Genomic DNA, 144,179 nt, shown 5'->3' with positions numbered 1-144,179 from the left:
CGGACGCAGCGTCACATCCCCCCTCCAGCCCCTATGCATAGGGGTAGCCAGAGGGCTCCACATGCTGCCTCCACTGCAAGCGCAGGTTCTACAGCTCCCATTGGCTGGGAATCATGGCCAATGGGAGCTGCGGGGGCGGTGCCTGCAGACAGGGCAGCGAGGAAAAGCTCCACCTGGCCATGCCTCCGCGTAGGAGCTGGAGGGGGGCATGCTCCTGCCTAAGGTAAGCACCGCCTGGAGCCTGCACCCCCTGACCTCCTCCCCTGGCCCGGAGCACCCTCCTGCACCCCACAACCTTCATCCCAAGCCCCACCCCAGAGCCCGCACCCCCAGCAGGAGTCCTCCCATCTCCCCCATGGCCCAGCCCCCTGCCTCAGTCCTGATCCCCCTCTCACCCACCGAACACCTCAGTCCCAGCCCAGAGCACCCTCCTGCACCCCAAATCCCTCATCCCTGGCCCCACAACAGAATCCACACCCCCAGCAGGAGTCCTCACCCCTCCACAACCCAACCCCCTGTCCTAGCCCGGTGAAAATGAGCAAGTGAGTGAGGGTGGGGAGAGCGAGCGACAGAGAGAGGAGGGATGGAGTGAGTGGGGGGCAGGGCCTCAGGAGAGTGGCGGGGCAAGAATGTTCGGTTTTGTGCGAGTAGAAAATTGGCAACCCTAATACCAACCTTCTTCTGGGCTAGCAAGGGTGACCTCAGATGGGTCTCTTTATGGTGGAGGGTGGGGACAACTGCTAACAAAGCTCCAGAAATGTTACTTTCTTCATGCGAAAGTTCTGGCCCCACTGTTGGTCATCCCAGGTCTGCATGACAGTGTGGTCCTAACAACCTATGCTTATGGACCTGTGCCAGAAGCAGCAGTCTATGTCTGGGGAATCACCTGCTATGCCAATTATACTGAGCAGCATCTGCCAGTGAGAGTCTGCAATGCCAGGTACTCCTCCTGCAAATCTATCAGGAAATCCATCAGGTACCTTTAGTGGGCCAGAAAATGCCACTGAAATGTCCACCAGTGCCTCTCAGATGTGCTGCCAGTTTCCTGACACAGCACAAGCAAGAGAAGTTCATCAAAAGGTGCCTCCTCCATGTTGCTGGCTCTGGTAGCTGGGAGTGCACATTAAAAATGAATGCTCCATTGGCTGTGTTGGGTTGGACCCATGGAAAAGTCATCCTTGAGGAATTCAACCATGATTTCAACAATTTCCATCCCACCATCAACCTCAGCCTGGACCAGTCCACACAAGAGATCCACTTCCTGGACACTACAATGCTAATGAGTGATGGTCACATAAACACTACCCTATACCGGAAACCCACTGACCGCTATACTTACCTACATGCCTCCAGCTTCCATCCAAAACACATCACACGATCCATTGTCTACAGCCAAGCTCTAAGATACAACCACATTTCCTCCAACCCCTCAGACAGAGACAAATACCTACAAGATCTCTATCAAGCATTCTTACAACTACAATACCCACCTGCTGAAGCGAAGAAACAGATTGACAGAGTCAGAAGAGTACCCAGATGTCACCTACTATGGGATAGGCCCAACAAAGAAAGTAACAGAACGCCACTAGCTGTCACCTTCAGTCCCCAACTAAAACCTCTCCAGCGCATCATCAAGGATCCACAACCTATCCTGAAGGACGATCCCTCACTCTCACAGATCTTGGGAAACAGGACAGTCCTCGCTTACAGACAGCCCCCCAACCTGAAGCAAATACTCACCAGCAACCACAAACCACACAACAAAAACACTAACCCAAGAATCTATCCTTGCAACAAAGCCAGTTGCCAACTCTATCCACATATCTATTCAGGGGATACCATCACAGGACCTAATCACATCAGCCACACCATCAGAGGCTCGTTCACCTGCACATCTACCAATGTGATATATGCCATCATGTGCCAGCAATGACCCTCTGCCATGTACATTGGCCAAACCGGACAGTCTCTATGCAAAAGAATAAATGGACACAAATCAGATGTCAAGAATTATAACATTCAAAAACCAGTCGGAGAACACTTCAACCTCCCTGGTCAATCGATTACAGACCTCAATACTCCAACAAAAATCTTCAAAAACAGACTCCAATGAGAAACTGGAGAATTGGAATTAATTTGCAAACTGAACACCATTAAATTAGGCTTGAATAAAGACTGGGTGTGGATGGGTCATTACACAAAGTAAAACCTATTTCCCCAGGCTAATTTTTCTCCTACTGTTACTCACACCTTCTTGTCAACTGTTGGAAATGGGCCATCCTGATTATCACTACAAAAGTTATTTTTTTCTCCTGCTGATAATATCCCAGTATAATGATTACTCTCATTATAGTTGGTATGGCAACACCCATTTTTTCCATGTCCTCTGTGTATATATTTTCCTACTGTATTTTCCACTGCATGCATCCGATGAAGTGTGTTTTAGCCCACGAAAGCTTATGCTCAAATAAATTTGTTAGTCTCTAAGGTGCCACAAGTACTCCTCATTCTTTTCACTATATAACAGATTCAACATAAGCAACTGCTTAAAGAACTAGAACTGTGAATTCACATAAACAGAGTCAATGCTCTGCTCAGTATATTTAAATATTGCACAACTGGTTGAAACTGGTGCACAACTAGTTGAAAAAAAATTAGAAAGAGGTATCATCAATGGTTCACTGTCACACTGAGAGATCATATCTAGTGGAGTCCCGCAAGGGTCTGTCCTAGATCCGGTACTATTCAATATTTTCATTAATGATTTAGATAACGGAGTGAAAAGTATGCTTATAAAGTTTGGGGATGATACCAAACTGGGAGGAGTTGCAAGTATGTTGGAGGACAGGATTAGAATTAAAAACCTTGATAAATTGGAGATTTAGTAGGAAATCAACTAGATGAATTTAATCAAGACAAGTGCAAAGTATTACTCTTAGGAAGGAAAAAAAATCAATGACCAAATACAAAGTGTGGAATAACTAGCTGGGAAGCAATACCATAGAAAAGCATCTGGGGGATATAATGGAGCACAAATTTAATATGAGCCAATAGTTCCTAAAAAAAAGCTAACATTATTTTGGGGTTATTAACAGGAGTGTTGGAAGGAAGACAGAGGAGGTAATTTCCTGCTCTATTTGGCACTGGTGAGGCCACAGCTGGAGTACTGTGTCTAGTTTTGGGTATCACACTTAAAGAAAGATGTGAACAATTTGCAGAGAGTCCAGAGGAGACCAACTAAAATGGTAAAGATTTGGAAAATCTGTCCTATGAAGAAAGGTTGAAAGAATTGGGCTTGTTTCTTCTTGAGAAAAGATGATGGAGGGGAAAACCTGATAACATTCTTCAAATATGTTAAGGGCTATAGTGATCAATTGTTTTCCATGGTTATTGAAGGTAGGAAAAGAAATTATGGCTTAATCCGCAGCAAGGGAAATTTAGGTTAGATATTAGGAACAGCTTTCTAACGATAAGAATAGGTACCAAGGGAGGATGTGGATTCCCTGTCAGGTTTTTAGGACCAAGTTAGACAAACACCTGTCAGGGAAGGTCTAGGTATATTTGGTCCTGCCTCAGCTCAGGAGACTGGACTAGAGGAGGTCTTGAGATCCTTTCCAGCTCTACATTTCTATCATTGTTCAAATGGAAGGAAGAACTCTACTACCACAGTGATGAGCACCATAAAAACACTTACATGAACAGAAAATAAATCATTCACTGATATAGAAGCAACTATAAGAGACAAATTGAAACAACTCAGTTCTATTACCTGGCCACTAACCATCCCCCTTTTTAAAATTAAACCACAGAGCACATTTGCACTGAGACCTACAGCGATAACAAAAGCCCTGAGATTTTTAGATGCCACCATGAGAGCTTAATGAAGCAATGGGCTTGAATTAGTGTGTGTACACGGAGTGATTTTGTACACTCAGGCCACAGTATAACAAACAGGTGAAGGTCTGTCATCTTTTTGGTGCACATTATAGGACTATTTCAGTCACTGATTGCATATTTTTGCAAGATGATCTTTTTTTGCAATAAGCATCTGGCACTATATGCTGGACATTTGCCTTTTACACGATTTCTCCCACAGTACATGTATTGCTTGCCTTTTTGCTCTGTTTTTGTTTTACCCTGCATTGCCTTTATTTTGCACATGTTGTACATCTTCCACAGATGCAGCATATATCAAACGTATACTTAAGTTCCAACTCTGAGTCTTGCTTTGGCTTCATAATCTTTAGTACCTAAAACTGTACTCTCTCTAATAAGTTCATCTCTTAATGAGCCAAATGTGCATGATGAGGCTAAGAGGCACCAACTGGCTGCTTATTGGTCTAGTTTCACCTTCATTTTCATCAAGTGTATTGAAAATACACCTCTTGTATATTTCATTTCCTTTAAACACTAAGCATTTGTCTAAAGCATTTGAGACATTAGTTACATCTATTCTTTGTAAGTAAGTGCTGATTAATTAGGTAGCAGTCCTTACCTATTGCTGTATTTAGTACAGCAATTCTAATTGTCTTGCTTTCTTTGAACAGTTTTGCAGCTATTTCATAGTTTGTGCATGAGGCCCTGAAGAAGCTCCAGTGTTCACAGATATCCCTTTTGGGTACCATTAAAAGCAACTAAATAGCAAGGCCCTAAACTTGAGATATCCCTCAAACGCAATGCAGGAAAATTACCAATTGAATTTTGGTAATGATTCATCAACAAAACTGGACTTCGAATGAAAAAGGCCTTTGAAAACCCATGTTTAGAGATTATGAGAAATGTTGACATTAAAGAATCATCATGTTTTCCATAAGTTCCCCCCAAATAATAGATTAAGGGGGTATGAGGATACGCATATACCTAATATGATATTGAAATATAAAAATGAAGAATTGTTAATTATAAGGGTAAAAGCTTTGATAGCTACAGCTTAATAATTTGTAATTAAGGATAGTAAACTAGTTTAGATGAGGCAACACGTAGGCCAAGGATTCTCTGGCACAACTGTGGTTTGGCCAATTCTTCTTTTACATAGAATTGCTGATCTGCTTAAATGATGTTATTGCTGACAAAACAAACAATGTTGTGTTGGAAGTTTTGAGATGAACACACCCAAACCTGTAAAAACAAGAAGCGTTTTTCTGGAGAGACCCAGGAACAGGGTGACACATGACATATAATGTGCATAAAGAGCAAAAAAAAATATGCACAAGTTGGGTAAGAGCAACTGGGCTGGATTCAGGAGGCCTGGCTGCTATTCCTGGCTGTATCACTGACCTGCTTTATGACCTTGGGCAAGTCACTTCACACCTCTGAGCCTCAGTTTCTCCATCTGTAAAATGGTTATAATGACCCTGACCTCCTTTGTAAAGTGCTTAGAGATCTATGGATGAAAAGCAATATAGAAAAGCTAGGTACTATTATTCTGACAGCATATTAACAGCTACATGTCAAGAACTGCATAGAGGAAGCCATTTGCAATGCACAACTTTTACTGGTCTTTCTAAACCCAGGAGCTACACTAAATATTCTGGAGCAGCATCCTTTGGCATTTTCTCTATTAATTACTTATGTACAAGAGATCTCTTGTACAGAGCACTTCTGAAACAGACACTACTGCTCTCTGAGCCACTGAGGTTCTACCGTGGAGCATACTGGAATAAGGTAGCTCATCGCCTCCACCTAGCCACACATTTTGCTGCCATTCCTGCCTTCTACCTCCACTATCCCCATTTCTAATCCCTAACATCATCACTTAAGCTGTATGAATTCAACAGAAGAACCCTCTGTGTACACCATTGACTCCCATCCCCTCCCTGCAAGTCCTAACTCTTTGAGAGCTGCTTCCCTGCTTGTTTTGTCTTCACGCTAGGTTTGATCAATTTAACACACATTTTAGGTGGCAGCTCTCTCAGTCAATGCTACGTAATTTATAATGCCATGAATCTCATTTTTATTCTTCTACAGGTTTTACTATTTGGTGCAGAAATAAAATTAGATGCGACAGCATAAAAACATTGTACCTTTGGTGAATTTCCAGCTGCTTGCTGAGATTTCATCTTCAATGCAAATTAAGATGTCAAACACTTTCTCTGTTGTGAGACAGAACTGTGTAATCCTGTCTCACATGCAGTCATTGACTGTTTATTTTGTGCAAAACTATGGCATACAAAGCAATTTCCTCCTACTCCACATTATCTGTGTATTCCATTTTACATTTTCCTGCTGCATAATAGGTCAAAGATTTATTCCCCCCAGCCTCACCAGCTTCTTTTAATCCTGTATTTGTGATCCCAGTCTGTCGTTGAAAGGAAGCTGGATCTAGGTAATGACTTGGGCCTGATCCAATTTCCACTCAAGTCAATAGAAAAATCTCCATTGACTTCAAGGGGTTTGATGCAGGTCCTTAGGATGGAAGCCACGGTTTGACCCTGCGGGCCCAGCCAGTTGCCACTGAAATCAATGAGACTCTTTTCCTTGAGGTCAGTGGGAATCAGATTTGGCCTCTAATTCAGAAAAGTCAGAAGAATGAACTGAATGAGTCACAACTTCTATACATCGCAAAGAATTTGAAAGAGTTGCATGGTTAAGGGATTCCACTGAAGTGTATTTTTAATGCTATCAATTTGTTTCAGGTGTAGGAGACGGAGAATAGTCTGGAATTAGAGCCAACAATGCACATTTGTGCTCCACGTAGCCAGTTAAGATACACTAACCGCTTCACATCCACACCCAGGCTTGGTGGTGCTCTGAAGCAGTGGTGTAGTCCTAAATTTGAAGGGACCAGAATGCCACTGAAATATTGATTTCTTGTATGGAGAGGGAGGCCCTGGGGTTGCTCCCTGCATGCCATGGACTGTGGGTCTCCCTGCCCGGGGCTGGAGGCCTGCACCTCAAGCCCTGCTCATGCTGCTGGAAACTCTGGGGCTCTGACATGGCCATGTACCCAGGGGTGGCCCTGACCGGCAAGCATGATTCTGGCACAGCCAGGGGCTACTGACTTTTGGGAAAGTTTGTGTCCCTGGCTAGAGGAGCCCAAGGGTGAGGGTGTGGAGATCCCCAGCACCACAGACAGTGCAGCTCAGTGGAGTCCATCCAGGACCGGGTGCTTCACCACTGCCTTTAGCGAGAGGGATCTCGAGATGTCCCAGGCATGCCAGCCCCTCTGCAGAAGGAGTAGCTTGGCAGGATGTGGTTATAGCCCCACAGGGGAATGTATCAGCTCCAACTTCAATCAGAGCTCTCTCCTTGCTGCCTAAATATGGGGCTGAACAAGATACCAGCTGCGGAGCAATGCCAGCGGGGACTGGCTTTCTTCGGAGCCCACAGGGCTGTCCCAGGCTGAGAGCGCCTTTCTGGTTGGGAATACCCAGAGTCAAGGACTTGGCCAGCAGGGCTTCCTCTGCATATATGGCCACACCAGGCAGTCCCAGCAGCAAGTCAGAGCCAGGGGCTGGGCATGGTATCTGATGAAAAGGGCAGGGGTCTGTAGCACTGTCTCATTGGCTCTCTGCCCCACAGAGTGCAGTTCATGAGGACAATGAGATATAATTCCTGCCTCCTCAGATGCTCTATGCTGCAGGTCACTCTTACCCTGATTTTGCAGACTAGGAAACCCAGACTCAATGCTAGAAGGTCAGGAACTAAAAAACTGGCTCAGAACACCCATGCTCTCAGGGCATCAGCCAACTGCCCATTCGATCCTGCCCTCGCTGTGATCTTAACTCTGCCAATTTAATCTTACCAATTAGTCATTGCGGAAACTCACGTGCCACTGCTACCACACTGTTGCTTTACAGTACCAGAACAGCATTCTGGCATGTTCCAACTTGATTACACCTTTGCTGTGAAGCATTCCAAATCCAAACACCAGAACTGAAAATTCCATTTTATAATTTCTAAAAAAAAAAAAAAAAAGAGTGCACAAATACTGAATACTCCCGGGGCATGAGATGTGTGTCTCAGAGCTTGAAGAATTGCCTGAACTCCTTTAAAGCTTTAATTGCTTTGTCTAGGTCTTTTAAACGCAGCAACCTTTCCAAAGTCAAGGCAGCAAATAATTCAAAAAATCAGATTATAGAGACTTTGCTCTGATTAGGTGAGGGCATAATAAATGATTTGCATGAAGACCTGATTTTCACAGCATGGAATGTTTAAGTATTCCTGTCCTGGTTACTGTATCTTCCAAAGGAGTGTCCAATATGCCAACCAATTATAAAACTACATTTTACACTTGCTATATTGATCTGCTAAGTTCATGATTCTGTAGATGAACTAATAAGAATCCCAAGGCAGTTTACAGTACTTTTGTTGCTGGATATGTACTTCGTTATGTTCACGGCCTACACAGGGATTCAGAAACATCACAAATACTTATGCTGGACGTCTGCAATGTAACTCTGCTTTATTACTAAGAATATGGAGCTCTAACACACAATAACCAATTACAGAGAGAGCAATAGCAGACTACTCACGCTTCCCTACAGAGCCACTTACCCTGGAAGCAGGACCAGGAAACCCCTTAAAACCTAAAGCTGTGGTTTGTCATTTTAATACAATTTTAAGTATACCACATATTTAAAGTTTCCTGTAGCCCACTGGGCAAATATAGTCATCTGTGTAATGGATCACAGTCTGTACAATTATTAAAACAGATTCCAAATTGCTAGGTAAAAGATGTTGCTGGTGATCTGGGAGAAGATTAAAGTTGCCAGAAGAAATAGCATTTGATGTTGGCAGGAATGATGAAAATCACTAAAAATGATAAAGAATGATGCTATTGCGAGAAAATGCAATATGTATTAAACATTTTTAGCAGGGGATGGGTGGGGCCATTGTTGTCCTTTAAAAATTTGGTGGGGCACTGCTTGAATTTTCTTTCACAGGTTTCGATCTTTGTCAAACTTTGGACTGACTCATAGAAGTCAGAGTTAGGGTGAGTCCATGTCCAGTCTCCACTTTAGTATGAATAAATCACTTTCTATTTCATTTTATGGACCTTAAATGACCTCTGCCCTTTTTGCCGTCCTGCCCCCCGTTTAGGCAGATCATCATCAGGGCAGTTGGGACTGTAGCAGATGCAGGAATCCTAAGACCACCAAGTAAAGGGAGAAAGGAACATCTCAGGGTTCAAGGTCATGCTCAGTAAATGGCCCCTTAACTTTCCAGTGGGGGGTGGGGATGGTGTTGTTACAAGTGCCCCTTCCCAAACCCTTCTTCCCATAGATGTTCCTTCATTGGGATGTATTTCTCCTCCAACCCACCCCCAACTTGACTACACCAGTTTCCTGGGAAGAAGGAGGAAAGGTTGTTTGGAATGGATGTTCCTGCTGAAACCCTTCACTCTGTCTCTGATCTTTGGGAGTTGGAGTGGGATGTTCTTCCCATGAACTGCAATAGATTTTTTAACCTGAGGGGAAGGGAGGAGAAAAGATAGCTGTTCATTTTATTCTCCCGCCTGCCCCGCACTGGTTTTAAGGTTGTTACAGCCTCTTCAGACATCTACTGCTATCCCATCCAGTCTTGCCCACTGGAATGGAATAGGACCCTACCTAGATGATTTAAAGTTTGTGCTATGCTGTTTTGTTTACATTATATTTGTGAGACCCTTAAATTTTCATCCACATAGAATTATTAACCGTCAGCTTGTTCAAACAAGCCAAATCTGATTGCTTATGCTCCCTTTAAACACTGAGGAAGAAAACAGCATACTGGTGTGATTTACAAAGCTCATTGCTACACTGAGACTGACTTTTTGTTTATGTGTGATTTGTGTCTAAGTTTATGATAGTTGGCTGACTTCTCCATTGTAATTTGTTTAGCCAGAATGTCCAACTGGAACACAAAATCCGGTTTATGGAAATTTAAGTTAACCATTCTTTTTTTTAGGTTAATCCAACTGGATCCATTTGTAAAGATTTATGGAGATTTGTATTAAGTGAGAGTTTGACAGTACAGAAAATAAGCTTTATTTTACTCTTGTGAGGTATATCTGTTGCTCTTTTATTTGCCTTTGTTTATGTGCCAATTAGTGATGGTTCACGTTCCTGTCTATCTTATAAGAAATGTTTATCATAGAGGTTAGAGTTGGAAATTTCAGCCTGTTTTTCCACACTCCCTGCCTAAATATTTACTTTATTTTTTTAAGCATGCATTCAGGGAACTACCTGTAAGTTAAATATACACATCCACCCACACACCCCAACCCCTCTATTCCTTAGAAATGTATAGCAAAAAATCTGCACTTACATACCTTTCACTGCTTTGACTTATCAAGCAATCTATAACATGCTTAGAAAATAAAATTAAAAAACCATAAAAAAGCCACCATCCAACTATCAATCACACTTCCCTGATGCTCACAAAAACTGGCTGAAACCAAAACTCCACATCCAAACAATTGAACTTTAGGAGCACTCAGATCCAGTCATATCCGACCTATCCCCTTCCTACAAAGAGAAGGATTATTTTTGTTGTTTTTTCTCTTTTGTCTGCTTTTTGTTTGTGGCTGGGAAAATTGATTTCACAAACCTACCAGTCAGTATGTAAACTTGAAGTTTTGTTTAATATTTTCCATCATATAACAAAGGGGTTAAAAAATTTCAGTAACTTGTAGTTTTCCCATTGAAAGTTTAAAGAAAAAATTATCACAAGTGTTTTCCCTGTTTCAGTCATCAGATCTAAAAAGTGTGAGCTAATAAAAAGATAAGGTTTAACATCATGTGTCACCTTGAGACTACGTGAAAGCATCTGAAGTTTCAACACCATTCATAGGACATGCTTGATAAGACATGCCTAGCCCCTAATCCAGGATTCGTTTGTCAAATATTTCTTTTCAATGTCTTTTTGATGTTTTTAAATATAATGGTGTTTTACATTTTGCAAAACCCTGCTGAATGGAACAAACTATAAATAAAAATATAAAAAAATAATTCAGAACTGTGCATTAATGATAATTATCCTCCATGCCACATAGCTGATGTAATCAACAATTTTAAAAACCATTTGATTTCTTTAGTTGCATCTGATTTAAAAGAGTTGATTTATTGAAATGTAGACAAAATCAGCATAGGCTGCACAGACTAGATGAAACAGAATTTATCGTTCGGTTATATTTAATCACCCACTATTCTAGTCATCGTTCATAAAGTATAGAAACATTTTGTAATAGTACTTCCTTCTCTATTCATATTATAAAGACGAGTGCTTGGGGCAGAAAACCAAATTACTTCTGGAGGCTCTGATCTATTTTTAATGATTGTTTAATTGAAGTTAAAATAATTTCAAAAATATCATATTTAATTAATTCTAGAATGACTTGAAGCAGAACAGCACCACTATTCAGAACTAACCTTTACTGCTACTGATTTGTTGGAAGTACTGCCTGTGATAACTTCTCTGCTTCTATACTAGGAAAGAAATCATGTGTGACATCAGGGTGAAATCCTATTAAGTCAATGGCAAGACTTCCACTGGGGTCTAGATTTTACCTCAGATATCAAACTCAACCCCTTCTCAACTGTAGCTGAACAACGACTGATACAGACAGAGCCGAACCTTATTCAGTCCTTGCTGTGCAGAAAGCATGCATGAACTCTCATTCTAAGGCCTGAACCGAGTCCTGTTGAGGACAATGGGAGTTTTGCCAATACTTCAATCGGTTTTGGATCAAGCCTTTGACCAAAATGTATTTCAGCACAACTCTGTCCACATAGGTCACTCAGTCTGAACTTTGTAACATGCACATGAATAATATTATTTATGGGAGCAGCCCTATGGAAATAACATTTCCAGATGGACAAGAGGATAAGGTTCTTCTAAATATAGTTGAACTGCAGGAAACACGCATAATACAAACTTGAAATTAAATTATTTACATCAAAACGTGCAGGTCCAGACTGTATCCACTTTGCAAACAATGCAAAGAAGCATTCACTCCTAGACCATGAGCCTTAACTTTAAGCATGAGTAGTCACAATCAATACCACACGGGCTAGGATTTAAGCCAGTGAGGTCAGGATTTCACTCAATAGTATTGAACATGTGCTTAAAATTAAGCATGTGCTTAAATCTTTGCCCGAAAAGGGACCAAAATCCTTAGTGCCTGGATCATCTTCATTCTGTGTCCTCTACAGTGCTCAGCATCCTGCCAGCAGTGTTAAAACAACAAATATGAATAATGTGACCACAGATCTTTTAGAACAGGAATTCTGTAAACAATCCTGGGGGTGACTAAACTAAGGCTAAGTAGACATACTCACTATAGCTCTCATTGAACTTGTGTAGCATGAACAGCGGCATGGGCTAGCTGCCTTGAGGACATACGTTCGTGGTCCAGACAGATTTTTACCTTGGGACAGGAAGCTCGTGTCACTGCTGCCCGCACTACCATGGTTACACTCCTATTTTAAGTGTGCTAGCTCCACAAAAGCAAGCATGAACATGTCTATGTGAGCTAGGATCCATACCTCCCGGTCCAAGTACAGATGTAGCCTATATGTCAAAGTCCTTCTATATGAAGCCAAATGAAATTTCCCCAGGTCACTACTGAATAAAAGCTTTGAATAACCCCCACACATTATAGAATAATTGTGTTACTCAATGTCACCTTGAGACAAACAGTGAGGTTTTGAAAATACAATAGAAAATGGGAATCAAACAGCAATGAACGGTTATGAATAAAAGATTTAAAGTATATTCTGGCTCCAATGTGAAGATAATTTATAATTCCCAAATATATAAGCCTATAGAATGAGGAATATACACAATATCAGAGCAAAAAAAATAATATTAAAACATTTTCACTACACAGCCTGCAACCATATTGGATTTTTTAGGGGAGTAGCCTTGCAGCACTGGCCAAGTCAAGTTTGTAAATTCTCCTGGCTTAATCAAGACATTTTTATTCAAAGACTGTTTCTCTTTTGCTAGGGATAATTGATCCACAAGGCCAAGCCACTTTCTTTGCTAACCTAGGCCTTCAGGCTTCAGACAATTAAACAAGTGCTTAACTTTCAACATGTGTGTCATCTCACTGACTTCAAGGAGACTAGGCTGAGACCTTTGAGACACAGTAAAGAAATTATGGAGAAAATTCCTTTTCACTGCCACTATGAAGAAGAAATCACTGAGTTCATAAATTTGGCTTAATACAAAGTAGGCAATATAAGTGTGGAATTTAAATAGAGAAACTTTATATTTTTAGAATGCAGCATCTTAGGGTTGAAATTAGAATGCATCCCCACTAAAGATAAAATGTCTCAAACTATTACGGACAATAAACCCCATAAATATGATTTCCCCATTGTGTTTAAAGCATTCTGACCAGAGAGAGAGAGAGAGATTCCTGCTGTTGATGCATCCACATCACAAAACCCACTACCCTAACTCATTGGCAGTCTCTTAAGGGAATTATGAAGCCATCTGCCACTGAAAGTCAATGGAAAATTAAGCACTCCCTTAGGTACTTTTGAAAAATTTCACCATAAATGGATATGGGGAACGAGCTACATTTACACAGATCGAGGGGAGTCTCCTCTGATCTGAACTGAGTCATGTTGGTAGGGAAGCTTGCACTGTTGCAGCTTGTGCTGTACACAATCTGTGGTAAATCGAGGACTTAATTTTCCATGTATATCAATCTAGCACTGTTGACAAACACTAAATTAGAGTGTTATTCCTCTCTATCCCGTATAATCAAAATTACATGTTCACACACAAAAAATGTTAAAAACATGAAGGCTGCAAAGTCAAGTTCTCAAGTTAGGAAATGCCAGATTTAGAGGTTGCCTGTGCAACCTTAATTCATCCCCCTTATGCATACATATTATGACACTGTCTTTAATGACCTGTTCATACACCACCACCATACACCGCCATAGGATCCCTGCCTCATTTAGTTCACAGGAGGGACCTGCTCTGGGGATGAATCAGAGTTGTGCATTGAAGAAGACCTCATTGGTTGCAGAATTTGGAAGGTGTGTGGTAAACGAGAAAGGGGATTGGATGAAAAGAAAGGATAGTCTCATGATTTAGGGGCAGTTGAATGCCACCATGGAGAAATGGACTCCATTCATGTCACTGACAGAGAGTTCCTATAGAGCTGAAAATGGCTGAACTGGTTTTGTGGAAATGTCCCCCAAAAAAATTATTTTGATGCAGACCCATCATTGAAAAATTCAGCTGAAACAGTAAAAGTTTGGCAAAGTTATACGCAACTGAAAATAGGTCTTAAAAGGGAAGTTTTGGGCAACCTTAACTTTAAGTATGGTTACCTGCACTACCTATGTAACCCTTCTGCCCTTCTGAGTTGGTAGCAACAAGGGCCGGGTTCAGTATATAGGGGTTCCGTTTCAATAATGCAATGCAAAACAGGTTCGAGCCCCCACCCAGTGACCTGGGACAATTACATACCACCCCCCCACCCCCGGGCGCCTCTAGGAGGCAATACTTCCCCTCTCGCAAGCACGGAGTCTGAGTGTAGCAAAAGCCTTTTAATAAAGGAGGGAAACAATGCTGCATTATGTTGGGGAAACACCACAAACAGGATTCATAACACAAACCATGAGCAAAAGACCCACCTGCAAGTAAGTTTGGCAGTGTCCTTTTCCCCTCAGGGTCTTAAGTCCAATCACCCCAAAGTCCAACAACCCCAAAGTCTGTGTCCCTGGTCAGTGCCGCCCCAGAGTTCAAAAGTTTATCTGCAGAGTTTTATCCCCCCAGTCTGGGCGGAAATGGGCGGGGGAAGCACACAGGATGTTAAGGGGCACCTTACGTGGTCCGAGGCCAACTGCCCCACCTCTCCATGGAGTTCTGCTGCAGCCTTTACCGTGAATGGCTCCGCTCTACCAGCCGTCCCACAAACCGCTCCAGCTACCCCTGCAAATGGCTCAACTCCTCTCTGCGCCGCTCGCTGTTCCATGGGCCGCTCCAACCATCTCACAAACTGCTCAGCTCTGCCAGCTGCTTAGCAATATATCTTCAGGCTCCCCCACTGGTTAACACAGCACTCAGTGATCTCAGCTCAGCAATTTTAGCTATTTCAGCTCTTAGTGATTTCAGCTTGTAGTAGGGGAGCCCCAGTGCTGGTGCACCACTGGCCCAAAGTGAATTCAGTTCAGCAACTTCTAGCTAGACTCCTAATGGAAGCAAACTTAGCTCTGCTATTCAACAGTGGAGAGGGGGGTAGTGCAATTGGTGTTCCAGGCCCTCAAAAGGGGCCCATACCATCAGGTACACATACCTGTCCCCAACCTCTCTCAATTAACTAGGTTTTGTAACCCATGCCCCTTGTCTAGCAAGTTCTACTTAGTTACTGGTGAGTCCCTCTGTCATACAACAGTTCCACTGGCCTTGATTCACAGAATCAGGGTAACAACACTTTATTCTTCCTGCCCCCAATAACAGAGAAACTGGGGATCCAGTTTCCAGCCAAAGTAACCACTTTCAGTTGTTGTTGTCCCAGGCTAGGCGGGTAGGTGTGCCTATGCAAACAAGATCAGCTCCTGGAGTTCTTTTCCACCCTCGCCATAATTCACCACCAGATGTCAAGGTAAAGCTTATCCTGACTCTGCTTACACCTACAATATATTTTCAGAGGACAGTGAATTTCTTCACCTATAGCTTGTTTGCCATGTAGGTAGCTACAATTTAGGAGAATCATGGGTTCAAAATCTGTTCTGAGGAGAGAGAGAGAGAGTGTGTGTGTGTAAAAATATGTGTTTTGCTCCTTTCAACTCTTACATGTCTGTTGTGAATTTCTAGGGTCAAATTTTGACCTCATTTACAGCAATGAAGTTGACTGGATTCCAATGAAGTGAAGTTACTCTAGATTCACAGTGACAGAATCAAGATCACAATCTGGATTTGAAAAAAATCACTATGTGTTATAAAACTTCAGTTTCATCTGATATTTATTTCACCCTCTGGAAGTAAAGAAATCCCTAAACAAAGTGGGTGAAGTTAAAGAGATTTGATATATTTTGGCTTATAGGGAAGGTGTTACTGCTTTGAACATTATCCCAGCTTAATGGTAAAGGAGAATACCACTAGCATTGGTAGTTGGTACTATCTTACCCCTACTAAAAAGGTAACAAAACTGACTATACTCCCTCTTATTTATGTTTTGCAGGCAGTATAATATTAGTTAGCTTGAACTACTTTGACCTCTTTTTTGGGTCTTGGCTTTCTGCAGCATTTCATAGTTCTGCTGAAGAGTATATCTACTTCATACACATCTGTTTTAAAACTTAACACCTACAGACACCAAACACATGGGGGACATATAGGATGGGTGAGAGAAAATGCATATGGCTTCCATCAAGGTCAGTAGATAGTTTTATGCACTGTTGTAACAGGCACACTTCGTTATGAAATCTGCATGGATATTAAAACCATGAGAGTGATGCAGTATATGGCTACTGTACTTTGCATGGCTTAAACTCTGCAGACCAGATTCTTACTTACAGCTTTCCTGCACTGGGTGGAAACAGCATGTGGGGAACAAAGGTAGCTTCAAGCCCCTCAATGCAGCTACAGGCCTGATCTAAATTGCATCAACTTGCAATGGCTTTCAGAGCCATTAGGGTTGCCAACTTTCTATTTGCAGAATACTGAACACCCTCTGCCCCACCCCTTCTCCGAGGTCATGCTTCTGCTCACTCCATCCCCTCTCCTTCCATCGCTCTCTCCCCCCCACCCTGGCTCACTTGCTCATTTTCACCAGGCTGGGGCAGGGGGTTGAGGTGAGAGAGGGGGTGAGGACTCTGGCTGCAGGCTCTGGGGTCAGGGATGAGGGGTTTGGGGTGCAGGAGAGAGCTCCAGACTGGGGCAGATGGTTGGGGTGTGGGAGAGGGAACAGGCTCTGGGCTGAGGGTGCCAGCTCAGGGGTGGGGCCAGAAATGAGGGTTTCAGGGTGCAGGAGGGGGATCCGGGCTGAGGCAGGGGGTTGGGGTGCAGGGAAGGGGTGAGGGCTTCGGCTAGGAAAGCGGTCTCTGTGGTGGGGCTGGAGATGAGGGCTTTGGGGTGCAGGAGAGGGCTCTGGACTGGGGTAGGGGTTGGGGTGTGGGAGAGGTTGAGGGTTCTGGTTGGGGGTGCAGTTCTGGGGTGGGTCCAGGGATAAATGGTTTGGGGTGCCATAGGGCACTCCAGGCTGGGGTAGAAGGTTGAGGTGTGGGAGGGGTTGTGGGCTCTAGGCGGCACTTACCTCAGGTGGCTCCCAGGAAGCAATGACAGACATCTCCCTCTGGCTCCTAGGCAGAGGCATGACCACAGGGCTCTGCATGCTGCCCGCACCTCCAGGTGCTGCCCCCTCAGCTCCCAATGGCCGCAGTTCCTGGCCATGGGAGCTGCTGAGCTGGCTCTGGGGATGGGAGCAGTGCGCAGAACCCCCATGGCTGTCCCTCTCCCTAGGATCCAGAGGGAGATGCCGGAAGCTTCCTGGGAGTCGCACGGGGAGCCTGCCTGTGCTGCCAACTAGACTTTTAACAGCCTGGTCAGCAGGTCTGACCGGAGCCACCAGGATCCCTTTTCAACCAGGTGTTCCAGTTGAAAACTCTCTCCTGCCCCTTCCTTGCCCCCTAGAGCCTAGGCCAGGACAGGGCAGGGAGATAGAGTACAGTTGTTATGCTGGCTCTGGCTATCAGAGAGGAGAAGCACCCACAAGCAGGATAATCAAAGGGTATGGTCTAACAATCAGTGTTGAATGGTGTCAAGAGGCTATAACGTGACACAGAATTAGGGCCTGTGGCTACAATTTTCCAAAGCACCCAAGTGACTTAAGAACTGAAATTCCAAGTCACTTTAAAAAAAAAAAAAAAACACAAAAAAAACAGGAATTTGACTCTTACATCACTTAGCTGCTTTTGAAAGTTTGAGTACTGAAAGTGTGGATTAAATTAGGCATTTCTGAAAATTTACACTGTGACCCCTTAATGTGTTAATAAGATGTTTAAGTGTTCATGAGGAAATAGTCTAGAATTAATCCTTCAAGCATGTCAAAATAATTGCAGCTCGTTTTCAGTAACAATCATAACACTGAATTGCTTTGGAGTCCTCAGCAGATAGTGGGCTTAAAAACAAAAAACAGATTACTGGAAAAACATGCTTTTGTTCCTGCCATTTGTGTCTGCTCATGTTTTCCAAGGTGCATCACAAGCAGAGACTAAAAGTATAACCAGACTCGTTTCCAGATCTGACGAGTTGCAAAAATGTTCAGCCCAGTCTCATTGCTGCAATTTCTAGAGATAATAACCATGTTATGTGATCTTATCACATCTTCTATGCGATTCACAGTATTGTTTCCAATTAATTAATATGCCTTTTCTCCATGCAGTGTAGGCCCTTTTTTATTTATTCACCTATGTGGCCGACTGGGGTTAAATTAGCTGGAGGAGAAAGGAGTAGGCTTGCATTTACATATAACACACTTGTAGCGCATGTGAGATTTAAAAATGGGAGTCAAAGTAGGGCTGTGTGTTACAGTAGCTTCAAAAAGAGCAGATTGAGAAAGTGAATGGCTGAGCTTGAATCTAAACCTATAGGAAGTTACTAGAAGAAAGATCTCTTCCACCAACACAGCAGTCCAGGGAGACTCAATCCAATGAGGAATCTGGGAGAAGCAAAAGACTTCATAGTTCAAGTTTCCTTTCCTTCTCCCCAAGTTTTGAGGCCCTGAAAATACTGTAACCACCATTCTAAAGTGCTTTAAGAACATCAGATAAGACGGTGCTATACAGTTTAAGAGTATTATATTATTTAGTATTGTAGCATGTTGCCATTAAGCTCTAGGATATATAAAAGAACATATCCCAATGGTGCTCTAAGTTATAACAGGATTCATTCAGTGCCTAGACAAGACAACTAGGGGAGCAGAAAGGTGGTTTAGAGCGATCTTTTCCCCATCCAGATCCCACCGTGAACAAAGCTCAACTGGGCCCAGGAATCTGGCCCAAATTGCTACCTGAATTATTAATCTGGAAATCTTTGAATTTAGTTTCATCTGTGAATTGGGAACACATTCAATACTGATAGGGTGACCAGATAGCAAGTGTAAAAAATCGGGACAGAGGGTTGGAGGGGGATATAAGTGCCTATATAAGAAAAAGCCCCCCAAAGCAGGACTGCCCCTATAAAATCGGGACATCTGGTCACCCTAAATACTGACCATCATGTTCACAGTCCCTGACAGCTAGCCCAGGTCCTCTGCAGCATTCCAAGCTACTTACAAACCATACCTGAAAGTTTGCTGTTTCTGCCAGCTTACACTCCTTCACTCCTCAAGCCACTTGTCTAGCCCTTTCCTTTGCTGCCTCTCCAGCCAAATCACAGGTCCTTCAGTGTTCCTTTTCTCAGCTTCCTTCTCTGAAGTTACCCAGCAGAGACCTTAGACTCTGGCTGTTCAAAAAGTATTAAAAATACAAGAGATCTTGAATATTTGTTGAGATTTGTTTTTATGACTAAAAGATGCAGCAGAGCTTGAAAGGCTTCCCACACAAAACTGAGTGGGAGCAGCAAAAGCCTTTTGAAAGAGAAATTGACACAAGTGGGACAGGAATCTTATAAGCAGTCTCAGGTGCAGATCCTTCCTAAAGTGGTACTGCACACTGAAAACTGACTATGTAAAAGCAGCACTCAGCACTACGTAAAAACTTTCTCCACTCAGATCTGCTGCTCATGTATATTCAGAGTCAGATCTTCTGACTTCAGTGAAAGAGATACATTTTCACTGCTTCCCCTCCACCCCCTTTAGTCCCAGCAGCCATAAAGAGGCAAAAGAGCAAGCTGGATTCCGTTCTTTCTTGGCCTTCATCGTAGTTCTATATGTTCCAATCAGTTACACTTGTGCAGTTGAAGGCAATGGGTTTGCACAGGTAGCACTGTGGGCATGGGGATGCATGAGAAAGCAACAACTCTGCCTCTTTAATCTCAGGCTGAGTTTGTAGGTTTCTCAGTTAGAAAAGCTGGAACACTGAGCATGTGATAGGGAAGAACCGACAAAATAGGACAATCCTATTGTAACATTTTTATAGTATCACTTATCTGACTTGAATTGCACTTTAGGAAGCTGCAATCAGCAGAGGAATATTGGGAGCAGTTTAAACAATCACAGGTAATTGGCTCTGTTGCTGGTGAGAGTCTGCCTTTAGGACAGGGCTGAGTGAATCATCAGTTTGAGAGAGCTAGGCAGAACTATATAGAAATATTAGGTCATCCACCACACTGCACGGTGCTAATTGAATAGGCCCTATACAATGGTACCCTTAAATCTTCCAGATGTTGCTTTTTCCATCAAATATCGTTACTGTTGTGGTATAGTTTTACCTAAACCTTCCTATACTAGTAAGGAGCACCTAAAGAATACCGAGTTATAGTCATTTAGTTACCTGGGACAATTAAAAACTCTTCAAGGGTAATCACTATTCGGAGTTAGTGAATGGCTAGATCATTAAATGAATAAATCACATCAGTCATCAAATGTATCATTACCCATTTCATTATGACATTGACTGCTCATCCTTTTCTCCTCAGATGCTAGATGGAGTGGAATAGTTCATCCTGAAGCACATGTTGTTAAATTCCTGACACAGACCACTTGAATCACAGCACCCTCCTCCCCTCTTTTAAAATCATTATGCTTGCATTTTACAGCACAGTCAAAACTTTCCTTCTGGTCTTTCAGATGCTACCAGAGCTCCTATTGTTTTTCTTTATACTTTCCCTCATTTGAATTATCATTAATATTTATGATTAATGCAGTCTAGTTTATTAATCTTTCATGCTGTTTCTAAATGAAAAATGTATATTGAAGGCTGAGTGGTTTTATTATATTTCAGATACTATAATTTTCCTAATGTATTTTTCAATTTTTCCGATTTTGGTAATGAAGGATAAAAAAATAAAATGATTAGATTTACCTAGAGAAAGGCTAAAGAGGTGATGGATGGGAATCACATCATCTAAAGCTCAGAGCCTAGCAAAAGCCATGGGCCTCATTCTCTAACTAGTACTGACTGGTGTAACTCCACTGACATTCAGGCTACATCTACACTATGGAGCCTATGCTGGCATAACCCCGTAGTATAGATGTAGCCTATGCTAAGGGCTTGTCTACACTTAAAACATTGCATCAGTGTGGCTGTAGCAATTCAGTGAAAACAGCAGGGGAAGGGCTTCTCCTATCAGCATAGGTAATCTACATCCTTGAGAGGTGAGGTCGATTGGAACATTCTCCCATCAACCTACCGCTGTCTACACTGGGGGGTCAGTTTACCTGCATCATTCAGGGGTGTGGATTTTTCATACCCCTGAGTGACATAGTTATGCCAGTATAAATTTTAAGGGGAGCCCAAGCCTCAGAGGAATTACTCTCAGTTCACACTGGTGTAACAGAATGACCTGGTTGAGTGAAATTCTGGCCTTGCTGACTTCATTGACAAAAATCCCACTGCTTTCACTAGGGTCAGGATTTCACGCATTATCTTTAAACAGGAGAGGGAGAAGAGCTAGGAGGAGGGAATAAAATCTGAAGAAATTTATGTAAATGGCATGCAAGTAAGTGATCTTTCATGTTAACATGTATCATTTGACTCCTGTACAGACTGTAGACTCAAGACGAGTAGTACTAACTAAAACACTTACAATGCAATGTACATACTTATAAACGCTTAACTTTACCTGTGTTTGCAGGACTGGACCTAAATTAATGCTTGATTGGCTCTTACATACCATTTAAAGTATTACTGAATGCTATTGAAGTAAATGAGAAAAAGCTGGAGGACATGCTTGTGACAGCGTACCCCATAAGGCTTTATGGGGTGGGGGGTGCTTATAAATGTATGTATGATATAACTGGAATATGTTTTGTGCTGCCTGTGCCATGTAACATATCTCTGTAAAGGTTATGGTCTACTATATCTATTCATCCTATTTGTACATATATATCATTTTCTACTTGAGGTTAAGAATATGGGCTGTATGCTTGCTTGGTTTCTAAGTAAGCTTTGGGAGGCATTTGGTCAGCTTCTTTAGGAAGGAATTCGCCAGGTTAAGTACCTGATCAGGAAACACTTGGGGAACAATGCATCTTGGAACGCTCCAATCCACATAAGAAGTCTTCCTGGAGACATGCAAGATGCCATGTGGACAATGGCTTCGGCCTGTAAAGACTGAGTCATGCAGGGACATGTGACTTGCTCAGGTGACTCCAGAACTCCATCTTGCAGCTGGACTTTGCATAGGAGGGAGGACGGGGGTCTCCACCCACAAGAGAGAGTCTACTTAAACCCGTGGGAGACCCCTCCATTTGGTCTTCAGCTGGCTAAAGAAGGAGCCTCTCCACTCCTCCTTCCCCCCCCCCCCCGGATACTTGAAGGAAACTGAAACAAACGACAGTAACTACAGGGGGTGAGAGTGATTACTGGACCCAGGCTAAAAGAAGATTAGCCTGTAAAAGGGAGCATTCTGGAACTGGTGAGGAACTTACCTGTATTTAGTTTGATTAAACGTAGATTTGCGCATTTTATTTTACTTGGTGACTTACTTTGTTCTGTCTGTTACTACTTGGAACCACTTAAATCCTACTGTCTGTATTTAATAAAATCACTTTTTATTTAGTAATTTACTCAGAGTATGTATTAACACCTGAGGGAGCAAACAACTGTGCATATCTCTCTATCAGTGTTATAGAGGGCGAACAATTTATGAGTTTGCCCTGCATAAGTTTTATGTATGTATGTATGATATAACTGGAATATGTTTTATGCAGGGTAAAACTGATTTATTTGGGTTTAGACCCCATTGGGAATTGGGCATCTGAGTGCTAAAGACAAGCACACTTCTGTGAGCTGTTTTCAGGTAAACTTGCAGCTTTGGGACAAGTAATTCAGACCATGGGTCTGTGTTGGAGCAGACTGAAGTGTCTGGCTCAGCAAGACAGGGTGCTGGAGTCCTGAGCTGGCAGGAAAAACAGGAGCAGAAGTAGTCTTGGTACATCAGGTGGCAGCTCCCAAGGGGGTTTCTATGATCCAACCCATCACAATGCTCAATATACAAGAGTGGAGAATCTAGTGATTTTTTTTTTATTATAAATTACAGTTAGTGCAGACTTAAGTTCCTAACAATGAAATTAGTTGATCCTTAGTGAGTCATTTTTCAGATCCAGAAAAATGCAAAGGAAAATATCAGACAAAAGACCAGTTATTTAACCCTCACCTATAGCTATTAAATTCATATCTGTGCTCAGATAAGCCTTTTCATAGAATCATAGAATATCAGGGTTGGAAGGGACCTCAGGAGGTCATCTAGTCCAACCCCCTGCTCAAAGCAGGACCAATCCCCAACTAAATCATCCCAGCCAGGGCTCTGTCAAGCCGGGTTTTAAAAACCTCTAAGGAAGGAGATTCCACCACCTCCCTAGATTACCCATTCCAGTGCTGCACCACCCTCCTAGTGAAAAAGTTTTTCCTAATATCCAACCTAGACCTCCCTCACTGCAACTTGAGACCATTACTCCTTGTTCTATTATCTGGTACCACTAAGGACAGTCTAGATCCATCTTCTTTGGAGCCCCCTTTCAGATAGTTGAAAGCAGCTATCAAATCCCCCCTCATTCTTCTCTTCTGCAGACTAAACAATCCCAGTTTCCTCAGCCGCTCCTCATAAGTCATGTGCTCCAGCCCCCTAATCATTTTTGTTGCCCTCCACTGGACTCTTTCCAATTTTTCCACGTCCTTTTTGTAGTGTGAGGCCCAAAACTGGACACAGTACTCTAGATGAGGGCTCACCAATGCCGAATAGAAGGGAATGATCACGTTTCTCAGTCTGCTGGCAATGCTCCTACTTATACAGCCCAAAATGCCATTAGCCTTCTTAGCAACACGGGCACACTGTTGATTCATATCCAGCTTCTCATCCACCATAACCCCTAAGTCCTTTTCTGCAGAACTGCTGCCTAGCCACTCAGTGCCTAGTCCTTAGCAGTGCATGGGATTCTTCTTTCCTAAGTGCAGGACTCTGCACTTGTCCTTGTTAAACCTCAGATTTCTTTTGGCTCATCCTCTAAATTTTCTAGGTCCCACTGTATCCTATCTCTATCCTCAATGAACTATAAGGTGGATAGAAAGCTGGCTAGATCGTTGGGCTCAACGGGTAGTGATCAACGGCTCCATGTCTAGTTGGCAGCCGGTTTCAAGTGGAGTGCCCCAGGGGTCAGTCCTGGGGCCGGTTTTGTTCAATATCTTCATTAATGATCTGGAGGATGGCGTGGACTGCACTCTCAGCAAGTTTGCAGATGACACTAAACTGGGAGGAGTGGTAGATACACTGGAGGGTAGGGACAGGATACAGAGGGACCTAGACAAATTAGAGTATTGGGCCAAAAGAAACCTGATGAGGTTCAACAAGGACAAGTGCAGAGTCCTGCACTTAGGATGGAAGAATCCCATGCACTGTTACAGACTAGGGTCCGAATGGCTTCCAACCCTGATATACTATGATTCTATAAACATATCTACCACTCCTCCCAGTTCAGTGTAATCTGCAGACTTGCTGAGAGTGCAGTCCACGCGATCCTTCAGATCATTAATGAAGATATTGAACAAAACCGGCCCCAGGACTGACCCTTGGGGCACTCCGCTTGATACCGGCAGCCAACTAGACATGGAGCTATTGATCACTACACATTGAGCCTGATAATCTACCCAGCTTTCTATCCACCTTATAGTCCATTCATCCAGCCCATACTTCTTTAACTTGGTGGCAAGAATACTGTGGGAGACCATATCAAAAGCTTTGCTAAAGTCAAGGAATAACACATCCACTGCTTTTCCCTCATTCACATAGCCAGTTATCTCATCATAGAAGGCATCTAGGTTAGTGAGGCATGACTTGCCCTTGGTGAATCCATTCTGACTGTTCCTGATCACTTTCCTCTCCTTGAAGTGCTACAAAATTGATTCCTTGAGGACTTGCTCCATGATTTTTCCAGGGACTGAGGTGAGGCTGACTGGCCTGTAATTGCCCGGATCCTCCTCCTTCCCTTTTTTAAAGATGAGCACTACAGTAGCCTTTTTCTAGTCATCCAGGACCTCCCCTGATCACCATGAGTTTTCAAAGATAATGGCCAATGGCATCCGCCAACTCCTTTAGCACCCTCTGATGCAGCGCATCCGGCCCCATGGACATGTGGTCGTCCAGCTTTTCTAAATAGTCCTGAACCACTTCTTTCTCCACAGAGGGCTGGTCACCTCCTCTCTATACTGTGCTGCCCAGTGAATTCAGGATTAGGGCTATGCCTATGCTTAACTGCACCACTTTACAGCAGTGGGAATCCTCAGATAGTCCATTTCTGATGTCAGAAATGAAAGGTAAGGTTATAGGTATACAGTGTAGTGTGTGAAATAGGAGAGCTCTGCAAGGAAGCGAGCCACAAAAGAAATGCGTGGTCAGGATTTTTATTTATGTATTTATTTATTTATTTATTGCAGGTTTATGAATCTGAAGGAAAGGATCCTGGTAAGAGAATCATAGGAGTGTGGCCTGGAGACTCTTCTATATAAGATCCCATTTCTCAGTGTATGCCCCTTCATGGATTATTGGGCTCTGTGATAAGAGGGGCAATGCTGCAGAGAGCACCTATTAAACCTGTGGGGCGTCCCAAATTAAGGCCTCCATCCCTCAAACGCTTGCACACATGCTCAACTTTACTTCTGTGAGTAATCCTATTAAAATGAATGGAAAGATTCACCCTTGTACAATGTGTGCTTAACTTTACTTGTGTTTGCAGGACTGGACCTAAATTAATGCTTGATTGGCTCTTTCAGTAATACTTTAAATGGTATGTATGCTGTTGATGTAAATGAGAGGAAGCTGGAGGACATGCTCAATATACAAGAGTGGAGACTCTAGTGATATTTTTTCATCATACATTACAGTTAGTGCAGACTTAAGTACCTAACACTAGGTATTAGAGTTCATCCACATTTTTTTGAAATTTTCAAAGTTTTTGGGGAAAAAATTCAGTGCAGACTTTTATACTTTTCAATCCGCTCTACTAGTTCAATAGATAAGCACTGGCTGCTCCTTTTGCCTTCAAAGGAACTAGGATCAGTTATTCAATCATAGTTGTTATTAAGAAAAGAATATGTCTAGGCATTTATTAGCTTATGACAAAATTAAGAAATGAAGATAAAATTAAATCAATTCAGCCAGGAGAGAGAAACTCAGGAACATTAGCAATATTTACAGAGAATGTTAATTTTCATTACAAACCCAACGCTTGTAGAATTTTAAAACTTTTCTAGATTTTAACCTAACATAATAAGATATTCTGAGAAGTCCTGATGTTTAGTTCTTCCTACAATATAGCTCTAAAGCTATTTCAGTCAGTATTAAATTCTTACAGCAAACAAAAAGGTTCTAAATTTTGATGGCTTTTCATCCAGGTTTTACATGGTTTATAAATTTTGGGGATTACACAACAAATTCTTAATAAAATATGCCTTTCTGGATTATTCACTGCATGGGTACTTACCCTTAGACAAAATGAATCTGCAACTACTCTATGTGTAGAACTCCCATTTACTTCAGTGGAAGGACAGGACCAGAGTTCCTACTGAATACAAAAATTCCTGATACAAATTTTTAATCAAACTATTAAAAAGTTATGTTGCTGCTGTTGGGATGTGTACTTCAAAAACTCATCCAGCTTGACCATGTTTGTTTTGGAAACATATTGCAGACATATCATGTATACAGTGATGCAAGTTTTTTTGTGATTAAATTCACCAAGAAAATGATGTAAAATACCATTACTGCTGCTCTCTCCATTGATGCCAAAAAGGATTTTATCATTTTATGTTTTTAATTCAGTTCTTGATTTCTTAGCAGAGAGTTAAAACACAACAACCCACAAATCCTCATGAGAACATAAGACAGCATGAGTTCAGTGGAAACAAACAGCAGCCTAGGATAGAACTGGAGTGGAAGGAACACTGTATCAGCCTCCCCCAGCACGGCTGGCTCAAGTAGAGGTATCCCTCAGTGAATTTAAACCCCTCCTTAGTGGCACCGCATGTAGCTCAACATCTGGACCCAGACACTTAGAACACTCTGTCAATCCCTAAAGTGTCTCTGGAGTCCAGTTTTGCAGTTAATCACTGATTAGAACACAAACTTGGGTTCTAATAGAATACTCTAACCAATAAGATTTCTCAATTAGAGGATAAGACACATATAGCAGAAAATAAATTGGATGAGAAACAGAGGCAAATAGCTGATTTGGAAATATAGAAAGACAAAGTCCTTCTAAAAGATAACTGTTTTACACAGAAGGGCAGAGAACCTAACAAAAATAATAATAAAGCAAATTATATTAATGTCTTTGAAGCATGAGAGCTAGTGTGTTTTGGAATCAGTTTTCTTTTTCTTGAACTCTCTCAATTACGACATTCCCCTGGAGGGAATACTGTAGTAACAAAGAAACTGGGTCTGTATCTTTAAATGGATCCACTTCACTATTTTCTACAGTTATTTCTTTAGAAAAAGCTATTTGATTGAAGAGAAAAATGATGGAGTACGGGCAATAGAGATAATATTCTCTATAAGGAGCAAAAAGTGCTTATTTTTCTTGATGTGGCCAATAGAAAAAAATTACTCTCTCTCTCTCTCTCTCTCTCTGTGGTGATTGTGTGTCTGGGTCTATGACTTTTTTTTCCCCCCAGCAAAATTGCAATTTGATATCGATAAAATAATTCAGATTTTTATGAGGAGACTGTGCGGGTCTTTTTGACCTTATACATTCATGCAAAAGACTCAGAAAATGGGACTACTATTTTGGATCTAGACTTTTTTTAGGCTATAGCTATTTTTATTTCTGCATGGAGTAAAATAATTCAATTATGGCTTTGTGCTTTTTTAGAAGATTTAATAGTGCTTGCGTTTACTAACAAAGAAGACAAAGAAGTTGTTTGACTATTTATTTGGAGAAACTGGTGTATTTAAAAGTTTTCCTATACTGGTAGCGGGCTTTTCAAATTTGGATATGATCACTCAGGGAAGAGATTTATTTTTAAAATATGAATGCTATTTTTTGTCCTTGTTCTGATTAATTAGTTGTGAAATTCAAACATGTCAATACAAATGTTTATAACTATTTTCCCCTTTGATGTGGGAGAGGGACACCAAAATACTTAAGGTCAGCACCTTACGTGGTGGTATTGGACCAATGAAAGTATGCAGAATGTAGTGAATTGCCAGAGAGGCCAATTGCATCACAACATGTGAAAGTCTGAAGTCATAAACGGCCTTACTTAAAGCTCATTCCAGTACTAGAGATATTACAGCCACTTCAGTAGCTAGGGCCAACAACTGAGTAAAGTATTTATTTATTTGCCACTAAAGTCCAGAGACTGATGTTCATAAAAATGAACATACAACTCTTACCAGAAGAAAGTAACACAAGAACAGAAAGCTTTATTAGATAAGTGAGTAAAAAATGATGACTACAACTGTGCAAATAATTGATTTTTTTAGTTCACTGGCAGTTCTGAAAATTTCATTTCAGTTTGATCTGAATTTTTGTTTTTCAAAATTCAGTGAATTAGAAAGTTTAAAAAAATTGGGTCATATGAAAAGTTTCATTCGACCCCAAAAATGAGACATTTCGGTTAAATTTTGAGGATTTAAAGGTTTAAGGTCTAAACATAAAATGGAAGGAATTGCTAAACAGTCATTTTGAACCCAGCCCCTCCAAAAACATGTTTCATTCAAAGAGATCAGAATGAACCATTTTGATTGTTCAGAATCCCCCCGCCCCACCAAACACACACACACACTTTGGTGAAACTAACAGATTTGCAAAACAGTTTTGGTGTTGCCAAGTCTGCACTTTTCACCAAAAAATGTTCCGAATGAAAAATTTTGCCTGGCTCTATTAATGAGATAATATAGATGACTAATCTTGTTACTAACAATTAGAAACACTAGATGGGGATGGAGGCCAAAATATAAAACATTGTTTAAAAAAAAAAAAATTTATGGTTAAGAATCTAGGCATGTGTGAGAAATGAGCATTAAGAAAGTGCAGGCTCCCCCATGATTCCATCCTAACTAATGCTCATGCCATTCTCTGCATGGGGTCAAGAATATTACTAAGTACAGTTCATCCCTCTGATGGGTACATCAGAGACTGGTGCTGCTCCAAATATTTTGATATAGATAAGCATCCAAAATGATTCCAAATGCATATCCCAAACTGATTCTGTAAAACTGGGCCCAAAATCTTGTAAGTACCATTTCTTTTCACTGGTGATATTTCTGACACGTCTGCTTCTAGATCCAACCAGAAAAGGCTTTTCTTGTAGTGGTTCAGTACCTCCTGTTTTGATCAGAACCATGCAAAAATGTAAAGAGAGCTTGGTAATTTTGGTGCTAGAAATGTGTGAAAGCCACAGAGATAATATTATCTGTTTTGTATTTCCCCATGAAAAAAGGAAGGAATCCAACTTTCTTATTACGACTTTATTTCCTAATTTACAGCTTTGTTTTTGTTTTGCTGGTGGCACCGGCTGGTGTAGCAGTGGTCAGCTCTGCTAGAAGGCTGCGTATATTTTTAAGCTTCAGTTATATGCGTTTCTATTAATTGTTTGTTTCTCCTTCCAATCTACAAGGTGGTATTTCTTGCCCTCGCTCTATTTCTTTAAGTAGGCAAGTTGCCACTGCTTCAGTTCCAACTCCTAAGTGTCTTCTTTCAAATCAATTGATCTGTGTCTCTTACCTCTCATCTACAAATGAGATGAGAGAAGAATGTCTTAGTGGCTCACTCCTGCATTTTATTTATTTTATTTTTTGTGCTGTGTGAGACACCAAATTTCTATGCAGTGTGCTTTGTCTTTCCCTCCTAAGCATATCTGTAATGTTTGTGTGATGTTCCCCTCTTGATGTTCACATAAGTGATCAGGTTACTGGAGAAAAAAGAGTTGTGTCTAGGCCTCAAAATTCATATGCAGGTCTTTTAAACTTACTCCATGTCAAAGCTCAGATACAAATATTTAGTTCAGCCCAGCGGCGGCTCCAGGCACCAGCACTCCAAGTGCGTGCCTGGGGCGGCAAGCCGCGGGGGGGCGCCCTACTAGTGCCTGCGAGGGCGGCAGTCAGGCAGCCTTCAGCGGCATGCCTGCGGGAGGTCCCGCGGATTCGGCGGCAATTCGGCGGTGGGTACACCAGAGCCTCAGGACTGGCGGACATCCCGCAGGCATGCCACCGAATCCACGGGACCGGAGACCTTCCGCAGCCTGCCTGCCATGCTTGGGGTGGCAAAAAAGCTAGAGCTGCCCCTGGTTCAGCCTATGCTAAAGATAGGAACCAGTTATGAAATCTGTATACTTCTTCCAGATTCCCCCAATATTTGGAACCTGTTGGGCAATAAACATCCAGATTCCCATTTCTCCATGGATGTTTAGATCACTATCTTAGCTACACTCTGCCCTCAGATACATACAGTTCTTACAGACTTTGTCCCTTTTATGTCATTGGTTCAAATCCTGCAATCTTTTCAGATCAGGCCCATCTCTACTTTTAACAGCTAAGCAAACAAAGGCGAGAATTTATCTCAATTTAAATTTTAGGTGCCACTGCTACCCTTTCCTCCATATATTAGATTCTCTACTTATCTTCACTATCTGGTGAACAATGATACACAGCTCTCTACAATTTATATACATGCTGAATTTTAGAAGTTCATCCAATTTTAAGGACTTAACATTAAAAAGAGTCCAGTTAACAAAAGACAAACCCTATAGAAAATCTTTCAACTGTAAGAAAGTGAAAATTACATGTACAACAATTGGTCTTTTGCAACAGTCACTGCCCTAGTTAAGGTCACAGTACCAATGCCCAAAAACCAAGAGCGGTTCTTTAAAATAAGACTAGAACTATGGGCTTGATTCTCCTCACATTAATACCAGTGTAAGTTAGGAGCAGAGCTGAGCTCACTGGTAGTTCTGAACAAAAAATAAATGAAAATCCATTCAGGTAGAACTGAAACCAAAATATGCTGAAATTTCAGCAATCATGTCTGCTTCTGGTTAAACAAAAACATTGTTTCTGGGCATTTTTACAGGGTTAGATTCACAAAACAGAGAAGAAGGAAGCACATGGGAAGGATGCTCTTCTTATAATCCTTAGTCCAGTTGTTAGGGCACCCTAATGGTGGGAAACACAGATTCAACTTCTCTTTTCGACCTGATGTGGAGCAGGAATTTCAACATGGGTCTCCCACCTCCTAAACCAATGGGCTGTTCTGGGGTGAGTCTGATAGTCTCCCTCGTGAAAATATTCCAATTTAATGGACATACTTGAATAGTTTTTGGGCAATACAGACAATATGAATCTGTAGCCTGACAATTAGGATATTCACCTGGGAGGTTAGTTCATGGCTCTGCTCCACTGAATATTTGTTAAGGGCCAGATCCTCAGGTGGAGGGAGTCACGGGAGTTTGACAGAAATCATTGGATTTATGCCAGTTTACACCATTTCATGATCTGATCCAAATCAATTCCTGTGTTAACATATTGTTAAAGCATTTTTGCAGCTGTGCAGATATAGGAAAAAAAGAGACATCAGCTGCATCTCCACTATTTCCTGTGCCACTGAAGGCTAACTGCTCTCAGTTAAAGGGGAAAAAAAAGACAGCTGCAGCCTTTGAAATTATTTTTCCATAAAAAGATGTGATGCAAAACTTAGCCATATTTAATTCACTTTCAGTGTTCAGACTATTTCATTCATTGTTTATTGCAGACATTTGTAGGGCACCCATCATCAAGGTATCTGACATATTTCTTATCCACACTACCATATTGCACAGGGCTCATTAAACACCTGGGTTGAAATCCTGGTCAATGGGAAAGATTCTCAGATTCCAGTTGGAGTCCAAGATTTCATCCTTGTTTAAACCAATTTAAATGGAGCTACATGAATTTAGACCAGCTGAGAATCTAATCTAATGTGTGTTTTTGACAGATGTGTTAGCTTTAAGATCACATGAACAAGCAGTCTTTATCTCAAGAGCACCTGTTTCTTGAATCTACAGCAGGACATTTTAAAAAATTATTTTAACGCGTATGAAATTACACAGGTTCGCAGTACATTCCAAAGGTCTTACACCTTTTGACATAAAGCAAGTTTTTCCAACATCTGCAGAACCATGATACAGAAATAAGAAACAACTTAACCTATGAATCAAGGCGGCTTCCTCAAAAATTTGCCCTTGTTTACAATGAAGTAACACCACCAAAACCAAAAGGGCCTGCATAAGAGTAACTGAAAGCAAAATAGGATGATTAAACTTTTATTTGGCGGTGTTATTTTAGTGAGTTGTTCCACTTTTGAATTGTGTTCCTTTTTTATGCTAGTCTTGCATTATTATTTTTCTAAAATTCAGCATATTTTTTTTTAAATGAAGAAACTTCTCAAACTCTGCACTGCATGTGAATTAGAAAACTTTTTATTTATTAGAGGACCCAAATTCAGAATTCTGAACTCCTGAAAGAGTTATCACTAGTACTTTCCAGCTAAAACTTCAAATGAATAAGCCCTACTCCCTGGTAGGTAGGAAAGTATTATCCCTACTTTACTATTAAGTAAGCTGAGGCACATAGAAGTTAAGGACAGAGGGGGGAAGATATTCCAACACACAAATTACAGTTATGCACCAAAGGGGCTTTGGTGCCTAACTGCCTTTGAAACACTCCCCCAATACATAGGAATAAGGCAGTATATAATTAAATATTTGATGACCTCTCTGGTGGTGCTCACCATATTCTACGTTTTTGAACCCACAAGAAACCAATCAGAGCAGCAGTATATACAGAGGTAGGCCTTGCATGCGTCTATAAAATTTAGTAGACACATTTGGAGTCTGTGTGGTTTCCACATTTGTTTATTGTATAAAAGAGCAAGACACATCAGTGCCAAAGTCCCTTGAAGCCAATGAAAAGATCCCCACTGTTTTCAATGGGCTTTGGAGCCAGCCCCTAACGATTTGGCAGAATACAAACGTTTTTGCATTGTTCACCCAGCTTAATAGTGCCAAAGAAGCTATTATCGGATGATTGTTCTGTGTCCTGTATGAAAGGAGCTTGTTTCTGCCCAATTCTCTGCAGACAAGTATCCCCAGGCCACTAGCCGCCACCACCACAGTTACCTCTAGTTGTCAGTCTCAGCAGTCAGGGCAAGAATTGAATGGGCACAAAGACTAAACTACTTTTCATGCTCAGAGGTGAGCCCTGCATATCCGTGTTAAGGCATGTTGGTGAAGCATTGTGGGAATGCTTGCCCTGCCATTGATTATGCAGCTCTTGGCCTGTGGCTATATCATTAACTGAAAGAAGCCAATGTCCTTTCACTATAATGATATGCAATATTTAAAAATAAAAAATACAGGAAAAAGGCTCCACTAGAGAACAGAAGGGTTGGCAGAGGGAATGAGCATGAGGCCCACCTTTGGAAGTCAAGAACTTTTTAGAACAGTCATACCTGGCTTGTGTTTAGCTTTGATACAAATTTGAGGCCTTGTAGGAAATCAAACAGGTATTCAATTAGTAATGATCTGGATGATGAGATGGATTGCACCCTCAGTAAGTTCACGGATGACACTAAGATGGGGGGAGAGGTAGGTACACTGGAGTGTAGGGATAGGGTCCAGAGTGTCCTAGAAAAATGGGAGGATTGGGCTAAGAGAAATCTGATGAGGTTCAACAAGGACAAGTAAAGAGTCATGCACTTAGGACAGAAGATTCCCATGCACTGCTACAGGCTGGGGACCAACTGGCTAAGCAGCAGTTCTGCAGAAAAGAATCTGGGGATTACAGTGGATGAGAAGCTGGATATGAGTCATATGGATATGAAGTGTGCCCTTGTTGCCAAGAAGGCTAATGGCATATTAGGCTGCATTAGTAGGAGCAGTGCCAGCAGATCAAGGGAAATGATTATTCCCCTCTATTTGGCACTGGTGAGGCTACATCTGGAGTACTGCATCACTATAGAAAGCATGTGGACAAATTGGAGAGTGTCCAGCAGAGGACAACGAAAATTATTCGGGGGCTGGGGCACATGACTTATGAGGAGAGGCTGAGGGAACTGGGCTTATTTTATCTGCAGAAGAGAAGAGTGAGGGGGAATTTGATCGCAGCCTTCAACTATCTGAAGAAGGGTTCCAAAGAGAATGGAGCTAGGCTGTTCTCAGTGTGGCAGATGACGGAACAAGGCACAATGGTCTCAAATTGCAGTGGGGGAGGTCTAGGTTAGATATTAGGAAAAAACTATTTCACTAGAAGGGTGGTGAAGCACTGGAATGGGTTACCTAGGGAAGTGGTGGAACCTCCATCCGTAGAGGTTTTAAGGCCTAGCTTGACAAAGCCCTGGCTGGGGTGATTTATTTGGGGTTGGTCCTGCTTTGAGCAGGGGGTTGGACTAGATGACCTCCTGAGGTCTCTTCCAACCCTAATCTTCGATGATTCTTCTTAGCTCAAATTCATGCCATTTGTTCCCAAAGCCTTAACATATGTAAGAATAAATTTGTAAATGACTGGGATACCATTCTGTAAGTACAAGGTAAGGGATCGTTTTTTTATGAGTTTTGGAGAAGCGTGAATCATCTTTCTCGGGTAGCTTCCCAAATACTTCATGTGAAGTCCTAAGCATCTCCAGTAAGTTGAAAGCAAATTGTACAGTTGATGAATACCATATGCATTTTTTTCAGAAAGGGAAAGTCTATTTGTAGGAGATCCTGACTGAGTTCCTGCATATTCTTTTGCTCAAATTAAATGTTGTACAGTTTTCCAATGAGTTGATGAGATACTGCAAGACTATCTTAAGTTTATTTTGTCACCTTTCTTTTGTAGATAAAAATAACAGCGTTAATCCAGTTAGTTTTCTACCATAGGCACACAATGAACAGCAAATCATGCTGGGCTCCCTTAGTCTTTCATGTAGTTAATCACAGTGAGGTCTACTACAGCCAGCCTTTTACAGACAGAAGTCAACCTAACAATTACTCTTGGGGAAATTCTGCACTGCTGCGCAAGTGCAGAATTAATATCTCCCGCAGATTTTTTTTTAAACTCTCAAAATAATTGATTCTGATAGAGAGGCGAAGGGAAGCCATGAGAAGGGTCATGCTGCAATTACACATTTTGCTCACCAGGGCTGATGTGGTGCCAGAAGAGAGGACAGCTGGCCCATAGGCCAAAGCAGCCAGCAGAGGAGAGAGAGGAGACAGAGGCTGCATTCCTCACAGCACCGTGCCCAAGGGGCTAGGTGAGGAGGCAGAGAATATGGGGGGACAGAGATTGGGGCACATGGGGGTCACAGACTGGGGTTCAGAAGGGCTAATAGGGAGAGAGACTGGGGTGGGGGCACTGGAGCTAGTGGGGGGACACTTACGCTGGACTTGCGACTCCCGTAAACCCCTCCCGCAAAACCCCTAGGGGTCATGACCCCCAGGTTGAGAAACCCTGAACTAAGCAAATATCTATACGAGTTGATGGTACTGCCTGGAAAACCTCTATGTACTCCTAGGAGTACATGTACCCTTGGTCAAGAACCACTGCCCTATGCAAACAAATTAACTTCAGTGAGATTAGACAGGTCATCAAACAGTGTGAAATTTGGTCCTGAGAGCATAGTGACTATCTGATCCAACACACTGTAACAGCTCACATACATCAGTGAACAGTGGACCTGATCTCCTTCTCACTGGAGTTAGTGAAATTCCCACTGAGCAAGAGGGACTTCAATCTAATGTCTCAGCTGAATGGAGGCATCTCTAATGGTGCAAAAATCATCCTCACAATCCTGTCTGGGGTACAAACAAAATCCTCTTTCTCCTTGAAAACAGTATTTGAGATTTGATATGAAATTGATCCCTTACAGAAAAAAGAAGTACAAATATTTTTTCAGATGCTTCTGCTGACTTAACCAGGGATATTTATGAAGTCTGGTAAAAAAAATTCTGTTAAAACTGCTTTGATAGAAAATTGGATTTTGTAATTTTTTTTTTTTTTAAGTTTGCTTTCCATGGAAAATTTTGGCTTCTCATAAAAAACAGTGCCTAAAAAACAGAGTTTCAATTCAGAAATACCACCACAGTGTCTTGTAGAATTTGTAGCTTGGGTGTCTCATGTCCCCAAGCAAGATGTCATCTCCCGTCATGGCCTCAAACATGTTGCACCACAGTAGTTCTGCAAGAGGGAAAACTGTAGTCCACCCTGGGAGATGTAGTCCAGCCAGGGAGCCCAGCCCAGCCCACAGAGAAAAATAAAGGCATGAGGCACCACAACAGCATTTCTAAAGTCAAAGTTTTCAGCTGGAAGTTTTGATTTGCCAAAAAGTCACAGTTTTCCGCAGAAAAACAAATTAAAACATTTTTCTAACCAGCTCTAATACATACATTAAAAGACAACGCCACCACGTAAACCCATGATGATATGTTTCTTTTTAAGCAGTTAAAAAGTCAACTGCTGCTGACATACACAATCGCAAAAGGGAAAAATCTGTGACTAGATCAGGAAACATTAGAAACTGAAATACTGACACTGATGAGTTTAGTGAGGGGCATATTATTCACAGTTGTTAATTCTCTAGGCTTTTTCATGCCTGAAAAATGTGTTCTTTCGGGAGGTGTTTCATTAAACAGTTGAGACAGTTGCATTTCTATTATGAAGGCTACTAACAAAATACATTTTTATGGCTTAAATATGGGGGGGCGGTGAAGGAAGAAATCAGTGAGTTGGAGTTCTGTCCTTGAATATGATACTAAATGCAGCACAAACATTAAAAAAGTGAATCCATAAGAAACAGTAAACATATGAAGCTCTCCATTATAGTACCCAAGCCAGAGACTGTGTTTGTAAGTTACCACTATGCCACCCATGAGCATTCCGTAGTAATACTGAACTTGCTGAATTGCACATAGTTTATCACCGGAAATGTAGGAAAATTAGGAATATCTGAAACCCACAAAGCATATTTTAATAAGAACTATACATCATGGCACTCTACAACCTTAGTGAAAAAACACTGTGCAAAGTGTAGAATGAATGCACAGCACATGAGGAGGAATCTAATTGGTCAAATCAAAACCAAACTATGGTATTTACAGTATTGCCAACTCATGATTATTTCAGATCTCACAATATTTATTATTTTTCTTAAAGCCCCAGCTACTGGAGGCAAGGGATTATATGAGAGTCTTAGCTTTCATTTTAGAAGTTTTTATCTCTTAGGGAAAAATTACCATGAAAATGTAAATTGAATGAAACTTAAAAAGTCTTAGAAAGCAGAAGGCTTATAAAGAATCCAAGATTATTTATGTAAATCTGAAGCCAATCTCATGATTTTGGAGGTCTCACTCAGGATTTTTGAATATATGGGTACTTAAAGGCATTTTTAATCAATGAGGACTATTCTCATACTGATGTTCAACTTTTTACCTCCCTCCCCCAGCCATTTCCATTTGACAGGTGTTCATGAGGTCATATTGTTTTTTGTGAAGGGAGAAGTTCTTTTTTTTTTTTTTTTAATTCTACCTTTAGTTAGAAATAGCTGAATTTGTTTTACTTAACCTTTGGGTGGAGACCAAATCAATACAAATTCAGTCTGAAATGTCAGAGATGAGTGACTGAAAATAGGGGTTTAGAATAGAAAGTTTTATACAGTCTGAACTATAGCAATCATGGTTGTTCCCACTATAATTATATCCATAATACATCTGAAACAAAATAAAGATACAATTTTAGGGAATTTAACTCAAAGACCCCTATCTGAATATTTCAGAAAATAGAATGATTAACTGAAAAACTAGTTCTATAATGTATTTCTATGGATTTTCAATCAGTAGTAATTAGGAAATTTGAGGCTCAATAGACAGGTGGAATGCATGATTAATTTCAAATTAGTCACAGAAAGATTGGAATTGGATAGATGAGCAAGTTGAATTTGTATCAGTAAATACTAAACCTAGGTTGACGTTTAAATTTTCAGCACGTTACATATAGCTTCAAGACAAAAGAATGTGATGTATAATTCCATGTCAGGGTTATGTACTAAATGTAAAACAGATGCCAGGATTTTCCACATACGTTTAGAAAATGTAGATGAATTGCAAAGTTCTGGTTAAATGTCATTTAGTTTCTGTAAGACTTGCTCGATGTTTTTGATTTATGTAATCCAGATGTTCACATTTTAAGTAATGCTAACCAGGCAAAGCAAAAGTGTGAGCGTGTTAGTGCCAATAGCAAGAGACAGGGAGAAATATGAGTCTCTGCTGTCAATATCAGACTGGAGAAGGACAGAACATAACAGCGATGAAGCATGAAGGACAACATGTTTCTTGTTAACTTATAGGCTAAGAACAGGAAAACAGAACATTACCATTACTGCCATTAGAATAAAGTTGTGAAAGGCTGAAGCAACTTTGAGGCATACTCAGGTTCCACAAGAGTCATGCTCATAGGAAAGGAGAAAGGAGATTCAGACATTTTCTAGTCCTAAATAAACCTCTAGCTACAATGAGGCCTATGCTGCTGTTTTGTTCCTCCACCATCCCCAGATTTGTTCTATCCAATGATTCGGGAAATGAGATGTCAGGTCCTCCCTACAGCAATATTCACAAATGAGATACAGCTCTACACTTGTGTATTGCTATAGGATGGTAACCAAACATAATTGTACTTTAAATATCCATGCACCTTTCATTTAAATCTCTCTCAAAATATTTTGCAAACAATTAATTATGCTTCACAACCCCGCAGTGAGGTAAGTATTAATATAACCATTTTACAGGTTTAAGCCCATGGAAGTTAAGTGGATTTTTCCATGAGCACCAACTGAGTGAGTGGCAGCAATAGTAATAGAACCCAGGAGTCCTTGTCACTGGTCTCCTGCTCTAACTTCTACAGGATTCTCCCTCACAATTCTCCATTATAATGCTAATAAACCTACTTATTTTAATACATCTTCTCCCATCTAACATCTTTACCATGTTGTGTCTTGCTGCTTACTCAGCATGAAGGAAGAAGCCTAGGTAGGGACCATCGAATTGTGGAGGTAAATGCATGGCTACACAGGTGGTGTCTGAGAGAGAGCTTTGGATTCTTCTACCATGGGATGTTGTTCCAGGAAAAAAGGATTGCTAAGAAGAGATGGAATCCACCTAACAAAAAGAGGGAAGAGCATCTTTGCAGATAGGCTTGCTAACCTAGTGAGGAGGGCTTTAAACTAGGTTCACCAGGGGATGGTAATCTAAGCCTGGAGGTAAAGTGGGATACCGGGAGGAAACACAAGGAGGAGGCCTTCTGATTCATACTGAGAAAGTAGGGCAATCGGATAGTTATCTGAGGTGCCTGTACATGAATGCAAGAAGTCTGGGAAACAAGCAGGAAGAATTGGAAGTCCTGGCACAGCCAAGGAACTATGATGTGATTGGAATAACAGAGACTTGATGGGGTAACTCACATGACTGGAGCACTATCATGGATGGGTATAAACTGTTCAGGAAGGACAGGCAGGGGAGAAAAGGTGGAGGAGTTGCACTGTATGTAAGAGAGCAGTATGATTGCTCAGAGCTCGAATATGAAACTGGAGAAAAGCCTGTTGAGAGTCTTTGGGTTACGTTTAGAGGCGAGAGCAACAAGAGTGATGTCTTGGTGGGCATCTGCTATAAACCACTAGACCAGGAGGATGAGGTAGATGAGGCTTTCTTCGGACAACTAACAGAAGTTTCCAGATCGCAGGCCCTGGTTCTCATGGGGGACTTGAATCACCCTGACATCTGCTGGGAGAACAATACAGTAGTGCAGACAATCCAAGAAGTTTTTGGAGAGTGTTGGGGACAACTTCCTGGTGCAAGTGCTGGAGGAACCAATTAGGCGCCGTGCTCCTCTTGACCTGCTGCTCACAAGCAGAGAAAAATTGGTAGGGGAAGCAGAAGTGGGTGGCAACCTGGGCAGCAGTAACCATGAGAGGATAGAGTTCAGGATCCTGACAAAAGGAAGAAAGAAGGACAGCAGAATACGGACCCTGGACTTCAGAAAATCAGACTGACTCCCTCAGGGAACTGATGGGCGGGACCCCCTGGGAGGCTAATATGAGGGGGGAAAGAGTCCAGGAGAGCTGGCTGTATTTTAAAGAAGCCTTATTGAGGGTGCAGGAACAAACCATCCCGATGTGCAGAAAGAATAGCAAATATGGCCAGTGACCAGCTTAGCTTAACCAAGAAATCTTCATGAGTTTAAACACAAAAAGGAAGCTTGCAAGAAATGGAAACTTGGACAGATGACTAGGGAGGAGTATAAAAATATTGCTCGAGCATGTAGGGATGTAATCAGGAAGGCCAAAGCACAATCGGAGCTGCAGCTAGTAAGGGATGTGAAGCATAACAAGAAGGATTTCTACAGGTATGTTAGCAACAAGAAGATAGTCAGGGAAAGTGTGGGACCCTTCCTGAATGGGGGAGGCAACCTAGTGACAGAGAATGTGGAAAAAGCTGAAGTACTCAATGCTTTTTTTGCCTTGGTCTTTACAGACAAGGTCAGCTCCCAGACTGCTGCACTGGGCACCACAGTATGGGGAGGAGATGAGTAGCCCTCAGTGGTGAAAACAGGTTAAGGACTATTTGGAAAAGCACATCACAAGTCCATAGGTCTGGATCTAATGCATCCCAGGGTGCTGAGGGAGTTGGCTGATGTGATTTCAGAGATAATGGCCAATGGCTCTGCAAACTCGTGGTTATCGGGGAAAGGTCCCAGACAATTAGAAAAAGGCAAATATAGTGCCCATCTTTTAAAAAGGGAAGAAGGAGAATCCTGGGAACTACAGACTGGTCAGTCTCACCTCAGTCTCTGGAAAAATCATGGAGCAGGTCCTCAAGGAATCCATTTCAAAGCACTTGGAGGAGAGGAAGGTGATCAGGAACAGTCAACATGGATATACCAAGAGGAAGTCATGACTGACCAACCTGATTGCCTTCTATGATGAGATAACTGGCTCTGTGGATATGGGGAAAGTGGTGGACATGATATATCTTGACTTTAGCAAAGATTTTGATACAGTCTCTTGATACAGCAAGTTTAAAAAGTATGGATTGGATAAATGGACTATAAGGTGGATAGAAAGCTACCTAGATCGTCGGGCTCACCGGGTAGTGATCAACAGCTCCATGTCTAGTTGGCAGCAGTTATCAAGTGGAGTGCCCCAGGGATCTGTCCTGGCGCTGGTTTTGTTCAACGTCTTCATTAATGATCTGGATGATGGGATGGATTGCCCCTTCAGCAAGTTTGTGGAGGACACTAAGCTGGGGGGGGGGAGGGCAGGGGAAGAGGTAGATAAGCTGGAGGGTAGGGATAGGATCCAGAGTAACCTAGACAAATTGGAGGATTGGGCCAAAAGAAATCTGACAAGATTCAACAAGGACAAGTGCAGAGTCCTGCACTTTGGACGGAAGAATCCCATGCACTGCTACAGGATGGGGACCAACTGGCTAAGTGGCAGTTCTGCAGAAAAGGACCTGGGGATTACAGTGGACGAGAAGCTGGATATGAGTCAGCGTGCCCTTGTTGCCACGAAGGCTAATGGCATATTGGGCTACATTAGTAGGAGCATTGCCAGCAGATCCAGGGAAGTGATTATTCCCCTCTATTCGGCACTGAGGAGGCCACATCTGGAGTACTGCATCCAGTTTTGGGCTCCCCACTACAGAAAGGATGTGGACAAATTGGAGAGAGTCCAGTGGAGGGCAATGAAAATTATTAGGGCTGGGGCACATGACTTATGAGGAGAGGCTGAGGGAACTTGGCTTATTTTGTCTGCAGAAGAGAAGAGTGAGTGGGGATTTGATAGAAGCCTAGAACTACCTGAAGGGAGAGTTCTAAAGAGGATGGAAGTAGACTGTTCTCAGTGGTGGCAGATGACAGAACAAGGAGCAATGGTTTCAAGTTGCAGTGGGGGAGGTCTAGGTTGGATATTAGGAAAAACTATTTTACTAGGAGGGTGGTGAAGCACTGGAATGGGTTACCTAGAGAGGTGGTGGAATCTCCATTTTTAGAGGTTTTTAAGGCCTGGCTTGACAAAGCCCTGGCTGGATGATTGAGTTGGGGTTGATCCTGCTTTGAGCGGGGGGTTGGACTAGATGACCTCCTGAGGTCTCTTTCAATCCTGATTTTCTATGATTCTATTAAATTTCAGATCAGTGACCCTATTTTATGATGTTACATGACTAATTTCTGGTGTTGCACATTTGTAACCATTAGCTGTCAAAATGAAAGAGAAATGATCAGCCTACAAAAGCAGAAATATTGTCACAGCTAAAGTGTATTTCCTATATATAGCAACAGCAAAATATATGGATAATCTGCTCTGCCCTCACTGACAGCTATCACAATTCATTATAAAGGACTCGACCCTGCCCTTTGATACATGACATACATCACTTATAAGCTTCTGAGTCTAAGTGTGGAAGCCATCTTTTTTCCTTTATACTGCTTTTCCTGGTTAGGGTCATGGCAGCAGCACAGAGAGTAGGGAGGACCAGTCCTCCCTTTCCTCCACAACACATTCCAGCTCCTCCTGAAGGATTCCACAATGTTCTCAGGCCAACCGGGAGATATAATCCCTCCAGTGTGCCCTGGGTCATAGCCTCAGGGCCACGTGCAAGCTAAGTAGGTGAATTTCCAAGTTAGTGGTGCTATACAATATTTCTGTGAAACAGGCCAGCATCAGCTTCAAAGTCTGTGAGAGAGAAGGGGAGGATTGTGTTGTGAGGGCAAGTGAGGCTAGAGATAGACCCTAACACCAGTTATAAAACTTGTTGTAATGCAATATCTTCATTCAACAAATAAAACACTGACTTGAGTTTCAACATTTGGTTATGATGGGAAAGGAGATACTGGTTTAATTTTTTTGTAGTCAATTTTTCAGGAGAGTAGATAGTCAGCACTTTCTGAAAAATCAGGCCTCTAAGATGTCTCAGGTTGGGTACCCTAAATCTGAGATACCCAAAATTACTAGTCTATACTTAAAATCTTGCCCTGAAAAAATTTTTCCATGGAAAAAAACCCATTAAGCCCAGTGCCTATGGGAGTATGTATGCAAATAATAAGCCTTAATTTCAAGATTAGATAAGCAATATCAAAAGTTGCCTTAAGGAAAAACAAGTCTCGCATCGGCACGTCACATTTGGAAGACAGTAATGCTTCATTTTTTGACCACGGTTTTGCTTCATTTGTGACCAAACATGAACAAATATTTTTGAACTTTACTCAGAGCTACAGTTTCATTTGCTTCCAGTGGAGTTCTTCCAATTGTATTCAGGGATTGAAACAAGTGGCGTTGACCAAGATACTTTATTCACACAGACAACAAATGGCGGGCTGAAAGTTACACGTGCTGTGGGATAGTTAATTGTGTAATATATTACTCCTACAATCAAAATTAAGTAAAAAAAAGTGTTCAGCAGGTCAATGAAACCTTTTAGACATTTATCTTTATAAATTTCACAGTGGACCAAGATAACTACCTAGGGTTTTATATGGTACTTATCACCAGGCTATCTGGGAGCCTCCAAAAATTATGAAATACTCATACTACAATATTTGTATTACAGGAGCAGGGGCCCATTATGCTAGGCCCGGTACAAATAAAGACAGTCCCTGCCTAAATGAGCTTTCATTCTAAATAAAATATATTTTCTCTCTCTTCCTTCAGGTTAGCTGAAACTGGCTTATATTTATTTTATAAAGCTGGTATTATAAAGGGAAGGCTAGTTCAAAGAAGCAGGCTTTGCATTATGTACTGAAGATGCAGAAGCTTCTGCCATCTTGAGCTCTTTAAAAGTAAAATTCCAGATTTGAGAGGTTATCACTTGAACACCTTTGTCTTCTGAAAACAAATTTCTCTCGAGGTCAACAGTTTCTTTGTTCCTGTTATAGGAGGTCATGGTCAGGTATTCAATTGGAAAACAAAACAATGAAAAGACAAATGTTTCACAGCTGTATTTATTCACACATTAATGGTTTTCTTCTTTTACTTTCTGGTAAGCTATACCCCTCTGTGTTTCTCCCATAATGAAGATCAATGGTCTTTCTTAAAGAAAAAAAAAAGATGAAATGTGTAACTCTTTTCCAAACTATATGGTAAGCAACATCAACTCCTTCCTGATGACCCTAGACCAAATTATAGTAGTTCCATCTTTATGGACAGACAGACAGACAATTAGAAACAGACTTTCGCTTGGTCTATATAAATAGCGTAAAAGATTTTCCCTTAAACTAATGCTGCTTTATATGAACATATTACAGATATCAGTCAGATCTCTGATTGAGAGGCATACTGAAGAGCACTGTTGGCCTTTGGAAAAATTACTGGTCTTTCAATAGATGTGGAAACTAATGGGAATATTACACAAATTAAAATGAGACGGTTACATTTTATTTCTGTTTAAAAGGAGACTGGCATTTCCGTTGAGCAAAAGACCCCACATTGATTGTTCTGAAAATACTATAGTCCACAACAAAAGAGACCAGAACAATGAGTCCTAATGATCTAAAATCTCAGCTACTTGTTCTTTGTTTAGGAAATAAATTCCTACAGTGCTGTGTGACCGACCACAAACCATTAACTCCATAATTCCTGTAAAAGTTCCTCTTTCACTTGACTTCTGAAACACCATGAGAAAAAACAGCTGTTGTATTAGGAGTTTCCTGTTTCTTAACATGCTGTTCCCCAACTAAGGTCTTGCTGCTGCTGCTGCTCCATTTAATTGAATCAAAGTTTTGCTATTTTCCTTCAGTGGGAGCAGGATCCAGCTACAATTGCACGAGAACGAACTTTGGTTTGGGGCAGTGGGGAGGGGTTGCTGCTGCTGACGATGCACTACTTACTCTAGAGCCCTTCTTGTGAACTGTGATCTCACCAAAGTGAGAGGAGTAGAGCGTTTTGGTATGCGTGACTTTGAAGTGGATTCACATTGATGGTCATTTGCCTTGGTTGCTGACTGTGCTGGAAGCACATTCCCAAGTGTGTGTGTGGGGTGGGGGGGGGGAGGGAGGGCAATATTTATTTCAGATCATTTTCTTTTTAAAAGCAGACTTTTTATTTGCATTTGGAAATCCCCAGTTTAAACACATGCCAAGTGGCAAGGGTCATATTATCGGAAACCAGAATAAATATTTCCCCAAAGCCAGGCTTTACAGGTTTACATCTTTTAAATATACATGCATCTTCCAGCTGGAGACCTTCCATGCATGCTCAATCAATCAAAGATGAAGGAGGCAAGAAACATTTTAATTTCACACTATCCATTGAAGGAATCTGGTCCTAATCCCTAGCCTTCACTGCAGCGATGGGACCCACTGAAAATCAAGGGCCTGATATTGCTTCAAAGCAGTCAGTGACAAAGCTCCTAAGTCTTCAATGGGAGCAAGAGGAGACCCAAATGAGAAGGCCCAAACCAGTCTCCTGCAGGCATCCAAGTTTAACTCCCTTCTTGTTTTTATATATTATATATAAAAAAAATAAAAACATAAGGAGAAATTTTCTTGTAATAAAGGAGACTTCTACAATTGCTGTTCAAGTTCATATTGGCCTGCAAGATGAGTCAAATTGATTCTGATGAGTGATCCTGAAATGGCTGCTATGGTTGTCTGAAGGAATTTCTCTGTGGTCAGCTTGTTCTCTTTTGAACTAATTGTCATTTTTCAGTGGGTCTGTCTCCCACTTGGCCTTACGTTAAAGCAAAGAAATGATATATGTTAAAATATCAAGGCCACAGCCATTCTAAGATTGGCTGAGAACGTGCAAAACAGCAGCATGGGAAATGTCTTGTCTAAGCTTGGTCTGCCTGTTAATGAACTGCCAATAATTACCGCTGCTCCACCCACATTCAGGCCTACCAGATCTGATTTCAGTGCTTCTGCCTTGATCCCCACAACTCTTACAGCTGTTTTAATTCCCTAACAGTAACTGCTGTCCCAGACTCCAAAACTACTAGTCACCACAAAGAGAAGAGGGCAGAACCCGCACAAAGCAGATGTACAGTGTCTCACTCAGCTACAGACTAGTCTTTGAATCAGTCAGCCAACATAGTAATAAACCTAGCTTTTTTGTACGTTTCTGAGACTCTTCCCATAGAGACTTTACAATTGGCTCTCTAATTCACTCTGTGGGCGTTAATATAGTTTAATCCATCATTAAAGCCATTTTTGGCCTGCAAGTGCTGAAAATCTTTGCATACCAAGTGACTAAAGAGAACTTGAGTCTGAGTGTTAAAGAGCAAGTTTTTGCCCCTCTATGATGAATTTCTCAAATCAATTGAATAGGAGAGTGTGTACATAGTACAGCATTTTCTGCATTTATGAACATGAACTGTAGAGCAGTCACTGGAGATTTTCAAAGAGAGACAGGATAACCATCTGCCTTGGATGGTTTAGACACAAGAAATCCTGCATCTTGGCAGGGGGTTAGACTAGGTGACTTAAGGTCCCTTCTAACCCCATGGTTCTATAATTCTGTAATATGCAGGATGTCAATTCTAGAGGTCTTACACCTACTTAAGAGAGCTGCCTTCATCAGAAAGCTTCGCATGCTTTCTTCAAGTTAAGCAAAACCATCCTTCTTACACCGAATCCATGGCTGTAGGAGTTCCATGAATTCTGGAAAGTTCCATTACAGAGAACACATTTCTCAAATTTCTTATATTATTCATATGCTTTATATGCACATGACCCAGGGCTTTTCACATTATCTTCTGCTGGTTATTTTTATCAGCCTGCTCCCCTCCCCCAACCCCTGCATGCGCAAACACACACAAGATGGTGTTGTGCACCCCAGACATTTTTCAATCTTTTAAGCCTACCAACTCTGTGTGTACATAGGTTTTTATGCAAATATGTTTAAAATAACTAGTATGGGGTTCATTTACAAATTAAACTGGCTCTTTCAGCAGCTAAGCGTGCCGTTGCTAGGCTTTTACAATAGGATAGTGAGAAACCATCTCCCTCCTCAATTCAAATTGTCTTTTGCAACACCAGTGAAAGTAATAAATTGCTGTTTGTTTCACTGCAAAACTTACTGTGGCTAGGTTATGAAATAAATTATTGCTTGTCTTTCCAACAAAGTAATTACCTGTGAACTCTGGGCCTAAATCTTCCAAGCTTTTTCTTGCTGCAGCTATTGCAAAGTTTGCATGGCTCTAGGAGTTGTTACACAGCCTACTGTGGCTTAGTTGGACAACTAAACTGTTGCTCGCTTTTCCTACAAAACTGCCTTTGAAATACCCACACATGGCTGAAAAGCTCAGATCCAAACTCTCCTATCTTCTGGGTATATCTACACTGGAGGTAGAAGGTATAATTTCTAACTTGAACAGACATACCCATGCTAACTCTGATCGAACTAGCATGCTAAAAATAGAAGTGTAGCCACGGTGGTGTGAGCAGCAGAAAAGGCTAACCATCCTGAGTACAAACCCATCTGAGACCCTAGGTACAGAGAGACCTCAGGAGGTCATCTAGTCCAACCCCCTGCTCAAAGCAGGACCAACCCCAACTAAATTATCCCAGCCAGGGCTTTGTCAAGCCAGGCCTTAAAAACCTCTAAAGATGGAGATTCCATCACCTCCCTAGAGGGATAGGAATCCTAAATTAGGAGGCTATACATCTTCATCACCTCCCTAGGTAACCCATTCTAGTGTTTCACCACCCTCCTAGTGAAATAGTGTTTCCTAATATCCACCCTAGACCTCCCCCACTGCAACTTAAGACCATTGCTCCTTGTTCTGTCATCTGCCACCACTGAGAACAACCAAGCACCATCCTGTTTGAAACCCCCCCTTCAGGTAGTTGAAGGCTGCTATCAAATTCCCCCTTACTTTTCTCTTCTGCAGACTAAACAAAGCCCGGTTCCCTCAGTCTCTCCTCGTAAGTCATGTGCCCCAGCCCACTGATCATTTTGCTGGACTCTTTCCAATTTGTCCACATACTATCTGTAGTGGGGGGACCAAAGCTAGACACAATACTCCAGATGTGGCTTCACCAGTGCCAAAGAGGGGAATAATCACTTCCCTCGATATGCTGGTAATGCTCCTTCTAATGCAGCCCAATATGCCCTTAGTCTTCTTGGCAACAAGGGCACACTGCTGGCTTATATCCAGCTTCTCACCCACTGTAATCCCCAGGTCCTTTTCTGCAGAACTGCTGCTTAGCCAGTCAGTCCCCAGCCTGTAGCAGTGCATGGAATTCTTCCTTCTTAAGTGCAGGACTCTGCACTTGTCCTTGTTGAACCTCAGCAGATTTCTTTTGGCCCAATCCTCCAATTTGTCTAGGTCACTCTGGACCTTATCCCTATCCTCCAGCTTATCTACCTCTCCCCCCAGCTTTGTGTCATATTCAGGGCAGCTAGCCTCTTCCACCACTCACACCACTGCAGCTCCTACACTGCTATTTTTAGCAAACTAGGTGTGATTGACCTAGCATGAGGTGGTCTACGTGAGTTGGAAATTACACCTTCCACCTCCAGTGAGACACATGTTCAGTCACCACTGACCTTTGCTCAAGGATGTAAACAGGCAACACACACAGATGTTTAGCCCTATGTTTAGCCATACTCAGAGCACTTCATTCTGGACACTTCATCACTGCCTTAAAGTATCACTTGCCTGGTCGGTATGTAGTAGGCCCTTCCTCTGAGCTGCATGGCAGCTCAGTTCTATTACACAATTTCTTCCACCTCCTTTCTGATTATCAGCTCAGTTCTGTTGCTTTGTTTAGCCCCTTCTCTTTCCATGTGCCTCAGGCAGCTCAGTTCTCTCTGCTCCATTCCCACTCAATTCTTCTAGGAACCTTCCCATTTCACTGACAGCCAGTCACCCATCCTGCTTTTAGAATTGTTCTCCAGCAAGCATGAAAGCTGGCATTGTATTTGCTCCCATAGTACTCTGATTTGTGTTGAGCATCTGTGCAATTCCCCCCACCCCCAGCCGGCCTTGGCTATACTTGCAAGTTAGAGCACACTAAATCAGCCTCAGGCGCCCTAACTCCTGAGGTGTCCACATTGGCAAGGCACTTAGAGCGCCTGGACTCTGCAGCTAGAGCGCTCTTGGTAATCCACCTCCACGAGAAGCATAGAGCTTGCTGTGCCCTGGCTGAAATGCCTGGGTGTCAGTGTGGATGACGTGTTACATTACTGCGCTGTGGTTGGCCTCCGGAAACGTCCCATAATCCCTTGAAGTCAAGTGGCCACTCTTGTCATTGTTTTGAACTCGGCTGCAGGAATGCGGATATCCCCTTTCAAAGCTACATTTCTGACAGCCGGCATACTTACCTGCTCGGGGACAAAGCAAACCATTGCTGTGGAATGCTGGTGCTGCCAAGGCAGGCATGTGTGTGTGGCGGGGGGAGAAGCTGATATTGGGGTTTTCCCCTGCTGCTGTCTGAACTTAAAAGACAGCATGCTGACAGACTCTCTGCCCCCCCAAAACACAGTCTCTCCCCACACATACACACAGCACACTCCCTGTCACACTCCACCCCCCCCCCATTTGAAAAGCATGCTACAGCCACTTGCACACTGGGATAGCTACCACAATGCACTGCTCTCTGTGGCGTTGCAAGTGCTGCTAATGTGGCCATGCTACTGCACTTGCAACTGACAGTGTAAACACACGGAAGCGCTTTTCCTGCTGCTGTCTCCAAGGCCTGGTTTAACTCCCGGCACTCTACATCTGCAAGGGTAGCCGTGCTCTTAGATAGTAAGATATATGGTGACTTTGATAGAATTAGAACAGCTCCAGTGTAACTGGCTTTAAAATAAGATTCACTTGAATTAACAGGCCCTCAGGTCTAAAATACATATTCAGAGAAATCCAAGCAGACAGAATTTTTACATTTTTGTTTTTTATTCCGTTTCCAGTGATTTCATATTCCAGTCATGCTGCTGTGTTACAAAAACAGAGTTCAGATCTGTGGGTATGTTATAGTTCATTTTATTTTTCAGAAAAAAAACTCTTCAACCATCATAATGCTCATTTGCAATGTGATCCTTGAGGAAAACAGCTAGTTAAGACAGCAATGTAATTGCATATTGTGGACCTAATCATCAAGTCTGAAGTGAAAAGAAATGGTGTCAAGTATTTAGTATGAATGCAAAAAGGTTGTACAAGTGACCCTCATTAGGATGTAGCATCTAATGTAAAAAAAATATTGTAAGAAGCCTTGTTAAATTCAGAATGAAGGATACAATGTTCCCTTTAAGGAAAACAGTTCTCAGAAAACTTGTTCATATGAAAGAAGAGGGTAGAATTCCATTTGTAACACATTAAAGCAGCACAAATACTTAAAAACTTATAATATTAAACTGAGTCTTACAAATTAATTTACTTTGTGTTTGTATCACCGCTCTCTTCATGTTCCAAAAGTATGTGAAAGAATTAATTTATTGGCAAGAATATGCAAGGAAATAGCACATATTATAGAAATTGTTGATTCCGAATTGATAGAATCACATTACTAAAATGAGCAAATTAATAACTTTCCTAGACACTACAAGGCATGAACTGATTAGAGACTCTGGATTTATGGCTTTTTACTACAGTCTATAACCCCCTAAGGCTATGTTTGCACTGTACACTTTACAACAGCATGGCTGTGCGACTGCAGCAGCACCATTGTAAGGTGCGCTGTGTAGCCGCTCTTTATCACTGGGAGAGAGCTCTCTTGGCAGCAAAATAAAATCACTTCCAATGAGGGGCAGTAGCTTCGATGGGAGAGCATCTCCCATTGAGGAAGCGCTGTCCACAGTGGCGCTTTCATTGTTAAAACTTCTGTCGTTGAGGGGGGTTGTTTTTTCACACCTGAGTGACAATAGTTTTAACGATAGAAGTGCCAGAGTAGACATGTCTTCCTCCTCCCCTCCTATGACTGGAGAAGTGCTAATTGTCAATAGTCCTTCAATAGTCCCTTGAAATGGGAGTTAACTGCTTATGCTAAACAATCAGTTCCACCTGGTATTTAAGCTGTGACACTCTGAGTACATTTCCCAGACCTGAAGAGCTCTGTGTAGCTGGAAAGCTTGTCATTCTCTCCACCAGGCATTGGTCTAATAAAATATATTACCTCATGCACCTTATTTCTAATATCCTGAGACCAACACAGCTACAACACCACCACTGCACAAGCATTAAGTGTTATGTTAATCTAATTAGGGTAGGGACCCATACCATGCATGCAATCAAAACCAACCAAAATGCTCCAGTTTAGAATACTGAATACTACTCCCAAACTAACTACAGACCAAAAATGTGCAGAAAGTTTCCAGCAAATAATTCTTGATAATGAATAGATTTAGGAAACCCATCACCTGCTCATAGATTATTCACAATCAGAAAAAAAAAAGATACAATTAACAGAATGTGTTACTACCTATCAATCATTCTCCCAGCTCTACATGCCAGTGTGTCGATGCATTTTAGACAGAGGTGAATTTTGATATGGTCTCATTGGTATTGAGGCTTTTGCGGTCAATAAGGGGAAGTGGGGAGTGGCAGGGAGCAGGTCAGAAGGAATATAATTATATGATCTGCCTTTCATCAGGTCTATTTCATGGAAGTCAGACCTTGCTAACAGATATCCATATTGCTTTTGGCATTCCAAGCACAAAGAGGGTGGGGAGATGGAGCAAGTTCCCAGTGGAGAACAGTTTAAATCCTACAACCCATTACATCCAAGAGAGACTTTCAGTACAAGATAGCTTTCAAGTCAACTCTCATGTTGACAGGCACCCTCAGGTTTAATGAGCCAGCACAAAGGCAAGGTCCTAAACACACTTTCTTCTATTTATACCCAGGTTGGGTTAATGAAGCAGCGGCTTTTTATGTGGTTCCCTCATTGCTGGGTTATCCATTAACCCATCTAACTCAGCCATTTGGAAATGCTGGTCTCTGTTCTCCTCTGCTAAGAAATAAAGGAATTCCTTATTCCCAAGAATGATTTTAAGCCCACCCCTAATGAGCTCTATGGAGAATTTATGCACCCAATCAACGGGTGTTTTCACTCTGTTCTCACATACAGCCGCTCGCAGAGAAAAGAGGTTTCAGCTCCATCAGATCCACAGTTCTGGTTCCCAGTTCACTCTAGATGAAATCCAGTGCTGTTGGCTCACTCAGGCTACATCTACACTACAGGGTGGGGTCGATTTAAGATACGCAAATTCAACTACGTCAATAGCGTAGCTGAATTCGACGTATCGCAGCCGACTTACCCCGCTGTAGGGACGGCGGCAAAATCGACCCCTGCGGCTTCCCATCGACGGCGCTTACTCCCACCTCCACTGGTGGAGTAAGAGCGTCGATTCGGGGATTGATTGTCATGTCCCATAAATTGATCCCCGAGAGGTCGATTTCTACCCGCCGATTCAGGCGGGTAGTGTAGACCCAGCCTCAGAGTCATTTAAGTACCAATTAAGCTAAGTGGTGCACCCAGCACTGTGCTGGTCCTCTGTACTGGGGTGAGCTTCACCCTCAAATGCCTAAGGCCCACGTGAAGTCAAAGGGAGTTCTGTGGAATGCAGAAGAGTATTAGAGTTAGAGCCTGCAATATATTACCCTATAAGGTCTGTGAACTCTGGTTGTAATGAAGTCCTCCACTTGAATGTACTGAAATTATCTGCTGCTCCCTTTGTGATCTTACCGCATGTGTGTCAAAATGCTGAGGACACTGGTGGCGGAAGTCAAGTCACTGCTGCGAAAGCTGAGCTCTGAACAGTTAACTACAAGAAAAACACAAGAAAGACTGTTTGGTAAACCTCCATGCTTCTGCAAAAGCTGAACACTCATTTTCAGCTGTTTGGCACCAGGTCTGAACACCTCTGAACAGCTGACAAATGGATCAGGACACCAAGCTTTAAAATAGATGAGCCCCAATGGGGCAGTAAAGCATGCCTTTAAAAACAGGCAGCATTCTGTCAAAAACAACGGAAGTAGTTTTATCTAACTTTATTCTGGAATTCTCTTAACATGAATCAAGCTTCGTGTGCACCGTCAAAAATACAGACGGTATTTTTATGATACTATCTGAGCAAAGACTTTTTTGAAAGATCATGTTTGCGACAAGCCATTCCCAATCTGAGCCCCAGAAAAACAACGGTTAAAAAATAGTGTTTAAAAAGTCTCCTTCCTATTATGCATTTAGATCAGAATCAAGACTGAAGCTGTATCCCTAACCCACACAGTTGTACCTAGCCACAACATAGCAACATATTTGGAATGTGAGATCCCATAAAGGGAAAGTAGGCAAAGTTACATTTGAACACTGAAAATGAAATTAATCAATTGGAAGGGGGTGAAGGGTTAGTCCTCATTTTTCTAGGTATGCATTTATCTAGTTCTAGGCTTGATTACTGAGGATTAAATCCTGAGGCTCATGGAAAATTCTGTATTGCAACATGGCCTGTGTCTGTGGACTGCATAAAGTAGATTGTGGTCAGGCCACAGGAACGACAGCAGCAAGGCTATTGCATCTGCAGTGGGTGTGTAATGTGGTATTCCGTGATCACTTTAGTGCTTAAAGTTCTTGCAAGAGGCTATGTGTGAATCTGTATCCAGTTCCAACTGGCAGTGTCTGTGCATAACGAGAGCTTCACAGCACTCCACCCAGACTCCCTGTCTGGGATGCTCAGCTCTGAAAGGATCAGTCCCCAACACCACGTGGAGGTCCACTAGCCATAATCCCTGCATACTGGGAGTCCAACTATAATCAGTGGACATGGATCACCTACTCAGGTGCCTTAGACCTGCTTTTATGAGAAGGAATTCTGTCCCTCAGCTCCACCATTGAAACTCCATTGACTTACATCACGGCGGAGAGAGGGAGAATCAGTGTTCACTTTGTTTTCTTGATGGATAGAAAATCCCCCCATCATAAGTAGTCAATTGCACAATTTAAACCTACCATGTGCACATTTTCATTTAGAAACCACAGCTTCTCTTAGAATTAATTTCCTCACTGGTTTCAAAACTATGGGTGGGTATTTAACTACTTTCATGTGGATTGCATGAGAGAGTCGTGAGCAACTGCTGAATGAGGGCAGCTGTGTTGTTAACTAGTAAAAGAGGAAAATGAGTCAGGACTCCTAGCTCTACTCCTCGCTCTGGAATTGATTTATTGTGTGATCTTGTACAAGGCATTTAAAGCCAAAATATTGAAACTTGAGAGCCTTGAGCTAGGCACCCAAAGAAGTGGCCAATAACTCAGACTACTTATTTAGCTGCCTAAATTGGAATTGACACACTTAAGTGAGAACATTTGGGCATTCATTTCTTGCCACTCTGAACTGCAGGTAAGAATGCTTACCTTCCCCCACAAGCATGGGGGAAACTAGTGGTGCTTCTGCACCCCCTGGCTTGAAGTGGTTTTTCCATTATATACACAGTGGTCACAGTTTGGTTCAATGGCTCTCCGCAACCCCACTATAAAAATTGTTCCAGCACCTCTGCACACAAGAGATTGGTGAGGCTTTATAATCACTGCGCTGAAAGCAGTCTGAGATCCTCAGGGAGAAGTCATTATGGAAGCACAGAGTATTATTAAAAATAAAACTCTCTCAAGGTTTTATGTTGCTGTCCATCACCATAGCATCTAAGTGCCTTCCATGTAAAAAAAATAGTGAAGTCCCTTGTGGACTTCAGGAATCTCTGGCACTTCTCCCTTTGGGGGATAAAAACAAACACACACACACCTCTGCTTGAGGGGTTTGTCTGGGTTTGCATGGGAAAGTTATTGCTACTAAAGCAGGGTGATGATTAAACACAGGCAATGTTTCAGCAAAGCTACCTGGTGTGCCAGTTTCCTACATCTCCGACAATGACATGAACAGGGACTTTGTTTTGCAGTTTCTTTAGCTAACGTTTGGCTTTTCTATATCAATATATAGAAATTATAGACTTCAAAAATAAGATTTGATTTGGTTCACCCTTTGGTATTCAGAATAGGCAGTTGCCAGATAGCATAAATTACTGTTTGGGGGGCACTGGGACTGATTCTGTAGAAATGCTGGTAGAAGGACGAATTATGAACAAGTTTCCCTGTGCTGGATTTGCTTTACAATGCACTAGAGCTTCTAAGCACTAGTTACAGCCACTGAGTTGGGAGTGGGAGGTGGATGCGGTTCTCTCCACAATATTAGAGTGACTAATACATTGAAGTATGATGCAGGGAATGGGTTCATTTATTGCCAGTATTTATGCCCCATTTGGAATAGAGAGGGGGATTTTTGTGTGTATTCAGTAGCAGACATGTTAGAATGAGTAATCAGTCTAGCAGACCCCATGGATCCTTGTAACGTGGGGCAGGAGCTGTGTGTTTGGTGAATTAAATGAGAGCAAATGCAAAACTAGATTGGTGAGAAATTAGTGGTTCATACATCAGCATTTAGGTTTTAGTAATGCCGTGTGTATTAATGGGTTCTATATTGATGTACTAGAAGTATTTTCCTGCTGTCACTTATAGTAGTATTTCCAAACACAGGTCATTGAGCTTACATATGAGAGGGGAAGAGGGTGTTAATGTAATTTCATTTACCAGATTAGTCCTAATGAATAACTGTTACATAGAAATTGCCAGACACAATAATGCACCTGACAAACTGTTCAACCCTATACAAGAAGAAATTGCTTCCTGACCCTGGTAAACAATCCTAACCAGGATATCTGATTGCCAGTATTGTATTAACCTACAAAGCCAAAAACCCTACTAAGATAATACAATCAGACAATTTGTGGGATGACAGCATCTCACCTGCATTCCCTGACATTTTGCAATTGCTAGAGGGGCATTTGAGAATTCTTTGCCTTTGTTTAGTAATATGTCTGATCACTCTATATGTTTAATTTCGCAGATGATTATGAAGTCTATTATATATGGTTAATCTATTTTTTTTATTCTACTGTTGATTTTGGTATTCCAGAGCATGGTACATTTCTGGACTCCACATCTACCTGCCTTTGGCTTTCACAGTTAGCCAGATATTCTTTCCACTACTGGTCATCTTCTCTTCAGATTACTTTGCAGACTTTCACTAATGCAAGAATTCTATGACGTGGGTAGGTGCCACCTCTATTTTACTGAAGAGGAAACTGAGGCAAAGTGAGATATACTCTTCAGGGCTCTAAGAATATATACATTGTAAGGGCTTTACTTCCAGTGGCATTGAGTACTGCAGACTAGTGGAAATCAAATCAGTGTTCAAGTCAGTGGAAAAAAAATATCTGGCCTGAGCCATAGGACTAGGTAGGATGGCAAATCCTGTTTCCTTGTCCAACGCTCAGGCCACTAGACTACATTTGCTTTTCCTAGAGCCTGCTCTTGTGAGATTTGCAGCCCAGTTTTACAGATCAACCCGCTGTTAACTGCTGAGTGCTTTGGACCCTAATCCCGCAATGAGGTCCACCCATGCAGAGCTTGTTCCTTGATAGGGATCTTGTAGGGCTGACACCCATCACCTAGAGAACACTAGTTGAGTTTTAGAATGCTAGTTCTCTCGCTCTGCTGACATAGATAATTTTTATGCTGAAATTTAATCCCTCTGAATTTGGTTAGCAGGAAAACACAAAGACATAAGAGGCCTTTTAAAAAGAGTAGACTACACTGAAGGAAAGAAACTGGATACTGTCTTAATCAAGCACAAACAATTGAAGAGAATGAAAAAGTATGATGACCATATGACAACTGGCACATGAACAGCAAGTGGTTGAGAGACTGCATACTTTTTCCAGAAATAAATCCAAGATATGCAACTTAGACCCTAGAATCAAGTATTATTGCACAGTAGTCGAGAGCTGTATCATAAATGCTGTGATTGAAGAGTAAATAGAAGAGAAATCGAGATTTCTCAAAATAGCAGAAGAGTGTCAAAATTAGTCTAATTTAATTCCAAACACATTGACTAAATAAGTTTGGTTTTGTTTTCCTACATTATATTCTCTAAATTACTGAGAATTACATGCACTGTGCATGATTAAGACTGTGTAAAATAAATTATGAAACAATAGGGAAGTCTGAATCCATCACCACTTTCAATTGTTTCACAATGCTCTGAATCAGTCAGAAGCACCTACTTCTATCGGGCATTATTTGCCCATCTATTATCAATTATGCAGTAGTAAATTACTTTTAAAAAAGTGAAGAAAATGAATAGCCAGGGAATGGGTTATACACAGAAGAACAAAGATGAGGCAGAGGTACTATTACAGTATTTCAGTTTTGAATAGATCATTTAAAAACATGACTATTCTACTGGTAATTGGGGGTTGGAAATTCTGTCTCATTCTCTTTTAAGTTACATAGATTTTAGAGTATTTCCTATAGCATTTTGTTCAATTTCTATAGAACCCCCCTGTGGGCATCATTCCTGTTAAATTCTCTAGGGCTTTTCCACCCAAGTCTGCTTTTAAAAGGCTTCTAATTACAGAATGCTGCTGCTAGGACTGATAGTGTGAGAGAGGGGGAGAAGAGGAAGTTGTTAGGAAGTGATCATGCAATGCTGACATTATGTTCATTTGCACCTGGGCTACATGCTGAGAAGTCATCACTAACCCCAATCTCTCTCCCTTTTTTAAACAAGAAAAATGTTGAGAGAATTCTCATGGAAAGTCCCTGATTAATAGTCTTTGAGATTGAACTCTTCCTTCTGTTGAACAGAGACAGCCCAGGCAGTTTCCTCACATGGAAATGGCAAGAATACAGCTGGTTATGAACCGGAATTTTTGTTCCAGGGGAAAGTCCGACATAATGAAACGTTTTGTTCCAAAACAAAAAGTTTTAAGAAGTTCCCCAAGTTCTGAAATGAAGTTTGAGGGAAAAAGGGTTTCGGGGCAATCAAAACATTTTGTTTCAATGTTGAGTTTAAATATAAAACAATTCTAAACAAAGTGCTGTTTGAAAAAAAAGAAACATTCTGATAAGGTTGAAATGCTTGGTTTTGTTTTTTCATTGACATCAACATGGACCCACAGAATGTTTCAATTTTGACAGATCAGTATTTTCCAATAGCAAAACATTCATCAACTCTAGGCAAGAGATAGTTCTGTCTCCACATTCACTCAGTGTTCAGCTTCCTAGCTGAGACTGCCAACAGATACCAACATTTGGTAGAGGTTTTTCAATCTGGAATGAAGGCCAAAAAACCCAAACAAAAAACCTAATTTCCACAAACAGCTGTCAGCCCTGGTAACAACTTACAGTTGCTGCCTCTCCTGGAGCTGGTTCAAACTGATAATTTCAGGTGACGAAGTCACTGTGGGCCATGCAGTTCCCCTCACTAGCCCAAATTCCAAGGCAAGAGGAACTATGCCAGAAAGAGCAGCAAGGAGAATCAGAGCCCTTTTAGGGTATGTCTACACAGCAACTAGAAACCCTGGGGCTGGCCTGGGCTGCGGGTCCTGTTTCATTACTGTGTAGACACCTGGGCTTGGGCTGCAGCCTTGGCTCTAGGATCCTGTGAGGTGGGAGTATCCCAGAGCTTGGGCTCCAGCCCAAGCCTAGAAGTCTACACAGCAATGAAACATCCCCACAGCCTGAGCCCAAGATAGTTGGCATGGGCCAGCCGTGAATGTGTGTTGCTGTGTAGACACGCCCTTAGAGAGACAAGATGGTGAGGTAATGTATTTTATTGGACCAACTTCTGTTCAGGGGAGGAACAAACTTTGAAGCTTACACAGAGCTCTTCTTCAGCTGGTCTCCCACCAATAGAAATTGGTCCAATAAAATTTATTACCTCACACACCTTGTCCCCCTAATATCCTGGGACTGACATGACTACAACAACAGCACTGCATAAAACAATCATAGGCCTTGCAGTTTAAGTCCTTTTATGATGTTTCAGCCAAAGGCTAAGCCTGTGCAATAGGGAGAGGAGACTCAAAATCCAGACTGCCAGAGATGGGTGCCATACAGGTTATTTTTATCTCTGCTCCTTTCCTCCTCCTCACCACAGTGTCTTAAATAGAATGTGAGCCTCAGTGCTGGAGTTGAAGAGGACTCTAAGCCGTCAGTGTTTGAATGGATTTGAAGATAGGCAGAATGATCACCACACAACCACCACACTAAATAAGTTTTCTCTGTTATGTGCAGCCAAGCTTGCAAACTGTCTTTGCTCAACAGCACCTTCCATAATAATAAGTGTCAATAACTTTTTTGTTGTTGTTGTTCTGGTATTAAATACAGTGTTAGAGTGACCAAAAATAAATAAATAAAAGAGCAAGTGGTAGGAGGCTGGGGAAAATTAGGGAAAGGTTCTGAATCTAATATGTAATTTGTTGCTCCAGATTTTGCCCTACATGTCTTTGAAGCGCTAGCCACAAACAGAGAAGGAGAGAAAAACTCACTGTGTGAGGGCAATACGGGGGAGGGATAGTTCAGAGGTTTGAGCATTGACCTACTAAATCCAAGGTTGTGAGCTCAGCCCTTGAGGGGGCCATTTAGGGATATGAGGCAAAAATCTATCTGCAGATTGGTCCTGCTTTGAGCAGAGGGTTGGACTAGATGACCTCCTGAGGTCCCTTCCAACCCTGATATTCTATGATATTTGTTTAGGCACTGAATGCCTTCGGGAGGAAGCAGGGGTTGTCAACTAAAGAGGTCCTGCCATGACAACTTTGGCATTTCTTATCCAAGTCTCATTTCCAGCATTTAGAATAACAGAGCAGGCCTGTGTGAGGAGAAGCTTTTAGCAGCAGTGCAAACTAAGGGCCAGCTCCAAGGCCTACTGAAGTCATTGTGAGGCCCTGAGACTCCAACCTGCTAGATTTTCAGTGCAAATCCAATGGCGGGATCAGGGAGTCAACAGCAGGAAGCTATTTAAAAGGCTGAAAACAGAGGGTTGCTTATCACAGTGGGACACCAGGCCACGAATTTCATCAAACGTCACTGACCTTAAATACATGGGTGACAAGTGTGGATACCATTAAGGGTTGTTAATTAGCTGACAATGTCACTTCAAAAATTAGTCTTTTGACAGTACATTGATTCCAGAATTGTAAGTTTTAGTCCTGTTAACACAGTGGTGCTCAAACTTTTTTTTACTGGTGATCCCTTTCACATAGTAAGCCTCTGAGTGCGACCCCCCTCTCTGGCATCAGGGAAGTTGCAGTCAGCTTGCATCACCACCAACTCATTCTGCTGTTGACTCTCCTCCACGAGGTATGCCCGTTGAATCACTGATTGCATCTCGGCCAATCTTCATGGTTGCAATAGGCACACAAATGAGTTGCTACACAATACAAGTCTATCCTTCAACTTCAGAACACTTTCACAGTCATTTTTACTTTTATGGCTGAACTTACCAGTTATTCTATTAATCATTCACCTGATTTTAAGATGCTGGGTTTCTCTTGTGTTAACATTTCTCTTTTGCAGCTAGAGTCATGAAAGATGACACATTAGCCGAGGCATAGTCTGCTAACTTTGACTTATTACAAAGCTGTGGCTAGTGTATTACTGCAGTCAATGTTCAAAATAGAATTCTCCATTTATCCAAATATTCTTACCCAAAATTCACCCCCCCCCCCAAAAATACCTTGGCAATAATTTTAATGTTAATGGTGTTGGGAGGTTTGAAGATATTTGTATGATCATTAAAATAACAAGGAGTCCGGTGGCACTACCAGATTTGTGCATAAGCTTTCGTAGGAAAAAACCTACTTCTTCAGATGTATGATCATTAAGGCCCCAATCCTACAAGCTATCCAGAAGGCCAGATCCTTATGACCAAGCTGAACCTCCAATAGCCTTTTACTGGTTTACATCCAATGTTGTCTTTTCACCCTTCCATCTCTTCCCATTTGCTTACACGAGTATTTTTGGTGTGTATTTGTGGTTCTAAGTGTGCATCTCTATGATTATATATAGTAATTTCCTAGCCGAATCATGGGTGGTCAGTCACTTTAGGTGGAGGCATCATGGCAGAAATAGCATTTCCAGCTATGCTTTGAAAAGGGTAAATCCAGGGCCACAGATTTCAAGAGAAGACATTAATGAGTCAGAGCTGGGATAATTTCTATAGGTTTTGTCCTAAAAAACAGGCAATTAAATTTATATAAGTGTTGTGGAGAATTAGTATTAATATATCTGTTTACCAATGAAACTAAAATCTGTTATTAATTTGCAACCAAAACAAGTTTATAAATGGTTCTATTGTCAAACTCAAAATAATGAGTTCAGGATATTTGCTAAGTGCTATCAACATATGATGGAGTATGCCAGTGGAATATTAAAAAGATGTACTGAATATATTCAGTGACAAACAAGTCAATAGTGCAGTCAGGAGTAATAACATCTTAGCCTCAGTTTATAGGATGTTCTATCACACGCAGAGTTTAAATTTTACATGCAGGTAAAATTCACCAGCATCCAGGAGTGCAGACAAAAAGCAATAATTCAATATTCAGTCAATAATGACTAATAAAGTAGAGGCTTGAGCATCAGACATTATTCCTTATTGTTATTGCTATGTAAGTGGAAGCACCTACCCTGTAAGTGTAAAGTATATTAATGATTTCACTAGCCTGTCTGGTACTGACTGGCTGTATCACTCTTCCTCATCCCTGTATGCAGCAGAAGTGGCAAAACTTAACATCCACACAAGTCTGTTCACCCTCCTTCTGTTGTTTCAAGGCTCAGTTCCCTGCCTCTGTTTGATCAACATAGCCGAACCTCTGTGAGCCATTGTTGCTAGGGTGGAAGTGACCACAAGATATAGTAGAATTTTTCACTTTCATTGGCCAGAAGTGACCGTACTTTGAGATGGCCAATTTTGAACAGAAATTCAAACATTAATATGACTACATATATCTGGGCAATGTATCCCACTAATTTTTGTGTGGCTTCTGTATACTCAAGCAGTAGCAATAGAACTAATCAGTGAAACAAACGCCTTTTCGTTCACAAGCAACATCTGAGCAGATAAAAAAAATAGGAGTTTATTTGCTCTCTCTCCTTTTTGCTCCTGTCACCATGGTGAATCTCAAACATCCACTCAGGCCCTCTTTCTGCACCAGTTGAAATGGCAGTCCTCGCCTTTCCAATGGTTCCATTATAATTAAACATGGTTCTCAGGGTTTTCATCCTAAACAACATCATCAGGCAGGAATGTCTTAATTACCCAGGCTTTTGGTGCTTCAAAATCCATTTACAGCAACAGGAGCCTTTCACTGGTTTCAACAGGCTTTGGATCAGGGCCTGTGCAGGGACATGTCTGGCATCAAACTGGGAGGCGCTCATTGCAACATAGCACTTAGTGGATGACATTCGTACTGACAATCTGTTACCTAGCGTCTCTATGGAATGCTAATTTTGGGTAGCTTCTCTGGATTCAAAATAAATGGAAGTAAAAACAGAATTCTTACCTATTGGTTTTTCCTTAAAGACATGTTTGGTATATTTGAGAATTCTCCATTATTTGGACACCAAAAGTAATTAAATACACACCTAACTAAACTTCTGATCTTTTAGAGTTACATTATCCACCCTTTCTGAATATGACTAAATCTGTTTATCCTAGGTTGTCCCTAAGTAAATACTGAACCGGTAAGTTTGGTTACTTCAATGCAACTATCCGTCTGCGTAACTTTAAGAACACGCCTAAGGCTAGAAGGCTCAGCACCTTGCAGGACTGAATCTATATTCAATACAAATGATGGTGAGATGCAAGTTATGAGTGTCTTCCATTAAACCTTTAACAGCTGAGTTTGTTTTCAGGCCTGGCAGGAGTTACTGTTATGTGTTCTCCAGCACAACAACAACTAAAAAAAATGCTTTTGTGTTCTCTCCCACTCTCAGCATGTTGTTTTCCCTGATATTTTCCATAACGTTGTCAGCTAGGCCTCATCCTTGTGGGAAACAGAAGCAAGCCCTCTCCTCTGAACTCAGACCACACAGACAGAAGGCTAAACATCAGAGCAAAATGCATCTTTGGGCAAAGGCCATTGAATCTAAGCATTTTGTTATTCAATTCTGACTACAAAGAACATCCTATTCCCCTCCAACTTCTTTCCCTCCTACTCTCCCACCACCCAAAAGCACTGTAAATATATAAATCTTTCCCAAAAATTAAATCCAAGATGTAAGAATGGGCTGTGATCCAAAGTCAATCTGCCCTTATGGGAATTAAACACTACTGTATTCTACATGATGCAAGCTCACACTGTAAATACTGATACTTGGAAAGAGAAGAATTGAATCTTTGGGGCAGATCCTGAGCTGGTGTTGGAAAGCGCTGCTCCACTGATTTCAGTGGAGCTACACCCATTTACAGTAGCTGACAAGTTGGCCTTTTGACATTGTTGGTTTTTCCCTTCTTGATGTTACCCAGACTTTATTATATTCAAGGATGTAGGTACTAACGTATCATAGGTACTGGTTTTAAAGTGAGATGTTTGCAGGCTGTGGGCAGCTTAAAGTGCTAGTGCATTGTGGCAAAATAGAGCTAAATATTAGGGATGTGAGTCATTGCTTACTAAAAGTAAGATCTTATTTCTGTTAAAACTACTAATGAAGTGGGAGCCATTACCAAATGTGTTTTCCCATCCCATGGTATTTTCCTTGACAGCACTATGTGCTTTATTCCTTGCACAATAATTCAAATGAGAGAAATAGCTCTATGTTTAACTGTTGCAAGCATTCGGGTGTTACACCACTGCAATCATTTTTTCCACCATACTTTCTCCTGGAGTATTTTTTAAATTATGCAAGATTTCACTATCGCCACAGTTATATGTTAAAAGTGTGAGAGAGCGCCTAGTGTTCTCAGGCCAGGATAGGGACATCTGAATTCAGTTACTGATCAACTTTGGGCAAGTCACCACTCAGCTTCCGTTTCTCTACATTTAAAAAGCAGTTAGAAGGGCAACATTTTTTAAAGCACTATATCATTATAGCACTAGAGAGAGCAAAAGGAGCTACAGATACAGAAGGCTAGACTCAGGTTCATTGGCTTCCATGGTAGTTGCTAGGAGACACTGCTCAGCGAGCCAGCCATGAGAACCAATGCTACAATTGTTACCAGTAGAGCAGGTCAGAGCTCCTAGCTCCCGCCCATACAGGCCTGTATTCTGAGCCTGTGCACATTCTTCCTCCAACTTTATCAGTCAACTTCTGGGCCAACATTCATGGCTCTTTCTAGGATTAGCAAAGAAAAACAAGCCAACCCCACTCACCTTAGATCAGAGGGATGGGGAATCCTTTAGCATCCAACTTTGTGCCCTCCAATGGGAAAAAAAAAATCTATTGGCAAAGTTTCTCCTAACAATGCAATCCCCAAAACTAATATATCATGATGTTTTGGAAAATTTACAGTTAAAAAAAAAAATACAAAATCTTGAAGCCACTTCCCATAAACTCACATATACTACTTCACAACTACCTAACTAACCGTAGCTCTTGTAAATATCTTAGCTCTAGCATATTTTTCAGTTTAGTCTATAGTAAATATTGGAATTGGATGAATACAGCAACCACTCAAGACTCCTGGCTTCCATTTGAATTTGTACTGTAACTACTATGGTAAGCGATCTTCATTCTTTAAGAAAATGTCAAATGTCTAAGGAAGGAAAGAGCTCTCCTCTCCTAAGGAACTTTCAGAGATTATTTGTCCTGCTCTACTCAGCATTGGTGAGGCCTCAGCTGGAGTTCTGTGTGTCTGGTTCTGGGCACCAAACTTCAGAAAAAGATGGAAATAAACTGGAGAGAATCCAGAGGAGAGCAACAAAAATTATAAAAGGTTTAGAAAACCTTTGAGGAAAAGTTAAAAAACACTGGGCATGTTTAGTCTTGAGAAAGAAGTCGGGTGGGGGGTGTGGAACACCTGATAACAGTCTTCAAATATGTTAAGTTAATATGTTATAAAGAGGCTGGTGATCAATTCTATGTCCACTAGAGGCAGGACAGGAAGTAATGGGCTTAACCTGCAGTGAAAAATGTAGGTTAGATTAGGAAGAACCCAGCTAAAAAGAGTAGTTAAGTTCTGAAATATAATTCCAAGGAAGGTTGTGGGATACTCCTCACAGGAGCAACAGAGAGTCCTATGGTACCTTTAAGACTAACAGATGTATTGGAGCATAAGCTTTCGTGGGTGAATGCCCACTTCGTCGGACATGCATCTGACTAAGTGGGCATTCACCCACGAAAGCTTATGCTCCAATACNGTGTCTTGGAGTCGGGGTGGAGAACAGTCATATGTAGCCAATAAGATTAATGATACACATCTCTTTTCCTGCTCTTCAGTCAGAAATAGTGGTTTCTCAGGAGTTGTATTGTCACTTTATCTCCCATTTGGAATGTCAGTTTAAACCACTCTGACATGACACAAATTCATGGCTATAAAGGAAAAGACGTCCCAAATACTACTACTGAGAACACTCAGACCTGCTCTAAAGTAGGACCAGGTAAACCTAGATCATCCCTCATGTTTTTTGTCCAACCTGTTCTTAGAAACCTCCTCTGAGGAATCAGAGGGGTAGCCGTGTTAGTCTGGATCTGTAAAAAGCAACAGAGTCCTGTGGTACCTTTAAGACTAACAGATGTATTGGAGCATAAGCTTTCGTGGGTGAATGCCCACTTAGTCAGATGCATGTCCGACGAAGTGGGCATTCACCCACGAAAGCTTATGCTCCAATACATCTGTTAGTCTTAAAGGTACCACAGGACTCTGTTGCTTTTTACAGATCCAGACTAACACGGCTACCCCTCTGATTCCTCAGAGGAGGTTTCTAAGAACAGGTTGGACAAAAAACATGAGGGATGATCTAGGTTTACCTGGTCCTACTTTAGAGCAGGTCTGAGTGTTCTCAGTAGTAGTATTTGGGACGTCTTTTCCTTTATAGCCATGAATTTGTGTCATGTCAGAGTGGTTTAAACTGACATTCCAAATGGGAGATAAAGTGACAATACAACTCCTTAGAAACCACTATTTCTGACTGAAGAGCAGGAAAAGAGATGTGTATCATTAATCTTATTGGCTACATATGACTGTTCTCCACCCCGACTCCAAGACACCCTTAGATCTGTTTAGAACAGTCTGATCTCCCACAAAAATCCATTAGGGTATTTGTGGGAGGACAGAAGGGGATTGCCAGTGGGAAGACTGGGGAGCAGTTACCTGGAGATTCAGATCATAAAGGGGTACTTCAGACAAAAGTGAGATGTTTTTGTATGGAAAGGGGTTTGATCACAGGATGGAAGAGTTAATGGTTCTCCCTCAAAAGCCACTGCCAGTCAGGCTCCTACCGAACCTAGGCCATAAGCTAAAGTTGCACCCTCCCCTATAACAGGGATGCTAGGGGAGCATACCTAACCCTCCTCTCTGTGTGAAATCCCACATGACCCAAATGATCTTGGTTGCCCAAGGCTCAATAAATCTGTCCCAGTGTTTAAAATGCTATGAGATTCTCAGAGGGGGAAAAGATATGTGTGTAAAGTGTTCCATCTGCTGCAAGCTCTTCCTGCAGGTGTTCATGATCCCCATTCCTACCATGTTCTTTTTTCATTCATCACCAGTGAGAGAGTTACTAGCCCTTCACCCTCAGAAAAGATTTTAGATACTGGTATTAGAAAGTTTGGTAAATAAAGTTCTGCTCATCCAAGGGGGAAAAAACCTCAGTTAATGTTCATCAAAACAAGCTGTGAGGCAATAGAAAATATTCACACAGACAATTAACAGCCTGGGAAGGGAATGAATGCATGATTTTTTGGAATTATCACTGTTTTTTTCCCTCAGAGTGGCAATACCACCTCATATGTAAACAGCAGGAAATAAATAATTCAGGCTCCAGGTAATGGGTACATTATATAAAAGTCACTTCATACAATTTTTATGAATTAAATATGGATATAGAAGCCTAATTTAGGCACTCAACTTTAAGAATTTGGGCCTTAATATTTATTTCATTTATGAAGAGAGGAATACACTTTAGTGGTGCAAACAGGTTTCACATTCTTACCTTGAAATCCAGTAAGAGGAAGGGGTTCAAAATGTGTTATTTCTCTTCTGTTCCCCCCAGACAAAAGACCAAGGGCTGTTTAGTGATTTAAACCTTAAAATAACCAAGGAAATAAAATGATGGATGGATTTTGTTTGCTCTGAAAACAATCTCTTTTCAAGAAACACATTCTGGAAGTAATTTACTAAAACAATGTAACCTTCTCATTTATTCCTTTCTGGAAATGGAATCAACTTTCAAATAGGAAAAATATTGTCCCCTCCACACTGGGACCAAGCATAAGAATTAAAAGAGTCATTCTCCAGCCTACCTCATAATGCCAAAATATTTTTTCAAAAACTAAAACTAACCAGATCCAGTCCCCGGCTCCGTGCACCCACCTACCTTATAAGCTAAGTAACTGGAAGACAAGATTTGAGGGGTTTGTTGTGCTGTCTCTCAATAAGATTTAAAAATCCACTATATTTTCATAGATTAAGGCCTAAAACAATCATGATCGGTAGACTGCACAACATAAGCTGCAGAATCATACCCAATAATTTGTATATCAAACCCATAGCTTCTGTTTGAGCTACAGCATCTTTTAGAACAGAGGTTCCCAAACTGGTGTACACCCCCATCAGGGGGCATAACAAGGTTACTGTTGGGGGTGCAAGCTGGGTGTCCAGGCCAGAGCAAAAGTGGGGAGGGGGGACGGGAGGGGGGAGGTGCAAGGAGTTTCCTGTGATCAGAGGAAGATGTTCAGCCTAGCCCCACCCCAATAGCAGCCTGCTGCTCTCTCCCTCCCTGAACACTGGGGACTCCAGGCCCAGACATCCAGCCAGCTGCAGCCCTGCATATTTTAAGCTGTCTGCAGCCTGCGGGAGAGGCAGGCTTTGGACCGGGGAAAGGAGGGCAAGGAGCCCTGGTCTGCTCCATACCACACTGTCATGGGCTCCTCTGGGAATGGAGCTCACTGCCCTAGGCATAAGCTGCCTACTTCCCTCGGTGAGTCACTTTCTTCCCCAGACAGACAGGAGTTGGGCCCTGCTATGAGACTCCCACAGAGAAGGGAGGCAGGGTGGGGGCATAGCAAAAAAAAGTTTGGAAGCTTCTGTTTTACAAAGCTATCCAGCCTTTATTTGAAGAATTCAAGTGATGAAGAATCCACTGTATCTGAGTGAGTTGTTCCAACAATTCATTACACATATAGACAGTGAGGTTATATATAATGTGCTTCATTTCTACGCTGAATTTGGATACTTCAGCTTCCAGCCTTTGACTACAAAGATAGGATTTCCAGACCTTGAATTGTTCTTGTAGTTCTTTTCTGAACCCTTTCTAAATTTCTCAATGTCTTTTTTGAAGTACGGACACAATATTCTAGTAATAGTTTCAGATGCTATATACAGAGGTAATACCAAGCTACTTCTATTTGATATACCCAGTGTATGTTCATCCTCTTAGCGACAGCATTGCACTGGGAGCTCATGTTCACTTGTTTTCAACCATTACCCCAAAGTCCTTTTCAGTCACTGAATTCCAGAATATTGTGTCCATTTGTTCCTACATGTAAGACCTTTAAAAAAAATGGAGATATACCTATCTCCTAGAACTGGAAGGGACCCCGAAAGGTCATGGAGTCCAGCCCCCTACCTTCACTAGCAGGACCAAGTACTGATTTTGCCCCAGCTCCCTAAGTGGCCCCCTCAAGGATTGAACTCACAACCCTAGGTTTAGCAGGCCAATGCTCAAACCACTGAGCTATCCCTCCCCCAACCTTGCATTTGGCTAGATTAAAAACATATGTGGCTCAAATGAGCACACCTTACCCAGAGCTCCAGATGGATTTGTATAACTGATCTGTACCAATAATTGTTTACTACTCCACCAATTTAGCTGTTGTCATAACTATAAAGGGAAGGGTAACAGCGGTCCTGTGTACAGTACTATAAAATCCCTCCTGGCCAGAGACTCCAAAATCCTTTTCCCTGTAAAGGGTTAAGAAGCTCAGGTAACCTGACTGGCATCTGACCTAAAGGACCAATAAGGGGACAAGATACTTTCAAATCTGGGGGGTGGGGAAGACTTTTGTTTGTGTTCTTTGTTTTGGGAGTGCGATCGCTCTCGGGACTGAGAGGGACCAGACATCAATCCAGGTTCTCCACATCTTTCTAAACAAGTCTCTCCTATTTCAAACTTGTAAGTAAATAGCCAGGCAAGGCGTGTTAATTTTCCTTTGTTTTCTCAACTTGTAAATGTACCTTTTACTAGAGTGTTTATCTTTGTTTGCTGTACTTTGAACCTAAGACTAGAGGGGAGTCCTCTGAGCTCTTTAAGTTTGATTACCCTGTAAGGTTAATTTCCATACTGATTTTACAGAGATGATTTTTACCTTTTTCTTTAGTTAAAAGCCTTCTTTTTAAGAACCTGATTGATTTTTCCTTGTTTTTAGATCCAAGGGGGTTGGATCTGTATTCACCAGGAGTTGGTGGGAGGAAGGAGGGGGGATGGTTAATTTCTCCTTGTTTTAAGATCCAAGGGGTTTGGATCTGTATTCACCAGGGAATTGGTGAAAGGTTTCTCAAGGCTTCCCAGGGAGGGAATGGTGGCAGCGGACCAGAGCTAAGCTGGTAGTTAAGCTTAGAAGTTTTCATGCAGGCCCCTACATTTGTACCCTAAAGTTCAAAGTGGGGATACAGCCTTGACATGGTGGCAGAGCGGTGGGATCATTTTAAACCCAAAAGCCAGTGAGATTTTTTTTTCCTTCTAGCTGCTTGAAAAGCAGAGCTGGAGATAGATGCATATCTTATCTCTCCTTGCCTGAAGGCAGAGGTGTTAAGTTTTTTTAACAAGGTCCTTTGTTAAGAGAAGTGTTCAAATGAGCAAACAAAGGACAGGGTAAAAGGAATTTACAGCTGTCATTGGCATATTTTACCAGCAATGATTTTATATTTTCTTGCAGATCATTGACAAAGATATTGACTGACATCAGGCTGAGATCAGATCCCTGCAGGACTCCACCAGGAACACCATCATTGGATGATGATCTGCACATTTTCAATCCTTTGACATCAGTTAATCAATCCATTTAATATGGGCTGCATTGATTTTGTATAGCACTAATTTTGTTATCAGAATATCATACAGGACTAAGTCAGATGCCATATAGAAGTCAAAGATAATTGTAATCTCATAATATACTTAATCCACCAAATTTGTGATCTCATCAGAGCATATGAAGTTTGTTTGACAAGACCCATTTTCCATAAAACTATGTTGGCTGGCATTAATTATGCTACCATCTGGGGGGAATAGCTCAGTGGTTTGAGCATTGGCCTGCTAAAGCCAGGGTTGTGAGTTCAATCCCTAGGGATCTGGGGCAAAATCAGTACTTGGTCCTGGCTAGTGAAGGCAGTGGGCTGGACTCGATGACCTTTCGGGGTCCCTTCCAGCTCTAGGAGTGTGTGTGTGTGTGTGTCTCTCTCTCTCTCAAATATATATATATAAAAATGAAGGGGTGGGGGGTAAGCTCCCTTCTATGGAGCCTTCCCCTGTGTGTGTCTGTGTTGTTCTCCCAGAGACAGGGTTGGAACTATGCTGTAAAAAGCTTTGTGCCAGGTAAGAAAAATCATTAGATCATACCTACAAACTACTCATTTGAAACCCCAGATATGCACGTAGATCAGGAAATGTCTAGGAAGACACAATTAGGTTTCTCTCTCATTCTTTATGGCTTGTGGACTCCTCTGTGCTAACTCCAGGTGCTTTTGTTTTGCTTCTAACCTTTAAGCTGGGCCTCAAGAGATCTATTTTGATGCTCAATCCTTATAACTTTTTTTTTAATCTAGCAAAAAGCCTAAATTCTAAATGTATTTTTTCTTTTTGTTTTTAATAATAATAAAAAAAAGTAAATTTTAAGAACAGGATTGGATTGTGTGTCCTAAGAGGTTGGTGCATATGTTGTTTAATTAGCTGGTGGCAACAGCTAATTTCCTTTGTTTTCTTTCTTAGCTCTTCCCACGGGGGGGGGGGGGGGGTGAAAGGGCTTGAGGGTATCCCACAAGAAGAAATTCCCAAGTGCATCTTCCTGGGTTCTCAAAGGGGTTTTTGAACTTGGGTGGTGGCAGCATCTACCCCATCCAAGGTCAGAAAAAAGCTGTAACCTTGAGAGTTTACTACAAGGCTGGAGTGGCCAGTATTAATTTTTAAAATCCTTGCGGGCCCCCACCTTCTGCACTCAAAGTGCCAGAGAGGGGAAATCAGCCTTCGCACCACCCTGTAAGTCTTCGTTTATCATGTCCCATTTCAGCCTTCCTATATTTTCACCCAGGATCAAGGTCAGGCTAACGAGCCCATAGTTTCCCAAATCATCCCATACACCCTTTTAAAAAATATTGGCACAATGTTAGCTTTTTTCCAGTCTTCTGAGACTTCCCCAGCATTCTAAAATTTGTTAAAAATAATTATGTACCAAACTCTGCATTCTTATTCAGGCACACACACACATTTTGTATTTAGGGCTACAGGATTTGGCCCTCTCAATGTAAGAATTTTTTTGTTGATGCTTTGGAACAATGCTAGGTGCTTTGCTCTGGGGTTCTCATGCAGATTGGTGGCAGAAGTGCAGGATTCTTATAAATGCCAACACTGGTGTTCTGGTTTGGTTTGACTCTTGGGTAGTTTAACTTGTTCTCCAGTCTCTATTGGATTTCTTTTGGCCAGTCTGAGATTTCCTAAAGAATAGGAGAATTTGGGGATTTTTTAAGGTTATTAATTTATTTGTAATCTTCTGTAAAATTAAGAGGTCATTTAGCATTTACCAAATTAAGAATAATCACATTAGATCATCCAGTGGCTAGATCTTTAGCCTGCAAATTGGGAGACCCAAATGCAATTCCTTGCTCTGCCATAGACTTCCTGTGTGACCTTGGGCAACTCACTTAGCCTCTCTGACTCAATTCCACAACTGTAAACAGAGGCTTCCCTACCTCACAGGGGTATTGTGAGGGTAAATACATGAAAAATGGTGATGGGGGCCAGATAAGTACTATGAATATAATGTGTAGCGACTGTATCTTCCAGCACCTATCACCGTTGGGTGCTGATCCTGATTGGGTTCTCTGGGCTGTACTGTAGTACAAATATTAAAAACTTGAAAATAGAAACAGTCTGCTAGTACCAATATTTATTCTGCAGAACAGAAAGGTTTTATCTGTCCTACTATTTAAAACCCCAATGCTATCATTTGGACTATTAGAGAATTCATAAAGGTAGCATATGTAGTGTGCAAATAAAAAACATGTCATACATGCAATATAATCCCCATGGTTTTGACCTTCTATCACAGAGTTAGAAATTTTCACCAGCTTATGGAGTAAGTATCAGGTTTTTAGATGGGTCCTGCTAAATGTAGATATTTTAGCTAATTGATAGCTTAATTGATAAATACACCCCAATACAGTTTACACCAATGTTGACAGCTCAGGCTTTTTTCAGGGTGGTATGGGAAGTGGTGGGGGGGGGATATATACAGAGTTTTCCCCCTCTCCATGGAAACAGATCAGTATCTATGGCAGGGGATAAGACATTCACCCACTGGCAATGAGAATTAATTTAATTCTCAACACAAGTTCTCACAACGGATATTACATGTTGCCTCTAAACACCATCAAGCTAGTTTCAAATTCAATTAACTCATGTTTTTGCTTTGCCTATGTGCTATCTGCATATCTTGGGCCTGATCACTGAAATCACAGAAGAGAACATAATCACGAGAAGCATGCTAGCAGATGTCGTTCAAAAATGACAAGAACACACTGTCCACATGATCCTCCCTCATCAGCAAGAAGCAAAGACTAGCTGCAAAGATCAATGGTGCTCTGTATCCAGAAATGGTTATTGGAGCAGGGGCAAAGGGTAGACAAAATGTGGCAAAGTGGGCCAGAGAGGCAGTAGCCACCCAGTAGAGAAAGCATGTGCTGCCATACAGCCATTGCTGTGTACATGGAGGGTCTCCACAGTAAAGTTGGCATTATCACACCCCTGCCACTAGCAGATGCAGGGAATGGCAGTTTTCAGAGGTCATGGAACAATAAACACTGCTACATCCAAAAGCAGATGCCCTAACGAGTATTCAAAAATGTGGTCCTCAGTGAGCAGAAGGGGCAACGACACACACTCGGCTCAAAGCTGGTGCTGCCGAAGGACACACATGCTGCAGTCAGCAGCAGCAACCCAAATGCAAAACGAAAGTTCTGACTATTTCAGATTTACTGCCTAATTCTGAACCCATGAATCTAGACCAAACAAATTCCATCTCTTGAGTGATGAAGATCGGTCACCACAGTTAGCATACATGCACTGCAGTCTTCAGGCTTTGTATATAGTGGTCTTTAAAATGTTGTGCTTACAAGTCTCTGTGGATTATAATAAAATAAGTATTAAAGTGAATAAATAAATTCCATATATGTGAAGACATTAAATTAACTCTGTGCTTGGGGTGGCATTATTAAAGCAAGCATACTGGCTCACCGAGCTCTCTGGTGTTATTCACCACCAGAAGTTTGCTCCCCTCTGGAATCATTAGAAAATATTGACATTTGAGAAAGATACAAGTTGCCTTGTTGGGATTTAAAATACTCAGAGAATTGTGCGTGAAATCAGACTTAAATAATTTGACATGCAATGGAAGGTGGACTGTTGTCCACTGTGGGGGTACAGTGCCAGGAATAAGCATTGATATAGATCTGTATCTAATGCTCTCAAAAATCAACAGAGTACAGGGATTTGAATGAAAGGTTTTGGGTCTCCCTCATTTCTCAAGGGGATAAACTGGGGCAATTTTGCAAAATTATCAGTGGTTCATTTTTAAATTAACCCTGAATCTCAAAGCAAAACTCAGTATGAATGCTGAGATTCATCTGGTTTCACATAACAGCCACATGGCAATGTAAGCCTCCAAACCACCAACATCCCTACCTCATAGGGCCTAATCCCTTTGAAGTCATTGACAAGACTTCAGTTGACTTCATAACTGACTCAAAGCTCACTGAAGTTAAACCATTAACTAGTCCAGGTTTGCTTCAAAAGCTCAGTGGGCAATAGAGAACCTGGTTAAAATTTTGAGTTTAATAACAAAACCTGAAACCCAGCAATTTCCATGTGAATGCAATTTCTAGCTCTAACTTTACAACGCATTCACTGGATACAATATGTACTCTTGGGGGGTGGGAAAGATACGTAGACTTTACAGAAGTTGTATTCACCAACCACTACTTTGAGACAATTGAAAAAAAAAAATCAGAATTTAATGAATTTGAAACAAAAATAGAAAGTTATGTTGATACATCTTAATTGGGATATTCATTTGTATTGAGTAAGTGAGCACTGGAAAAAGTATTCAAGCTAGGGTGTGTAATGTTAGGCATCTAAATCCATATTTAGGCTCCTAAACAAAAGTAGAACCTCCTGAAAATTTGGGCTATGTACCGGCAATTCCCATTAATTAATTAATACTGCTTAGTTCTAACATAAGTGACAGATATAGATGTTATTTAGATGCCTACATGGTCTGATTTTCTAGAGATGCGGCGCATTAGGCATTATGTTCTAAAATTTTGGTCTACATCCCTGTCAAAAGTGATTCTAGCTTTTTGATAGGGAGCAGGGCCCATGCACCTGTGACTCACTCTAACTGGTCCTAGAAGAGGGGACCTGGTCCCTAGAGGGAAAAGATGTAGTAAATCAGGCAGAAAAGAGGTAGGTGAGAGCTGCGTGGGATTATTTAATTTATTTATATAAATGAGAAAAGAAGGTGAGTTCTTTTGAAACCCAAAGGATGCTTGGAGGTTCCTGAGGAAGACTGAAAGCGGGAGGACAATGAGAGGGTTTTGCTGGCTGACTTCTCCAACAGAGACAGCCAGGGCCAGACAGCAGCAAAAGGGAGTTGTCTACTGCCTTCTAAGCTGAAGAGCTGAAGCCAAGGGCTGGAGAGAGCTGAAGGCAGGGCAGCAATAGAGGGATGTACTCTGATGTCTCCACACCAGACAGTTGGTCCCAGAGGAACAGTGAGTGGGTGGGATGGGGAGGTGTGAATCATCTCCTAGCACAGAGGCTCTGAAAGTTAGAACTAGGGTTGTGCTGGCTGTGCTGGGAGGGGGACAGAAGAGGACCAGAGAGCCAGGTATGGTGAAAGACACCAGAGTGTGTTATGTGGGGCGACAAGGAACTAGCTTTTAAGAACTGGGGGTTGATATACAAACTTAGACATTGGGACTCATGTTTTTCACTATTTACACAATGTTTTGTTAATAAATGGGTTATTGAGACAAGAAGAGGGTTATTGAGACAAGAAAGTTTCTCAGTGGAGTCCTTGGGGTATCAGAGGTGCAATTAAGGCAAGCAGGGTCACCCTATGACAATACTGTGCTGACAGTTATTGAGATGAGTCCTCTGCCCAAAAGCTAATAAAGTAGATAGCACAGTTTCTTTACCTAACCTTCTTACAAAACACCCAGTGAGAACATTAGACTAACCCTTGATAGAAAGTGATCAGATCCAGGAGAACACTAGCTGATTTATCCTGGATGTATCCAACCTATTATTGGATTTCCCCCCCCCCCACACGCACACACACACACACACACACACACCCCTACTGAATCCAGTGGGTGCCTTTAAGAGATTAGTATTTACTCTGGTAAATCAATAAAATGTAGCACTATGCAATACTACAAGTTCAGCAAATATTGTGATAACCCCACCTGCTACCTTTGATGTGGCTGCTGGTCCCCAGCCAGGATAAAGTAGGTAAGGTTGAGTGCAAGGCTAAACACTTAACCCCATTTAAAAAAATAAAAACAAAAACAAGACAAAATCAATGAGGTTTCTTTTGTTGTAAAATAGAAGCAGGCTACCATTCTGGTAATAAATGGTTTCTCAGTAGAAAACACTGCTCATCTCTTGTGGTGCATGAAAGTTCCTGGTGAAATCCAGTCTCTGAAAGCTAGGACCCCCCAAAAGTGTGATTCTGGCAGCAAAAAGACACTTCAGAGTCATTTGACATGCCAGAGATCTTGAAACTCATGAGGAAGATGGACAACTATCAATTTGAAATCCTTGGCATCAGTCAGAGCAGCTGACAGGTGGTGATTAGAAGAGTTTCAAGCAAGAGAACATACATCTCATCTATTCAGGTTGTAATGACAATGTACACTCAGACGGCGTAGTGCTCATCACAGATTCGGGGGGAGGGGGGGTAATCAGTTATCAACGCATCATACATGTAAGATTCCAAACCATATTCTTAAAGAAATCACTCATACAGTACTATGCTCTGACAGTAACAGTGACCACGATAAAAAGTTCTATAATTGCCTCCAAAGTGTGATTGATAGAATCCCAAAATGTGAGTTTGCTCCTTGTGATGGGATACTTTCATGCTACGTAAGATGTGAAAACCAAGGAATGGAAAGAGCAGCATGGAAGCATGGGTTGGGAATCAACCAAAATGATGAGACATTAGTTGAATTATGTTTGGCAAGGTCCCTGTTCTTCCACAAAGGCCTACACATAGAATTCACCAGATGGCAAAACAAAAACAAAACACAGATTGATCACATCTGCATCAACTTCAGATACTGGCCAAAATGCAAGTGCATGTCAAGCAGCAGATGTCAGCAGCAACCTCAACATTTGCATTGCCAAATTGCAATTAAAACAGAGAAAGATAGATAAACTTTAAACAGAAAGCAGCAATGAAAATCAACAGTACAGAACTAAAAAAGTACTGAGAGAAATTTCAACTTGAACCAATGAAATATTGGAAAAAAGTAGAAGAGGAATACAAGAAATCCTGTATGGAAGTGTCAAAATACGAAGTGGGCCAATAAAAAGTAAGATGCCAAAACGCTGAAGTAGGACAGACAAATGGGAAGAGCCTTTAAAAGAAGTCCCCAGACATAGACCTATCTCAGCACTGGAGTTCAATGAAGTATATGAACCTGATCATCCTGATATCACTATTGGACCAATAGTGATTTGGCTGCAGTCAAGAAGCAGAAAATCAAAGTGGTGGGAGATGACCAAATCACAGCAGAAATGCAAAGTACACCTGACACTGCCACCCTAACTAAACTGGCAGAGTTATTCAATGAAGTCTGTGACAGCCCCCTTCTGACCAGTGGAAACATGCAATAATTGTCAGGATAACCAAAAAGGGTGATCTTACTGATTGTAACTGGAATAGAGTCATACTCCTCTCTGTTGTAGGAAAAGTCTTCTGTAGTATGATATTATGCAGGATGTAGTGGATATAAAGCTTAGGAAGAACAGGTTGTATTCAGGCCCAAGAGATCCTGTGACCATCACAGAAGAATGTACAGAATGGAAGCCTCCCCTTATCAATTTCATTGACTTTCAAAAGGCATTTGATAGCCTGCATAGGCATACATTGTAAAATACTCTTCAGTTTTATGAAATTCCAGCTGAAGTCATCATCAATGCTATGTGCAGCTATGCAAAGTGTGCTATAAGGGTGAACAACCAGACAGTGGTTCATCACTAGGGTGACCAGATCACTGACAGGAAATATCGGGATGCTGGGGGGGAGGGAGCGCAAAAAAAAAAAAAGCCCTTTTGCAGGTGCCGGGGGAATTAGCAGGCCCTGGCCGCGCCGCGGCCGTGGCCCCGCCCCCCATCAGGGCCCCGGGCACATGTGGCACGTCCCACCGCCCCGCGGGGAAGAAGCCACTGGAGCTAGAGGCGCGGGGCTCCGGACCCCAGCAGCGGCGGGGGAGAGCGGCTCAGGGCCGCGTGAGTGGCCACAAAGTTTATCAGCTTGGGGGGGGACCCCGCCTGGCTCCTCGCCCTGCCCTGTAGGGGGGTAGCATCCCCGCCCCGCGCCAGCATGTCTCGCCGGCCGCTGCAGGCCAGGTAAGGAACCGAGTCCCCCCTCCCCCCTCGTCCTGGCTCCTCAGCTGAGCGGCATTCCTCCTCTCTCCAGGCTTGCAGCTGGAATGCCGGCACAAGCCTGGAGGGAGGGGGGGTGGCCGGCTTCCAGTTCCTGGAGCTGGCAAGGGGGCTGCTCCCCCAGGAGGGTGATGGGGGGCTCAGCTGAGAAGCCAGGACGAGGGGGGAGCGGTGGACGCTACCCCCCTACAGGGGCGAGGAGCCGCCGGGGTCCACCCCGAGCCGATAAACTTTACATGGCCACTCGTGCGGCCCCAGGGGCTCTGGCCCCTGCTGGGGTCCAGAGCCCCCCCCCCCCCCGTCGCCCTCCTGGGGGAGCAGCCCCCTTGCCAGCCCCCCTGCCCACCCGGTGCCCCTACTCACCAGCTCCAGGAACTGGAAGCCAGCTACCACCCCCACCCTCCAGGCTTGCCGCCATTACAGCAACAAGCCTGGGAGGGAGGAGGAATGCCACGTGCTTGAGTAAGAGGCGGGGCCAGGGCGGGGATTTGGGGAGGGAGCCAATGGGAGAAGGAGGGGTGGAGGCGAGAGCCCTCCAGGGAGGGCAAAATTGCTTGTTTGTCCAGTGTCCTAACTGCACATCGGTCGGGACGGGGGACAAACAAGCAAATATCGGGACAGTCCCAATAAATTCAGGACGTCTGGTCACCCTATTCATCACAGACACTGGCATGAAAAGGGTTGTATTTTAGTTCTGCTGTTCTTGGTTATTGCCATAGACTGGACATTAGCAACACAAACTTGGGCATAGTATGAATAGCTGGTAAGTGTCTGGAACATCTAGACTTTGCTGATGATGTGCCTAATTATAGTTAGTACTTACACTGCTTTTCATCCATGCCAGTAGACCTTAAAGTGCTATACAAGAAGTTTCTAGATGAGGAAACTATTAAAAACTAGAAAGTGAAATCCTGCCTCCCTGAAGTTAATAGGAGTTTTGCCATTTGCTTCAATTGGGCCAGAATTTACCTAGACAATTTAAATGATTTGCCCAGGGTCACACAGCAGCTCAGCAGCAGAGGCAGTAACAGAACTCAGGTCAGCTCTCTCCCAGTCCTGTGAATTTATAATTTAACAGTACAGTACCAGTGTATGGTTTGTGGGGTACAGGTCTGAGCTGAGATTTGATAGAATCTTGAGACCATTATTGCTGAAATGTTTCAAGGAGCATGTTTTAAGAACGGGTGAGGGAGGTTGTATGTTTTCCATTCTGTAACTTTAAAAAAAAAACCCACACACTGTAGGAAATGGGATATCTTTCACTGAGCCAACAAATAAATTAGGATACACAAACTTTGGGATCTAAGAAGATCCCTCCTTCAGATGCTGGCAGTTTATACAAAGAGCAGATATTACACTGCATACTTCATAAACCTAGCCTATATTGAGTGCTGCTGAGATTAATAGATTCTAGGACTGGAAGGGACCTCGAAAGGTCATCGAATCCAGTCCCATCCCCTGCCCTCATGAGATGTATAATTCGGTTTTCTCTGAAACAAATACAGACCAATTTTATAGCAGGAAACAGGATGGCAGAATGAATTATGTTAAAGGATGTTGTCAAGGCCAAACTTCAGTTGAACTACTGCGGTCACCATAAAAAGGTTAACATTTACTAACAGACATCAGTTACCTTTGCTGTTTCCTAGTCTAAGTATAGCAGGGAAGCGTAGTATCTCAGATACCACTACGTGGCAATTGTGGGCAAAAGCTGACTTCTGTAACTGTATTGGAGTTAACTACCGAAAGTGTGCTAGTGAAACAACCATATGTAGAAAAGCTGGGAAACACTGAATACTCAGCTCCCTGTTTATTTCCTCTATCACAATTAAATAAAACAGCAGTGACAGACATTTTACTGAGCCAATATGAAACGTAGCCAAGTATTCAGTAGCTTTTAAAACTGTGGGTCTTACCATTGGCAGGGTGAAGTAAAGAAAATGATCCATGCTACTCAAACAATCACCATTCAGGTGAAGAGATTTCAGAGTCAGGTTGCCAGGATTGGGCCATTGAGCACACAAAAAAATAAAAACTACCATACACTACTTATCTTTGCCTTTTGATGAGAACCCTTTTTTATTTCTGGGTTGAGGAAATGGCCAATTCAGCAAAAACAAATGCTTGAATTATTATAACAAGCTGCAAATAAATTGTGATTATTGCACATTGCTGAAGATGTGTCAGAAAAAAAATCATTAAGAATCATGTGAGGTTCAGATTTCCAATTATGCCTGCACAATTCCAGCTCCTCCCTCCCCACTCCCCACCCACTTTATACTTGAAAAAATTTATCATTATTCCTACTCTTATTCAGTGGAATCCCACTGTTCATTGGCAGAATTTGGACCTCACAAAGAAGTTGGTGTGGTTTGAAGAAAAGACAAGTTGCTCTCATTAGCTAAGTGCTTCCTGTTTAGTTTCTTTGCATCTTCCTTCATGTTTTATGGGACAAGACTTTGACATTTTATTTTCAAGAAAATGAATGAAGGACCAGGCTGGCTCGATGAAACATTTAGAAGTTACTAATGTGTGTGTTTGGTACATTGGTTCCATCCCCCTCAGGGCTTCCATTCAGACTACTACAGCCAAATCCTTGTCCGATGTAGCTCCACTGATTCCAGTGGATTTGTTACATACATTAAGGATGATTTGTCCTGTAATCTAGTGCATTTCATAGAAGACCTCAGACATGAGTAAGGGGAGGGAAGAGGATTAATACCAGAAAGAACCTCAGTGGTAACAACAGCAATAGATTGCAGAGAGCAGTTTAAAGGACCCTTTTCCTCTCTTCACCACACATCCCTATGAACTCACTGTAATATACAAAGCTTCCTCTTACCCCTGCACACTACTGACCCTATTGCCCCCAGTATAACTCTCCATGTATTAAAAAGCCATATTCTTGAGTCTGTCCCATGACTTGTGTGGGGCTGGGAACCTTCCCCTTTTCATTGCCTCAGAGGCCACTAGAGGGTCACAAAACTTGAGCCAAGAAAAGCATGCGTTTTTATAGGGAAGTGGCAGTGGGTGGAGCAGAGCCTCAATTTCCAATTAGTAGCTTGATACAGCTTTAGCTTCAGAACTCTCCCTTTAGGCCTAGCTAATGACATCTTCTGCATACTATGCGCACCTCCTGATGAGCATGGAGGTGACTTATTTGAAGTGTAGCCTGGAGAGAGGCAAAAGTAACACCATATTGCTTAGAACCTCGTTTTCAAAAATTTCATGCAAAGGAAATGTTTAGTTCTTGCAGGCAATAAAATTCTTGTCGCCTAAATTTTAGTAAAGTGTAATTAGTGTTGCAATTTAAGAGAAGGATTTTAGTTCATTCCACTCTTAGACCCGATAAGAGAAGTGATTAAAAACACTAAATCCTGACTGGCCCTGAGATAAGTAGTGGAGTATATTTGACTGCTTTGGAAGCCCTAATCCAACACCAAGGTGACAGTAAGCCCTGCAGCCCAATTTAGAAAGGAAGACAAAAAAAATGTTCTCTCTTCAGGGACTACAGTATTCCATCATATCCTAAAATAGCACTGTTGACTATTCAGTCAAGGGAATTTCCTATATTTGAATCCACCGCTCCTCTGATGGGAACACTCAAACAAGCTGCTGGGCGGTCAGCTGTTGAGCCATCAGAAAGTCTTTGAAGATTAGGCAGAAGTAATCTTTTCAAGAAAAAAAGAATAATTCATTCAAACTGTTACTTGGCTGGTCCAGTGTGCGACATGAGGAGTCAACAAAGGTTGTGCAGTTCCTCAGCAGAGCAGAAAGAGGACCAGCTGGTAAAATGTATAAAGAAACCGAAACCACTGAAATTCTGGAGATTTGTTTGGAAAGTCAGTTACTTTCTGGTTTATTTAAGCTAAAAACATCATAAAAACAAATCTTTTCTACATCCTCACTGTAGCATAGACTAGAGAGTTAGAAAAAATGTAGCCTTGCGAAGTCCTACATGTCTATGATTCTAACCATCAAAAAACGACAGCTGAGATGCTCAGCAGTGGCTACTTTTCATGCTACTATTCATAGTGTAATAAGGATATAGGATCCAATGACTGACCTCCACCCCCAAGCCCAGTTCAGCATGGAGGTTTGTTTTTTGAATAAGCTGGTAAAATGGCAGCAATCATCATCACTATAATGTAATCCCTGGGCCTGATCTGCTTCCCATTGAAGTCAGGATGTGTGGGGCAATGCAGTGACTTTTCAGATCAGCTTGGGCTGTTCTCGCTTGCTTTTATTATTGGAGAGACTGTCCAGTTTTGAACTAGTTGAGCAAGTTCCTTGCTGGAAGTTGACTTGTCCCAAGCTATCTTGGGAATCTGCCAGTTCAAAGTCTCCCCAATGTATCTACCTCTATATCTGCATGCGTGGTGACTCAGTGTAATAGTTTCTGGATAGATCAGAAGAAGAGACAGCAGTATATCGCCTATCCCACAACGGGAAATTCTCCCCTCATTTACTGCTATACAACTAAGAACAGGAGTACTTGTGGCACCTGTACTCCTGTTCTTTTTGCGGATACGGACTAACACGGCTGCTACTCTGAAACCTGCTATACAACTGTAGACTCTGCTAGATTTGTTAAGCACAAAGGGTCAGATTTTCAGTTTATGAAAGTATATACTAGAGGTGTCTATTCACTGCCCACCTAGGAAACTAACAGTAAGCATGCAGATATCTGATTTGTTTGCATAGATTTTGCATGTGCATATATGGATAGGATGCATCTTCTAATGAATAGGGCACTGAATGAGGACTCAGGACACCTGGATTCAATTCACAGGAAGCCTCTGGCTGAGCTTGCACTAGTCACTTAGACTATACCCTGTAAAATAGGGATAAATTGCACTCCCCGACCTCACAAAAGGTGCTGTGAGGACAAAACCCACTAATGATTGTGAAGGCATTTACTATGGTGATAGGGGCTACCTGAGTACCTGGCTAGATACAAGAACCAGGCACATGTAAACATATTTGCATGCACTTCGCTTTGAAAATCTAGGCAGTAACTGCCTTGTTGCTGAATCGGTTTGTCCATTTAAGGGAAAAGTGTGTTATTTTTATATTAGAAATCCTTTAGAGGGTGGGTGAACACAATTCAGGAGTCACATTAGCTAATGTGTTTAGTCTGATCCAATTACGAGTTGGAAACGTGCTGTAGTAATGACACTGTAGGAATCAAAGGTGTCAGTAAGTAAATTTTAAAAAAAATCTTTTTTACATTTACAGGTAAGAAATAGATTGAAAAGTTAGCAAAATGACCATTTCTTTCAGGGTCAGAACACAAAATAACTTGTGTACGTGGACACTTGCAGAGATCTATGAACTCACAGGCCCTGATGGAAGTCAGTTGTTTGCAGGGATGTAACAGAGAAAAGAACCTTTGCTTCTCTATGCTAACCTACGGACTTCCCAATGCTGTATCCTGGTTGACTATAGCAGCCAATCCTGTTCTAAAAAGCTGCCTGGTGCCACTGCAAATACTAACGGAGGTGCATTGCTACCTGAAGGTTTAAAGATCTCTGAACAGAGTTTACCTCAGGTCAGACTTACTGTTCAGAGCTCACAGCGAGGAACAGGAGTGCTGGAGCCTGGAGGCCCAGTCTCAGAGTTGTTGAGGCCATGTAGCCTACCCTTATGGAAAAAAGGGTGACCCCTTAGGGGTTTGGCACACTAGAGGGATACTCCCAGGAGTGTGTTTTAAGACCAGGGCTGGCTCTAGGTTTTTTGCTGCCCCAAGCAAAAAAAAAAAAAAAAAAAAAAATTGGCTATCCCCCACCCCCTTTTTTTTGGCTTTTACATGTTTGCACTTTGAATGGTTTTGTTTGTTTTGTTTTTGACTGTTTAAAATTACAAATTCTGTTTTCATTTTTTTTTTGTTGTTAGTGAAATAAAACAATTTCCTACTAGTGTACTCATTTACTCACTGGGCCGACCATGGAGTGACCTGGGCTCTGTCTTCCTGGGCAGAGCTAGGGCTGCTCTGCACTGGAGGCCTTGGCATAAGCAGGATGTCAGCGCCGACCCCAGGGCTCACATGGTCTGTGCGGGTCGGACCAAGTCATGCTGCTGGCGGCTATCCAGCCTGGCTGTCGCTGCCGAGTAGCCAGAGGGGCCTGGAGATGCGTGGGAGACACCGAACAGCTCTGCCTCCTGTCTCTCCTTCCCCGCAAGCATGCCCAGGGGCTTGGCACTGCCCTCTAAAGCTGGGCGTTGCAGCCCCATGCCAGCAGGAGCAAGCAGTGGGGGTCTGCTTGGTTTCTCCAGCCAAGGCACAATCACCTCCACTCCCCTGGCACCAATCCCAGTCTGAAATGGCTGTGGCAGCCCTGCCAACGGTCCCACGTCTTGCTATGCAGCACGGGGAGGGGAGAAGGCTCTGAGAGCAGGGCTGCAGCCCGGCTCCCACACTGGCCTAGGGCCCCTGTGGCTGGAGGGGCAGCGGATCCTGGGGAGCCTGGCTTGGAGCAGCCTCAGCAACACCCCAGAGTCCCGGGCGGTCACCCTGCGGCGTGGCCGGAGATAGAGCCAGCAGCCTGCGGGGGGGGGGGGGGGTCACCGCCTGTAGCTCTCATGTGTAGCGAACTGGGGCAGCTGCGGGGTTTGGCTGCCAGGGTCGGGGCAGAGCAGCTGGTGACTGCAGGGCAGTGTGCCCAGGCCTCCCGCTCTCCAGGACCCCTGCGAGCCGGCTGCAGGCTCGGCCTGAGCAGCGGCACAAGTTCAGCTCAGCCTGGGCTGCTGCTCCCCTCCTCGAGCAGGAGGTGGCACGGGGGGAGGAGGTGGGGACAAGCTGAGGAGGAGGGAAAAAAAAAAAAAAAGATGTTTTCCCAGGTGGCAAAGCCACAGAATCAGGATTACTACTACTTCATGGCCAACATCACCATACAAGAAGGAAATAAAACAATTGACAACAATGGCAGCCCAAACTGAAAAGACATCCAAATGGATGGCAGAATTCTAATTTCAGAGTTTTGTTCTATGTGATGGCTAATGCGATACTGGGATGCATAAACAGGGGAATCTCAAGTAGGAATAGAGAAATTATACAATACCTCTGTATTTGTCACTTGTGTGAATGTGATGGAATACTGTGCCTAATTTTGTCACTAAGAACGATAAGCCAGGAACTTGAGTTCAAATATCAGTTCTAAAACTGAACTTCTGTTGCTCAGAATGTTTACCCACATGTAATACCGGTTTAGATTTTCCCTCCATGTAAGTGATTTGTAGTGGGGAATGCTCTCTGTGAACACAAAAACATGGAAGTGCTAGAACCTGGCGTTCCCTTACCAGTAACAAGTTGCTGGTTGTAAAATAAATCAGGCACATTTCATAACTGAAGTAAAAAAGTAAAATTTTCAAATGTTGGTATAGTCAAGTGTTAAAAATGTCTAGTCCAAGAAAAAAAAAAAACAGGGCCAAAAAGGTATTTTCATACAAATATTCCACAACAGAATTATTTCTTTCTCCCTCCCTAAAATCAGTATCAGGTGGTAGCCATGTTAGTCTGTATCCACAAAAAACAATGAGGAGTCCAGTGGCATCTTAAAGACTAATAGATTTATTTGGGCATAAGCTTTCAAGGGTAACCCCCCCACACTTCTTCAGATGCATTTTTACCCACAAAAGCTTATGCCCAAATAAATCTGTTAGTCTTTAAGGTGCCACTGGACTCCTCCTAATAATCAGTGTAGTTTAAATTTGAACTGGTGACCAAGAGGTGAAAAGCTCCATAAACTGTTAGTGGGTTAGCTCTCTGCTAAATATTTTAAGTGTAAAAAGATATATTTCAGAGACCATGTAGAATGGCCAGTGCTCCCCTTCATGGTCTGGAATGCTGCAGCAATCTTAGACTCTGGATTCCCCCCCCCCCCCATCACTGTCCCCTCTGAGTCCTCAGTGATTTGCCTCTTCTCATGACTCAGCCTTCTGGCCAGGTCACTTATAGTCCCACCTCTCCCACTGGGGTAAAACAGGAGCAACTCCACTGAAGTCAGTGCAGTCCTCTCCCACATTCATTACATGTGCTTCCTTTCCTGTAGAAGTTGGGGTGGAAGAAGGGTCCTAGAGACAACAGGCTACTTCATTACACCACCCTGAACCATCCTATGCACTGAATGAGGCAGAGGTCTTGTGGAAAATAGTGTGTGTGATGTGATTAAAAGTTAAAATTACAATGCATATGCAGAAGGGGAGCTCACAAAAGAACAAACACACTGGGCTGGAACATGCCTAGTGTGGGTGGCATCTTTGTGGAATTAAACTGCAAATCTCTAACTGTCCTGAGCATGTACAAAGAGCAGTTTTCCAAATGCTTATAAATTGACTAAAAATTTGGGCAGATTTTCATGGATGATCAAAGGCACAGCCCTCACACAGAAGCCAGCTGCTGCTAAATTTCAAGTCCCTGCTCCAAAGCATGAGATTCTACCAGCTTTCAAAGAAAATCAATTTAACATGGGCACAATGTATTTTTCCCTAACTTTGTTCTTGAAAAAGGCTTAAATATGTAGGCTGAGTTGTCTTGGAAAACATCAGCCTCAGGCAGATACCCAGCATGGAAAATACTTTTGCAAAAAGTTTATTAACAAATGAAAACAGGATCTTATAAAAGTGTTGGGCATCCTTAATGGGCAGCACTAGCAGCTCTGTTTAGAATAAATAAGCTGCACATGTATTACTAAGAATAGAAGGCTGGTTTCATATTCAATTAACATCAAGACTGTGAAGTCCATATTAGTTTGGTTTTACACAGCCTAGAGGGAACATTTGTCCTTGCTTAATGACAGTACTTTAAGAATATTGTTGGACAAGCTTGTTTGGATGTGCGTTCCTGTTGTCTGAATAATCTATGAAAACAGTCATAAGATGCAATCTATTAGTACAATTGTTCTAACAAGCAGGAATTACTAACATGGAGTTGGATTGTACCTGGTCCTGGCATGGGGGTGCAGCAAGAGGCATGCTCAAGGAGCATCTGCCCTTCCTCACTGCACACTTGCATAGCTTGTATGGGTACGGATATGCCTATACAGCATTTTGGAGTAAGCCTCCTAGCCCCAGGTTGATAGCTTTGGGTTCATGCTAGCACTGTAAAAATAGCTGTATAGACAGTGCTTTGAAGCCGTGGCTTAGACTCTTGAAGCCCACCACTTTGTAGGCTTCAGAGCCAGAGCTCCAGCCTGAGCTATACCTTCAAAGTACTGTCCGTACAGCTATTTTGAGAGCAGTAGCATGAACCCTGGGCTGAGGCTCTCAACCTGGGGGCTGGGAGGTTCACTCCAAAATGCTGAGTAGACATAGCTTCTAAGGTTCAAGCAGAATTCCAGTCCCTGCGATCACATGGATTGTTTCCCCACAGGAACATGGTACCTTACAGAGCGGGAATGAAATGGAATCTTGGCTCCACCCCTTCCCCATGGGCATGCCTCCTAGTTTCAGGACATCTTCAATGCTGGGATATGCCTGAATGGCCCAACCAAGCCCATAGAGAACTTACATCATTAACACCGACCAGCTATACCAGTATAGTAACTTCCTATTTTACATCACATTAGGAAGCTGTTAAGGGCAAGGAAAGGGGCTCATTTTTGCCCTGAGTCACAATAGGCATGACTAGCAGTAAGTTATTCAGCCACATGTAGGAAACAAATTTACTCCAGCACATTATATGATGTAGTCAGAATTCTAACTGGTTTTGATCTGAGTTATCCTAGCCCTGTTTATAGCTGCCACATTGAAAGTTGACCTCTCTTTTGTTTGTTTGTTCTGGGATTACTGAATGAGGGGAAAACCTAAACTAAGCTTTAATGATGGGAGGAAATGCTTGAGACTCTTGGCAATTTGCCATATGCTGGCAAACACCCAGCATGACACTGTACATAAATAGGTGCTGCCTAGAAAAGGAAATGGAGTGACATCACCACATATTGCAGATTGTGTTATCATTTATTTATCAGCAGGTTCTTTAATAGACACTAATTTATGGCATTTATCTGGTGAGAAGCAAATTGGCAGCCAACTAGTTTAGAAAATGAAGCAGTTGTTGTACTGAATAGTGAGGAGATCTGTATTGTAATTGTGAGGTGTTGTTCCATATTCCTTATGAAAATATGCTCATAGGAATATGACATAACATACTTTATGCAAGATGGGTCATGTGAGATTATTGGAAAGGTTATGATTTACTGAATGCAATTGTCCTATTTGTATGCATGTATCATTTCTGTATCTGAAATCAGGAATATTGACTCTATCTGTATTTCAGCTATGCCACTTTGGGTGATGCCCACTGCTAACACTTCAGGTACAACAATGGAAAAGCCAGACAGGGCTGATGGCCCACCAGCAAGGACAATGGACTGTGAAAAGCTTGGCCTTCCTGTGGATGTGCCATACTGCCACTGACTCGTGGATACTGTAATCCTACAGAGTCAGGCGGTCTTGTCACCTGATAATAAAAACATGACCTGGAATTTCTTGTAACTTTCCCCTGTAAGGAAAGAGGGATCAAGCTAGGGAAACAAAAGGACTCCCACCTTATGCAAATCCTATGTAAGGGTGGGGAGTGAAGTAATCCTGGTCATCAGTTCTCCCCTGCTTCCCCCCCAGATGACTGCTGGAAACGACTGAACTGGGGGAAAAGAACTGGAGCCAGGCCGAAAGGGGGGGCTGGCCTGTGAAGATTAGAAGCACATTTAGGGTGAGAATACGTAACCAGTTTCTTTAGTGTATTAAGATTAGTTTGTATGCTTGGTTTTATTTTCTTAATAATCTGCCTTGTTCTGTCTGCTACCTCCTTAACTATTTAAAATATACCTGTTTAGTTAATACATTTATTTCGGGTTTACAACATAACCCAATTTATGTGATTTCTAACTGGGGAGGGGGGGCAAGAAGTTGTGTACACCCTTTTCCACATTGAGGGAAGAGGCAAATTTCATATAATTTTGGGTTTGTACCCCCAAGTGGGGGGGGGGGGAGAAGGGTGGACATCTGTATGCTGTGGCAAGCCCCTTAAACTGAGCCTTCCCAGAGTGGATCTGTATCTCTGTGCGGGTGGGTGTGGCCCTGCCTGTGTGCTTGGCTGGAAAAAGCTGGGGAGCAAGGCCAGGTAAAGGGGACCCAGGCTGGCAGTCTAGTCTGACTCAGTGGTGTCCTAGCATATCAGGTGACATCCCAGGGAGTCCAGCCCATCACCGTAATCACTTGATTGAGGTTTGATTCTTTTGTAAGTGGCATGCTCAAAGTAACTGACAGCCAGAGAATTTTTTTGAAATGTATTGTTAAACAAAAACCTGAATATCTAGGCTGATTTAAAGCACAGGAAAGCCTTATTTAAGGCCTGATGCAGAGCCCATTAAAATCAATAGGAATCTTTGTTGACTTTACTGGGTTTTTGATCAGACCCTTATGGTGTCTCATTAGCATCTTAGGGTGTGTGTACCTTGTAACTCCTATTGACAGTGATAGGATTTTTCTACACTAATAGAAAGAATAGGTTGGGGAAGTGCTGTATAAAATTGTCAGACTGCCACCACAAGGGTTAAAGGGCAGATTAGAGAACAGCCTGCAGATTAGATAGGGGCTGCTTGGGAGCCTGAGCGGACTCTGCATCTGCCAAAAAATGGCCAGGAAGCAACACACGTTGCTGGAGCCTCCAGGGAAAAAGCATTGGAAGGAGTCGCTCTCTGAAAGGGGCCTGGAGTGAGATGGAGATTGGAAGTGGCCCAGAGAAACAGTATGCAGTACTGTAGCCCAATTGGTCCAAGATATGAGAGACAAGGTGGGTGAGATGATATCTTGTATTGTACCAGCTCTTGCTTACATAAAGCTCTTCAGAAGAGCTTTATGTAAGCAAGCACAAAAGCTTCTCTCGCCCCAGCAGCAGCCGATCTAGTAAAAGATATTACCTCACCCACCTTGTTCTCAGGGAAACAATAGAGAGTCTGAAGAAACAGACCTTCACTGCTTACTTCAGGTTCTCTGGGGGGTGGAACTCATGGTTCCTCTACCTGCCCCCAGGAACAGGTGTAAAAGCTCTTCTGACATGGGGGTATAATAGACTGAGCCCCAGGTGAGGCTGAAGATCTGGCATACCATTGTTAGACTGTTTTGGCCCATGTTTTTCTGTACAGAATCCTCATTACTGTTAGTGTAGTTTGTCTTGCACACCATATCTGACAGGAAACAGTCTTTATGGAAAGTTGTGTGGTAATGCAAATATCATAACCTAAGCATCATTACTTTTTACAGCTCGTTTCAAAATGTGAGATCCTCCTCCTACCCAAAACCCAAGTAAACAGACAGGGTTAGGTATGGAAATTAAATGGATATTAGGGGGGAGGTTGGAATTTACCAACCAAACTTGTAGTCATACTTTAAATTATCACCATACCTGCTATTCCAGCCCTGATGCAATGTACCTGTATGGCCAACTACAGGATATAAAATGTTAGTTGTCCAAGTAACTTTTAGATTGAGTGGAAATTTTAGTTTAGTTAACCTTTTAAATGTAGGGCTGAGCAAGAAGGATGGAAGAAATCTGGCATTTGAGAAGCATAACAAAGATTAGACTAAAAAAAATATTATAGTTCGTCTAGTCCCAGCAGAATTACTTCAAGTTAACATTAAGATATTTAAATTTTCTTCTTTTGGCTTCCAGGACAGCCCTGTCTATTTTAATTTTCTTAATACTTTGTTTCTTCCAAGTTCTAGAAAAAAAAATATTGGTTTTCCCAACCCCCATTTTATCCTAAGCTTGGCAAAGTAGAGCGTTAGTGTCATGTTTAGAGAATAATCATCTTTACCACATTTGGAGCCTCACTCTTGACCAGTGTTACAAGACTCAAAATTGGAAAGCAACTTTGAATGTTCTCACTTCGTTTCTTTTCGGCTGCCCAAGAGGCAAGCAACATGCCTGTGGTCACATAGGAAGCTTGTGGGTGAGCAGAGACTGGAACTCAAACCTCCAGACTACCAAATCCAGTGTTTTATCCTCAAACTATATTCCTTTAAGAGTCAGCTGACTTCTATTAATAAATTTCCACCAGTAAGAAACTAAGTAGCTGACCAAGTCAACATGGTTTGAGTCCCTCCAACCCCTCCCAAAATCTGTCCCTGCAGGAGAGCATGATTAGAAGTTGGCAATTGCTTAGTTGTGGATTTCAGTCATCAAAAGCTCTCCAACAGGAACAGAAGTTATGAACACATTTAAGACACTGCACAAGCATACTGGACTCTGAATGTGCACTGGGTACCCAATTCCTTCCATATGTCCCTTTAAACATATCCACTTGAACACTATTTAAAGGCAGACCATGGTGCCCAGGCCATACTGTGAGCTTATGACCATGTTTTTAGAGTGGTAGGGCATTTTCAAAGGTGACAGTTTTTCCCCATTGAAAAAATGTTAATTTGTCAAAACAAACTGTTTGCAAGAAAGTGACAGTTTCAGCAAGTCTCCTGATTTAGAAATGGATTGACAGTACTGTGTAGGTGGTTGGTTTCATTGTTTTCTATGTATAGTGAGGATTATAAATAAGCTATTGGAAAAAACAATTTTTCCACACGAGCTTTCAGTTATAGTAATTTTAGGAGTTCTTGTAATGCTACAGCTTAAAAAAATGCAAGTGGGATTAAGTTGATGGTGCCTTTTTCATGCACACACGGGCCCTGAGGCATATTGATAAGGGTTCAGAATTTTCAGAGGGAGATCCTCAAACTGGTGTAAATTGCTGTCTCAACTGAAGTCAATGGAGCTATATTAATTTACACCATCTAGAACCACCTGTTTTTGAACCCATCTCCTCATCTTTCTGCATCACTCAGTTTGACCAAATCTCTAGATCAAGAACCTCATCCTCTTGAGGGATGAAGTAATCCAATCAGTTTTCAGGCCAAAACTGAGGGGGGGTTAAAGGGTTTAATGTTACAGGGGAGATGGATAGATGCAACTGTGATTATGGGAACAATGTTCCAGAATGGAACTAAGCCATTGTGTCTGAAAAGCAAGTCAATGGAAATATGAGAGTTCATACCAACTGAGGCTCTCATATTTACTTCCGTATATCCATCTAAAATGGGTGGGTAGAGTTTTATTGCCAAAAACCCTTTGGAAATCCATGAAAAACAGTAACATGGGGCTACATTCCAGCCCCTTGGTGCAACTAAGTGGCCAGAGCAGTACAGCTTGGATTCCCCTGGCATTGAGGAAGCTCTTAGCTGACAGAGGTAGCATTAGGAAAAACACTCATTGCATTCTTTTCAAAGAAGAGAGATGAATTAGGCTAGAGAGCAAGTATACACTATGCTGATGTGCAACTGTGATTACTCAAAGAGATCATGTAAGACATGCACGAATCCATAGTTTTCAAAAAGTGATCACTGAAGGATTGCCAGAGGAGCCTTAAACCTTCTATTAAAAAAAAAAGGAAGATTCAAATTAGGGGGAAAAAAAAATCTCTTGGCTCCATTTCAGCTATTTAATGTAATGAGAGATATGAAGTCAGCAACACTATTTATAGGAATGCAATAAATTGATTTCAGTTCAGACTTTCAGAATAGATAAAAATAAATGGTTACCCAGACTATTAACTATCATCCATTTCTTTCAGCCATGCACCGATCGCCATCAGCTTTTTAAATGACTTCAAATGATCAGACCTTTGGTTCTGCATCTCAGCTGAATGACAGTACCCACAGCTCCCTAGTGCTTCCCAGCACTATTTGAGCACTGACAGTTTCTTAAAGCACCACCACCACTTTCTGCAATACTTGTGTATCAATTGGAGGGGTCCATGCAGATACTGCACAAGCCAAATGGTTTATAGCAGTAGTTTTCAACCTGGGGTCTGGACCCCCTGGGGGTCCACAGACTAAAGTTCCCAAATGGGTGCACACTTTCATTTGAAATGTAGGAGCCTGAAAGGGGAAAAAAATTGAAAGCCACTGGTTTAGAATCTTATGAGATGGCAGCCCAAGATGGCATCTACATGTATGTACATCTCACACAAAAAGGGTTAGACTATCAGCTTCTCTTGGATGTCATTTTTCCTTAAGCTTTGTATAATATTTAGACTTTTTTGGAAATAACGTAGAGGTCAGCTAGATAGTACAGGATGAAATTAGTGTAAAGAAATATCAAAGTTAGTCTCTTCAAACCAAGAAGTGAAATTCCTCCCATTACATACAACATATCCCTAAGGAGATCAGTGAAATATTTATCATAGGATTATGTGGCTAATTTGTCTGTTCTATTTTTAGGAGCCAGGTACATTACAGTTGTTGCCTCATTTAATGGTGGAAGGAAAGGGGGGATTTGTGTGAGACTATGGAATTACAGATCAAATCACATGCAGCATGATAATTATGAGATCAGCTTCCTTACTAGAACTGGTTATAAACCATTCCACATGTATTTTTTCAAATGTAAATGAATTTGTTTAGTCTAGGCTCTTGTCCCTTTTCCAAGTAGAGTGTAACTGACAAAATCCTCGAGAACAGCACATTAAACATTATACAATGTTGAGTACTCAAGAAAGGAGTTTATTTTCCTACAAGCATTTGAACTAGATACATCAATAAGTTAGTCAGACAGGAACACAACCACTACCATGTGACTAATCAAGCCTAAACAGCCTAGTACTATGCTTATATGCTGAATGGCAAGTCAAATAAAGAGTGAGTGGAATAACTTAACTTTGAATTTGCAACACTCATCTGTGTAAAAGCAGAGTTTAAGTTTAGTTTGGTATTTATTTACGTAATTTACATAGCTGTTTTACTACAAAAAGAGCATCTGATCCGTGTACATCCTACTCTTCTTCACGTAGTAATCACTTGGGTTCTAACTGGGAGGCTACCCCACTGATTAAAAGAATGAATGGTTAAAACGCTGGTGCTCAGAGTTGTCTAGTGAGTTACAAAATTCAACAGGTTTGTGGACTGGATTCTGAAGCCTCTTCCCTTGCACCATTGTCTATATGGCCTGGTCTACACCAGAAAGTTTTAACCAGTATAACTATTTTGATTCTATTGGTTAAAATGACAACTTTTATACTAGTATAACTAGGTACTTATACCAGTGTAGTTATTCCCCTTTCTGTACAGGAACAATAGCAGTACAAACACATGATTACTGTGCCCATGCCAAAGGGAAAGGTGTACCTCCTACCTATACCACTGTGGCCTAATGGCTTGGTCTGTGAGTTAGGAGACATGGGTTCTATTCCCAGGCATTGAGCTGTTGTGCAACCTTGGTGTTATGTTCACACCATGCACACAGAGAAGTTAGAGAAAAACCCCTTGCTGCAAGGTTGTAGTGCAACACTATTTCTTAGAATTCCTAACACACTAACCAAAAACAAAGCAGGATGCTCCCTAGAACAGAGCCACAACTCATCCCACTTTATTCTAGGCTGCTTGCCTGCAGACTGACTGCTACTGCTAGGCTCAGATCTCATGCTTGCAAGCTAGGGTGCTCTGGGAAAGTAAGACCAGGAAAAACCCATAATATTTAAAATGATAGCTTACAGTTTTAATATACTTCAATACAGCACAGTTGGACAAGTCAGTCCACCTCTGTTTTACTCTGTAAAATGGAGAGTACGCTGCTTTGTAAAGCATTTTGAGGTTTACTGATGAAGAGCACTAGAAGGGAGTTAAATGTGGAATGCTTCCAAGATCAGAATTTTTATTTGTGAGAAACCAGTACCATGTTTGTGATCTCTCAATCAAAAGTTGGGAGTCACTGGTATCCATATACAATGAGGTCCCAGCACTGAAAGCAACTAAGGCTACATCTACACTACAAACTAGGAGTGTGATTCCCAGCTCATGTACACATACTTGCACTAGCTCTCATCAAGTTAGCATGAATGTAAGTAGTAGTGTAGCTACAATAGCACAAGCAGCAGCAATGGAGACAGCTTAGGTGTGCCAAGTACAAACCTGCCTGAAACTGGTGGGTATGTACAGGACCTACCCAAGCCATGCTGCTGCTGCCCATGCTACCATGGCTATTTACATTCATGCTAGCTCTGCAAGAGCTAGCTCAAGTGTGTGCATGTTGGCTGGGAATCACACCCCGAGCTTGTCATGTAGACATTACAGTGCTAAGTTTTGACATTTTAGGTTGAGTAAGCAGATGTTTCCAAGCAAGAAAAGACATTAAGTCAAAATTAATCAGCAAAAACCATGGCAGCAATAGGCTGATGCAATATAGAGGTGATCAAAGAATTGAGTCAAGGGAGAGAATTCTTCCAGGAGTGGGTGGGTCAGCTTTTGTGGCCCGCATCATGCGGGAGGTCAGACTAGATGATCATAATGGTCCCTTCTGACCTTAGAGTCTGAGTCTCTGTACAGAAGGTGACCGAGGAGAGTGCAAGTACTACTTCACAATTAACACACATAAAAGCTTATTTCAAATAGCATCTGTAACAACTATCTGGCAGCAAACCATGGAGCGATATTCCAGTATTCTTGGCACTCTGTTACCTGGATGATATATTGCTAGTTCCTGTGACCAATGAAGAGCACCTGGAGATCTCCCCCCCCCCACAAAAAACAAACACACCATGCATGTGTGAAGCATAATTTAAGGTCACAGACTTGTTCAAACCTGATCTATAGAGCAATATTAAACACTGATCAAATGGTTGCTAATCTCACAACCACATGTTTCATGTTAAAGAGCCTTAGTACGGTAAGAAGCTATGAAGAACTCATTGGAAACCTGGAGTAATAAGTAGGTCATTGTGAGGACATGCAAGCCAGCTTTTGAGCACAAGTGCCAAAGTATTTTCTACACCAGTGATGCCTATTGAAATACTGAACCTACAATACAGCAAGACAGTGACTTGTAATAGAAAAAGGCTCACTGGTTTTCTTTAAACAAAGCCACACACAAGAGAACCAAACGCTGCAGAGCAGGAAGATGGTATAGCTGGATCAGCAATACCAAGTAGCACAGACACTATTCCAGAGGTTGTTGTGAGGCTTGAGAGGTTATCCAGAGGGAAGCTGTAATCTACCTCAGCCAATTTGTAGCAAGCATGTTTTGTACAAGTATACTGCTTTCATTCAACATTTCTTTTGAGAGAGGGTATCCTTTTACATTAAAAGGAGAAGAGTATAATGTAAGAACTCAGTAGTGTCCCTTTAAATATTCTGAGCCTTCCAGGATACATCTACATAGCAAGCAGCAGAAAGTTGAGGGGTCGTCCACTCTACTGCTTAAATTGATGCAATTTATATGTCTCAAGGTGTGAAAGACACCAACCCCAAGTGATGTACGTTGTATCAACTTAAGTGCTGTCCACACTGCACTATGTCTCTCCTACTGGCATAGCAGGTCTTCACCAGATGTGCTACAGAGGTGCAGCTGCACCAAGGTAGCACAGTAGTGTAGACTTGTACTCAGAGTCCAGGTAGACTCAGCTCATGCTACAGCAGGAGAAATGGCTGTCTAGATGTTGTGATTGGCTAAAGTGCAGGCTCTGAAGCTCACACCCCTCTAGGCTTCAGAGCCTGAGCTCCAGCCCAAATTGCCATGTCTACACAGACATTTTCTGTGCTGTAGCATGAGCCTGAGCCTGTTGACCCACAATCTGAGACTTGCGGATATGGACTGCGCAGATGTACCACTAGTGGCCCTCACTGTCTACATTTCAGAAGTCACCAGAACCCTCCCAGAGCAGCAGTGCATCTGTAACTAGGCTTTGCACATTAAAATATTCATTAAACATGGTACTTTGGAAGCCACTGCATCTGTGTGATTCCTTCATGTTATGTAAAGAGCAAAAACCTGTAAGCTCACCTGGCATGAATGATGCTTATTAGGCCAAATACATTGATCCAAGTGAGATTGCACTTGGCTTTAAGCCACTTCCCCAAATGATGGAACATGCTAGAGACCAGTCCCTGATATAATCCTAGTGCATCCTTCAGGCTGCTTTAAACTTATGCTTGGCTACCCACAGCCTCCAGAGGACTTTGGCAGCTGAGAACCTAATGGTGTATAATTATTAGTATTTTGCAATGTGGAAGAGTGTAGTCATGGACCTTTTGTCCTAGCTGCTGTACAAACACAAAAAAGACAGCCCCTGCCCCAAAAGCTTACAATCCAAGTAGAATACAAGAGATTGACTTGTACTCTTCTACCTGTCTATTATAAAAGACCATATTGGTCAGCATCATAGGCTATGGTCTGTGCATTCCAGCAGCCTAACCATTGTCAAGTTTTTTGTGGGCATCACAAAGAAGAATTTTGAGGAGAATACGGAGGCAGCTTTGTGGAGGTTTACATAGCAAGCCTCTCATGCTTGAGGGGCAGCATGAAGGTGCTTGTTTGAAAGTTTAGCAAGTGGGTGATGGAGGTGGACATCATGGGCCAATTAGAGGTGGGAGTTGCCATGCTTAGACCTGCTCTCCCAGTACTCACAGGTATGGAGGTGCATTGAGTCACTATACCAATCTACACCACTCAGTGCTTCCTCTGATCTGGGGAATCCTAAAGGAGATCAGAGCCACTGAAGCAGCTAGAACAGAATACAGCTCTTACTCTGGACACAAGAGTCCCCATGCACACTTTACATCACTACATGTAAAAATACGGTTTACTAGCGTATCACTTCTTAGCCACACCACATGCCTTACTGAGCATTTAATGCTTTACAAATCAAGTTTTTCTATAGCAAGTGAAGCTATTTTCATGCAGCTCTATAACTAGTAACTGAACAAAATTGTCAACTAATTCAAAACAAAAATTAAATCCAGCAAGTCAGTTATTCACTGGCTATTATGTGACTGGCTGTAGTGGTTGGAGTATTCCAGTCCCAGGCTTCAGGATATGATCTCTTCAACTTAACATCCAGAAGGGCTTCTGTATCTCCATTCCACAATTGGCTGTACAAGATGAATTGTTGGGTTTGCAATATTGATGCGTTATGTGTTTTGCTTCTCAGAAGATCTCAGTTCTTGGGCACAACTTCAGGCATGACAAGACTGGAGTTATCAATAGTGTAATTAGCTTTACCTAGTCTTCTGGCCTCAGGGTATAGCTTGGAATAAGATTAAAAAATCATTAGTGATGGATTCCACACTGTTACAGAAAACAACAAATTTGAGTAAATAATTTAATTATTCCCCCTTAGGCTATGTTTAGCTTTGATGTTTTAAAAAAATGCCTAACATGGTGTTTGGAAACCAAATCATGCTGTTTTCTTAGAACAACAAAAGCACCCTTTAGACAATTTTATTCTAATGCAACAAAGTTAACATTAACAGCCATGTTGTTTTAACATGTTATTGAACTGTCACTTTAAAAATTGTTTACTTGCTTGTAGTTGCCCAGGTGCTCAGTTTAACGTCAGCTCCTTTAGAATTCTCCAACAGAAAGAAGGTTTAAGTGGTTAGAGCAGAGGTGGGCAAGCTACGGCCCCTGGGCCACATCTGGCCCGAGCTCCTGCCCTGGGAGGTTTGCCCCCAGCCCCCTCCTCCACTCTTTTCCCTTCCCTGCAGCCTCAGCGTGCTGTGATGCCAGCGCAATCCTCTGGGCAGCCAGGTAATGGCAGCTGCAGAGCCCAACCTCTGTGCTGTGTGGTGGCACGGCTGGTGCCAGCCAGGCAGCACAGCTGTAGTGCCACCGATGCTCCAGACAGTGCAGTAAGGGGGCAGGGAGCAGGAGGGGGGCAGTTCGATAGAAGGCAGAGGAGTTTGGGGTGGTGGTCAGGGGTGTGGATAGGGGTCAGAACAGTCAGAGGGTGGGGGAACAAGGGGGGGTTGAATGGGTGCAGGGATCCTAGGGGGCAGTCAGGAATGAGAGGAGGGGTTGGATGGGGCGGCAGGGGGCAGTCGGGGAGCAGGGGGGTAGATGGGGCAAGGGGCCCCATTGGCTGTTTGGGGAAGCACAGCCTCCCTTAACTGGGGCTTCATACAATTTCTGAAACCCGATGCAGCCCTCAGGCCAAAAAGTTTGCCCGCCTCTGTGTTAGACTATAAAATTCATTTATTCCATTATTTAGGATCCAATTCAAAACAGTGAAGACATTGGGAATCTATCCTCTGACTTCATCAGGCTTTGAATCAGGCCCTTTAAGAAGCAGTTGTACACACTGAAACATACTTCCTCTGAGTAAGTTTTCCTCTGGGATTTAGATTTGAAGTAGTGTAATTTTTCCTTTGTGTTAATCCAAATGTAGTCTCCAATCCAGAATAGCTCTTGAATACTTGCTTAACATTCAAATAGTCCCATTGGAGGCCTTTATAACATCTTAAGATGAACACCCAAAATCACCAGTCATTTAAAAAAATTATATAGGCCTAAATTTTCATGTATATGTTAAATTGAGAGAATATTTTGGCTTTGATATAAAAATCTAAGCAGATGTTTGAAATCAGATCATAGATGTATTCAGCTTGATTCGGTTGTACTTTTCCAGTTTACTAGTGCTGACACTGAGTTCAAGCTACTAGCAAGATGACCAATTAAAATTCCTTTTTTAAAAACAGCTATCCAGTACATTCATCCCTATGCTACTTGCTTTGTATTTTTTCATACAATAGCTAGATGTCCATGTCTGGTACACAGCAGGAACTTGGACTCAAGTACTGCTTAATCAGTGTTCTTTATTTTCACTGAGGTATGGTGATGGGACACAAGTGTCTTCATTCATTTCAACAATGACATTTCAGTTGCATTCTCTTCTCTGTACCAAGTGTGCAGTAGACGTGTCAGTGGTTCCCAAACAGGGGTACACGTACACCTGGGGATACACAGAGGTCTTTCAGAGGGTACATCAAATCTAGATATTTACCTAGTTTTTACAAAAGGCTACGTAAAAGCAGACTGACTTGTTTTACACTGAAACACAAGTACAATCTTTATATTCCAATTGATTTTATAGTTATAGTAAATGAAAAAAGCAATTTTTCAGTAATAGACATACAAAATCATCACAGCACACTGATTTTGTAAGCAAGTAGTTAAGTGAGGTGAAAATGGGATATACAAGACAAATCAGACTCCTGAAAGGGGTACAGTAGTCTGGAAAGGTTGAGAGCCACTGAACTAGAGGGCCAGGTCAATCCTTAGCTAGATAAATGGGCATCATTCTTGCCCTTCGATAAACACGAACATAAACGCCAGAGTAGGGTGACCAGACAGCAAGTGTGAAAAATCAGGACAGAGGTGCCGGGGGGGGGGGTAAATAGGTGCCTATATAAGACAAAGCCCCCAAAATCAGGACTGTCCCTATAAAATTGGGACATCTGGTCACCCTAAGTCAGAGCCAAGACCTGAACCCAGATTTTATACAAACTGCCATTTGTTTCCTAGTCATTCAACCACAGATGCCTCCATAGTGTTTATTTGCTGCCACAATACTAGAGATGCATCATGAGTGAAAGTAGAAAGGGATTTATACTAGAAGAGTTAGATCAGGATCTTGCTTATGGACACACAAAGGTATTCAGATCTGATGTTTTGATCAAGGCCATTCCCTACTTGAAAAAAGTAATTTCCTTCAGCAACTTCTCCTTGATTTCCACCCCCGGCGAAATCTCAGCTAGGGCACACTGCTGTTTTCAGTGAGCTAGCTAAATTAAAGCTAGCTTTGCTATGACTACACAAGCTATAAATTACAACCCTGGTTGCAGTGTAGGTGTAGCCTTACTTTCTTTGTATGAGGATGATTGCTACTCTGGAATAGTTTCTTCATTCAGTTACCAAAGACCTGGAGAGTCTGTACTCTCAGAAAGCAAAAGTCCCATGGGCTCATAAAGAGATGAAAGGCAGAGGAATAGAAGAGCTTCACAAAGCTGCAAGAAGGGATCCTTACCGTTCAAGTTCTTGTTTGAAGTCTAAGTTTGGCAAATGTTTATGCTTCTCAATTGAGCTCAGTTGACGTCTGAGACACTTTAAAGTCAGCGTACCATGTGTCCAGACTACTGCAGAAAGTCACTTGAGATACTCAAATTAGCATTCACATCATAATCCTATTCTGACCCCAAGTTATGCTACAGTGTTGAGAAGGGCTTCTGCTTCCACTGTTCTGTGTAGTTGCTAAAATCACTGGGCTGTAAAGAGAAGCTGGACTGTTCAAAAGAGATGGAGGTGCAAGGCTTAAAAAGGCCTTCTTGTAATTTTGCATTATAATTAAAAGAGCTCAATTTAGGTCTCAGAACTGCTCTTATGCTCTAATAAATTTGTTAGTCTCTAAGGTGCCACAAGTACTCCTGTTCTTTTTGCGGATACAGACTAACACGGCTGCTACTCTGAAACCTGTCTTTGATACTGAGTAACTCCACTGACTTCAATGGAGTGGACAACTCCAAGAACTCAAAAATTGAGTGAGGTCTTCCCCCAACCCCCAAAAAGTAATAAGATTGGCTTTAAAAAGGAAATTGCTTCAAAAATAATGTTTGTGGCTTGCTGTCAACCACCAAGATTCTCATAACATGACTCCAGAAGCTTGGGCTTTAAAACCCCAAAAGACAACATGAGATGTACAAGAATGGAAAAAGTGAGAAGTGGCAACACCAATCTACTCCTGATTTACACTAGTGTGAGAATAAAACTTTGTTTTTATACAGTCAGGCACATTAAACAAGAACTACTGACATGCTGTTTTCATTCATTATAATGAAGGGCAAGGCAGTGATGAGAAAGCTGTTTGTTTTTTTTGCAGGGGGGCTAAGATGACTGGCCAGTAGAGTCACATTCACTCCCACACCAATCCCACATCTACAGCTTGGCCAGGCCCAATGATGGAGACTAAAAATCTTGCTCATGAAAAGAAACAAAGGAGCAACATGTTTCTAATTCAGTATATTAGATGGAGAAAACACTGAAATTTATCCTGAAAGATGTATTACTATTAGGTTTTATTTTGGTAGTAGCTACCAGAAAATGCCCATTGTGCATTCATACAAGAATAGAACAAAGACACTCCCTGCCCTACAGAGCTTACAATTAAAAAAATAAAATTAGGGTTTGTCGTCGTCTGGTGTGCAATCTAAGTCAGTGAGGGGTTGTGTCACCACTTGCCCTGCAACCCTGGATGCCTTGTTACTCTAGGTCCCAGCTTGGGACACTGAGTCAGCGAGCAGCATCCAGGTCCCACCCTATTTGTGTGCTTAAACAGCCTTGGTTCAGCAGCACTGACCTGAGCAGCCTGTCTACAGCCTCACTCTTGCTCCCACCAGCGTTGGTTATGGAGACCCCAACACACTCCCGAATTTCCCCTAAACCACACGGCCTCAAGCCCTTTCCTGGACAGCTCAGAGAAGTAAGGTGTTGCTCCTTTAAAGAGAAAAGCACATGACCGCTTATGAACTTAAACGGGGTAGATACAACCTTCCTTTTAAACACAGCACTGAGTTGGTTTACAGTAAAAAAACCACACTTAACAGGACATCTCTTACTTAGGTTAAGTGATGCTGACTAAAGTTAGAAAGGGTTACAAGCAAATAGAAGTGAAAACATGCTAGATCAAGTTTCAGCCTCTTGGGTGCAAGATACAGACTTTGTTCAAGATAGGTTGGAGATGGAGAGAAACTATCTTCTCAGCCATGACTCTTTCCCTCAATCAGGACCTTCCACAAAAGTGCAAGGTGCTACCCTTTGTACCCTTTTCTTAGGTGAAACATTGTTGCCTAAGCAGGTTTATCTCCTATATAAATCAGCTCTACAGACATCAATACTTCCATTGGTTGAAGGGCCCCATCTTTCTCAGCTCAGGAGAACTGTTCCCTTGTGACCAATAATGGATGCTAGGGATGGTTTCTGTCTTTGGAAGAGATAAAATTCAATGACTTGGTTTCAAGACGCAGGATGAGCTCATGCTGTTCACCCTTTCCTAGGGGCTTCCAATCCCACTGGATTTCAATATAAATGAGGCTTCCATTATTTCTAATTTACAAAGGAGACAGGTAGCTAGCTGAGACATTCCCTCCTGTTTGGACAAACAGTACAGCCTCATTCCTTATATAGTGTTTACATACATTTCACGGTGATATTAATCACCAGTGTGTCAGCTTTCAGAAAAGGCCTCACTCTATACACTAATACAATAATGTATACAACCAGTTGAGTCAATTGCTTATCATTTAAGGTTCAGTGCCCCTTTCTTTATAGGCCAATAAACCTTTGAAATGGATTCTTCTGAAAAGTAAAAGCCGGACTGAACTGCTCTCCTGCCAGGGCTAGATGCCATGCTCTTTTCCTGTTTGTTCCTGCAAGGTTTGCCTCCACCCCTTGTCAGCGTGATGGATCTGTTTGTGATATGTAGACATTCTCATTGGTCTTTCAAAGTACTTTGGAAGCAACTGCCAGGTGGGGAAAAGCTACATTCCTTTGTCTGGGGCAGACCAGTTTACCAACCCCCTGGCATTCCTGTCTTAAACACGCTTTAGTGATCATTCCAGCAAATGTCATCACTCCCAGTACACATCACATGCAAGAATATTAATGATCATCAAGGCATATTTCGTACAAAAGTTATTATAATTGTGTTAGGCAAGAATACAGGGGTGCTTAGTGTCACAAGGATACATTCCTTTAATAGTAGTACATGTCTGTTTGGAGAACATAATAGTTGGCTAAGACTTCCTGAACAGGCTGTAAATTACATCAATCTTAAAACTGCATTTGAACCTGGTAATGCCATATATCTTTTGTATTGCCAGCACAGCTAACTGATGTTGGAATAGTGTAAAAAAGGGAAGAGGGTATTACCATGAACAAAAGGAAATGGTACCCAGTTGCTGCTACTATGATTGGCAGAAGCAGCGTAATTAAGGCCATCTCTAAAATGATCAGGTTAAATTCATTTATGAACTTAAGCCAACATTGTAAACCCATTCAGATATGAAACGAAGATTAGCATTGAGGCAAAGAATAAAAAATACTAAATGGAGGTAAGTTAGCTGTGTGATGCATTGAGGATTTTAATGGGCAACTCCCATTAAGTGTTTCAAAGCATGATAATCCAGTCCTTCATTTCTTGGTAATCCAGTTGAAGTGAATTTTCCACATGTATGTATTTTCCCTTAGAACCAGACAATGAATAAAGTTATTCCACAAAATATAAAGAAAATACATGTTGAGTGATATTTTAAAAAGCACTACTACAAATACTGGTAACATGTAGGAGTGGGAGCATAACAGTTGTGTTGAGGAGTTATGTATCCATCATGAAAGTCTGATATATAGCAAAATGGGCCAATATGTGCTAAAGACCAATGTCAAAGTCCCCATTACCTGCTAGGAGTAACCCCAAAACAATCATCCAGGCAGAAGAAACCAGCTGGTACTCAAAGAAGCACTCATCCAGCATGCAATAGCTTAAGTAGTTATCCAAAAGTTACTAGCTGGTGTTTGCTGCAAGCACTGTTTGGCATATTAGTATTCAATGTTACAGCAAGATGGGCAAAGCACCCTCTCTCCTCCCTAGTGCAGAGCTCAGGAACAATGTGGCAGAATCAGGGTTCATTTCTCTCCTATCTACCACAAAGGGTAATTCAAATCAGGTGGAGTGTTCAAGTTTGCATGCCTGGGATTAGACATTAGGGTGTTCCCTATGGAGATCCCTCAAAACTGGTTTCTCTTTTCCTTACTGTTCTGTGGCAGTGCTAAAGTGTGGAATGTGTTTGGGTCATGCAGGGAAGTGCTTATTTCTTGTTTTTAGAACTAGAGATGTTCTTTTGCAATCTGAATTTGTACTGTTTAACTGTCATTTTTGTGGGAATGTACTGCATTTCTTCTGGTATTTGCAAAAATGGTGACTTTTTGGCAGTAGATGAAGCAAAGATTCAATCTATTTGACAGCAGTTTTGGTGCTTGTTTCAGTGAGTACATTAATCCATACCACATACACATAATCATGTTGTCTTGTCCGCGATATTGGTGCAGTAACTGCAAAGCAAAGCTTGTGTTTGTATCCTTTCAAAAGAAAGGCATATACCCATCATGAGACCACTGATAGAGATTTCTTGACAAGCTATATGGACAAACCAGAAGCAACAATAAGAATTCACAAGAGAAAAACAGTTATAATATTGAACTATTTTCAGACTCTATATTATATCTGGTGTTTCAATTTAATCAACGATTTCATGGGAGGAGCTATTTTGTTGCATTTTTTAAAGGAATAAAAATGCTTTAAAAATTACCTTATATTAAATGATTGTCAAATGATCGGATAAGAGGCATTGTTAGGAATGAAGGAGGAACAATACGGCAAACTCTTACACACTATTAAGTTGTCTAGATCTTTTATCAGAGAAATGAAGGTAGAATTAGAGCTGTTGCAAATGGGCTATGGAAAGACACTTCCCACCCCCAATCTCCACATTGAAACAGTGTTAACATTTTCCGACACCCAGAACTAGACCATGAAGATATGCCAGATAAAAGTTTGAGTCAAATTCTTCTCAGCTATGGACTATGGGAAAACAAAATGGTCCAGAAAAGCTTCCAAGCACTCAGGGGTAAGTGGGGGAGCTGCACAAGCACAGAATGCTCCCCCTACCCCCTCCCCAACCCTACAGACTATGAAAGCCCTTCCACAGAAAGCTCCTCCTCTTCAGGACTATTCCATCCTATTGTCCATCCAAAGCTACAGCCATTCTCCAGGGCATCCTAGTCCGTCACTGGGAACCCAAGTAGTTACTGATGTCATTGTCTCTTCACTTTTAAGCCTCCCTCACAGAGGAGTAGAGTGCAGGATCAAGAGATACTCAATGGCATGTGTCCCTTAGCCATGCTGTTAGGGGAGTGGGACACAAGAATACAATAGATGGGATCAGGTATTGACTGTAGTGGAGTTACACCAGTATAGAACTGGTGCAATGAAGTGGAAAGTCAGGCCCCAAATCTTAGTTTTTTAAAAACCATACTAGGACACATTTATGAAAAAAAAAAGTGTTCTGAAGAGCCTACAGTTCTGTACTCCCAAAGTTACCCCCTGATAGCTGCACAGGTCAGGCACCTACCCTTTTTCTAGGATCAAAACAATCTTACCCTCCTGTCTTTTAACCTACCCAACCATATACATAAGATATGCTACACTATTTTTCTGGATAGGGTATGAGCGTGTTCTGGCTGGCCCTTCTCCTCCTTGCTGAAACAGCAAGCTATAGTTCCTATGCTACACTTGCTAAGCTTATTAATGGCCTGCATCAAAAAAAGGCATTCACAGCTGATACCACCACAGAAAATGTGATATAACAGCATGCTCATTTTTCTACACTTCTAGAATGATTTCTCTTAAATTCATTGTGCTTAATTTCTCCCAAGCACAGCATGTGAATGTTCTGAATTTAAAAAGATTACTATAAATAAATTTAGGGCAGATCCATACTGATCCTATTTCACATCTACATTACAGTAGATAAATACTTTCAGATGCCATTTTGTGTCTCAGTTGCATACCTATCGCTTTCTTTAATATGCCCATACCTAGAGATAATTTGAACCTCTAGGAAGCGGTGGTCCTATCTTAGCCTAATGAAGGCATTTGGTTAATTCCATAACATTTTAATGTCTTAGCTAGGTTGTTGAAGTACATATACAATGATGCTATCAAGAGACCTGCCTTAGATCTCATGTATTTGGTTGCAGTTTTGGCTTCCAGATATAGGGGAAAAATTAGAGTGGACCAATGGGGGAGATTTTGCAGAACCAGAACTGGGTCACAGTTACTCTAGATCTCTGTGTGTCAGACTATTTAATACATTCATATATTCCAAGGCCAGAAGGAACCATTATAATCTAGTCTGACCTATTCTGACATCCTGTATAGCAGGCCATAGAACCTCCCCAAAATTTGTAGAGTACAACTTTTAACAAAAAAATCCAATCGTGGATTTAAAAAAGTTGTCAGTGATGGAGAATTCACCATGGCCCTTGGTAAATTGCTCCAATGGTTAATTACTCACTGGAACTAAGGTGCACATTAACAGTCTGCCTTGGTCTTTAAGATATATGGTTCCTGATTGACCCATCTGGAGGGATTAATAGTGTTTTAGTTCTGCCTAGCCTCATGGCTTGAGGAACCTGGGCTGATATTTTTATGCAGCTGATAATGAACAAAAGCCACATGCTCAGATACATTATTGTAATGCTATACATGGAAGAAAAAAGTTACCCCCAATTCCTTGATCTGCTTATACTCTGAAGAATGAGAAAATTCTTGTTGAACATTATTCATAAGCTTCTTGCTAAGTGTCAGGATCCTGCACATGATCTGTCCTATCTGAAATAAGATAACATTTATATTTTCTTCAAAACTTCCCCTCTTTGTATAAAAATAGTCAAAGTTTTCCTTTGAGGGTCAGAGAGTCCTCTACTTTAAAATATCAGAACACCATTCAGAGATACACAGAATAACTTGGCAAAGGATGTCTTGATAATTTCCCACCATTCCTCATCTAGGTAAACAAAAACAAAAACCAAACCAATAGTTTCCTCTACAAAAGGAATTGCTCTCAAAACCAGTCATTGGTGGCCATCAGCCTGATTACATTAGCTTGACAGATATTATCCTCAAGTGGTTATGTTCAAGTAGTTCTCAACATTTAGTTTGCAGAATTATTTCTCAGCTTTTACTATTGTTAACATATCCAGAGTCTGCTTGTTCAGCTTTCAACCGTTAGCAAACAATGGCAAACTAATTCCTACAGCAGAGACTTTAAATGTTTCCCCTGAAGTCAATGGAGCTACACAAATTTATGGCAGCTAAGGATCTGGCGTTCAACTCAACGCTCAAGGAAGATGGCAAATTGAAAATAAGGGAACATGGAGTCTGCAGAACAGGCATAGGAAATGCAGCAAGCTTCCATTCTACTCCATGCTATTCTTTAACTCTCACCTTGAAAGATTACCTCCAAGGTACAAAAAGTTTCAGTCTCCAGGGCTACATCAGCAGTGTGTGGGGGGTAAAGGTAGCATTTGTACTGCTCTTCCCAGACCTTGATCCTAGGCCAGACCTCAGCATAGAGACCAGTCCCCGAACTGCCCTACTTTACACTGGCTGCCAAGAGCCTCCAAACCATGCCCACTTACTCCATATAGACACTCCTCTTTCAACAGAGACCAGGAGATGTGGGTGGCACAGGCATAGCTACCGTAGCCTTAGGCCACTGGACTATTGCCTAGGCAGGGGAATCTTTAACTGGCTATATCGGTTTAGCTTACAGCTGACTTGCATTGGCACAGTGGCACAAAGCAGCTGTAGGCTCTAGCTCTTTGTTGTATCCACCAGGCAAGGTATTAAACTTCAACAGAACTTTATTTACAGTGGAAATCTCTTTACCAAGCTGTAGCTGCACACTAACGCTCCCAGCCTCCTCAACTCCTCCCCCCTCCTTCCTGTTTCCTGTCCTTTCAGACTCCCAACAACCAGTGCTCTCAGTTTTAATAATCACATGCAGCATCTAAATACCACACATTCCCCCCCTCTCAAACTTTCCAAATTAAAACATTGTTCTAACCACAGGAACAAATATGAAACAAGACACTATACTGTGGCAGGAATTACACTGAAAACACTGTAGATACTACATAACAGTCTCTAGCCCAGGCAGGTGGGCGTCTGGATCTGACAGGCCGTCTCTCAAGCCCTGGTTCCAGTGCAATGTCTTGTGTTGGTTCTACAGTGAAGTCATCCAATGCAGATTGTGTTGGCATAATCTCTCCTTGGTGCATAGGCAGGTGCAAGATAAGCAGCATTCCATACACCTATCGACTTTCTGATGGGTGGGTAAGGTCCCTTCTCCTCTATGATTTTAAGAGGAGCTGTGAATTTATGGTCCCCTTTGCACAAGATTCCATGTTTTCATATTCTAACAAAGGGACCACACAAGTTTTGGTTCCTTTGCACCCCGCCTTTTGTCTGTGAAAGGCTTAGACTTTGCTTGGTTCTGTTCAACTATCTCTCACATCATCCTCGTTTGGGGCATCAGGTCGTGCCTTTAACAATCCAGCAATGTTCAGTTTAGTATTCACCTGTTTCCCATGCAGTAACTCTGCGGGTGATCTTTGCATTGTGGCATGTCGTGTAGCCCGGTATGCTTGCAAGAAATCAGTAGTGAAGGGTATCCACAATCACTGGTCCAATTTAGCTGTTTGCAAACTCTCTTTCAAACGTCTGTTAAACAGTTCGAGTTCCCCATTGGCTTGAGGGTAATATAGGGATGACCTCCTGTGTAAAAATGTTCCTCTCTGCTAGAAAAGTTTCAAACTTCAAGGAAGTAAGTTGATTGCCATTATCTGAAACCAGTTCTTTGGGGTTACCTTCCTGGCTAAATACTGAAGAGAAGAACTTACTGTAGCAGAAGAGATTTGCAATGTAAACACTACCTCAGGCCATTTGCTGAAATAGTCTATTAAAGTGATGGCATAACAGTCAATTGGAGCAGTATCAAAGGGTCCTACAATGTCAATCGCCACTTTTTCCCATGCAGATTCAGGAACAGGCTGTAATGGAGGGGTACATGTCACTGCTGTCTTATCATGCATTTGGCAAGTGACACAGGATTTTATGAGTGCTTCAGTTTGAGAGTCCATCCCTGGCCACCAACACAGATCTCGTAGTCGCCGTTTGGTTTGGACAATTCCTTGATGAGTATCGTGTGCCAGGTGTACGAGTTTTGATTGTAATCCTTCTGGCACAAGTAGCCGGTGTGTACCTCGTAGCACAGCCATCGAGCAAAGAAAGTTCATCCTGAACTCTAAAATAAGGCAGCAAAACTGGGTCAAGATTTTTAGGGTTACTGGGCCATCTGTCAGAAATTCCCATAATTTTTGTTGAATTGGACACGCTGAACAAGCAGCTTGAAATTGTTCTCTTATTACAAGCACTCTTACTGCAGTTACAAGCGCAACTACTACATCCTCATCCTCCGGTGTACCATCTGGTGAAGGCAAAGGCAGGCAAGAAAGGCAATCAGCTACCACATTTTCATTTCCAGGCTTATATTCTAGTTCATAACTGAAAGAGTAGTCTTGCAGATAGCAATATGATATCCTGTTCTTCCCAGTCCTTTCGCGGTGAGCAATGTCAAAGGGCTGTGGTCTGTGCGCAACTTGAATGTGCGGCCCCACAGGTAAGTTCTCCATTTTTCAGTAGCCCAGACACAAGCAAGTGGTTCTTTTTCAACTATAGAACATTTTCTCTCAGCATTACTCAGTGTCCTTGAAGCAAATGCAACAGTCCTCTGTGTTGTCCTCATGAAGTTGTGTGAGGACAGCCCCAAGTCCATAATCAGATGGATCAGTAGTTACAATTGTGGGCAATGCGGGACTGAATAGTGCAAGTACTGGACTATGTAAAATCAAGTCTTTCACCGTTTCGAAACTAGCTTGTGCATCCGTTGTCCACACTAAGGTTGAACTTCTCCGTAGTAATTCTCGTAACAGTTCAATGACAGAAGAATAATTGGGAATGAATTTTGCATACCAGGAGGTAAGACCCAAGAAAGAACGCAAGGTTTGCAAGTCTGTTGGAGGAGGAGCATTTGAAATTGCCAGGATATGATCTGGATCAGGTTTTAGTCCAGCCTGTGAAATTGTATGCCCCAGAAAGGAGAGTTCAGTTTGTCTAAATTGGCATTTGGACCTATTGAGCTTGAGGCCTGCTTTGCTGATGCAGTTTACTACAGACTGCAGGTTATTGTCATGCTCCTCAGTAATATTTCCAAACACAATATTATCATCCAAATAGCACTGAACTCCATGTTGATTCTTCAGAATCAATGACATTTTTTGGAAGGCACTTGGGGCTGATGCGAGACCGTATGGAACATGTTTAAAATGAAATAGTCCCTCATGTGTAATAAGTGCTTTGAGGTCTCTATCTTCATGCAACATAATCTGGTGGTATGCGCTCTGCAAATCAAGAGTAGAAAACACCTGTGAGGCAGAGGATGGCTGTCAATCACAATAGCTTTATTTGGCTCCCTTAAGTCCACACAAAGGCAAATGTTTCCACCCTTCTTCTGCGTCACTACTATAGGTGAAACCCATTCTGAGGAGTTAATCTCTTCAATAATGTCCTTTTGAACAAGTTTTCTAAGTTCCTCTGAAACAGCTTCCCTAACTGAAAATGGGAAGCGCCGTAATTTGTCATACAGGCATCACATTATTCCACATTTTAACTTTATGCAGAAACCCATAAGCACAGCCGAGTTTCTCCTCAACTTGGAGTTGGGTCCCAGCTGAAACTGGTGTGTGTACCTCAAGAGTGCTTTGCTGAGGAAGATCAATTCGTCTATTAACTACCCTGAGATTTAAAGCATCTAATAAATCTCTGCCAAGGATAGGAGTGCCTTTGTGGACAATGTAGAACTCCGCAGTTATACAGAAATCACCAGAAGTAACTATTGCTGGCAGGCAGCCATGTACTGGAATATGGTTTTTCAAATAGCACACCAAGTGAAGTTTGGGTTCAGTAAGAGGCACATCTTTAAAGTAACGCAAATAGATGGAATCGGGTAGTATAGATACTGCTGAGCCAGTGTGACATTAGCTGAATAGAGTGTGATTTGCCTGAGGGTATGGCAGAAACATTTACAGTGCACTTTATCTGTTCTGGAATATGTGCAGTAGTGATTTTGTCTACACTCAGAACAGTAACATCTGGTATTGTAACTGCATGCACCTCTTGAACTAGCTACTGCGACATACTTTAGCAAAATGCCCAATCTTTTTGCAATGATTGCACTGAGCTACTTTTGCTGGACATCCTGTGTAGCTTGCAAGATGTTGTGGGGATCCACAGCAAAAGCATGCTTTTACTGTATTTTGCATTTGCTGGTTCAGTGGCTTTTCATTAGTTTTCCTTTTGCAATTATTTGTTTGCAGTGATAATGAACTTTTCTGCAAAGGAGTCACTGGGCCTCCTGTACCCTTGCTCATTATTTTGGCTTCAGCTGTAGCTGACTCAATCTGAGTAGCAATGGTTATTGCTTTTTCTAGTGTAAATTGTGGTTCTAGAAATAAACGTTCTCTTACACAAAGCACGGTTGTTTTCTCAATGAGCTGGTCTCTAATCATCTCATCTGCCATATTCCCAAAATCACAAGTTAGAATCAGACTCTTCAGGGAAGCAATATACTGCATTATAGTCTCCCCTGGTTTCTGCTCACGCTGATGAAATCTGTAGCGATTAGCTACTACATTCACTTTTGGCACAAAAAAGTTCTTTAATGCAGTGAGTGCAGTCTCATATTTATCATCTGCATGGGGAAAAGTGTAAAATATATGCTGCTCTTCTGCTCCAAAGCAGTGGATTAGCAGAGCATGCTTTCTTACTTCAGAAATCTCTGTAGCACTGATTGCAAGCAGATAAGTCTCAAACATATGGATCTAGACAGTAAAAGCAATTGGAGGCTCACCTGGGCTTTGCAGAAAGGGTGCAGGTGGGTTCAGAGGCAGAAGATCCATCCTTGTCACCAAAATGTTGTATCCACCAGGCAAGGTATTAAACTTCAACAGAACTTTATTTACAGTGGAAATCTCTTTACCAAGCTGTAGCTGCACACTAACTTTCCCAGTCTCCTCAACTCCTCCCCCCTCCTTCCTGTCCTTTCAGACTCCCAACAGCCAGTGCTACCAGTTTTAATAATCACATGCAGCATCTAAACACCACACTCTTCAGTCACATTTCTGAGCTGAGATTTAAGCAAACACTTTGCATAGGGATTGGGACCATAAAGTAATTCACATAGACCATATAACAGGTGCCAGATGGTGACAGCTTCCCAACACTACCAACCTAGGCAGAGATTCAAACCAATGAAGGCTCTGTTGGTGTCACTAGGCATAGCTACCAGATAACTTGGGGGAGTGGAAGGCCATAAGTGCCGATGAAACTCCTTTGCTCTGGGTCTAAGTGAACCACAGTGACTCCATCTTGTGAACTTTCACCTACTTCTATGCTAACTGCTTATATGCTGAAGCAGGCTGAAGCAAATGTAATGGTCAGCTTTTTTCTGGCAGACAGCTGCTGTTTTGCTCACACTAACAGAAACAGTGATAAGATGGAGGAAGACTGCTGCACAGGCCTTGCAAGGCCAAAAGATGAGCAGGCGAAGGGAAAGTTTCTAACATGCACAATGTGTACCTGCTGTAACTGTTGTCTGGAAGGGAGGGGTAGGGGAGAAATAGACAAAGGCTTGCACAAATTGCTTGGAATATAAAAGGGAAAACTTGCTTACATGTGCTGTGCTTGATTTGAGACGTGCCTGTCTCCCTGCACCACTTTGAGATCTCAAATAAACTTGGTTTGCTTCTCCACACTTGGTGTGTCTATTAGTGCGGCGCACACCGGGCAATGAACCCCGCTGCTGCCTCCTCGGGCCCATCTGGGCCAGCAACAGCTCCATAATATCCCATTACCAATCTCAGTTGGGAACTAGTTCCTCATGTTCCCACTCATCCAGCTCAATGGCCAGCACAGCCTTTGCTACCTTCTTCTTGTCAATGTTTGGTCAATTCCATATTAGACCAGTGCAATGACTGGAATAACCTCCTCTGGATGGGCGAAACCTAAGCCAACTCAATTGCTAACTTTTCCTATCCATGCCACATCTACTTCCCAATAGCAGTTTTTATTTATATCTAAGGCCCATTGAGCATTTTACGAAGGAAGGACTGAATAAAAAGAGAGAGTCATGGCTTCAGGATATGGCCCCTTAGGAATAGAGCACTTTAAAGTGAACATAAAAAATGTACACATTTGCATTTAATACAGAATAAGTTTTGCAGTAAAATTGTGCTATTTTATACTTACATTGCATTTCAATTAATGATTTGCTCACTATACTGCATTTACTTTTTTCATTAAGATTTCAATGTCTCCTCACTCTGCTCAGAAGAGAAACATGTCTCCCCCCCCCCACCCCCCAAATAAAGTTCTGCTCATTTTCAAGGCAAGTATATTAAAGCAGTTAGGAGTGGGCAAGTTCATTTTACCTAAATTCTAAGTCATCCTTCTCTTCTGTTCCCACCCCTGCATTTTACTCCTTCACCTCATTAGCTCACTGAAAGAACTATGAAGCAAATTTTTTTTCCAAGCAAAACCAACTGTCTCATTAGAGAAAATGGCTGAATTATCTACTTGTGCTGGCCACAAAGCATATCATTGCTGTTCTGAGCAATTACATACCACCACCTTGAAAGATACTAGACATGCAAAAGGATAATTACTCACATGCAAGAGGCTCTCAAATTGTCTGCTCCTCCCAGCACTTACCGAAGCATTTTTCCCCCTTTTTCAAGCCCTTCACAAACATCCACTAATTAACTCACAACAGCTTTCCAGAGAGGTTAAGTTACTTGTAGAAGGCCCTGAGCAAGTCAGATTTAGATGTGCAATTAGAATTGTGTTTCTGGGTAACAGTATCATGTTCAAACCACATATCCCCAAGGATTAGAACATTTTTGCACAGCCTTACTCACACAATACATACGGATTATTCTGTAGCATTTTATTCCCACTTTGCACTCCCTGAGTGAAGGAACAAGGCTGGGCAGAATCAGGCCCTGGCTAAACCATGGTATTTGCAATATAACAATGTTTTCCTACACTTGGCGGAAACATTACAGTAGCTCATGTTGCCAGGTAATAAAAGTGTCCCATGTGGTGCTGAATGAATAATGCATGGTCAGTTTAGTTATTCCAACAGATCTGTGTTGACAGCCATTTTAAGATAATTTATAATTACCTCAGTTACCTTGAGGTAACTATATTAAAGGCATTTTTATTGTGTTATCAACTATTTATTTGGGGGACATTCTGTTCTCAGCTACTCTGAATTCTCATTAGAGACTCCACTGATGTCTGGAGTTATACTCCTCTAAGAGCAGAATGTAGCCTAGCATGGTACCTTAAATTTAACCTATTCACTATATACATTTTAAGATTAATAGTGGAACAAATTCCTGAATCCAAAGTCCCTCCTCCTCTGTTACAATCTGAATCTATGTGTAGTAGACAACTGCTCTAATACTTCAACTGTGCCACTTGATTAATTGCATCTTGCATGCACTTGCACCAGATCTGAATTTGGCCCAGTGCATGCAATTCCTATTGAAGTCAATTGGCCCATTGTCATTTTCAGATATCAGCACCAGTCTTTTCAAGGTTGCTATATCACTTCACAAGTTTTTTTATATGTACTGTTAATTTACCCATTTATGGTATTTGTAGCAGCATTTGAGCCTTGTACTTCTGCTACATATTTCCATGAGATTAAGTTAATGACAATTAATGAGTTTAAAGTTGAAAGTAATTCATAATGCCTGAAATGCAAAAAGATGGATTCTAATCTTGGTCTCAGAACCTGCACCTAGTAACAGAAGGTGCTACTCCATGAGGAATGAACCCTTGAAGAGCAATAAGGTGTGGGTGGACAGGCACTGTCTGGTACCACATTAAAACATAAGGTGAGAGCTATTCTTTTACAAACAGCAGCAATAGTGTGTAGCAGTTTTCAGGCCAAGGCTGCATTCCCAGAATGCAAGATCAGCCATTGAAGGGGAACTGAAAAGCACTTAATGTTTTGTTCCCACATCCATAATAAAATTTGGGCTCAATCCCATTTTCTCAACACACAGAAAATCAATGAGAGCTCCATACACAGAAGGACTGCAGTATTGGGCCTTGTATGTATGGCCTTAAAAGAACTCTTACAATTACACAAGTTATTTTAAAGCTAGAGTGCCAGAGTTACAAGGTCCAGGCCTGATCAGTTTCCCATTGAAGTAGCAATACTGCCTACTGCAGGTAATTCTCTTTGGTTCTATTGTAAGCATTAGTAGAGCACCAGAGCTAGCTGCGTATTGTTCAATATATATATGTACAGAGAAGATGTAATGGACAGTATAGCTGCCATTCCACTTTTTTTAAAAAAATTGTTTTTTTGCAAACACCATAGATTAAGTGTTTCCTGTCTAAGGATATGCCTATGCTGATGCTGGAGGTATAATTTCCAGGCCTGTTAGACAACTGGCCCAAGCGCTGATTGAGCTAGCCTGCTAAAAATAATCAGTCTGAGACCTTTAGGCACCTACATGGGGGCAGGCAAGCCTGTCTTGCTGCCTGTGCAGCTACACTGCTACATTTAGTGCACCAGCCTGATCAAAGCTAGTGTGGGTATGTCTATCTGACCTGGAAATTACACCTCCAGCATGAATGTGGACATATCTGAAGTATGATGGCACAAGACACTACACGTAGACCAGGGCCCACACAGTCTTTCTGCATTTGACCCTCTACACCAGCCTAGAGGAACAGCATCAGTTTCACCAACAACTATCCCTGCTAAGGCAGAAGACAAGAGTTGCCTCTGTGTAAAGAGATGACAAGGATTTAAAACAGGTTGGGAAATCCCTTCTGTGTTCTACAAGAGTTGTTGCTTTATGGGAAATGGGAGAGAAGGAGTTACAGGAAAGTCTACAGAAGCACTGTCTTTGAGGTGAATGATCGATTTCCTTTGCTGTATCTACAGAGCTACTACATCCTAGTGTGACCATGCCAGCAAGATGCAACAAAACAAAGCATGCATGCAAGATAAGGCAACATAACATTTTATCTTGAGCAGAAAGAATATAGCTTTCTCACTGTGGCTGCCTGCTGTCAACTCAGATAGGAAGAAACCAGTGGGAAGAAGCAGAGTGGAAAATAAAGTACCCATAGTATACTGTTGATTCAGACCTTTCTACAGGACAAACTGATTGATAAATAGTTATTTTAGGGGGTTAACGTAAGTTAATGGTTGAATTTCAGCCACAAATCTTTAGATCTGACTTTTCAAAAGGGAAAGTCAGACCTGACTCTGGTTTTAACCACATTTCTCCCATGAAAATTCCCTTTGCCTTTTATTTAAATCATTGGGGTGGGGGCGGCAGGGCGGGGGAGGTTCCTTAAAGAAAGATGAGGCAAGTTTTAAATTGTGTTATTCCTCCTCCCCCAACCTAACAGACATGAGAATTGGTAGATGTGAAATGCCCCAGCTTTAGTGAAGCTACTCCTGTTGTTCTACAAATGAACAAAGAATAAGGCATAACACTGGTGTTTTCATAACACAGGCCCAGGATTATCTTTCATCAGTTTAGAGAGAGAGTGTATTTAACTATAGCACGTAATGAATATTATTCCTTTTTCAGGCAGTTACCTCTTTGGAGCTGTTAGGGAATCAAGTGTGAAAACACTTACACACACTCACTATAGCTGGTTAGAAAATTCAACTAAGTATTTTCCTCAAAATATGTTGTTTCCATGCCAAAATATTTCACAGATGTATTCATTCTGATAAAAATTTTTGATAGAAAGGTTTCTGAGGTCCAGGGTTCTTGGGTCACTTCAGAGCAGAAAAAGAACAAATTGAAAACCTGATCTTTTTGATCCAAGTGAACATTTAGACAATTCTGTTTGACAAAGGTTTGGTTTTTGTTCCAATGCAGAACAAAAAGTTTGAAACCTCAATGTTGACACAAAATGGAATTGTCCTCTGGTCAGCTCTCCTACTCACAAGTCAAGTGTTTATTGTACGAGTGACCCAAAGAAAAGCCATATTATTTATCTAGGTTGATTTTGATTAATTAAGGGCAAAAAAAGTCAATGACTCGGGGGTTGCTAAGCAGGACAGAAGTCCATGGACTTGCTGCGATTCTCTGGAATTCTTCTGTACAGTAGAGAGCTTTGCCCCCTTACAGAGCCAGTTGGGATTCCATACCCTAATCCTGGACATCCTGCAAAATCCATGATCTAATGTGATCTCCAGGGATCCATAATAACTGAACCTATTCATTCACACAGAGGCCCTATTACTTTTATAGATTATGATCCCTCAATCCTCTTGTTTCTTCTAACCCTGATCATAAAAAAAAGTGTCTGCAACACTAATGCAAAACTACTATGACTTTAGCCTTTGGAATCTAAGAGTTAGTGTTGTTAACTTTCTTGGAGTCTACTGCTGATTTCTGGGCATGATAGAAGTCTACATATTACATAAGAAAATGAAGTACTATCATGTGGTTTTTATGAGGCTATAATACAGTTAGTTGATAAACGACAAAGCTGGAGGCAAAGTAGACTGTCCCATCAGGGAACAGGATTATTGCCTCATAAAACAGCACAATGGTATTATTTTGCTATTGCATGGCAAGTAGTTAAAAATGGATTTAATTCTACTCCCTGCCCTCTCCCCACCCCCAATTCAACTTGTTCTTACTGGAATTCTAGGAAAAGAAAACTTCTCAAGCTTTCAATGACTCAGTGATAGGCCATGGTTAGCTCTCCAAAAAAATCAGGGCATTCCAAAAGTTACAGCTGAACATTCAACCTTAGAATCTGCCTCTTTGAGCATGACTTATATTAGGAACTCTGTTGTATTTTACAATGAATATTTAACAATATACATTGGCAAGCTACCATCTTAAGCACAAGTCCTATTTAGATTACTAATATACAATAGTCCCATTGTGGGCAACTTTCACGCATGAAGAGGGCCAGCAAAAGGCCTATTCTGATTGACATCCCATTGGGTCCCTGTTTTTAGTAACTAAGTGAGGTGCTCAGATCCAGCCACAAAAAAAAAAATTATAGTTCCATACTTGTGTGTCTCTTATATGATTAATTGCCTCCTTATCACAGCAGTTGGGCCTTAAGTACAGTGCCACAATCCACTTTACAGCTTTGTTTAATATATTATACACAATTGAATATACTGGTCTCCCATACTTTGTCACTACCTATTACCATTCACCAGTCATTGTTGGTCAATTTAGTCATCAAGGTGAGTGCTTAGTCCAAATTGCACAATGTGTAGTCTCATGTATATTTGTGAACCTTGTTTAATTAGCAACAGAGGGTCCTTGTTTAATTAGTTATCTTAGTACCATGGCTAGTGGTGGGTATATTAGATGCCCAGTTTACCACTTCTAGCTTGTAGTGGTGCAAGTATATTCATTCACAAAAGGTTACTCAATTAACAGAGGTCCAGAGTGTTGGAGTGACTTGTTATTGGGGTAACAATTCATTGGCAGAGCTGGATATAGAATTCAGGGGTCCTGAATCCACCTTTGCTAAGTCTACACTTACAGTAACATGCTGAGTACAGGCACTTTGTGGTGTGTAGCTACACACCACAATGAAAGGTTCTGGTAGCTCCTGTGCGGAGGCAGCAGAACATTACATTAATGTTTTGGGCAGACATAGGAGACAGTGCATGGGCATTTAGAGAGCCATGTAGGGTATGTACCCTGGGGGCTCAGGATTAGGGCACTCTATTCACTTAAGCCGTGGCTCACTGTCTACACTGCTATTTACACCTGAGCTGGCTGGCTGGGCAGTGTTTGTACTCTGCATACCACCACAAGTGTAGATTTATCTTGAGACTGCCTGTCAACGTTAAGATTTTAGGAATCCACTTCTCTTCAACTGAAGTAATAACTAACTTTCTTCCCATGAATACTAGACCTCAAAGAAGGTATTGAATTAATGGGGCAGTTGCTTCTCTAGGCCTTCATTCCTTTTCTTTAATTTCCTCCAGGTTTTTTTTTTTTTAAATCACCATCACCTTCTAGACTTCCAATGCCTTTTTCCACAAAGAAAGTTTTGAGCCTTCAAGCCTTTTCATCTGAACTCATTTGTACTAATTCTTGTATTTCTTTAGTGGATGGATTAATAAGGACTTCACATCTTTTAAAGGTCAAATAAAAGCAGCCAGCGTTATCTTGTTGCCCTACTGCAACAGGAGTCTAATTTCAGTATCAGCTCTCTTTAGGTGGTAAAGTTACAGATGTGTTGGCTCACTTTATATTTAAGTTTTCTGAGGAGCCTGTTGGGAATGAAAATCCACCAGTCATCACCTCACATAGCTAAGTAATTACCTCCTCTAGTAGGTTCTTTTTCAAGGCAAAGTCATAGTTTTTAATCCAATCTTGTAAGGGACTCAAGACATCTTGCAGATTAAGTGCTGTACCTGCACCTAGAGCAGCATCCTTTCCAATCATATTAAGCCATGTTCTATTCCATAAGTACACCCACTTATTTCAGTACGGCTATTCATGGTCTAAAGTATGTTCCTAGGTGCTTTCTAAGCAGAAAATACATGCTCCTTGCCAGAGGAGCTTGCAGTACAGTGTGAGAGCAGAAACTAGATCTGTCAGCATATCCAATAAGCCTGCCGGCATGGGTCATTTACAGTGGGCTTGTGATACTGTATGGACACCTGGCAAAAAAAGTCTGAAACTAACTTTTCCAGAAGGATGTTTATTCAATCAGCAAGAATGAAGCAAAATTTTGATCAATAGAGACCCACAAAGTCAGATGGGGGAAGTGATCTCATGCCAGCTTTAGAAGGCTGTAGCTCCACTGATTTCTCCTGAGCTGCACCAATGCAAAAGTAATGAGATCAGAAGAGATATGCTAATGAAGAGTTCTGTAACCCATTAATTCCCTTAGCTATCCAGCCCACCCACCACTATTTATCAAAAATTGTTTATATACACAGCTTCTTCAAGCAATGTATACTTGTTCTAGATTTGAAGTTTGAAAGTATAATCTAAATTCCATACACACACTGACTTGCATGGACTTACATTTTGTGGCCTTTGAACCAACTTATAAACAAGCCTGTCACATTCACTGACTTCCTATCAATCATTGTCTAGGCTACTTGAAGCAGCAAACTTTACTTTCCAAGTTGACGTCTGTTTTGGCTGCTCTTTCCTGTTCTGTTAAGTACTGAAGTCATGAAGATTAAAAACCTAGAACATTTTCTAAAAGCCTGTTCAGATTTGGTTTGTTGGTTAGGAGGTGATTTGATTATATGCCTGCTTCTCTTTCTAGTAATCATGAGTCAAAAAGTCTGGCAATTTTCTACTCAGGTTCCATGGTGAAATTGCAGTGTCTCAGTTCTGTATTTGCAACAGTTTAAAACATTGCTTTAAGGCAGGAGTTCTCAGGAGTCAAGACCCCTCAGGAGGTCACAAGAGTATTACATGGGGGGTTGCGAGCTGTCAGTCTCCACCCCAAATCCCACTTTGCATCCAGCATTTATAATAGTGTTAAATATATTTTTTTAAAAAGTGTTTTTCATTTATAAGGGGGGGGTTGCACTCAGAGGTTTTCTATGTGAAAGGGGGTCAGTACAAAAGTTTGAGAACTACTGTTTTAGGGCATCAAGTGACTCCAGTTATTATGAAATAGTATTTAATTTCAGTTTGTTAGCAATATGAATCTGTTTGAGTAATGAGTTCAAATAATCACCACATTGTGAGAGAAACTGAAATGTTTAAAGACACACAAAAAGTAGTTGGGGCCCAGGTGAGTGAGTACATTTTTTGACCCATGCTCAAATGAACTTTTTTGCATGAAGAAACTATACTAAGTTAGGGAATAACTTAAATTCCCAATCCTAATGTTGCATTCTCAATATCTAGTTATTGCCAGAGCCCAGAGGTGAAATCCTGGCTCCTTTGAAGTCAGTGACAGAACTCACTGATTTCAGTGGGACCAGGACTCAACCTCTAAGATAGGAGGCTTCCTAGATGAATGTTGTGACCACCCTATTTACAACCCCACAGACCAAACAATCGCTACTCCCCCCAGCTATCCTCGAAAACTCCTCCACACTGTGCAGTAGCTTTCACCACACCACCCCCTCGTCCCTAATGGATTTCACCCAGCCTGTCACATCCCTAAAACAAAAACCCTCTCACTCTGGTGAACTGTATGTGTGCCTTAGCTGCTTCCTCTAGAGCCAAAATAGGTAGCTTAGGAGCCAGAGAGCTAATTGGAGACCTGATTTTCATCCAAACATATAGCCATAATGAACCAAAGACTCCCCTGCACAATTCTGAGAGTGGGAGGTGCGCACCCAGGGTATAGCTGGGTGCAGGAGGGGAAGTTATGATACAATCCCAAACTCTTCCCATAAATCAAGCTTCAGCCACTCATGATACAAATAGGGGATGCCATTCTCACAAATTATGCAGGTATAATAAAATCAACTCTTCATCTATGTTGATCAGTGAAACTGTTAGTTCTGAAGCCTACTTGTGAAAGTTTGCCAACATTGCTAACACCACACCAAACATTCATGACTCAGAACTGTTAAAGCTATTTGCAGATGATTCAGGCATGTATTGCTGCACTGATTTATTCTTGCTTTACAGTTTAAGAGGCTCTCTCTCTGCAATCCTAAGTGTCGATCCTGTCCATTTAGATTGCAAGCTCTGCAGGACATCAACTGTCTTAACATATGTACAGTGCCTGGCATAATGGGACCCTGATCTCAGCTGTGGCCTCCTAGATTCTACTGGAATACAAGTACAAAAGAGGAACTGGAAACTCAGCATTAAGATAGATGCAAGTGAGAAATAGTGTTTACTCTGTCATCTTCCGTCCTAGAATCTCTCTATTTGAAAGAAAACTGACAGTGTTTAAAAGAAGTCTGGCACTTTAAAATATTCTCCCCTTAAATTATTTTAACACTTGGCTGACCTTACACCACAGAGCTGTGAAAACTTGGCAGTTATAGTTCAAAGTTCCTTGCATGTGATTTTGTTCCATTTTTTGTTTGCATAAGTTCCCAAACCTGGAGTCTGGCAGTGATGGATTTTAACATATTCCAAATCTCAAAAGTTAAATAAAAACCCTTAGCAGGAACTAAAAGAAAACTAGACCTGAGAAAGCCAGTTTTTGCCTTTCCAAAACCTCACTGAGTGAGTTAAGGTTTCCCAGACCTTACCTTGTTGACTCAGATACAGGTCCCATTTTATTCAAGTCACTGAATTTTGAGGATTAAGGGATCATTTGGATGAAGAGTTCTAGTTCTGGCTCATCTCCAGTTAACATAATATTAAGAAGGGAGGAATTACAGATCCCAGAGGGCACTCCCTAGGGCTCTGAACATCCTACAGTAGGTGCAGTCATTAAGAGTGCCTGGTTTTCAATGGGACCTCAACCATGCCCATTCAGTCTTTGGCTTCCAACAAGAGTGCCCATTAGTGACAGTTTTGAGGATGGCTTATAGGGGACATGCTACAAAGTGACTGAAAAACCACAAACTCATTTCACTTATGCCACTGAACAGCAACCAGATATCACATCACCTTTGGATTGCTATTGACTTGCATAGGATTCAAGCCAATGGCCTTCAGGAGAAGGCCAATCTTCTGTACCATAACTTATTTTTATATTCAGAAAACAAAATTCAGACTCCAAGACATGAATAATTATTGGCACCCAGCATCAACTGCTCTGTAACTAAGCCAGACAGATCCTGCAATCTCTAAATGACTCAATCAGCAACATCCTCTTAGCAAATAGAATTCTGAATTGCTATGTATTCATCCTCCACTTACCTGGGGACAGTCAGAAATAATTTAAAATAGTTTCATTCCAAAATTTCCTGGGGATGGAAATCGGCCTGTACCTGGAAAGAAACTTGCATGATTCAAACACATCTAGGGCAGCCCCCTGACCCCAACAGGTGTTCTGTGTTCACTTCACTAGAGGCTGGGATTTTACCCCTAATGTTTCAATATGGTAGACATATAAAGCTCTAACAATACATTCCTGAACTAGGAACCATGGGCTCAGAATCTGAAGACTACTATGGAAAATAGACAATGGGGCATTCTTTTCACAGTCTTGCTTCACTGACTACAGTCTCTAGAAGACAGACTTCAAATCCTGTAGGACCAACTCCTTCAAATATAGAAATGGCCATCTTCCCAAATCATCACAGCTCTGCAGTTCCACTCATGCAAACTTGAAAACACATCAACATTTGAATAATCAACAAGATTGCTTAACCAGAGTTTGGAGAAGCCAGATTTGCCAGTACCTTCTGGCCTACTTCACAGGGATGAGGAGTTACAACTGTTTGCATAGTATTTTAATATCTTCATATGAAGCTGCTATAGAGATAGCAAATAATGAGCCAGCTGAGGATTTTGTTTTAGAGCAAGGCCTTTCTAGATAGCATGAGACACACCCCCACCCATGCAATTCCTCATACTCTAGAAATGTATTCTGCAGACAATGTGCTGTTTTGCTGTACTTCTCTGCAATATCATGGGGCATTTGGAGAGACATGCCAAATAAAGTTAAAAATAGATCAACATGCAGTGCTGTAACAATGTGTGTAATTGAACACCAACCCATTGCATACAGTCTCAGAGAATAAAACAAGAAGCTGGTTTTAAGGAGCTCTACATTTGGTTTCCTTTAATGGTAAGAATCAAGAGCGTTCTGCAATACTGGGGAAATGTGCATTTCTTGTTTCATGGGAATTTGATTAGATTAATCTTGGTTTTGTCTGAAAGATGAAAGGTTTTAACCTGTCCAAGTATCCTTTCAAGTTCTGAAAATCTGAGGCCAAGACAAAAAAAAGTCAGGGGGTTGTTTTTTTTGAGGGGGGGGGTGCGGGGGAAGAGAGGGGGTTGCTTTTGTGTGAGAACTGTTCCTATTTATTAGTCAGCTCTCATTTTAACATTGATCTTTGACATGGGGAATAATCAACTACAGATTCACTTTGCTAATAGAAAAGCAATTATTAAAAAAAGCCATCTGTAAGTTAAGAAATCCTCAATGGTAAAATAGGAGGCAAATAAAACCCCGTAAATCTGCCTTCAATATACTCAAAGGTCTTCCTTCTATTTGTGAGTAGAGTTTTATTCAGAAGGTTTGAGAGATGTTATCATATTTAGTATTTAAATTTTAGAGGGTCATTCTGCTCTGAAGAGCTAGCTTGTAAAAATGACACCATGGACCTTTTTACTTGATATATGTGCTCCTTGTGTGTATTCAGAGACAAATCTGCTGGCTTAGTCACATGCACAAGTATGTTTTTACTCCTGATAGCCTTACAGCATCAGTACAGCTACAGGATATTCCAGTAGATTTTTTGGGGCTTAAAAAACAAAATTGTTTATCAATAATAAATTGCAAGTCCAGGTAACAATTCTGCAGTCACTTATCCCTCAAATGGGATTGTCCTTAGATATACCAGTGCAACTCATTTTAGTCAATCACGATGCACAGATGTCATGGAGGGAATAATTTGTCTTGCAGAATTTTCATTATTGCTAGGAACAATGCACAAGCCAGAGAAAACCCAACTTGAATTTCAGATCCCAGACAGAATCTTCAAGGTGGGCAGTTAAATATTTTTATTTATTGCTTGATCAAATCTGATTCATCTCCCAGAATCACCAAGGCCTGAACAGGAATCCTCACAAAGCCATTTTCACAGAGCTACTTGGCAGGGTACAACCACACTGCACTATGGTGCTACTGGTTTCATTTTTACCATCAGTCTCTTGTACATAAGAGCTATCTGAAGAGATTTTAGAGGCTCTGTATAATAATGGTACAGATGTAATGCAGTAGAGAATGATCATATGAATTTAAATTCTGAGTCTCAAACATACCAACTTTGCCAAAAAGCAAACATGATTTGTTTGATTTTTAAGTTCTTACCTCCAAATGGGGATTTTTGAGGAAAATGAATACAAAGAGCACTGAGAAGACAGCCTTACCTCCTGTGGCTTCCAAGCATAAGTCTGCCTTTATAGTCCCACTCTGATCAGCTTGAGGTTTCCTCCAACTGTCCTTTTTCTTCATGCTCCTTGGTTTATCCAGGAGTGGTAGACTAATTTCAGTGTTTCCAAATGTGTTTATTTTCAGAAGGGAGGCAGCCTTTGATTTAGCAAGGACTAATGCAGAATTCCAACAATCTCACACTGGGTATTCAGCCTGATTCCAGGCTCACTAGTACTTCAATCCCCATGCCAAGGAGTTTTCATTTCTTCAGTGAGTTAGTAGGGGAAATCAGCCACCCTTCCTCCCATCTTAGTCCAGGGACTCTATAACAAGTAAGTGGACAGCTGCTTACTCAAACCCATTGCTACAACCCTCTAGAATACTTCTTAGTTTAGCCTGCTTGCAAGCCTGTCTCACAGCCCCTTCATAGGTTCCATGTGTGTACACCTCTTTGTCTAGACTGCTTTTCTAGCACTATCTACTACTCATATGGCTGTAGGAAAGCCTTTTCACAGCTCTCACTCTGGCTTTTATGCAGGAGCCTTTCTTTTATTTGCCTTAAAGCCCATCACCTGGAGAAGCACCTAACAAGGCACAGGTGAAGGGCCTGTCCATCTGGTAACAGGCACATTCTAAGTGGATTTGTTTAAGAACTGGAACAAATAATCCTGTGCCTGTTTGCACAGATTTGCCTAGCTCTACTTGTGATTATATTACCTTGGTCAACTATCTCAGGTAGACGGTTACACATAACAAGGTCCTCCGAGGCATAAGTCAAAGTGCCACCCCAGCAGCAGGGCTTTAGGTTCAATTTTAAATTGAGTGGAATCTGCTTTCATATAAAGAGGGGGTCAAGCTACCAAAATATGGTCCCAGGGCCATTGTTCAGGGATAGCTGGATCCAACCTATTTCTAGTTCTAATGATAGAGCTGTGCACTGTCCCTTCACAAGGGAGAAACTGATAGAACCAAACAGTCGAGGCTGTGTTATAGCAAAGGAGACAAGAGGGTTGTATTTTTTTAAGAGCAAGTGCTTTATTCTCTTTTTAACTGCAACTGAGCATAAATCACAATACAATATTATGCTAAATACTATGAAAGGGAAATTATTACCAGCACTGAATGATCATTAGTTTCTACTGCTGTAGTTAAAAGCAATTGAATGCAAAAGCATTTCACAGAACAGTACTTTAATTGTACAGTACTGTAACCAAAAATACTTCTTGAAAATAAAAGGTGGGTGGGGAAAAACCATTTATCAGCACAGAAAGAAACCAAACTTATTTGCTCTGTTTTGTTTCTATAGTATGGAGAGTCTGATTCTTTAAGCTGTAAAAGGAACACCAGTCAGAGGCAGGTATACCTAGCTCTTACATAATGTTTTTCTTACAAATGGGGAAACTGAGGCAAAGAGGTGCAGTGACTTGCCCATGGTCACTGAGCAGGCCAGTGTTAGAGTCTCCAGATTCCCAGGCTAGTGCTGTGTCCATGAGTCCAAGATTCCTCTAACTACACATTATTATTAGACCATTTTTAAAGTGGTATAACATTACCTGCAATAATTCACATAGGACATTAGATGGACAAACCATTTATAAACTAGACAAAATTAAATCTGCAGGGATAGAAGTGGCCAGATCGGGTCTGAATTGTCACAGCTCAGTTGAAGTAAATAGCGCTATGCCAATTTACACCACTTGAGGATACAGCCGTGAGCTCCAAAGCAGGAGGAGTAGATCAATTGTCAACTAGTACTTTGGCTGTTTGGATAATGATCTGAAGTTGTGGGTGTTTCTCCAAAGCTATTTCAACTACCTGAACTTCTTGATGTTGCAGATTTGGGCTGGAATGCTTCAGTAAACAGCTTCTTCTTAGTACTGTGATACCTATCCCTGAGCTTGCTCCAGCAATACTGCAAGAAAAGCTGCTCTTGTGCTTCCTACCAATGAAACTAGGAACTGAAGAAGTGTACATTGCCTTGGACACTAGAGCAGTCCATGGAAACATGTTTGCAAGGATCCCAAGAGCCCTCTAGAATATGAATATCCAAATCTTCATTTCCTTATTTTTTGTATGTTTGGCCTTGAGATGACACGAGAGAAAAGAAATATTGTTTGATTCAAGTACAAAACTGGGTTGCAGTTTATTTTCTTGGATGCTGAAGTCAAATTATTGTTCTAATAAATCTCTCTCTTGATCACAGGATGAACCTGTGTCTCAGTCACTTAGTATCCAGAGCAGCAGTTACTCATTTTGCATTTCTGTAGCAAGAGAATTAGGAAGAAGATCTATCTGAAGCAGGAAACAGGATTAATGAATTTAAGGGAGAACGGGAGTTAAGTGGGTCATTGTGAAATGATTAGGTGATGTTCTGGAGAAACTGTGCCAATGACATGCAGCAGCTGGGCCGATTAGTTATATCTTTTGACATGGATTTATGAAATCAAACTGCTTGGGTTGACGGTAATGCTGGGAAAGGACTCATCATTGTCTATGGAGTTTAGCAATATTCGACAGATGATGGGAGAACAACATACTTTCTTTGATGCTTCTTTTGGGCCTACAGACAGACTGACAAAGAGGACTGATTAATTCAGACCGCCTTTCAAGAAGTATTAAATATGTATATATAACAGGATTATGTAAGATGCTTATGCAAAGTTCCTGAGGCAGAACTAACTAGAGAGTGTAAAACACACTATAGCACAAGAAAATAAGCTATGTGTTTACTTTCTTCTCCAGTCTGTCATTGTAGGCTGGTAGCAAAATAGGCCAAGTTCTGTGAATGCTAAAGGGCTTCTCCATAGGAAGATCTATGATAGAGTCAGGTTACAAGGGGATATTGTTCTATATAAGTCTAAACTAAACAATGTAGATCCAGTTGTGCTCCCACTGGTGTTTTTCCAGTTATTTCAATGGAAGTAGGATAATACCCCTATGCTTGTGCATTATTGGAAAAATAAACCTCATAATGTGGAAGTTTGCTGTGAAAGATTAATGTGAATCAAAGTGGTTAGACTCCTTCTGTGACGGTGCACTCCATATGATATGAAAATATGCTAATGAGTGTGAAAATAATGTAACTGGAATATGCTTCATGTAAAAGGTCTCTTGTAAGGTATCATTACAAAGCTTATAATCTACTGAGTGTGTTCATCCTATTTGTATAAATGTATCATTCTTGTATCTGAAACTAGAAATATGAAATATAACTCTGATGTCCTACTGTAATTATGCAAAGCGTGGGCTATTAATGGTGGCTTGGAATCTTGATGGCTCCCATTAACCAGGAAAATTGGTTGTAAATGTCTGTTTACTTGTAAGTCTTCCTGTATACTGTGTGTTGGCAAGTGGTTAATGAAGTCTTACAGTGACACGTGATCATGTCACCTGAACTGGAATCCATCTTTAACCTGGTGCTTTCCATTTAGAAGGAGGGGTGGGAACCCAAAGAGGGACAAAGGATTCCCACCTTGTGCAAAAGATATAGAAGGGGGTGGAACAGAACAAAGGGAGCTGCAGTCATGAGAAATCCCCTAGCTATCACCTGAGCTGGAACAAGGACTGTACCAGAGGAAAGGATTGGGCCCAGACTAGAAGGAGGCTAGTCTGTCAAAGAAACTTATTGGAACATCTGAGGGTGAGATTTACCTGCATTTAGTTTCCTACTGTATTAGGCTTAGATTTGCGTGTTTAATTTTAATTTGTTTGGTAATTTACTTTGTTCCATCTGTTATTACTTGGAACCACTTAAATCCTACTTTTTGTATTTAATAAAATCACTTTTTACTTATTAATTAAGCCAGAGTGACTATTAATACCTGGGGTGGGGGGGGTGCAAACAGCTGTGCATATCTCTCTATCAGTGTTATAGAGGGCGAACACTTTATGAGTTTACCCTGTATAAGCTTTATATGGGGTAAAACGGATTTATTTGGGGTTTAGACCCCATTGGGTGTTGGGTATTTGAGTGCTGGAGACAGAAGCACTTCTTAAGCTGTTTTCAGTTAAACCTGCAGCTTGAGGGGGACATGATTCAGACTTGGATCTGTGTTTGCAGCAGGCAAGAGTGTCTGGCTCAAACAAGGCAAGGTACTGAAGTCCCAAGCTGCCAGGGAAACTGGGCTCAGAGGTAGTCCCAGCACATCAGGTGGCAGTTCCCAAGGGGGTTTTAGTGATCCAACCTGTCACACCTTCAGCCTGCAAGAGCCCAAATGTGGCACAGAAATAAAAATAAGTCTATATAAGAAATAAATCTCTGCGCACACACATAAAAGAAAACAGGAAGAAATATACAGCAGAAATCTGCAATTAATGTTGTATTTATTTCCTTACCATATATACTATTTTCTTTAACTCTGTTTAATTAGGGATCTAACACAGTCAACAAGTTGTCTGTGTCCTCCAAGCTGGGACCCCACTGGCCACCCAGGCAGAGGATCTGGGATTCCCAACTCAAATCTCTACATGATTTTATTCAGCACTATCCACAGATTGCCAGGCTGGTTTGGGGGGAGAGAGCCTCAAATCTCTGTGAGATCCAGGAGATTGTTTTCAGAGAAGAGTCACTAGCTCCTGCCTAGAGACACTCAAAGAAACTGAAAGATCCATGTGGAATCAGCCCTTCTATGGACACAGATTATTGCAGGGGTGAGGAGAAGGATTATTTCAATCACTCCTTTTGTCCCAGAAAGTACTTTTGAGTTGGGGAAGGGGTCAATATTTGTAAGCGTGATGATGGTGTTTAAATACTAATGAGAGCTCAATACATGTCAACATATTAAATTATGATGATGCAATGTGAATAGAAGCAACTGTTTATAACCTATCGGCATGTTTCCTATACATCTAAATCATGACAATGAAAACTTAGACAATATCATGTGTACATATACAGGAGTTAAACAGCATGAAAAACCCACCAACTGTGCAAATATGGTAGGAAACCAGAGTGGGAAATGGACCAAAAAAGCACCTACATTTTCAAACCTGTGACTAGATGTTTTGAGTTCCCAATTTGCTGAACACTTGTTCTCTAACAACAGGCCTATTTGATGCATTTCGATCCCAAAAATGGAGGCAATTGGAATTACTGGTTACTAGGGCTGTCAATTAGTCGCAGTTAACTCAAGTGATTAAAAAAATTAGTCACAATTAATTGGTTTTAATCTCACTGCTAAACAATAATAGAACACCAATTTAAATGTATTTTTGAATGTTTTTCTACATTTTCAAATATATTGATTTCAATTACAACACAGAATACAAAGTGTATAGTGCTTTATATTATTATTTTTCATTACAAAAATTTGCACTGTAAAAAAGATAGAAATAGTATTTTTCAATTCTCCTCATACAAGTACGGTAGTGCAATCTCTTTATCATGAAAGTGCAACTTACAAGTGTAGAATTATTTTATTTTCACATAACCGCACTCAAAAACAAAACAAGATAAAACTTTAGAGCCTACAAGTCCATTTAGTCCTACTTCTTGTTCAGCCAATCGCTAAGACAAATAAGTTTGTTTACATTTACAGGAGGTAATGCTGCCTGCTTCTTATTTACAATGTCACCAGAAAGTGAGAACAAGTGTTTGCATGGCACTGTTGTAGCTGGTGCTGCAAGGTATTTATGTGCCTGGTATGCTAAACATTCATATACCCCTTTATGCTTCCATTTATAGACTGCACTTATTTTTTTCATCTTTTTTACAGTGCAAATATTTGTAATCAAAAATAATAATTAGGGCTGTCAATCGCAGTTAACCCAGACAATCACCACATGGGCAATAATGTGCTTCTGGTTTAGGAGATGAAGTTTTCACATTCTTATCACTCAATTCAGTGAGAGGAATACATGCCCTTCTCTGCCCCACCAGTCACAGCATTCACAGGACGTTAAAAATTTCATCCGGACAACAAACCAGATTTTCTATATTTAATTTGGCTGGGAGCTATTGGCACTTTTTCAGCAGTCTCTGGGGAGCCATAAGGATAGAGTGTTGCTAATGTATTTGGCTGTGTATTTTTCAAAATTGGCTGCTGAGTTGGGAGTGATTCCATAGTGCCAGATTTTGATCTGGTACACCAGACAAAACTATTGACTTGAATAGTGTTACTCCAGATTTTCAGAGTCTGGCCCCATCTTTCTGGAGTTGCCATAGTATATAGCTAGAAAACAGCACTTCTGCTGACCAAAGAGCTTAATTTTTACCTTTAGTTCTATATCTTCCACACAGGAAAATACAGAATTCCAAATATATCTATCTCCTCCAGAGTGTCTGTGTGCTTTAATGTTACTAATCTCAGATGTTCATTCCCTAGTACTATTTCCTCTATTTGATAGCAATAACTAGCAAGCTATTCAAGCAAGACAGAAAAATACCATGGAAACGTGTGTGAACATGATGTGCAGAATACTGGGCTGACACATTTTTATTAAGTCAACATGTGGATGATTTTTTTTTGTTTTGTTTTAAATTTATTGGAAGTTACCAAGACACTATGGGGACTAGGTTCCACAGAAATATTTAATCAAATAACGGAAATGAACCAACATGCTCTTTAACAAAATAAAACACAAGAACCTGATGCACTCAGAAAGCACTTAGAATGAAGAAAAATCCTCATTAACTTTTAAAGAACTGACAGTGTGTGTGATTAAGGTCAAGTAGTAAAAGTTATCACACTTATGCTATTCCATGTTAGAGGCTCAGGAACACTGAAAATACCCCTTGTAAGACTAAAGGGCTAGGTAATAAACATCAAAGTGCAAATATTCAAACATGCATGTGCTGAAGTGCACATGTGCTTTTACTTGGGCATGTTCAGATTCCAATGCCCACGTATGGCTCCTAGGCAGACATACCTGTGTGTGTGCAAATCATTGGCTGCATACACCAAACGTCTGTCCACACACTTTAACATACACATTTGGAAATCTGACCCCTAGATTACTGGCACCTTCTGCATTTTTGAGTGTGAAAATCCAATGGAAATTTTTTATTAAAAACGTCTACAATTATTCCATGAAACAAAAGCATTAAGGTGTTACTGTATCAATTAAAGAGTGACACAGGTCAACAGAACTAATTGGAGAAGTTTGCAGTATGTCACTGAACTGAATGTACTGTGATTTTAAGTTTGGATTCCCTAAGAATACCTGTGTTTCAAACTCTTAAAATGAAGTTTTGTTCATTGGCATTACTTTTCATGACAGACTCAAGGGGAGTGACTGTTGAATGGCGCAATAGAGTAGAAGTCTACCTAAGCAGGGAGCAGGATTTGGTCTACAAACAAGAAGAGAAGAGAAGATTCCCCCAAGCCTACAAAACTAACAGAAAAATAATGTGTTCCTTCCTCCCGCCGCCATAAAACTAACATGGTCATTTATTAACCCTGATCCTCATGTTTACAAAAAACGAGAGTCAGTGAAATAATGAGTGCATCTGCACTTCAAAGTGTGTTTAAATGTCAGAGTTTTTTAAACATACATCATCCATATTTACTGGGAGGAGGGATAGCTCAGTGGTTTAAGCATTGGTCTGCTAAACCCAGAGTTATGAGTTCAATCTTTGAGGGGGCCACTTAGGGAGCTGGGGCAAAATCAGTACTTGGTCCTGCTAGTGAAGGCAGGGGGCTGGACTCAATGACCTTTCAAGGTCCCTTCCAGCTCTATGAGATAGGTATATCTCCATATATTTAAAGACATTTTAGAACTGAAAACAAAACATTTAGAAAGCTTCAAACGCTGCCAGAAGGAATTTTCCTCAAAAGAATAAATTCCCAGGTCATAGTGAAGGTTTATAAATAAAACTTTTTATATTTAAAAAAGTGTTTTAATTCTAAATGCCTTCAAGCATTGTATCGTTTCAGACTAAAACGGAGGTTTTAGACTGTTTAAGGGTATGTCTTCACAACTAAGGAAAACCTGTGGCTGGCCCATGCCAGCCAACTCGGGCACACGGTGCTCGGGCTGCAGGGCTATATCGTTGCTGTGTAGACTTCTGGGCTTGGGCTTGAGCCTGGGTTCTCGGACCCTCCCACCCTGCAAGGTCCCTGAGCCCAGACATCTACACAGCAATGAAACAGCCCCGCAGCCTGAGCCCTGCGAGCCTGAATCAGCTGGCACAGGTCAGCGGTGGGTTTTTCTTTGCTACCCTAAGAGACATACCCTAAGAGGCCCCAGAAACTCACTCTTGAGAGGAGCAATTCCAAAATGGGATCTACAGGGAGTTTCTGGGTCCTATGATGCAAATTCTCCAAGAACCCACTAATCTCCACTGCATGAGAAGAGAGGACACAGTATTTTCTGCTGTAAAGCTATTTTGTTAGTGATGCTTCATGTATCTTTATCAACATGATTCAGTAGTACTCCTAAACATGACCATGATGCTGGAGCACTGAAGTTAATGGGAGTTTAGTCAGTGACATCCAGAGAAGCAGGATCACACCATATGGCCCAAATATATTTTGTTCCTGGCAGATTTAAAAAACAAACAAACAAACAAAAACAATTTAGAGTCCAATCCTGCTTTCCAATCAATTAAACTGAGTCTCTAATGGTAATATGTCTTCTATGTTGAAAGGTACTACTGGCTTAACACATTAGGGGTCAGTGATGTATAAGCACCTAGACGCCTGTTACTTTGTGCTGGTTAATGAACTCTCCTTCATCTGGTAATTAAACCTTTGAGGTTTCTTTGTATTACGAAACAGCTACACTTCGAAGGACATGTGGTCCTAAGTGAGGTGCTTTAGGGCTTGTCTACACTTACAGCACTGCAGCAGCAGTGCAGCTGCACCGCTGAAGCATTATGATTCCAGTGTTACAGGTGATGTGAACTGAGGCAGAAGCAAAAGTGACTTGTTCATAATCCCACAGCAAGCCAAAAGCAGAGCCTAGTGGAACCCTCCTCTCCCAACACCAACTTCTCAGTTCTAACTTAATACACTGGATTAAGCTTCCTCCCAATAATTCAGTACTATTCCATAATAACACAAGTGCTGTTCACAGGTGTTGTATTTCTACCAGATTATGGCTTTAAACTGTGCATGAATAGCTTCCAACATGGAGTTGGGTACAAATGAATGACAACTTTATAGTTTAGGGCCACTTCACAACAGACAATGTCTCTACCAGTAGATGTCTCCACTGAGAAGCACTTAGGGTATGTCTCCACTTGAGCTGGGGGGTTGATTTCCCAGTTTGAGGAGACATGCTTGCACCAGCTCTCATTGAGCTAACGCGCTTGAAACAAAATGTGGATGAGGCAGCACAAGCAACAGGAAGGGCTAGCTGCCTCGAGTACATGCCCATCGAAACCCTAGGTACATACTCAGAGACATAGTCTGGGAGTGGCTCTTAACTTCACATTGGGACAGTCCCTTCACCTCTCAGTCTCCTCATCTGTAAGAACAGGGATGTATGACAAAGTCAGTCCTGACGGATATAGGATGATGGTGTAGGGCAGATATATTAGCCCTAGCATGGTGAAGGCCCTGTTCCGTGTCAGCTGAAAAAAGTTACCTCATGTTACCTAGAGATACCTGAGGCCAGTTAAGGGCTGCCAATCACCTTTGAACAATCCTCTTCTGGTGAGAGAGAGGAGGGGAGAGATGAGACACAAGCTGCAGCAGGGATAGTGGCAGCAGGAAGGAAAGTCTTCCTCTAGGTGGAAGGCTGGTCTCTCTATAGAGAAAGAAACTAAGTTAAAAGCTGCTTGGGGAAGGACTAGCAGCTAGGAGCCTGCATAGTAGGGTAACACCCCAGAGAGGGACCAGGAAAAAGTATTTTTGTTTGCATTGTGAGTTGGGGGTGGGGAGGCAGTTATGTTGCTTACGGGAATGTCCTGGGCCTACCCCAAGGCCCACAATGTAAATAAGGAAAAATAAAACCAGAGTGAAGAGGAAATCCCTCTGGAGTCAGACCGATTTACTCTAGAACACCCACTGTGCAAGGGAGAAACTCTGAAGCCGATGAGGTGAAGGAGGTACCCTGGCACAGATGACAATACTTAACTACTTCACAAAGGGTTGGGAGGCTCAATAAGTGGGCCTGATTTTCCACGCCTTTACACTGGCTTTACACCAAGTTAACATCAATGGAGAGACACCTGCAAAAAATATATAGCAGAGTGGAGAATCAGCTCAAGTGTTTGTACAGCATTTGAAGATACAAAGTGATACCCATTCATATTTTCTTAAATGGTTGGGTGATTTTTAGCAGAAATGGGAGAACAAGTTTCAGACTTTCATATCAACTCAGACATCTTTGGTTCTAATTTTTTTTTTTTTTTTTTTGGAGAAACAATTATTGTGAGTTTCAGGTTAAACTACAAGAGGGAGCTCTTTTCAAAACAAAAATGGTTGAGTGGTTTGGCAACTGTATACAGCTAAGGATTTGCATATGCCCTTGAAAACTAGCTTAATGAGGTAGACTCAGGTGATTACATGTTATTGAAAGAGATTGGTTCCTCTTTTGAAAAGAATTATTTTCTATTGGTGAAAAATGTTTATTCAAGACCTTGGCACCTGCAAAGCAGATTCCAATAGAAGATCAAGATTTAGAAATTGCTGAATTAGATATACCGTTAAGTTGTATTTTCTCTTACACATGATGACTATCACTGTGGGTCTAATGAAGAAGATCAACAGAGTTTGTGTGATAAGTATTTTCCAAAGGGCAAGGAGGTCAATTTAATTTAAAATGTACAAAGTTTAATAAATTATAAACTGTAAACAAAAAAGGTATTGGCGCCTCTAGCTGTTTTAAAAAAAAAATACTGCACATAGTTAAAAACTAGACTGCATCCCAGAGAGTTTTCATTCTCATAACGAACATCAGAAGGTATATCATATCAATCTCATTTAGAGATGGGCCTGAAGAAAATCGTTAGATCCTTTGAACTTCAGTGAAGTTCTGATTCAAATTTAGCACCTGGTTCCTACCCCTCTAAGCATGGACACAGTAAGTGGTAGCAAATCTCAGAGCCAAGCTAGAAAGACTTGGGGTCATGCTATGGTGCTAGACATTAGGGATCTGGCAGGAGCTTGGGTTCTGAAGGCTACGGCGGGGGTTGAACTTCAGATCCCAAGATCCAACAGAAGCCCAAAAGTCTACACAGCTATTTTTAGTCCCGTACCATGAGCCCAAGTCTGTAGACCTGGGCTATGAGACTCACTGCTACAGGCTGCAACTTGCTGTGTAAATGTACCCTTATAGTCCAAAGCTGATGCCAGATCCAAAAATCCCTAAAGAGTTTGATCAAAACTTTGTGGCCCTATCTCTAGTATTTTTAAATGTTCACTCCTGCTGTGTCCTGTGTAACTGTGAGATAGATAGATATTAAAAATGGCCCAACACTGTTTTGTTTCAGTTAGATATTACAACATAAAAGATCAAAGGCAGTTTTTCCTTGTACTCTACATAACATACATGAAAAGGTCCCTGTATACACATTGCTATTGCTGATATAATTAAAGAAGTGCTCTTTTCACAAACAAAATCTGAATCTCAATTTTGAGTGTTTGCTCAGCATCTTATTAGCAGAGCTGTAGAGATGTAACATACATCAAAGATTTAGAGACACAAACTACCAAGCAGTGTGTTATCATACCCATGCCACCCCTCATCATGCTCTGTGTTGGATTTCAGTTGGTGTCAGACTAAGCTCTTAGGAGTTGATTCAGAAAAGCACTTAAGCATGTGTTTAATGTTAAACGTGTGCTCAATTCTCAGGACTTGGGCATGAGCTTTGCTGAACTGGGGCCTTGATGGTGTCTAGAGGAATGAGTGAATAAGCTTAGAGGCCTTAAGTAAGTTCTGCACTGGGGGCAGGGGAAAGGAGACAGAAATCCTCCTCACCATGTTACCCTTAAATTTGGAAACCCCAAAACCAAACCTAGTTTAATTCTTAGGGAAAGGGAGAACAATTCATTCCCTTTAATCCAGTACAAAGGCCTAATACTGTCAACATGTACATATGACAGGAACTGGATGATTTAAAGGGTTCAAAGTAGAATACAAAATCTTTCAGTCTTTAGGTTCTTCAATCAAAACAACTCAGGTTTCAGATGTTCATCAGTACATGACCTGTTGTCTCAGTCCAGCTCTTGGCAGAAGTGAGTCTTTCACACCCTGGGTGGCTGAGAGATGCCACAGATTGAATAAGCAAAGACACTAAACTGCACTTTCATTCCTACAGGAGGAGCCCCAGGTCAGTACAATACAGAGAAGATTGCCCAAATGCTATACCTGCTAACTGTGCTAAGAAGATACAGAAATTTCTGTCTCTAGTGCTATGAATCTGGCACCTTTAACGGAACTTAAAAAAAAAACCCCACTAACTTATTTTCCCTACAAAGAGGAAGGCTCAGCTACAGAAAAGTTCTTCATACAGTTATAACATTTAGCTGACAAATTAATAGGTAATAGCGTGCCAAGAGGGGGAAAAAATTAAAAACTCTAAACAGTATTGGAGCATTGATTATCTTTAAACATTTTTCCATCGCAGAACAAATTGCCTACAATTAAAAGTAAAAAAGCTAGTGGAGTTTGATTTTATTCATCTAGACACAAGACATTCTTCTAGATACTGTTTCTCCCTCCTTTGAGAGGTACTTTACCAGCCAAATATGGAGATTTTCAGGAACAAACAAAATCTTATTCTTTTAAAAACAGGCAAGTACTCAATTCATCATGCGAATAACTACCATTTAGAAAGAGGACACACAATGGAGAGCATGATGTACCTGGTACATAAAGAGGACATCAAAGAGAACACAAAATGACAAAAAATTAGAATTCTGTGAACCCTGCCACCTTTAGGACCACGCACAGGTTGTAGGTAACTAAGGATTATTTGCCACCATGAATCAAAATTAAATTCAGACGCATATGTTACATTCAACTACACTATCAGGTTTCTAAGAACAACTTTAGGAACAAGCAGACAAATAAATGTAGAATGTGAAAGACTTCCAAAATAAAGAAAGTAATAAAAAATAAAAGTTAGATGCATTGTGATTTTAAAGTGGTAGATTGAACCTAATGGGTTTTTGTTTTGGTTTTAGAATTTCCTTCCAGCACTAAGCATTCTTCTTCCACATTCAAAAGCATAAAGTTGTTCAAAAAATGGGCTAGTAGATATTAAGGAGCCTGTGAGGAAGATTTCCATTTTTTGCATACCTAAAGTTTCAAAAGCAAAAACAGAGGATCAGCGGTGGGCATCTGAAAATTCTCTCTCACAGCTCTCTGTATGCTAGAAAACATATAGCAAGGCCGTTGGTGTTGAAAGAAAAGTAGCATATACAGCTTAATATGTGAGATCTTGATTTAGCAAACTTTGCTGCAGAAAATAGAAGCTTCCCAATGGTAGAATTTATCCCTAATTGTGACATATTTTATTAATTTCTCTTTTGTACAAGTGAGTGAATTTTAGTGCTTGCAGGTACTGGATTGTCAGGTCTGGATACTCGTGCCTTCTATCCGCAGAAGAGGTACAGTGTAGGCAGTCGTCATGCAATTTCTTCCATGGTACCCATGGATTTGCCTGGTTTGGTTGGATCACCTCTAGAGAGACAGCATCATTCAGTTCCCAGGCAGTGTCAATTGTCTCTAGTGAGCTTGGGGTAGTAATAAAGCTCATTGAAGGATCAGATTTTAGGATCAGAAGGTGGAACAGAGATTACAATTCTGGGGCAAATCCTGCTCTCTTTTACTGTGGAGTAAAATTGAAACAACTCCATTGATGTAAACTCCACTGATGTAAATGAGAGCAGAATTCTGCCTCCTATTTCAAATGTAGTTGACACGTTTCACACTTCCTGTTTAATATGTTCAAAAATTGAATAAACTGTAATTTTATAGCACTCATGTATTTTTCATATGATAATTGTCTAAACTTTTTATATTTCAAATGCATACTGGAAATGGTAAATAATATACACCATTACTTAATATAGATTCTAGGTATTTTCCCCCTAGGGGACTTCTGGATAATGTGAGAAGAATGCAAAACAACTACAAATATACATTAATATATTTTTGTGTACGGGTAAGCAGGAAATTATTGCAACGGTTTAGCTGTACTGCCAAAACAGTTTCCCCCCCAAGTGTCAGTAATTAAGCAAGCTGTCACCAATCTTAGATGAAGCTGAAATAATAGCCCTGAGTATTTACCTGCCCCCTGACAAAACAAGTGCATTCATTTCCTGGGTTGCTCTCTGTAAAGAAATTAGTCTGTTTTGAAAGCAATCAAAAATGGTCCACGTCAGCCTGCATTCATTTACAATTACTCACAAAAGGATCATGTATTTAACTTCTCCTATTTAAACAATTTGTAGTTTTCAGCAATATCCAGAGGTTGTGCAGCTTCCCCAAATAAAAGATTTTTGCAGTATGCACCGGCATATTTGGATTCATCTGCCTAAATGAACTACTCAGAGACTGTGCTGTTAAGAGCACCAAGAACAGTGCATGCTGGGTTAGCACACATCTAAGACCAGTTCTATTACTTGAATATAAATGGTTCCTTTGCTTCCACCAAGGGAGACATTCATTCATTTCTAAAGATAATGAACCAAAGACTATATGTTTCAGAGTAGCAGCCATGTTAGTCTGTATCCGCAAAAGGAACAGGAGTACTTGTGGCACCTTAGAGACATGTTCTCTGTATGTATATATATATCTTCTTACTATATGTTCCATTCTATGCATCTGATGAAGTGGGCTGTAGCCCACGAAAGCTTATGCTCAAATAAATTTGTTAGTCTCTAAGGTGCCACAAGTACTCCTGTTCTTTTTAAAGACTATGTGCTTATTCCAAGCAAAGTTGTCAGATGAATTGAAAACTAGCCTGGGTCAAAAAACACTATTTCCCCCCCTCTTGTAGAAGATTTTTTTAAAATCTTCCCCACCAATCATTCACCTCCCTCTCCACCCAAAAAAAAAAAAAAAAATACTGTGAAAAAAACTAAAATTTCGTAGTCTAAATTTTTTTATTATTATTATTAAAACTGAAAAACCGTCTATGGAATTGTATGCAGTGTTGTTGTAGGCATGTCAGTCCAAGGTTAAGTTTGTTTCATTTAAAAAGTCATTTTTGGTAGAAAAACTGAGAAAAAGTTTTCAACCTGGTCTACTGAATCTATTTTATTCATATCGATACAGAGAAACATAGGGATGGAAGACACTTTGAGAAGTCACCAAGTCTAGCCTCCTGTGCTGAGGCAGGACCAAGTAAACCTAGACCCTAGATCTGTCACGTGTTTGTCCAACCTATTCTTAAAATCCTTCAATGATGGGGATTCCACAACCTACCTTAGAATCCTATTCCACAGATTAACTATCCTTCTACTTAGAAAGATTTTCCTAATAGCTAACCTAAATCTCCCTTGCTACAGATTACATCCATTACTTCTTGTCCTACCTTCAGTGGACATGGAGAACATAAATTGATCATCTGTCCTTTATAACAGTCCTTAACATATTTAAAGGTCCCTCTTCCCCCCCGCCACACACACACTATTTTCTTTTCTCAAGACTAAACAGGCCCAGTTTTTTTAATCTTTCGACATAGGTCAGATTTTCTAAATTTTTTATCATTTTTGTTGCTCTTCTCTGGACACAGTATTCCAGCTGAACCCATTCCAATGCTGACTAGAGTGGGACAATTAAGCCCAACTGCCTTTTTTGGTGAATAAAAGCCAGTCAGTATTCCTCCTTGAAGCTCCCACTGAAATGCAATATTTATATCCATCTCTCCAGCCTTAAACCAGAATGTATGGAAGTCATTTGTCATTATAGATCATTCCATCCCTTCCCCACCCATTTAATAATGTACTTAATAGTTGAATGTACTTAATAATTGAAAACGGATTCTGTCTTTAGAATTTTATATAAATGCTTATAAAAAGGGATTTTAAAACATTTCTAAACTGAATATGCTGCAGCTTGGAGCATGGAAAGTAGCAATGCATTGTGTAATACAGTGGTTCTCAACCAGAGGTACATGTACCCCTGGGGGTATGCAGAGGTCTTCCAGGGGGTACATCAACTCATCTAGGTATTTGCCTAGTTTTACAACAGGCTGCATGAAAAGCAGTAGTGAAGTCAGTACAAACTAAAATTTCATACGGACAATGACTTGTTTACACTGTTCTATATACTATACACTGAAATGTAAGTACAATATTTATAGTCCAATTGATTTATTTTATAATTATATGGTAAAAATGAGAAAGTAAGTAATTTTAAGTAACAGTGTGCTGTGATACTTTTGTATTTTTATGTCTGATTTTGTCAGCAAGTAGTTTTTAAGTGAGGTGAAGCTTGGGGGTACGTGAGACAAATCAGACTCCTGAAAGGGGGACAGTAGTCTGGAAAGGTTGAGAGCCACTTGCCTAACAGATAACTGCATTTACATTCATGGAATCCTGCTTTAGTCCTCCTAGGTAAGGTTTTCAGTGAGTCCTGCTACAGAATCGCAGAACTGACAGACATCACATTACACGGTGACACTAAGTGCATGATGACACTATAGAACAAGGACACTTAATTCCAAACAAAGCAGCATCCAAAAAGAACATTGAGTTGCACTCTAAAGTATATGGTCTGTCAACTGCCAGAAAGATCCATTAAGCTCCAGACTTTTGCTGTTGAAAATCCATTTACCAAAGAAACTGACATTTACCCTTGACCTTGGATGAGCACCTTTCTTCCTCACACTTCCTGTATTTGCCAAGGCAATCCTGGACATGCTGTCGCCACATAATAGTACAGTGGCCCAATCTCAACAGTTATCATTCAGTTTCAAAGGAGGGGTGGGGAGTGCAATTTACTGCCAGAAACTACACAGAGAATAAAATCACAGTATATCAACTTCTGAAACAATCAGATTTGGATGGCAAGGACACCATATCTCCCCTCTTCCACGTGGTGTAGCATGGAAGGGAGCTAAGCTATGGGATAAGTAGTGGGGCAGCTTCTGATGAAGGAAAGTGGGTCGTGTGGTATGCTCCTCCCTCGGCATAGCTGTCCCCTCAGCAAAAGATCCACACAGCTCATTGACTACAAAAGCAGGAGGGGGATACACTATGCAACGTGTTCCCTTTCAAGAACTACAGGAAAGACATAGTGAAAGGGAGGTATAACACAATGCTGTTTAAAGCAGATTTAATTCCCCAACATGTTCTACATAGCCTCTGTCTTTCTACATCAACATCATACATCTGGATTAGACCTGGCACTTCATTACCCTCCCAGCTGCCAGTTCTTTCTCCCCACCTGCTCCCTCCTGGCTGACTCCTCTACCTCTTTCTCCTGCAAAAGAGTCAGAACTGTTCTATGATATTCCCCCCAGCTTCAGGACCTCTCACCGGCCTCTTTCATTCTTCCTAGGACCAGTGGCTGTGGAATCTTAACTATATACTATAAGGCAGGGGTTCTCAAACTGAGGGTCAGGACCCCTCAGGGGGTCGCGAGGTTATTACATAGGGGGTCACGAGCTGTCAACCTCCACCCCAAACCCTGCTTGGCCTCCAGCATTTATAGTGGTGTTAAATATATTAAAAAGTATTTAATTTATAAGGGGGCTCACACTCAAAGGCTTGCTATGTGAAAGGGGTCACCAATAAAAAAGTTTGAGAGCCACTGCTATAGAGCTATCAGGATTGTGATGTGTTGAGGACTGTGCTGGACTTGCAAGCTATCACTTTAAAAGTGTGTGAGGGAGTGGCTCCTTGTCCTGCTTTCAGGCTAGGGGCTCTGTTGGGAACCCTGTGATCTGTCAGTTTTGAAAAAGCCAGCCTAGAACAAGGTGGGATGAGTTGTGCCTTTCTGCCTTAGGGAGCAGCCTGCTTTGTCTCTTTCTGTTTTTGGTGTGTTATGCTGGATTCTAAGAAATAAAGTAGGGTTATGTAGCAACCTTCCAGCAAGATAGGATAGATAGATAGATAGATAAACTTCTCCTTGTGTATATTGTGAACATAAACAGGGATGAGAGCACAGACTGTCCTGATATTGCAATGGACAAATATGAGTTGGGCTACACTTCTCCTGTCCTGCACCAAATTTCAATCCCACCTCTAATCAGCAATACCACTAGTAAGCATAGCTTTTGGTTATTTTAAAGCAGTGCTTTGCAAAACTAACAATACCATAGCTGAGTCTTCTTATTGTTCCCTTTGGAATAAGTCCCGACATGCGAACAGACTTTCATGACATTTTCTTACTTTGTTCTCCATTTTTTCTGCAGAACCCATCAAAGTGCACCACAGTTAACATGAAAAGTTGCTGCAATGTTCAATATTTTCTGCTTTATATTTACTAAAAACTCTCAAAAATCACAAACACAGACTATTGGTACAGAATGTGACATGGTCTTTTCCCATTTGCTATTCTTAAATTTTGATTTTGTAACTTGATTTGAACTCACCAGCATTCATCTTTTTACTTCTCACTCTCCGGTCCAGGCTTTCTGTTTATAAAAGAGGGGACTGCAGAGTACCAGTCATAATGAACAAAATAATAGTATATTTTAAAAAATCCATATTAAAAATACAATAAGGGGTTTCTGCAAGCGGTATGATTTGTAACAGAATTATTAGACTGCTGTTTCTCTCCAATTACC

This window comes from Trachemys scripta, chromosome 2 (genome assembly GCF_013100865.1).
Source record: "Trachemys scripta elegans isolate TJP31775 chromosome 2, CAS_Tse_1.0, whole genome shotgun sequence".
NCBI lineage: Eukaryota > Metazoa > Chordata > Testudines > Emydidae > Trachemys > Trachemys scripta.
This window is presented reverse-complemented; position numbering follows the sequence as displayed.